Raw genomic sequence first — 144,179 nt, 5'->3', positions numbered from 1 at the left:
AGAAGGTGCCATGTGGTTACAGTCCCTTCCTGGTTTCTAGGAAGCATAGGCTCTGAAAGTCTCTACTTTAACTTTGGTTGACATCAGCTTACAGATCCATGCCAGCTCTTTTGTCATTAGACTCGGTGCATCGGCAACCTGGGAATACAGTCATTTGTTGCTCTGTGACTTTGGTTTCAAAGTTGAACAGGTATGACGAATATGATTCTCCTCTGATCGGATTTCATGGCCACCACAAGTGGCTGCTAAGAGGTTTTGCTTAAACCTGCAGCTGGGGCTAGTTGGGTGCCTGCCAAGAATAGGGCATGATGTATTTGTGTGGTGGATATGGATGTCTGCTTTCATAGGTATAATATTCATATATATTGCTCTGGGGGTTGAGGAAAATGTCTGAAAATTCTGTTCTCCCCACATGATCCTGCAACCTTGTTCTCCTTTCTTGTCTCCTTGACTTCAACATTGTGATGATGACAGGCTCTCAGAAAAGCCCTGTTCTGGGGTTGGAGAGATGCTCAGTGAGGAAAGTACCTGCCCCACAAACATGAAGACCTATGATCTAGCCCTGGCACCTACATAAAACACTGAGCACAGTGGAACATGCATTCCTTGTGGTGGGGAGATGGAGACAGGAGTATCCTTGGGCTCAATGGCCAGCCATTGTGGCCTAATTGGTGAACTGCAGGCCAATGAGAAACCCCGATTTGAGGAGATCGACAGTATTTCTGAGGATGTTACCTGAAGTTATCCTTTGGCCTTGACACACACACACAAGTACCCATGTGTATCTGTATGTGTGTGTACAACATACACAATTTAAAAGGCTGCTGCTTGATGGTCATGCTTTCAGAGAGGAAAAATGCTTTCAATCATCCCATTCATGAAACTGAGGAAGATTGGACATGGATGTATTCAGGTTTGCTGTTACACAGTTAAATCACAACTAACTATGGTTGCTCCTATACAGTCAATGACGGCTCCAGCTTCCACCCCCACCCTTGCCCTCACTGGTGAGGTGGCTTCATACTACAGTCTGAGTGTCTACACCTAGGAAATGGCTCTTGGAAGATTTCCAATAGATATCATTTTTATGTAAGGAAGATTCTATTGAGGAAGACAGAATTTCAAGAAAATGCCTGAATACGGGTTGTTGCTTGAACTTTCCACTCAGCTGTATTGCCCAATTCTTCAACTTTGAACCCACCTCTAAACCTGAGGAAGTACCTAGCCAACCATACATCCAGAGCCCTGGCTAAATATTTTCAAGATTTTGTAACTTTCAGCAATAAAATAAGTCCACATTGATCATAAGTAAGAACTTTATTTAAGATTTATTTATTTATTATGTATACAGAACAGGGCACCAGATCTCATTACAGATGGTTGTGAACCACCATGTGGGTGCTGGGAATTGAACTTGGGGACTCTGGAAGAGCAGTTGGTGCTCTTAACCTCTGAGCCATCTCTCCAGCCCATAAGTAAGAACTTTAATTTTGAAGAAACTAGAAGTAATAAGACACAAGAAATCTGTTCGTGTATGCGAATGCATGTGTATTTATTTGCATGTGCAGATGTGTGTGTATGTATATGTGTGTGCATGTGTGTATGTGTGCACATGCTTGTGCATGTAACTTAGATACTGAGAAAACTCTGTAAAGAAGACAATATTAGTCATAGCACACTGAGCTCTTACTGTGTTTAAGGCACTGTATTGTGCGTGGGTTTTTGCAGCATCATCTAATCTGCTTTTCAAGTACAATAATCACCAGACATGCATGATGTTGACTCCTTTTATAGATGGAAAACTTGATGTTTCAAAAAGAGAAATAATCTGTTCAAGGTCAAAGAACAAGGAACTGGGAAGCCAAGATTCAAACTGAGGTCTTTCTGGCTGTGGAACTTAAGCTTTACTTCACATTGCTCTGTCATGAGCCCCCCCCCCCCCCCCCGCCACCACCATATACATACATATATACAGAATGAGAGAGAAAGAGAGAGAGCAACCCTGAGAATTCAAGAGCATTTTCTATGTTGTAGCCATGTTCAATAGATAAAGTTCATTGCAACAGAAAGTCTACATGTACCCTGGTTGACGACTGGGCTTGGAGGCCCACCTTCATCACTGTATTGTAGCCATACATTCCACAGTAACTGGCCAGTGTTCTTTTAGTCAGTTGGATTTGATTAACAAAGATGCAGGTGAACTCTGGGTCATGTGATCTTCAGGAGCTGCCTTGAACCAAATCTGCAGAGATCAGTCCTGTATGAGATTCCTGGAACTGCACAGTGGGGGCACCGCAATAAGTAGGGACTTCCTGGATTTCTCCTTGTCTGTGAAGATGTTGATTCCTTGTTGACAGAGCTGGCTGTTGATTACAGAGCACCTGTTAGCAGGGTCCTCTTGAGCATTTTGGAAAGAGGCTTCTCACCCGCTGGCTGCCTGGCTGGGTCTATACCCTTTCTGTCTTGTCTCACTCACTTTCCCTCATAAGTCCACAGACCCAGGATCCTATTTCCAAAGATTTGGTCTGAACCCTAGACCAGTTATGCTTCCCACTCTCCTTATAAACCTTATTTGCATAGCAATTCCACCATCTGCAGGGCATCCAGCTAAGGACGTCGACCATGCCTCTGGCTCGAATCATCTTAGGAACGGATCTGTGATTCAGTTCTCATGTTTAGCCTGGGGCAGGAAGCCAGCTCAAAGATCTTCAGAGATGGCCAGTTAAGTGATTAAAGGAAACACTTTGCGAACAGATCAATACCCTAAGCTCAGCTCGCATTGAAAGCTGGACCACCAATATAATCAATTTCAGGAGGCATTATCCTGCTGCATCAAGAGCCCTGTTCTCTTCATGTGGGCTGCATACATGATGTTTAATAGGAATGTGAGTAAGGGCCATCTCAGAGAGAAGAGGAATTCCATGAATAGCTCATCCATCAAAGATGACAAGAAAACGTTGACTAGCTAAATGGACTTGGTCACCTGCTGCTTCCCGGAAGGTGGTTAATTTGATTTGTCAGCTCAAGGCAGACACTAGGGACCCAGGCACATCCCTGGACTCTAAAGGATCTATATTGAATTCTAATGTCTTTAGTTTGCTCACTTCCTTTCAGCTGCATGTACAGGAGAATTCACTGGACACTAGCTAGTATCTCCAGGAGGCTGCTATAAACTGGCAAACAGCAAAGAACTTCTGGGGAAAACAGGGTGATCTATGAGTTGACATGGATGCCTCCTCCAGTCTTGAAGTACCTGGTATTCAGTTATACGGCTTCTGAGATGTCTCTGCAGCATCGAGCCACTGAGGTGTGACACCAGTGTTCATTTTCTTTTATAGAATTAAAGATTCGTTTTTGCCCTAAATTAAAACACTGTCATTTTGTGCATAGCTTAGTTCTTCATGAAACCTCCATTGATCATTGGAGAAAAGGTAGTAAGTTCTTTTCTTTCTCAGAACTTTTTCATCCTCTACAAAAGAAATAACTGCCCCAGTTAGTTATTCATGTGCCTCTGCAGTACACTGGGCTTGTATGGATATTGCTCGGAAACATTGCTAGGAGAAAATGAAGGGAAAAAAGAAAAAGAAAAAGAAAAGAAGTAGCAACAGACACCCAGAACACAACAACATGGTCCAACTTGGCACCAAGACATATGATTGGAGTGTGAGCAGGGCCGCTTTTTAGGGGCAGACACCAGTTTACCTGACATGATCTAGCTTTCTGATGAATAAAGCCAGAGTTCAGGAGAGCAGCATTATTTTTGGGAATGAGTAAACTGTCCAGGAACACGTGTCTCATGAACTATCCCAATGAGACTTCTTGGGGCTGCATAACAATGTTATGAAAAAGTCAGCTTCAAGTCCTTCTAGCAATCAGATTTTATAAGAGCTTTCTCTGGGCCCCGAAATAGCTAGTTCCAGGTTAGAAGAAAGGGCAGTGTACAGTTACAGAAAGAGTGAACGTAGACATTTTTTCATGCCTTGCCTGCAAGCCCAGCAAACCGTTTGAGTAAACACCACCTACATTTTACGGGCTTTGGACATGTGGTACCAAACACATATTGTAGTGCACTTGAATTGACTGGTAGTTTTGAACAAGCGTAATTTCTCATTGCATTCACTGGAATTTCCCTGTCATATGTTTTATATTTTCAAAGCAGTGAACCAGGAGGCCTAGAGCTTCCAGTATTAGGGAACCAAATCTGAACAATGCCAGAAACCAAGATCTTAGAAAATTAAATAATCTGTGTAATGTGGGTAATGCTTATCACTTTAGAAGGCAGACATCTTGCTGTGGGATGCAAGGGTCAAGTTAACCAGATCCAGCTGCTGTCCTCCACCTCCTGCACTTGACCCAACCTTGGTCGTGGTGTCACATCTCACCACCCTGCAGCACAATTATCTTGTTAAAGGAAACCTGCCTTGCTCTTACCGTGTCTCCACTTCCATAATTCCCATTCTCAGTTTAAAGAGGACAATCCCCAGTGCCGTCTAGATTAGCAAGAGGTTTGGCTTTATTTAGAGTTGGCATTTGTCCAACAAGAAGGTAAAATCCACCAGGTCGATGGAAATGTGGAACGTTTAGGATTTTCCCACAGTAAATTAAATAATTAACTGTAACAGCTCCCAAAGGCACCATAGGACAAGCTCCATAGAAATGACTCGCCAAGTCTTTGTACATGAAGCGCATCCTGGCAGAGCTGTTAAGTGTCTTTTCCCTCCTCCCTCTCTCCCCACAACCAGCTGTTCCATCCATTCCTGGTCCCAAGCGCACATCTGCAGTGTACACATCGAGAACCTACACCATCTCTGCCTCACCTACTTTAATACCTTCCTCTCTGTCACAATTATAACCTCTGGGGCTTTTTGGCTAGAGTGAGGAGCGGGGCAGGGCTGGTGGGGGGAGCATCTGACTTTACTAAACTCTATGAAACCCAGCATGATGTGGAACACACAAGGAGCTCGATGCTCCCAGAGCACAGTGGCATGGGCCTGGAACAAAAAGAAGCAGGAGTTCTGGTTCTTCTGCCTCACATTTCTCATCTCTGAGCTAAGGGAGATGGGTTAGATTCATGTCTTAAAGCTTTCATTTCAACAGCGGGATTACTTTTTCAAGTGAAGCCTTATTCTATCTAAATAGACAAGAACTGATGACAAACACCGTTTTACAAGTTTGCACTCATCCTGGTTGCCTACTGGTCAATGGGCATAGGCAATGAGGCTTTCTTTAGAAACTAGCACTTACAGTGGCAGCTGGGGTCTCCTGTGATGCCCTGTTTATCACTAAGCTTTATAGCACAGTTACTTAGTACTGAGAAAACCTGATTCACAGTAGGCTGTTTGACAGTCTAGGAACTGTTTTCTTCGTTGTTGTTTTAGGGAAGTCACCACTTAAACTTATTCAGAAGATTAGAAAAAAGAAGGGGGCATTTCTGATTCACATTGTAATCTTTATTGACTCATCATGTCAGACAGTGTTTATTAACTCATAAAAGTCAGATGAAAAACCATTCACATTTCCTGAAAGCAACACTGTAAGCTGATACATCTCATTGTGTTGTCTCCTTACATCTGGTTACATGGTTGGTAGTCAGTCTGTAGCAAGAGCTGCAGAGAGACACTGGAAACCCATGATATGGCATAGTTAGACTTGAATATATTTTCAATGTAAATTTAAACTAATAAAAGGAACAGTGAACAATTACTGAACCCCAGTTTACAATTTGCATGCTGAATGAAGTATTTAACAATGAAGCATATTGTTTGATGCCTGCGACTTAACTTTGGAATATGTTGGAGAAATGGGCTGATGTATGAGTAAACTTGAGCTGTATAGATCTATGAGAAAACAAACACATGTTACTTGTTGACCACAATTCCACCAATGTTCTATGTTTTTGACAATTTTCATAATACAATGGTAGAGAAAAATGCAAATCAAAATGTAAATCTCTGAAATGGAAGAGTGTATTTCAAACACACACAACCTTACATTGTTCTGATTCTCATCCAATACCCACACTTTACTGATAGAGTGAATTCTTCAAAATCTCAGTGACCTTAAGTGACTGTCAAATGTGACAGGCACACAGTTGGTTTTAGGACAACATTTCAAGATGACTGGTACAGAATCCCCACATGGAAAAGCCACCAGTTATTGTTGTGTGACTTTTTTCTCGAGATGTGTGAGTAAAAACTTGCTTATCCTAGATAGGGCATTGATGACAGCCCAAGGGAACAGTCCCACCCAGGAGCAGGTTCAATTTCTGTTTTTATAATGTTACCTTAATATAAAATACCATGAAAAAAGCAACCTGTAATCCCAAATACATGTCCTAGAAAAAGCAGGCTAGCTCTCTCCAATGGATAGCTCAAATCCTAAAGTAGTTACATTCACATAGGCAGAGTGCTGATGAACTATCCAAACACAGCTGAAGCAGAGCCAACACCACCAGGTTGTCTAGAATTTCCTTCAACATACCTCGAAGGTATTGTGCAGTCCACACAAGAGGATACAGTCTGTATAAACTCTGGAGGCCATGTGTCTAGGTGAGCCAACATTAATTCACAGGTGGCAATGCAGGCTTCTTTCCCCCTCTGCCCCACGGCAAAAGGCGGGTGTGTTCCATCTGTTTATAATGACTATAGTTGCTTTCCAGCAGAACCTTAATCTTATTTTGTAAATCTTATTCCTGATATGCCTCAAACCATCTGCCCATTCTTCCATGCATTACCTTGGGGCTAATTGGCAAATGTCTCTCCTACCCTGTAAGTGGAATATTTTTACTGAATACCTAACCCTTCTAAAGGCATGTTGCCATGACTGGTAGACATTCCATAGTAGACTTTGTTTTCTCTTCTAAACCCAATATGGCTTTAATGATTTTTAACATGTACAAAACTAAGGCCAAGGTTACAGGAGGTGTAGATGAAGTCACTTGGGCTTCATATCTTGGCTGTTTGAGCATGCTGTCAGTCACATACAAAGAACAGGTTGGAATCTTATTAATATGTGTTCAATGTGGGAAGACAGCCCATTTCAGATTCAGGCTTGTGGAGTTTTGGAAAAAAATAGTGATAGGATCTAAGCGATGGAACCTCTTGTGTCTTGTCTTGGTAGAGTAGAGCCAAGTTCTCATGAAGTTGCTGTAATTCACCTTTTCTTTATGACACCTTTGCTGTCTTCCCCTTATTTAAAGCTCTAAGGTCCTCAGAATCCCCAAACTGGATGTAGGATATATGATCAGGCAATTCACAGAACACAGCCACAAATGTACAAATGTGAGGAATGATGTCTTACTTCATTAGTAATAGGACAATACAGAATTAAGTAGCAGTGAGCTCACTTCTGACACAGCAAAGATGAAGAGCAATGTTTAGTGCGGGTGTGGGGAAGTGGGCATTCTTGTGTGTTACTGGAGATGGTGAGGATTAATAGATTCCTCCTAGAGGTGCTTTGGCAGTCTCCAGCAACATTTGTCTCGTCTACATCTTTGGCTTCACTCCAAAAATGTGACTCCAAAAATTCACATAAGCAGTGATTATAAGAACTTTGTCAATGGGGAAGCAATTAAATTCACTATTATTTAATTTGCTGATTGGTGTAATATAGTGCCATTAAAAAAGAATGAGGCAGCTCACCATCCTCTAACACAAAAAGATCACAGAGTCATTGATAATTGAGACCATTTTCAGAACATTAACATGGTTCAGCTTATGGAAATCATATGGTGTTTTGTGGTTTATAACAAGATGGCCCAATAATATTCTTTTTTGGCTTTGTCTGTGGCCCCCAAATAGATAGAATAATGAAACTGACAATAACTAATCTTCCAAAACAATCTAAATTGGACTTGGAACACAGGCATTGACTGCAACTCTCAGCCTTCACCAACTTCAAAAGGACTGAACAAGTATAGTAATGTTAACTTCATCTAAATATGGGCAATTTCAAGGCAATCTCTTGGGATGCTGGAGTTCATACAGGTACATACTCTAATTCAAGTCTGTCTGCTCTCAGGAGGCTCCTCTAAGTCACAGATGGTGGTAGCTCACACGGATGGAACCATCTCATAGTGGCTTCATTTCCTCTAACAGTGACAGCAGCCATGCACCAGCTATCTCCTTGGGTCTCATGAGAGGGAGGCATCCAAGATCTTAAGAGGCCCCACCCGAAGAGATGCTATCAGTAAGCCACTCCTTTATAATCTCTTGCTCATATTCATACACCTGATCTGGGACAAAGTCTTCTCTGTCCTTGCTGGGACCTATTGGAGGATGATCTCAGGTTGCCAGAACCTGCTATATGCTCAGGGAGCTAGAAGGTCTGCAGACTGTGTTTAGGATGTGAGGGAATTGGGAGAGTTAATATATGAGTGGCCAAGGAAGTCAGAATGAATCTGCATAGCATGTTTATAGAGAAAACTAGAGGAAGACATCTTTTCAAGGTCCTCTATGGAGTTCAGTTAGACATCTGTGCCAAAATGTGGAGGTTTATATACAAAACTGTCTGTAGGTTAAGGGATGCATGGAAAGAACTCTCACATTTTATTCAATATACTTCTTTATAGGTTGAATTTTTTTTGAAAGAACGTACTCATCTTTCATTGTAAACAAAAACCTAAAATATACACAAACTTGTATAAAACTCCAGAAAAAGAAAGAAAACAAATAAAGCATGAATATGATTCCACCCCTCCCAGACCTCACTTCTGTTAGTATTTGGGGAATTTCCATTCCCATCGTTTTTTATATAATTTGCCTTGAGTAGGCAGGCTCTCTCTGGGTGCCACTGACCTACTGAAAATAAACAAGGGATCATTCCAAAGAATGTTTATCACCTTCATCTACATGTTCTATGGCTCTTTTGGCTATATGAAAACATGGATATAGATACCCACAAGACTGATTTGTACCAGTCTCCCTTACTTGGCTCAAAAAGCTGTTAAACCAGAGATACAAATGAGCAGTTCTTGGGCTGAGCAGACAACTCAACATCCTTGACATGCAAACATGAAAACCTGAGTTCATTCCCAGCACCCATCCAATTTTTTTTTAAAGCTTGGTGTAGTGGCAGATGTTTTTCATCTTAGGCAGATCTCTGCTTGCTTAGCTAATCAGTGTGCCTCCAGTCCCACAGAGAGACTCTGTCTCAAAAGAACAAGGTAGATGGTTCCTGAGAAATGATGACTTTTTAAAAAAAAAAATCTGGCCTCCATATTTATGTGCACAAATATGCAATTCAACCAGGCACACTCCAGGCATGTGTGTACACTCACACATGCACACATACTCATAAGTAACCCAGCAGTTTGCCATTCACCCATTGCCTTCTGGACAGTAGTAAGGTAGGTAGCTGGAAGATGGGAAGGTCTAATTCCTTCTGTGAAATTGAAGAAAAGACGTGCTCCTTCTTTGCAAATGAGTACTTAATTCAAACCTACCTAAACCTACCAACGTGCCCAGAAAGCACACCTGAACTGCGTATGTTTCCAAGACACATTTGAGTGCAGACTGCCTCCCTCAGATTGACACACAGACCTATGCTGCTGCAGCTCATCTCCCAGTAACACAAATAAATAGGAAACCTTAGTGAATGGAACAGCTGCTCCACATGTGGGAGTGACGTCCTCTTTTGCTTTAAGGGTTTCTTTCCTCCCAGGAACCAGTGAGAAAATTTGATTTCTAAACCTTGTTGCAGCACAGACAATGAGCAATTGTTAACTTCGAAATAGCAGACGAAGCCTATTACTACACAATGGAAAGTAAACTGCATTGTCTTGTGGCGCTGTTTACTTTGGGGGGGGGGTGTTGGTGAGTAAGATGATATATCAGTGAATAAGGCCCCGTCTCCTCAGTAGAAAACTCTGGAAGCCCTCTAAAGAGGAGCATCCTACTCCTTTCTGTTTTCTCTCATGTTGAGTATAGGTTTGGATAATTATATGTCATTTCCCAAGTCTGTCTTTGTGAATGAAACTTCTTAGCAATTTCCACCAAAGTCCTCTACCAAATCAAATGAAGATTGGGTCAACAGAGAGGCATTGCCATGCAAATTTGTAGTAAATGTCTTCGCTTTTCATTCAAGTGGCTAACCAGAATTTTGGTGAGGCGACAATTCCACAACCCAGTGAAACAGCACCAGAGCCTGCAAGCGGTCCCTTGGATTGTAAACGTTCAAGTTTTTTCTTTTCTTTTCTCAAGGTTAAATTAAATTGAGCTGAAATTTTAAAAACAGGACTTGCAAAGTCTATTTTTTTTTTTAACCAATTTCATTGGAAGTTAGTCATGTACTAAGAATAAATCTAAACTCAAACTATTGGTAAAGTTCAGCTTCCTTTCAGCAAATTAAAGAGAAAGAAAGACAAGAAAGAAAAAGCATTCTAGACTTACAAATGGAGCTTTTAAAACAAAGTTCCTTGGGGGGGGGGGTGAGAGGATGCTGGCTGGTACTTATAAATATAACAATGCTAACAAGTTGGGTGTAATTGAATCAAAACCAGACAGATTCCATTTCCCTTTAAGCAGCATATGTGTATATGTGGAGAGTGTTTCCCAAATGTGAATTTTAACAAAGCCATGGTGCCCCTAATAAAAACTGGAGAACTGTCTTCTGAAGCCTCACTGCAGGTGTGTGTGTGTGTGTGTGTGTGTGTGTGTGTGTGTGTGTGTGTGTAGGGGGTGGGGTGGGGTGGGTGGGTGATTTCAGAGGTGGCATGCAAGGGAGTGTCCTCTGTGCCATGCCTTCAGCTTCAGACGCCTCGATTTCTTCATTGTTACCCTGGCCTTCCTGACGCTCACCCTTACTTCACAGATGAGTCGATGAAGTGATGGGTGTTTGAGTCGTCTTGTTCGGCTGAAGGGTCTACTCAGCTTACACAGAACTCATGAGTAGGCAGAGTTCAGCACTTCCTCTTACAGCTCCGAGTGTAGCTCAGCTCCCAGCCTCTAATGATGGCCACTCAGCAGTCAGAGCAAGTAGTTCCCAAATGTCCTCTGGGACTCATCTGGTGGCTAGAGCAGGCCAGTTGTTTGCTGCAGGTCTTTTTGGAGTCCTTTGCTCTCTGTAACAATTTCCCTACTGTAGCTTTTGCTCCTAAGATGCTCTTAGGAGCTTTTTGGAAACTCTAGTTAGCAGCCTCTGATATCATCCGTTCTTGCTACAACTAGCTCAGCCTGCTCTATTGGAGAAAAAGGTATGGATTGCCCAATGAGGCTTTAATGGGGCTTGTGCTGTATCAAACACGGCAGTGCTTGGGAGTGCTGGGCTCAGGGGTAGGTTGGGGCAGGGCAGTGCTTAAAGGCTTACATAGCCACAGAAGGTCAGGTGACACATGCAAAGTGCATTCTGTTTACTAACTGTAAGGCCTCTCTGCTTAGCCACAGAGTTCTTCTGTACCGGTTCACTGAGCCTGCCTGTCTAGGTTGCCGGTCATGAGTACAGGAGACACTTCTCTCTAGACTAGATTGACATCGACAAGGTGGGGGAGACATCTGGAGAGCCTGACATGACAGCTCCAAGAGACACGTGAGCCGTCATGGCTGAAGGAAAGACTCCTGAAGCCATCTTGGTAACATGGTGACCTCCAGGATCAGATGTGGTGGCTTCTGCAGACACCATGGCAGCTACTGTGGTTTCTGTGACTGCAGAGAAGGATTTGTCAGGGCCTGAACTTGAAGAACATCATTTCATTAGCTCCTTGCACAGCAGCTCTCCCCACATATCCCTGAGACATTTAAAACACCTGACACTATCATAGTGATAGCCTCAAAGGTGGCTACTTGATTGACAAATGTGACTGAGTTGTGGCTGTGACTGTTGCTACCTCTGATAGGACTTCAAAAGTGGCTGCAGTGTCTCCTGTAGCTCTGCTGGACTCAGAGCTGATGGAGCAATTTGAGCAGGACTAAGTCCTGCCTTGATCCATGCCCAACTTGGGCCAATCACCAGTTTGCGGTCTGAGACAGTTCTGTTACAGCAACTGCATCTGGGAAGACTTGAAAGCTGTCAAGCAACCAGTTGGATTGAGTATTTTTACCAATCGCAGACGGTTTCAGTCATTGATAGCAGCATCCCATGTATTCAGGCACTCACTCAAAAAGAATTGATTAGGTAAGTATCTATAGCATGCAAGGCTGGAGGGCTACAGAGAGATCAAATATGGGATAAATCCTCTTCACTGTACAACACAGTCTCATGTCTTAGACAGCTTAAATTTACTTTTAGACTTTTCTTGGATCTGCTGTCCATTATCCTTTCAACCCATTCATTGGAGTACTAATCTCTTGCTTCTGGATATATACGGAATGTATGGTTTTGTTTGCCTCTGAGATGAGTGGATTTCATTAAGAGACAAATGAATGGACCAGGTACGTCTTAGCAGTCATTGACTATCAAAACTTGAAGGGATTCTAAGGAAGGATCCTCTATTAGCTTGAGTCATTATAACATGCATCTTCAGAAGTCTGCCTTGTCCTTGAAAAATCCAGTGAGGATATTTCTGTTTGGGGTACTCTCCTTAACTTGATAATGTATTGGGACCCAGTCCAGAGTCTTTCTATACAATGATTCACCATCTCAAAGGAGGATTTCAAGATAACCCCAAGCAGCAGATAGCGGGAAGAGAGAAACACCAGAGAAGGCATGTTCTTTTCAACTGTCCTGGCCCATTCCATCAGGAACTTAGTCACATTAGCCAATGGACCAAAGAATACAGCGCCCTCATCCAGCACCATCTGAATGCAAGGCCTGGGGTGCCTGTGTCAGAAGGTTACCAGAAAAAGCCTAGGCCTGTTTGGGGAGCATGCAGCCAGTATCTAAAGATGACGGCACACCATCTAGCAGGTGTGGAAACTGCTTCAAACAACTGAGTCACCAATGTTCCACAGGAGTGTTCTCCACCTCCCATGGCAATTCTCTCCATCCAAACACTGGTTCTTTCCAAGAAGACATTTTGCTGGCTTTTATTTAATGTTTCATTGGACAGAAAATCCGATAAATACAGAAAATGTTCAAGAATAAAATTACAATGGTTTACATTATTCCACAAATCGTGATTGCTTCAGTTTTCATGCCTGATTGTTGCTTTCAATGTGTATGGTTTTTTTTCTATGTTGTATGACATTAAATATTCCAAAGGCAGAGACAATAGTAAAGGAAACCTTGTGCACATCACTCAGATTGAACAAATGTTAACATTTTCCCTCATTTGCCTCCATTCTCTCTTTATAAACAAAGCAGATCCATCTAAAACCTATTGAGTTCTTTCTCCTCCCTATGAAAAATCAAACGGTATCATTTGAACTGGTACAGTTTCCAAGCACCTTTGTTACTGTTTTTCTCCAGGTAAGTATTACATAAAACAATGTTTATTGCTTCTGGACATTTAAAAGTTGTGCACAAACAATATACATAACTTACAATGATTTCTCAGCTTTGCAATGCTGTAAAAGTGGATTAATTTAACTGGGATTATATATAAAAATTTAAGTTTTTCCCACTAGGCTAGTGATATGTAATATAATTACCATTTATGGTGACATGTAGTGTGATTACCATTTATAGTGCTAGGCAGTGGCAGTGAAGAACAGCTCTCAGCTAGCCAGATGACCATGGAGGCATGCTGACAAGACACTGGTGCACTGTGCTGCTAAGTGGTGATGTTTGGCAGCATGGGTGTGATGCACTTTTGACTTAAAATGTGTTCAATTCAAAATGAGTTAGAAGTGTCAACCTGAATGAAAAAGAATCAGATAGAGATTCTCAAAAGAACACTGACATTTCCTTGGAAATAGCAGAGCATTTGAAGTGGGAATATGTAAACCACAGTGAAATATGGAAATACTATGGGAGGTTGAGGCAAAAAAAAGTTTTTAAGACAAAAATGAGGTTTGTATCAGATATTTTGAAACAGTAATACCTGGTCACAGTGATGAATCGTAAGAGTGATGTTAGTCCAGGGTGGAACTGATATTGCCATGCAGAAACACATGTAGAAATGTCTTTTGAATTCGTAAGACACTCATAGAAATGTCTCTATGCTATCTGACAGTGCTGACAGACCTTTTTGAGGTAGTTACTATCTAACAATCATGTCTAAATATGCCTTCATACCCTTCTACCTGTATTCTCTTTATCCTTCCTTCCTTCCTTCCTTCCTTCCTTCCTTCCTTCCTTCCTTCCTTCCTTCCTTCCTTCCTTCCTCTTTCTTTTGTTCTTTTGCCTTAGAGTTGTCTAAGTGGTTCTATTTTGATTTTGACAGTGTTCATATTTCTTTCATGTTCTCCTCTTTTTGACAAAGGTATTTCTCTAAAAATATTTGTAGTTTATCATCTTCCTGGTCTTTGTTTTCCTTTTAAAGCTGTGTGCCCATTGCCTGCTAAAATGCTGCAGAATTCCTTTAACAAAATAATTTGGCCTGGTGCATTGAGATGATGCTCATTGTTTACAAAAAGATAGCCTTGAACTAAACAACAGAGTTCAGGTAAACATAGCCTGGGAACCACTCCTTCAAAACCTCTTTCCTATTTAAATGTAGCTTAATGTATTTTGACATAGATTCCTAGTTATTAATAACATCTCCATAGACATGAAATCAGACCAGACCAACAACTGGAGCAGGTTCATCCAGGCAAGAGAGACAAGCAAAAACTAACTCCAGGATGGATGACCAAAGATATCTTTAGAGAAGGAGTTTGATTAAATGCCAGTAAGAATGTGAAGGAGTTGAGAACTGTATTTATATCCACATGGACCTTTCTCTTTCTAGTTGGCATTGTCTTCAGAGGTACCCATGCAGCTACGTGGAGACCCTTTTCATTTGGAATTGGTTGTGCTATCCCATTGGATGACTGAGCCAAAATTCCTTTACTCATTCTTCTATACCATAAGAATCAAATTGTCTCCAATAGCCTCATAATAGAGTTGAATAGTCATCACTTGAATGCTTGAGATTTCAGATTTAAAAAAAAAAGTTTAGGGTATTTGCACATTATATAATAAAGTGTCCTGGGACTAGGTCTCAAGTCTAAATAGGAAATTCATTTGCTTCATATGTACCTGATACATATAGCCTGAAGGTGATTTCATATAATGTTTTTGGTGCATGTGTGTTTTGACTATGACCTGTCACATGAGATCAGACACAGAATTTCCACATGTAACTCCTGTTAGTGCTCAGAATATTTCAGACTTTGGAGTATTTTGGATTTCAGGTATTAACCTATAATTCACAAATTGGCATCAAACTGTACATACAAAATTTGTTGTCTGCTCATTCTACTCATTACCTAAAATTAACACAAATTTTTGAAAATATAATTTTCACAGCCATATAGTGTTCTCTCTCATGAATATATCAACATGTATTTAACCAATTCCATCTAGTAGAACATTTAGGTATTTAAAATAATGTACTATATAAATTATATTCTCATGGACATCTTCTTATGTGTGTTTTAAAGTATTAACACACAGAAGAGACAAAGGGGTATCTATGTTAGGGTTTCTATTGCTGTGAAGAGACATTTGACCATGGCAACTCTTAAAATGGAAAACATTAATGGAAGTGGCGGCTTACAGTTTCAGAGGTTTAGTTCATTGTCATCATGGTAGGGAACATGGTGGCATGTAGGCAGACATGTGCTGGTTACATCTTGATCAAAAGAAAACAAGAAATAAACTGAGACTCACAGACTGAAGCTTGAATAGAAGAGATCTCAAAGCCCACCCCCACAGTGACACACTTCCCCCAACAAGGCCACACCTACTTCAACAAGACCACACTTTTTTTGTTTGTTTGTTTGTTTTTCGAGGCAGGGTTTCTCTGTGTAGCTTTGTGCCTGTCCTGGAACTCACTTTGGAGATCAGACTGGCCTCGAACTCACAGAGATCCGCCTGCCTCTACCTCCCGAGTGCTGGGATTAAAGGCGTGTGCCACCACCGCCCGGCAAGACCACACTTTCTAATAGTGTCACTCCCTTTAGGGGCAATTTTCCTTCAAACCACTACAGGGGTGCCTACAGTAAAAGAAAATAAGGTATCAGAAAGCTGTAATTTCATACATCTTGAGTCAAATCTCACCCATTTATTTATGTGACTTGGGGAAAATTCCTTATTGCCTTAGCATTCAGCATTAGGTTAATGTTTATGTAGTTTATTCACACATGTGTGTAAGTACTCACATGTACATGAATCCATAGATAGCTCTGCTATAACCTAGCTGTATGATGTAGTACTGTTACACACAGTCCTTATTAATGAAGTTGTTTACTTATCTCCCTATTAGTTTTGGTCTATTTGGAACATCTTCCTGTAGTTGGTAATTCTTTCATAGCTTCTCCAGCAAGCCCTCACACATGCTAGGTATACATGGAGTTATCAGAGTCAATAAGTGACATCATAAAATTCCTCCAGTGCTCCCTTCCAATTCAGCCAAGTGGTCTATCCCATACTTGTCAAGTACTACTTCTCACAGATTTATCTTCTCTTTGTTTTATGAATGATGCCCCTCTTCTCTACTGACACCGTGAGGCTCAAACCTCAGTGCAGATTACCTTTTCAAGGAAATAGAGAGAAACAAAGCATAGGGGAAAGAAGTCCACTTGATTGTTTTAGCTCTTCCTCACACAATTCAATAAAGGCTTCACTGGCCTCAGGAGATGCCCCTAATTTAATTAATTCAAAGCAAGCATCCTTTCTTCCACTTTGAGGACTATTTCTGGGCAATCTAATAGGCACTAATAATCTCTGTGGGCTCTGGACTAGGAATTGAGACTGACCTGTGAGGCTGCCGGGTTCATTGGCCTCACCTTGGCCATCAGTTCTGCTTCACAGTTTAGGGAGAACCCTAAGTCCACAAGATCTTATCTCCACATGGTTTGGGATACTTTCATCTCCATTGGGCCTATGGAATATTTAAGAGGCCCTCAGTCATTCTGGTTAGAATTGGCTTTTTCAACATTATCAAATATGGTTTAAATTAATCAGCACATATACTTATAGCCTAACCTCTATATGATAGATCTGGTTGAAAGGGATTAAACACCTTTCCCTCTTTTTCAAAGGGGAAAATTAATAACTTTTAATCCATAGGAATGTATTTGTTTTCTTAGTTATAAGTGCTGCTATACTCTTCTAAGTTATCAGTATCAATTCCCTTTCTTACCAAGAAGTGATTCTGTTGAGGACTCTTTATTTTGAAATCTGAAGGGTGTTTTGTTCTTTGTCCAGGGAAAACTGCTATCATTTTTCTGAGACCATGTCTTGATTCAGAGAAGTTAGTGAAGACATTACCCATGATTGTTTGTGGTGGTTTTGAACCTTAGAAATCTACATAATTCTGATGCTCTCTTTTATATTCATGGGCATCTCAGATCTAAGCTTCACTTTTAGGGGAAGTGGGAATAGAGTAGATATAAATTTTGTCTCCTCTCTGTGATTTAAGAACACACTATTTTTTTGTAAGAACGTCTTTCCAAGCTTATGAATAAAGTTGCTTACTCATACTCATTTACTTGTTGTTGTTTACTTATTCAAAGCTGAAAATTTCATTTAATGTACACCAGATTTTAGTTTCATTTCTCATGGCTGAGATAGAGTACACTAACAAAAGAAACTGAAGAGAGAAAGGATTTATTTCACTCACAATTCCATGTCACAGTTCATCACAAGGAAGTTAAGATGGTGAGCATTTGAAGCAGCTGATCACATTACATCCACAGTGAAGAGCAGAGAGCAATGAACTAATGCATACATACATTATGTACGCATTGTCATGCTCAGCTCGTTGTCTCTTCTCATGCACTTCTTAATCTTCTGCTAAGAGAAAGGTCCTGCACACAATTAAGATCATCCCACATCAATGAACACAGTCAGAGCAATCCCCAACAGACATTCTCAGAGGTTGACTTCCATCTAGACACTCCCTCGAAGGTGGGCCTAGAGGCCTGCCTCCTCTGTGACCTGTTGATGCCTAACACTAACCATCGGAACAGCCTACACTGAGCCTATTTTCACAGCTGAACAATTTACTAGACAGTTTCTCAGGGTTCTTTTAATTGAAAAAATTCAGTGTAAACTTGGTAGCTAAATCACTTCGAATACTTATTTTAACAGTAACATTGAAAAGGAACCCATGCTCTAATCACAAGATACATAGGATACCATAGAAAATGAAAGCCACTGCATGATTATTAGAGAATGTTTACTTCCTGCCATTTGGAAACAAACAGTCATGAAGCCTGTGAGTCACTGTCTTTCCAATAGTCTATGGTTTGTGTTTCTAATCTGTGAGACCTTATTTCACATCCAGATGACTGAGTGGAGACTCCAATGAACACTTACTAGGGTTAGACCTATAAGGAACATTCAGGGGAGTAGATTACCCTGTAGATAGTCATAGAGGGATTTTTCTTGCTACCCTATAATCCAGTCCCCATATACCAGGATTTTGAATGGATCAAAAGTCAAAGGTTGGATAAAACAAGAAAAATTAGGCATCTTAGGGCATTTCACTAGTATCATTCCTTGACTTCCAAGATCTACTAATCCACTGATAGTCTATTATTTCGAGACACAAAGAGGATTCCATAATGAAACATTTTCTTATCTAGAAGTGCAGCTTATGGGAATTTGTTATGATACAAATATTTCTTGTGTAATTAAGTGTCCTCAAGTGGCAATGTGAAGTACAGTTCTCAGAAATCACTGTTCAGAACTACAGATGTGAATGACCATCCTGCTCTAAGCATCGAGCTGTGCCTCTTAAGGCTGGTTTCCTCCCTACAAATCAAATAAGGAGGGGGCCGCAGAAATGCTGAGTGCATATAAGGAAGGCAGCCCTCATTCATGGCTTGCTCCAAACTGCAAATGACAAATGCAAGCATAGCATCCACAGTGACAATAGTTAAAGAGCAGACTCAAAGAAACCTGGAGGTTGCTCCTAGCTGAATTGCTCAAGGCAGTGACATTGCATTTTCAATAAACTTTATAGTCAGCCGAGACGTGAACATCTGACCTAGAGACACGTGACACTGTATGAAAGTTCTGTTGATGTAACTTTAAAAAAGACTTTCCAAATTAGCACATTGAGTCTTTTCATCTTGGCTGACAAAGCCAAAAGGCAACAGACAGGTAAAATGAAGATACAACCAGGGAGAAAGTTAAGTTGCTACAAGTAAAAGGTTATTTCCAATTGCTTCCTAGTTAACATCCAGGTTTCTCTACCAAGAATAAAGTTTCAAATGTACAACTGGGCTTCACTTTGCACATCCATAGTCTCTCTCCACAGTTTCTAGCAAACTAACAAAGCCTGAAAAACAAGACAACAAACAAACAAACAAAGTCAGAATGTCAGACCTTATGGTGTGTGGCCTGGGAAACACTTGGCAAATGAAGACGTTTGGGTGAGTCTGTCAGTTTGAGAGCCAGGCTCATGAGCAGTCAACGTTTCCTATTGGCAGTCTCCACCTAGCCACCTGTGCTGGAAACCTTGAGTAGATCTATGATGTCACCCGTTTTCCAGACTCAGAGATGAGACTAAAACTTGAACAAGCCATCTACATGTCACCTGTAAGCACTTGGGAATGCCAGAGCAGGGCTTAGCCTTGCCTTGTTTTTCAGGGCCTTCCTGACCAGCCTACTCCTGTCTAGGCTCCCAGGCAGTCCTTCCATACCTCAGAAAGCTATGGAATGTCATTCTGCCCAAACTTACTTCAAACATTCTCCCAGACCTCCCCACTAGGAGAAAAGAGGCAGGGTTGCAGGGAGGCGCAGTGTTTTCCTCCAAACCCTTAGAAAACAGTCAGGATAGAAAGCCTTCATGCTCCTTCAATATTTCAGGTGCCATTTTAAACTGCTTCTTCTCCTTAGGTATTTGAGGAATTAATCAGCTAGGTAGACAGTGTGGCTATTGGACTGGAGTAAGGAGGAACTTCGCTACCTTCTCTTCTTGTCTCCTGAGACAAGAAGTAAGAGAGTAACTAGTAGACCTGCTTTTCCTTCTGGGCCATCTATCCACCAAGAAGATGTGGCTAAGAACCCCAAAAATTTCAACTCTGGAGTTTGTCCCCTCCCTGAACCCTGAGCAATAGCAGATTTTACAAAGGAAGGGAAAGTGAAGCGTGTTACATTTTTTAAAAAATGTTTGAGGTAAATTCTATATCGTTTTATATTTGGACAGAATTCTTAGGGGAGAAATATTAGTGTCTTTGGGAGCCTGGATGGATGACCGTCAACCCAGCCAATGAGCAGCGCCAAGGTTGGGCTCAGGGACATACACCCTCCACTGCTCTCATCTTCAATGCCTCGAGGTGGCATTTCATGTTTTATGAATAATCTTCATGGGAAAAGGGTAACAACTGGACTTGAGCTTTTTCTATAACTTAATGAAGTTTTGGAAAGGGAATCTGATCTTCACTTCAGCACTTGGATGCTGTCTGTCTATAAACAGTGTGGCAAGGGTCTTTGCAAGATTTATAGGAACCACCAATTGGCAGAGGAAATGTTAGCTTCTTCTTTGGCCTCATAAAGCTACTCTGGCTTTGCACAACTCTCAAAGAAGGTTGTTGGACACACAGGCGAAATCTACACTGCGTGGTTGACTGCCAGCCAGGGGCCTCCAAAGTTTATCAACTGGGATTCTCTTGCCTCTCAGAAGAGTGTTAGTTTATGTGCTGATTTCAACCAGACCACACTATTTCACACTTTCTTCCCAAATCCCTCAAAAGTCAACCCTCAAATTACAGGTTTGCAAAATCTCTCATTTGTGAGGTAGTAAGGAGGCAACGATTTTCAATTCAGAGTAAAAGACAGGAGAGCAATGGTCCTCTGAGGCCTGTCACAGCAGTGGATGTGATTCCATTACTTGCTGGAGCTGAGACGGTCCTTCTAGTGAAGGTATATAAGGTCCTTCAGCAGTAAATGTCTCTGGTTACTAAACAACCAGGTAATTAATAAGGGGTAGCCAGCCTAGTTATGAGTCTGGAAAGAAAAGAAATCAGAAGCAACAGCATTCTGGGAGAATGGAGTTTTGTGTAACAGAATATAATGTCTTTTTCTTACAGGGAAAGGAATGATTGATTAGCAAGTACCATCTCTTCCATCCTGCAGCAAAAAGTTCCAAATGACTTCCTCACCTTGCTCGTAGACCCTCTTTGTTCAGCCCAGTGGGAAACAGCCTACAGGTTATCAGACCACTGAATCCTGCATGGGGCAGTCCCTCTTACCCCCGTCCACATGTCCTGCTGCAGGAGTTATGAATGAGAAGCTGAGCTCTGCACAGGATTTTGCTGAATAAAAGAGTTTGTGCTTCTAAAGTCGTAACCAGTCTTGCCCATGAACTCCTTTAATTTAAAGGGGTGGCTTGTCTCCTCAGCCTGTCTTCTACTACTTCTCTTATAAAGGCAACAGGGAAATGTCAGGTTCACGGCCGGGGGGGTGGGGTGGTAACTTCCTCAATTAAGCATCCCATAAAAGAACCCCAGTGATGACCTACCTGTGTGGGCTTTGAGGGATACACTTTGGCCTTTACTATGCTGAGAACAAAAGCAGGCAGATATAAACTGTTGTTCTGACATGGTCTGGGTCGGGCCATGTGTTTATACCAAGAGTGTGGAATTTCTGTTACATAAAACCGTGGCAAGGTCAAGAAGCATCTTTACTAATGAAGGAGCCAAGGGAGCCCTTGTCTCAATGTCATCTCCTACTTCAAAAGGAGACAAATCCATCCTTCTGGCAGGTCGCAGTGGAATCTATGTCCTGGCAACAGAACTCCACCCAACCAGTGAATCTCCCAGCAGATCAGTGAAACAATTAATAGATAAACCTGTACTGAATACCTACTTTGTTCAAGGTACAGAGATAAGTACTTGTCAGGGATAGAACAGAGTGCTGTTCTTGATGGGGGTGTGAACTTCAGGCACTTGGGATTAGCTATACATACTAGCATCTGGATGGCCCATGCACTTTCTGCCCAGGACTGATGCTTCTTGTCTGTGTAGATAGCTTTAATTTTGTTTAAGTCTAAGAACTGATTTTTCCCAAAGGCTGGGTGGGCATCTTTACAGTTGCAATGAGTGAACTGTGGTTGGTCAAAGTCAATGATTCTAAACAGCCTGTATTTTAGAATATCCCAAGGAACAGTTTCAAACTCCTCATAGCTGGGTCCCATCTCATGCACTCTGAATTGATTGAGTTTGTGTCCCAATGTATGACAGTCTTCAGGGTTCCCTAGGGCTAAGAATCCGAAGCATGATAAAAGTACTTCATTCCCTTCTTAGTGATTGGATTAGGGCTAGTCATGTAATTCAGGTCAGGTCAAGACAAATGAAAGGTATACCTACCTCCTGTTTTCCTTCCAAGCACTGAAAGTTTTCGGAAAGGTGGAGTTTCAATATATAAACATATAAAGGTATAAGCAATTTGTGATGATGAAGGATGAAAAAATTATCAAGGGCAGATACTAGAGGAAGGCAGAAGAGAGAGAAGCATGGTCCACCATGATGTTGTTTAACTGATAGAGTAATTAAGAAAGTGCAGCCTGCTTACTGTTAGACCAATAGTCTAAAACTTGGTTGGATTTGTACTATTCTTGCCTTGGTCTCTTCCCAGAATTGAATTTAAATGTCAAGTTGGAACATGTGATCATTAGGGATTAAAATTGTTTCTATTACACAGACAAGTTTGAAAATCACTATGACCAATTTCTTGAGTGAGGCAATACATTTCCAATGACATAAGCCAGCAATTCTCAAACTGTGACTAGCTACCAACAGCACTGGGGTAAAACTTGTTGGAAACTCAGAGTTTTAGATCCTGTTCCCATGCTACTGATGGAGGTCTTGGGAGCAGCAGTATGGGGTCTAACTGGAGCCCTGAGTGTCTGTGATATTTGCTATAAAATAAAATCACCAATTGAAGATATCCAGCTCCCTGACTGTTATTGCAGCCCAAGACCCTCAACCTGATACAGCAACTTAGAGGAAAAAAAGACTCCTTCAGTTGATGGGATGTAGGTGGATGAGGTGAGACAGAATAGCACGGGATTCCCTTTCATCCAGAATGGCAAACTTAGGAAGTAGAGTGGAAGGGCTCAGAGGCATTCCAATCAAGTGAAGGCTGGAGGGGTTTCTAAAAACAATAAAATCAAATCTGAGAATTCAGGTTACAGGGTTATGTCTCAGGACTAGGGGCAAAAGAGATATTTTATCAGCAGGTAATAGGAAGTCATGGGAGAATTTGAAAAGGAGATAAGTTCCAGGGGAAAAATAAAAGCAAACGGGGCATTTTAAGACAGTGAACAGAGCCTGTGCACTGGGAAACTACAGAGAGAAAGAGAATCCAGCTGCAGAAGACCAGTTCAGAAACCCCCAGGGCTGCACCTAAACTCTAGTTTCCCTCTTTAGCATCCAAAAAAAGTCACTTTGAATTTTGGGAGGAAGGAACATCATCTCCAGCCTCTTGTCCTCATCCTACTTTTGAGTGGGAAAAGTCACATGTTAACCTCCATTTTCCTGAGAATCTTAGGGAAATAGCAGTTGAGTTTCTGTTTCTTCACTTAAGAGTTGGTACCCAGCAATCCACAGCCTCACCTGTCCTTTTATGGTGATGAGGAGGAAGTCAGCCATCACTTTGGGAGTAAAGGCAGGCAGAATCAGGTTCCTGGTGGTGATAGTGGTAGAGGGAGAGAGCTTGTTTGCTGTGAGTATTCTTCCAAATGTGGCTACAGGTAACAGCTGAAGTAAACTTATTTCAGATGTGCTCTAATTTTGCCAAGTCTGTTTGGGGACTGTCCCCATGCAAGGGTGAGTGCAATTTGGCCTGTATAATACATTTCCATTTGCCCTGGAGTTTGACATCTCCCTTCCAATGACAGCATGTTGCAAGACATGTGAGGACTCCCAGTTGGCAAGGCTGTTCCCTGACTAATGGAGAAAATGACCTTACAGAATTCTTACATTATCCTTCATGTGGGAAGTGGAACAAGCCTTCCAGAAGAAGCTGGGGCTAGTTTTAACATGGCCTGCTGGTCACTGAGACAGGAAATATTCACCATGACTCAGATTCCTTTGGCAAATGTTTGACTTGTCTCGAATTTAGGTCCAGGTAATGGTATGAAAAAGCATGACTTCAGCTCTTTTATGTAACACAAAATAAGTGTCTTCTCATCATTCCTGGAGAGATCCAATTGACTCTGTTTGACTCTATCTTACTCTTGATTTTGTACCAGATCTTTCAACTTAGCATTTCTGGAGAAGTGGGGTTTCCTAAATGTTGAACTGAGAATACTAGACCTGAACAAGAGTCCCAAAAGAAGAATGTCACTGTCATGGGCTGAATTGATTCCAGATGGAACTGGATTATGGGGAATGAGTGGTTATATAAAATGACCTGAATATGTGTTACATAGCTCTAACATTCTGCAGGGCAGCGTGACCTACAGCCACACGTTCTCAGAGTTGGAATCAGGGGCCATTTATTTTAGGCTTTGAATGGCATGAAGTGGTTGAAATGATTAAAAAATATTCCATTCAGTGTGCATTGAAAGATGGTGGACCCTCAGAAGAGACACAGGGCAGAAACCAGCAAACCAACTTCCTAAGAAATGATGCTGGGAACGAGAATCCCAGGACCACAGTCCTTTTTATCTCAGCTGTTTGGATGGTATTGAGAAATCCTTTTGGATGTGTGCTGCTGTGTTTTGGGTAATAATAATAGCTGGGCAGGGGAAGATGTGGTCATGGCTTTCTGACCCCTCTCTAACCAGGATGATAAATATAATGACAATGATGAAAACAGTGTCCACTTTATTTATCTCTCCATGGGAAGCTGGAAGATTGACTGGGCTTTTCATTAGTGAATTCTACCAGTGGGAAATGTGCAAACAACAACGGATCCATCTATCTGGGGTTAGGGGCTTTATGTCTAATTCCAGGTATCAGGGTCAGTCTGAGCAGATTGTAAGGGTAAGTGAGGTGACTTTCTTTGCTTGTCTGTGTTTAAGGGTTCCCTGGGCTGTATACTTGGATTTTCTTTTCAGGACACAGGCTACAAAACCTATCAGCCAAGAAATGAGTAGGAACTTGGACGAAACTAGAAGTAAAGTGGGTTCAATGAAAAAACTCTCCTTTCAGCCACTGCCACTGTTAAGATACAAGTAGCCGTTCTGCCGGGTGGTGGTGGCGCATGCCTTTAATCCCAGCACTCAGGAGGCAGAGGCAGGCGGATCTCTGTGAGTTGGAGGCTAGCCTGGTCTCCAAAGCGAGTTCCAGGAAAGGTGCAAAGCTACACAGAGAAACCCTGTCTCGAAAAAACAAACAAACAAAAAAACAAATAAGAAAAACAACAACAAAAATAAATAAAAAATAAAACAACAACAACAACAACAATAAAAAAAAACCCAAGCAGCCATTCTGAACACTTCCCTGGGATACAGGAAGCATGGAGGATTGGAAAAGCACTCACCACCCCCACCACGGCACAGCACGCTACTTTCTCACAAACCTGGCCATTGAGTGAATCGTGATTTCTTGGAGAAAATGTCTCATTTTTTGACCAGTGGTTCATTACGTAAACTAGGCTTTGGTGTGTGTGTGTGTGTGTGTGTGTGTGTGTGTGTGTGTGTGTGTGTAGTAATTTTCCAGACCCCATTTTGCACAAACAGGAATAATCTTGGGGTTGTGGTGACTTTTCTGAAGCTCTGAAGTGATTTAATGTGTGGCTAGGGCTAAGCAAAGCACAGTTTTCTTGGACAGGAACTTGTTGAGTTCCTTAGTGTGACATTCCCCTTTCCCTCTCAGGTTTATTACAACGTTCTGTCAGACTCCAATCTCCGTGAGGGGAGAGGCTGCCTTGTACAGGCCTTGGTTTTTCAAAACATCTGGTTTTCAGTGACTGATGGTTTCATAGAAATTCTTGCCCCATCAAAAGGACCCGAATGCTGCTTGCAGCTTCCTGACCTTTCAGTCAGGATGCGGTATCCTAGTCTTGCTGTTCTTTAATGGACGGGGCATGTGTGGGCGATGAGGGTGAGTCCGAGTGAGGATAAAGTAGGGGATGCCCAGTGAAATCTGAATTCTCTCTCGTCCCTTTTCATCCCCTTTCCCTTTCCCCTGCTTCAACTTGTTGAGTAATGCTTCTTTCTCTGCATTTGGTGGCATTTCTTTCTATTTCAAAGGACTCTGTCTGGTTATTCATTTAGCATCCAAATGGGGCCTTTTTGGTTTTCAGAGAAATGGGGACTATTTTGACTTTGAAAAGCATTTCTCACATTAACTGATGTCATTCCCAGTAACCAAAAGGAGTCACCAATCTGGACATTTAAAATCACCTTATTTTCACAAGCAAATGAAATTCGGTATCCTTCAGGACTGAACCAATTGCCATGAATGTGCCTGCATTTGCATGCATGAAATTGGTCCCAGGTCATCAAATGTCACAATGGGCAGAGTTTGTCACAAAGTACACAGGCTTAGATGAAGGGGATGGTCTTTGTGTCCTGAGCCCATTTCTGCAAATTGCAGAACCATTAAAATTGGAATTTACAAATGAGTTTTTAATGTTTGAAGTTTCACAGAAAAGAATGAGTCAGATATTCAAGGAGGTCATTAGCAACATTGTTTTAAAACAGTCACACAGCGTTTGCAAGGACAAGACATTCCTGGTTAATCAAATAGCGTGTGCGGTCAGAAGAGCCTTCTAGGCTGATGGAGTTGCCTCTTTATGGTCACCAGAGGGAAATTTTAAGTGTTTAAGACCAAAGTGAATTGTGTAACCCAGTTAATATTAAAAAGAGAAACATGAGAATGTAAATGTTAGAAAACCGACTCTGTAAAATTCAGGATGGAGAGATGACTCAGTAAGATTTCTGTCACATACACATGAGACCCTGAGTGCAGATCTCAGCACCCATGTAAAAGCTGGTGATAGCAATGCATGCTTGTAATCCAGTGTTGGGGAGGCAGAGAAGAAGACCCTAGGTCTTGCTAGCCAGCAATCTAGACAAGTTTGTGGGAGACCCTGTCTGAATGAATGAATGAATGAATGAATGAATGGTCACTTCTGGAAATTCTTATGTGGGTCCCACAAGTGTCTCCCCAGATTCTACTCTTGGTTTCTGTACTTCTAGAAAATTCTACTCCACAGCATATTATTATGTAATACTATGTGGTAATCTTCAGGTATAATATTTCATATGCATGATCTCACTTATTTTCAACCAATAGATGAGAGTTCTGAGGCTGGCAGCCATTAAATACCTCCCCAAAGGCCACTTGGGTAGTTAATGGTACCAGTAGAATTTAAACCTAGGACCCTTGAGCTTATTGCTATATTAAGATTGTTAGTATTTTGTTTAAAATGCTAGGACTTGATAAAATACAATGATTAGGTTATGACAAGATCTATTAATCACTTATCACTTGCTGTGCTTGGTGCTATAGTGATATTTTACTTGTTAGAGTTAAGAATGTTTATATCTTTTATGCAGACAATGCTTCAAGTATAATGCTTTCAGTCACACAGCTGAAAAGCAGACTGAGAAACGCCAAGCAAAGGGACTTATCTCAGACCCTTTGGTTTCACTTAGTTGCAAATCTCTTGCTCTTCCCAATTATGGTATAGAGGGGTTTGAAACCAAGGGCTCTTCTTCCTTGTGATGGTTGATCTTCACTGTCAACTTGATTGGGTTTGGAATCACCTATGAGACAGACTTCGGGGTGTGTGTCTTTCCATAGAAGAGAAGGGAGGACCCACTCTGAGAGGCAGTGCCATCCTGTGGGCTGAGGTCCCATGCGGAACCCTAAGGGGAGAGAGAGGAGGAAGCCAGTGAAGCATCCATCTAATTCTGCTTCCCGCTTGTGGACACACTGTGACAAGACGCCTCACCTGCTCTTGCCGTCATGACTTCCCACCATGATGGACTGTATCCCTGTAACCCACAAGCCAAAATAAATCCTCCTTCCTTAATTTGTTTCTGTCCATGTATTTGGTCTCAGCAACAAGAGAAGAGACTAATGTCCTTCCCAGCTAGCCTTTTCTTTGATGTTTCTCCTCTCGCTGGTCCTAGGCTAGAGGGAGGCATGGCAGAGGTATCCACCTGGCCTGTTAAATGTGGCATGGACACTGGCTGTCCTGCAGTAAGATATACCTGAATATTTAAGTGATCATTCACTAGCTGTGAGATGAAGTAGCTTCTTCCAGCTCACTGGGGCCATTGTTATCACTGAAAATACAATTAAGACCGTGCTAAGGAAGAATATTCCATCTTTAACAAAAACCTTACCTATGTTTATACTATGTGTGATATGTGTGTGTCATGTGAATTAATGCAAACACACACATTCCATGATGTATATAGATATGTCTCTCTCTCTATATATATATGAGAACAATTGTGAGTGTCAGTTTTCACCTTTTATGTGCAAACACACACATGCCATGGTATGTATAAATATATGAGGATAACTTTGAGTGTGAATTTTCACTTTTTATGTAATTTGAGTCAGGGTCTCTCTGTTGTTTGCCTCTGCTCACACCAGACAGATAGGCAGGCCCACAAGCTTCCAGGAAGCCTTCTATTTCACCCTTCCATTTTGCTATACAAATATTGGGGTTACAGGTGTGTATTACTGTCTAGCTTTTAAGTAGGTTTGGGGGATTCAAACTCAGGTTCCCAAACTTGCTTGGCAAATGCATAACATAACCTCCAAGCCATCTCCCTACTTTGTCTTCTGGAAGCCTGATGTCACTGGCAGGGCTGAAGCCGTCCTATACAAACATGAAGGAAAATATTTGATCCAGAAGAGGAAGAACCTCACCAAAAATGGTTGTGTGTCCAAAGATACTGTGAATCTTATGAACTTAATTGTAAAAGATGAAAAAAATTAGAAAAGACTATGGATGGTGATCATATGGCATGGCTTATGCATTTTTCATCTTAACATAATTAATAACTGGCATTTCATTCATCCTTAAATGTGTCCTTGTTTGGGCAGTAAGGTCTAAAGTTTTACCTAGAAGTAAAAACTAAATGTTTTAAGGTTTCTTCACCCCTTCACTCAACAAGTGTTTGAGTACCAACCTGCTCTCTGAACAGGAATGAGTAGAAAAGAAAAGGTAATTAGGTGCCTGCCCTCACTGGAGATCAAAATTTAGTAGGAGAGACAGATGAGTAACAAGTAAACAAAGAAGTATAAATATTATGGAAGTTACAATGGAGTGTTGGGAATGGGAAATATTTGAGAGAGGAAAGAATGGCAGAGATAGTGTTTCTGGGAAATCTCAACATGGAGTCCTGGATGAAGAGAATCCAGCCATGGTATGTGTGTGTATGTGTGTGTGTGTGTGTGTGTGTAGAGGGTGGCAGGGGTGGATGAGACTGAAGAGCCTGGATCAGACCTTCTAAGTGAGACAGCACTAAGCATGTTCCCAGAATCACAAAGACCAAGAGCTAGGCTCCAACTGTGGGAACAGAGAAAGGCTCCAGGGAGAAGGAAGTTTATCAACACTCACCCAAAAGAAATCAAGGGATGACGTTCCCCTGGGAAAAGAAAGGAGCAGAGGAACAAGGACCAGGGTGGGTCTGTTAAGCAGCACATATTTCCATTTGCATGAGTCCACACCGTCCTGTGACAAAGCAGAAGAACTTGCTGGAAGTTGGGCCAGGGCAGAACTGGGGAGTTTCAACATGTAGTTTCCAGTCTGGTGTTTCTTAGAAGAGGGACTGCCTGTGCTAATGGAGGTTGCTGTTTGATTTTTTCTATCAGATTTCCATCGAGTTGATTAATAACTGAAATAGCCGATCTTCTGGTTGGATGATGGAAACTCAGAGTTTTCCAGATGGGAGAAATATCCTTTATGTAATTTAGGATTTGAAGTCAGAGCTGGGGGCCCTGGGAGGATTTCTGCCAAAATACAGTCCATTTTAATGATCATCAGTCTAGTTTGAACACACTTCAAGGTATAAAAACATACTACTTTCTCTAGTTTGACCTCCTTAGCCCTCAGCTCTCATCAAGTTACATGAGGATTTTTTAAAGCAATTTTTAAACAATAGGCTGTAACTGGGCTTTAGAGCTGCATTTTAGACATATCACGAGTCTATGTACAACTGGGTTCATGCTCACTTCCTGAATTAAAATACCATATTATTCCAAGGGGTAGGCGGAGAATGGCTTGCTATCCAAAGTGTGGTGGATCTGATGCCCATTATAGTCCCTTTCTCCACATTCATAGGACCTCTTCACAGATCCATACAGTGCCTCTCTCTCCCGAGAGAAGTCATTTTGACCTGAGATGCACAGTTAGAGCAAAGGAGTGAAGCCTGGGATGTGGCCTTACTCATCTTCTTGGCTGGATGCCCTTGTGCAATGAACAGCCTGTACTATAATTCTTCGCAGCCCTAAGAATCTGTTGTTGTGGTTCTAAACATCCGGAAGATCTTAGCTTCTATGACAGGGCAGCAATGGACATGATCTCCCAAGGAAAGCAGAATAGTTCTTGAGACCAACAGAAGCTCTTCTGCTTTTAAAGCTCCAGGTTTTAAGACTTTGGTTTTGGGTTTGGGGATCATAATTTTATTCTTACTGTGTGATCTGTCTTCATTGATGCCTTTGCCCTATGGGAGGACATTCAACTTTTTTTCTTCAAGGTGATATACATGGAACTTTATAACAATCAGGAAGAGTAAGAAATACTTTTCTCTGCTCAGGCTAATTCTATGTAAGCTTATGCAGTGTGTGTTGAGCCTCTGGAAAGAGTACATTACTGGAAACTCTTTGGAAAACTAAGTTTTGTTTTGTTTTGTTTTGTTTTGTTTTGTTTTGTTTTGTTTTTTTATTTCTGTTTGGTGGAGAATTCTTGACCAGTTTTCATTTTGTGTGCAGCACAAGATAAGAGACCTCATCCATAGGTCCACTACTGCTGTACTCCTGACAAAATGTTCAACCTGTCTGGAATTCCATTGGGTTATCTGTGTGACACAAGGTACATTCTCTCCCCACCCCCTGCCCCACATGATGCATAGCACATAGCAGAGGGCTCCAGCAATGTGCAAGCAATGCAGCGCTCCTCTGGTTTCTCCCTAGGCTCTTGAGTGGGTGGCACAGACTGAACTCTAAGCTGTTTAAGCCAGGGCCATGGTGCAGCGTTCTAACTGGCTATTGTACTTGGATATGTAGAGACTTGTAAAACAAAAGTTAGTGTACTTCCCACCTGAGCAGGCTTACACAAAGAGTAGCCTACCACCCCAGGCAGGGGTGTTTCAGAGAAGGATTACTGTGCTTTTTGGAGAGGCTTTCAGCCACTCTAATTTTGGACACACACCTTACAACATACAGGAGGTATGCTGCAATCAGCACTCAGAAATGCCCTGGCTGACATGTCTCATGGCTTAATTATAGCAGAGCACACCAACAGAAGCAGTGTCGTGCATTATTCCCATAGCAATGTCTATGTGTTGGTCCTCCCTGGCAGTCCAGCTCAGAGATGCATATAATAAATTGCAAAGTAGTTACCATTTGGGTCCTATCGTGTGACCAGTAGACTCACTGAAATACCTCAGGTTCTCAGGAAAGTCTTATGCTTTGACTGTAACCATGCTCCTTTTCAACCTACAGATTGAAATCATTAATAGATTATGAAAGCAATTTAAAGGACCATGGCCAGTATTTGGAGAAGAATGAATAGAATAGAATAAATAGAATAGAATAGAATAGAATAGAATAGAATAGAATAGAATAGAATAGAATAGAATAGAATAATAGAATAGAATAGAATAGAATAGAATAGAATAGAATAGAATAGGGTAGGGTAGGGTAGGGTAGGATAGGATAGGGTAGAACAGGATAGTGTAGGATAGGATAGAGTACTAAATACCAAAGTGTATTAATACTAGAGTGGCTTCTTCATAATAAAGCTTGGTATTGCTGTTGAAGATTTTGCTCCAGGGCTAGATATATGAGCTCAGTGGGTAGAGGCACTTGATCCCAAACCTGATGACCTAAATTCAAACAGGGTAGAAAGAAAGAACCAACTCCCATAAGTTGTCCTCTGACCTTATAAGTTGTCTACTTAGGCAACATGGCAAATGTGCACCCACACATATATACACACACACAAAAGTAAATAAACGTAATTGTAAAATTTAAATAAGTAAAAATTGACCTGTATCTTGTCTACTCTAAATAAAAATTTGAGTATGTATAGCACTATGAAATCATAATAGGTCTCACAAATTATAATAGATATGCTCTTTCTTCCTCACTGGCAAAGTAATAGTATGTCTTACAACTGATTATGTCTTAATAAGTTATGTCTGTTCTGCATTTCTGTAACAAAATGCCCAAGTCTGAGAACTTTATGAAGCAAAAAGTGTTTATTTAGTTACAGGTCTGGAGTCTAGCACTTCAGTGACTTCTATTGATGGCCACATGGTATACAGAGATGTCACATGGCAAGAGAAGACAAAAATGATGGGCGAGTGGCAGGCTTTACTCTTTTATAACGACCTGCTCAAGTGAACTAATCTGCTCCTGTGAGGCCCAAACCATTCCATGAGATAAGTATTAATGACTTCATGAGGGTGGTCACATCACAATCAGTGTCTGCCAGGTCTCACCATTGAGAACTAAGTGCCTGTTATTATTGGTGAGAGTGAGTAGCCTTCAAAGTACAGCAGGCGATGACTCTGATTTGGTGCACAAGACATAAATACATGTTTGTGCCTATGGGACTTGGGTAAAAAGTCGGAAGAAGACTGATTTTGTGCAGCCTTCCCATATTTCCCAGCCCCAGCTGGTCTTTCGCTGTCTGTACACTTTGTACACAGTTCCCGGGCCTCTGCTCATTCTATAGGGTGCTTATATCTTTCTCAAGGTCTCTCTTTGGATGCCATTGATCAGCCAAGATGACCACAGTGAGATCCCAGGCAGTGGCCATCCTTGATGTGACCAAATCTAATGTCCATTCCAGTCCTCTTGGGAGAGACCGCTTGTGATAGAGCAGGCTTGGCAGTGACACACACTCACAGAGGCTTCTAGATCTTTCTTTCATGGGCCCTATTCCCTTAGCCTGGCTGTGGTTTCTCCCATTATCCAGGAGAGAGTGATGGGTTTGTAAAGTCCTTGACATTTCTCATGTCGTAGGTGACTTTGGCTTCTTTGGGGAGTTGACCAGCCAGGGAGGATGCCAGTCCCACCTGAAGAAGGCAGAGTCCAAGTTCCCTCTGAATCTTGCTGTTTGGGTACTGTTTTAAGCAACGTGCCTCACAGCAGAGGAATTACTAGGGCAAGTTAGCTCAAAGGCATGAGCCACTTACTAGAAATGCTAGATTCTGTGACAGTTAAAAGGGGAAGGCCCAAGACCTAACTTAAACCCTTCCCTTTTGGTACTCATTAATGTCCCCAACTACAAGCTAGTGTTTACCACCTCCTACATAAAAATCCCTTTAAAATGACCTAACTTATAAGCCACCAGAAGGTCTTTGTTTATTTTATCCTGAAGTCCCATTTTCCTTGATATAGTTTTTTTTTTTTTTTCATTCCCAAGAGTAACCTCTCCTCATTTCACATGATGTAGATCCATTTTGTCTGGTTCTGGACTTTAAATAATGAAAAGTATTTAAGATACATGTATATTTGCATCTTGTATACGTAATTGTATTTAAGAAATTCATCTGTAGTTTTGCATGTTTTTAAGATATTTACTCTCATTGTAACTTGTTGAATTTTTGTGAGTGTACCACAACTTATCTCTAATCTCAATTCCTGAAGGATACTGGGTAGTTTCTAGTATTTGAATGTTCAGACAGTGCCAGTGGGAATATGATCGTTCTGCCATGCTAGGTATAGCATTAGCCAGTGACAGGAAATGTGTGTCCATTAGAAGTCATGTTTATCAATCAGCTTTATCACAGGCGCCTGCATACACAAGATATGTATACATATACTCAGGTGCACATACACATAAAATAATAAATAAATCTTTAAAATCCAGTTCCTTTCTCTGTCTCTTTTTACCTTTTTTTTTTTTCTTTAACATTCTCATTTCCCAGTGACATCCCTTTCCCCTCTTTACCTCGTTCTTTCCTTTCTGGCTCTTTATCCAAACAAGCAGTATACAAAGACCTCCATCAACTTCCCATTCTGAAAATCACCTTACTCCTCTGCTTAAGATTTTCCAGTGGCTTGCCAAAACTTTCAAGATAAAGATAAAAGTTCCTTCCTTTAGAAGCAAATACTGTAATGATCTCCCTGCCCCAGTTATCTCCCCAGCCTTCCTTGTTTATCATCCCAAATGCACTACTTTTAAAATGTTTAACCAAAATTATAATTATCACTATTGCATGTGTGTGTGTGTGTGTGTGTGTGTGTGTGTGTGTGTGTGTGTGTGAAGAACAGCTTTGTGGAATGGTTTGTTTCCTCCCATCTTTTACGTGGGTTCTCAGGATTGAACCTGGATTCATGCTTGCACAGTAAGTACCTTTACATGCTGAGCCATTTTCCAGTGGCAAACGTGCTTTGTATTCCAATAATACAGCAGTATTACAATACTAAGCACATTGCAGCTTGTGTATGCTGCTCTGAGTGGAATATATAAGACACTTCTCCATTTACAATTAAACTAATTCTTACTGATCCCTTAAAATTCAGCTCAGGACTAGGGCTATAGCTCAGTGGTAAAGCACTTGCCTGGTGGGAGTGGGGGGATGGGGTGGGGTGGAGTGGGGTGGTGATGCGGGTAGGCTAAAACAACAAGATATGCAGCTCAACAATATTTTTCTGGGAATCTTTCTGCTCTGTGCATCTAGCTATACTTCCCTGGCTTTTGTGGCATGTTTGGCATACCTGGATTATGGTGCTTCTTACAGTCGCCTGTGACTATACATCTCCCATCTTTCATCTTCTTTACTGGAACTATGAGCTTCCTGAGACTAAAGAGCACCTCCTATTTGGCTGTGTGTGTGTCCTGTACCTACTAGGTAGGTGATGAAAACATCGACTGAGTTCATTTAGGCAATAATGCATCCCGTTTTATTGATGAGGGAAATGGAAACTCTCACATAAAGAGGTAGCATTTGCAGAGGACACCACACATCATTGTTTATGTTACTAGGATTTCCAGACTGAAAGTTCTGTGTGACACTTTCACACTCAAATGTTTTGCTAGTAAATATTTGTCCTTTTTCTTCTTTCTGGAAGTTTGTGATTCCTTTTAAAGTACAACAGGCAAGTGTATAAATGCCCTGGTAAGATCATTTCACTGGTTTTCATTTTGTATGTCACATCTGAAGTCTGCAAGCCATCTATCTCTATAAAGGAAAAACATAGAATAATGTGTTCCCAATTGTTACTTGCATTTTTGTTATGCTTTCATAGAATTTTTTATTTGTTTATGAATAGGACATATTTACATACATAGTCTAGAACCAAAGGGTATAGAGAAGAATATATAGTGAGAAGATTCTTGCTGAGAGTCTTTTTCTAGTGATTCCAAATGCTGATGAAGTTGTTGGACAATGACTGAAATTCTTACATACAGATTCAGGAGTGTACATTGGTACAAACATGTAGGAAAACTGCTTAGGAAAATCACTAATGTTAAATATAGCTTAACCTTGTGATTCGGCAATTCCTTGGCAGTGAACACTTTCAATTTTTCCAATAGACTTATAAAATACTACCAGAACACTTCAGCCAGCTTTTATTTATGATATCCCCAAATTGAAAACAACTTGATGTCCATCAACAGTAGGTAGATACATATACACTGTGACATAGTCACACAATGGGATACTATATAACGTAGTTTTTGTTTTTGTTTTGTTACTTTTGGAGGTTCACCACCCAGCTCCCAGATAAATACATGGAGACTTATTCTTACTATGAATGCCTGGCCTTAGCTTGGCTTGTTTCCAGCCAGCTTTTCTAACTTAAATGAGCCCATTTCCCTTTAACTAAAGTTTGCCCCTGAGCTTTTTACCTTTCTTTATTCTATGTATCTTTATTTCCTTCTCACTCTGTGGGTAGCTGTGTAGCTGGGTGGTTGGCCCCTGGTGTCTTCCTCTCCCTGTAATTTGCTCATTGCCCTTTTATTTCTCTTCCTATTATTCTCTCTGCCTGCCTGCCCCACCTATTTCCCCTCTCCTGCCTACCTATTGGCTGTTCAGCTCTTTATTAGACTAATAAGATGTTTTAGGCAGGCTAGGTAACACAGCTTTACAGTTTTAAACAAATGCAACATAAAAGAATGCAACACATCTTTGCATCATTAAACAAATCTATAGCATACACGAATGTAACACATCTTAAACTAATAGTCTACAACAATATAATATCAAAAAACAGACATGTATAATAACATGAATAACACTAGTAAAAGTACTACACAGAGAAAGAAGCCAGACATGAAAGATTATATACTGTGCTAAAATAGTTTGGAGGTTGGGTATTAACTGAATGAGTGTACAGAGAATCATTTGATTTTGAGAAGGTCCTGGGTTCTGAGAAGATTCTGTATTTTCATTTGGGGTCTAGTTGTGTGGTCAAATGAACATGGAAAATTAGCTAAAAGCTAATTTAAGGTTTGCATACTTTACCACAAAAGTAAATAATATAGAAAAAATTCATAGAGAACATTTTAAAAAGTGCTTTCCCCCTTGTCTCCTCTGTCTCTTAGGTTCTTCTCCCTAAGAAAACCAATATCGTCTTATTCCTTTTGTGAATCATTTCAAGGGTACTTTATGCTCACATGGGTAAATGCAAGTCTGTGTAGACACCTGTAGGCAATTTTGTGTGTATTTCTTTCCATATTTAAAACAGTTTTTCATTGTTGTGACAAAACACCTGAGCAAACAATGCAAGAGAGAAGAGATTTCCTTTGGCTCGTGATGCCAGCGGACACAGTTGATGAACACGTGACTTCGTCCCTTCCGGACCAGTGCTTATGAGGAAGAGCATCATGGTGGGAAGACACAGGGCAGAGGAAAGCTGCTGACTTAAGCATGGCTGGGAAGCAGAGAGAGCAGAAGTGATGGGTATACTGTGTGTGTCTCCTCCAAGAGCATGACGTTAATGGCCTTCTTCTTGAACTGGGTTACACTCCCTACCACCTCTTAATATTTAGAAACTCATCAATGGACTAACCTGCTGAATTAGGTGAGTTCCCAATAACTACTTGCTGGTATCACCAGTTGGGAACCAAACCTTATACTCAGGAGACTTTCATGGGGGATATTCATATCTAGACTATTACAAATGGTAAAACACATTGATTTTTAATCTTTAATTACTCTCTTGCCCAAACCTGGGTCAATGCTGGCACTTCTCAACACATAAATAGTATCTATTATAAAGTAAATAATATCCTGAACTATTCTCTATCTTGACCAAAGGAGGATACAATAAAAATAAATTGAATAGCTATGGGAGTTGTAAACCTTTTTGTTCACTTTTATTTTCAATCTTTTATTTTACAATACAAGCCTAGTGCTAAAGAAGAGATTTACAGTTTATCTTTACTCTACCAAATGACCATTTTCAGAAGCTTGTAATTTTCCAGTGTTTGTTGGAAAGTTTACAGCTTTCATTCTTAAAAGTTGAAACACAGAATGGCAGCTCATTAAGAAATAAAAGGTTAAAGTGACCTCCAAACTTATTAAGCCCAGAGATGGAGAATCACATTCATACTTGAGGTCAAGGGACTATCCCAGAGTCAGCAATTAAACACATTTCATGGCCATGTGCTATGATGGGCACCATCAGTGCAGAGAGCTTACTGCTGGAGTTTGGATGAGGAAGGCGATTCGGCTCTGACTAGTGGTGTCCCGATTTAAAAGAAGCCTGCAAATGTCCAGATCCAGCCTTTAGTGGTCTGAGATAGGAAGCACGCATGAAGGGAAGAATACAGGTTCTCATTAGGGTTCACTTCCATCCATCCCCTAAATGTAGTTCACTGGATTTGCCAGAACCAAATCTCATAGACTGGGTGTCTTAAATGAACCTATCTCCCCGAGCCTGGAGGCTGAAAGTCCAAGACTGAGGGAAGTGTTGGCCAATTTGATTCCTGGTATGGCAACTTGTGGTGCTTTACAGATGGCCACATTGTGTCTTGGGCCCCAGCATGACCTCTGAGCTCAAGCAGAAAGAGTACACCTGTTCATTGTGGACCTCTTATCTCTGTTCTTCTTACAAAGATACCATCCATTCTGTATTAGCACTCTCAAAACCTCATTTAACCTAAACTATCTCTGAAGACCCTGTCTTCAAATCCACTGGGGATTAGGGAGTCGATGTATGTCTTGGGAGGGAGGGGACAACATAATTCAGCTCACGGCAGTTACTAAACCGTGCTAAGATCTTGCTCCTCAGTTTAGTGGGAGAAGAGTCGAATTGTTGGACTGCCATGTCAATGGTCTGTGTTGATGTGTGTTGTTTCCAGGTGTGTTTTGCAAAGAAGATTTTTAAAAAAAAGGGGAGAAATGCTTGACTGCTAGTGTGATGATCTTCCTGATAGAAACCCCAAGGCAGTAGGTCTCCTAGAATTTGAACAACTCTTCCAAGGTCACCTACTACAGGAGTTACATAAACTGGACAGAACCTCTGTCGCAGAACTGCTAGGCTTGTGTTCTGCCCCACAGTCTGACTTACTTTGTTCAGAGTCGACAAGAGTGGGTAGACAACTCAGCAGGCTCAGATTTGTCTTGGGTATTTAGCAGCAATGCTGCCCCAGACACATGCACGTATTATGGGCTGAGTGGAAAGCTCTGAGTCCCGTGTAAAGCTATCCCTTCATTGGATTAGTGGGCAAGGGCGGCCTTTTTTGCTATGCACAAGTCTGACCTTGCAGTATCTAGTTTCAGAAGAACATGACTGGCCACCACACAGGTCAGGGAGAAAAGGTTCTGTGGGGGTCAAGAGTGTCCTTGGGGAGAGGGGATCGTGCTCTTGACTGGGCAGGAGGCTCTTTACCAACTGCATTACAAAGTGCCCTAGCTCAAGTAGCTGAAATAATCCGCCTTCTAAGGGATTTGGGGTTTGGGGAGCAATGACTCTCTCCTACTGACTACCACATGGCTCCAGTTACCAGGATGATCCTCCCAGCTTTTACAAACACTCTCTCTCCAAATACTGGGGGATGGATACATAGCACCAGGTTATCTAGGGGGAGGGTGGGGAACACTGTGTCCCAAGTTAATGATTTATGGTCTTGCGGAGGGGCATTTTCCTCAAAGATTTCTCCAACAGCGTGGTTTTATGGCTGAATTCCGACCCTTAGCACTGAATTCTTCTCTGTGTGGAAGACTTTGGGGACACTATATTCCTTCACTAAGACTTTAGGAATGATACTTCGGAAGAAAGGAAGTCCTTTCTAAGTCTTGATCAACAGGTGTCTGGAAAGAAAGACCAGATTGAGAAATGGCAAACCCTACCAGGGATCCATCCAGCCCCTCAATTCCTAATAAAAGAAATAATAATAATAATAATAATAATAATAATAATAATAATAATAGGGCATATCTGGGGTAGCTCAAGCTCAAGTCAAATGAAGCTAGTTAATCAGACTCTTGGCTTTTATGTCTGTGTATCTATTTAGTGTAAACAATTATGTAAAAGCAATCCAGGGGCTGTGGGAGGGAACAAAAGGGGGGCTAGGAAGAAGGTTCAGTGATGAAGAATGTGTGCTGCTCTTTACAGAGGACTTGCGTTCAGTTTGTCCCCACGTGGGATGCCTCACAACCTTTAGCTCCAGCCCTAGAGGAGCCAGTGATCTCTTCTGACCTCTTTGGGTACCTGTAACACACATGGAACACATACAGACGAGCAGGCACACATGCCATAAAAAATAAACAAATCTTTAAAAATAAAATAAAATAGAAAAGAGCAGCCCCAGAACAGGGAACGGGAGGACAGACGACTCTTACTGTCTCCTGTAGTGGGTAGCCATCCCAGCATTGGCCTGGAAGTTCCAAACCCCACTGAGGCTTCGGTAATGGTCACGCCCACAAGGCGGGGCGGAGGAGGAAGCGGAAGACCAAGGATCGGGAAGAGCTCTCTCTCTTGGTTCCGGGACCCTGGACGCTGGAGGTGGACCGAGCAGAGTTCTCCAGAGAACACCGCCGGACTGCGCTATACCCTTGCCAGACCCTGCAACCTACCCCTTCATTTGTAAGTTACCCCACAAAATAAACCTCCCTTTTAACTACGTGGAGTGGCCTTAATAATTTCACCAATAGTCTCCCAGCTGTGCCCAAAGCCAGCCCTGGTGTCAGCTTTGTCTCACGGGAAATCTTTCATAAACAGAGCCGCATTCCAAAAGTTCATCCGCATGTTTGTTTCTTGAATTGTGGAGTTCTTTTTTTTTTTTTTTTTTTTCTTTTCTTGAAAAGTAATATTCTAAAGGGTGAATTTGGTTCATCCAGATCCACTCACAAAAACCCATGTAACTGACAGAGCCTCAAAGGGCAATGTTCACAGGGATACTCCAGTCAGGCTTACCCATTGCTTATCATGTTGTTATTTCTCTGGCATTATAATGCACGGAGAGTTTTACATCAGGCCGGGAGAAATGTGTCACCTGCCCAGGGAAAGATAATTATGCTTGGAGAGATGTTGGAAGTTGGACAGGGTAGCTACTCAGAGGGTCAGTGGAGAGGAAAGAAAGGTATTCTCTCTAGAGCACAGCTCTGAAGTAAGAACAGTAGGAGTCCTATGGACCCACCTCCTTCATGGGATTAGATGCAAAGGTCTGAACAAAAAGTAAATAAACTATGTATTGACATCATTTAAGCCCTGTGTGGCTCAGTTAGATGTTTTGATGGACAGCTGAGAAGACATTGCGGATGTGGTGACACACTGCTGTGTTCAGGCCTCACTAGTAGTGTGGGTGACACTAGTGATAACAGTGAACTAATCTACAGAGGGCTTTCTGCATGCTGCCCTGGTCCTGGGTGACCTAATGTGTCACAACCACTGGGATACTTCCCTGTGTCTGTCAACTTGGGTCTGCCACAGAATTGACAGTTGGTAATGTAGTAAAACAGACATTATTATAAAGGTATTTTAAAATTTTGGTTAACATTTAAATCAATAAAATTGGAGTAAATGGGTAATAAGGGTGGGCCTCGTCCAATTAGTTAGAAGCCTCCAAAGAAGAAAAACCAAGGTTCCTCCAAGCAAGATGGAATTCTGCCTCCATGCTTAACCTATGCCATCAGCCCTTCCCTGGGCCTCCAGCCTGGTCTGCCCTGCAGATTTCAGACTTTCCAGCCTCAACAATGTGTGAGCCAGCTAAAATAAAGTTCTTCTTAAAATCTCTCCTCTTTCTCTCTCTTTCTCTCTCTCTCTCTCTCTCTCTCTCTCTCTCTCTCTCTCTCTCTCACACACACACACACACACACACACACACACACACGGTCCCCAACTTCCAGGGGACAACATCTTTGACTTTATGGTATTCTGGAATTAGTACACATTAAACAGAAGTCATACTCCAAAATTTGAATTTTTACCTTTTCTTGAGCTAGCAATACAAAGTTCAATCTTCTCTCACATTGTGTTCACTAGTGACTGATTGATACAGTGTTCGGTACCTTTAAGGTCAGTGAGATTCAGCTATGATGTTCAGAGGGTTGTCTGTATTAAATATATTTGTAACTTAAGATAGTTTCAACTTATAACACTGCTAATGGGGAGCAATTTCACTATTAGTCAGCTCAAGGATCATCTGCACACATGCACACACACACACACACACACACACACACACACAGAGACAGAGACAGACAGACAGAGGAGAGACGCAGAGACAGAGAGTCACATAACACACACACACACACACACACACACACACACACACACACACGGTGGGGGGAGGGGAGAATGATAGATTATAGGCTTAAGATTCTGTATTTCTGTAGAAACCCGAATAGCACACTCAATTAATAGTGGAAGAAACTCAAATACCAGGTGAACAACTTTCTCAAGTAAGTAGCCACGGCAGAAGACATAGCTAGTTCTTTGTAAATCCTTTCATTTTTCACACCAATCCCAGCACTCAGGAGGCAGAGCCAGGTGGATCTCTGTGAGTTCAAGGCCAGTCTGATCTACAGAGCAAGATTCAGGGCAGGCACCAAACACAGAGAAAACCTGTCTTGAAAAACAAACAAGACAAAACAACAACAAAAACCAACTTTCCTTTTTCTCTCCGAGAGCACAGCTGGAAGACATTCCCCCATCTCCTTTGCAGACAGGTGAGATGCTAACCAAACACTGACTCCTGAAACAGTGTGTAACAGTGGCACACAAGCACCCAAGACCACTGCCACCACTCCCCAACTCCAAGGCTTTGCATATTTGCAGGGCCACAAGATGGGAGGAGGCAGAGTCCTTGAATGACTGTGTGGAGCCAAGCATCTCAGCTTCAGGTACGGTAGTGAATAACCAAGAAGTGAACCTATGTTGTGTTCAGTCTCTGAGATCTGGGCTCTTGTGCTTTTAATTATAGGGCTTTTCTTGATACACATAATGATGAAGTCAGACTGACATCCGGGCAGGCTGCAGAATCTGAATGCCTCATCTCTCCACTGCTCAAACATCCCCTGACAACTCATTCCTTATTAAGAGCCTGGAATAGGAAATGTGTCCTTCACTTTCCCTGCTATCCTAAAAACCCAGGACTCCTCGATGACCTGGAGCATCAGACCCTGGAGCTCACTGATAAACGCCGTATTGGAGGATGGGATACCCAAAGCCGCCAGGGAGGACTGAGAGCCCTGCACCCTAGGATAGAGGGAGGGGTGTTGGTGAAAGGTTAGGAGAAGAGGAAGATGGGTATGAGTGTCCTCTCAACCATTTCCCTAGACGCTGCCCTTGTCTTCCTCCTGGCTCTTCACATAGTAACAAGTGTGGTCTGTTTATGCTGGAGTAGACTGTGGAAATATGTGGCCCGTGCTGCCCAGGGCCAGCCGTTCTGCACTTGGCACTGCTGTTCCCAGCTAAGTTCAACAAAGGATGGAAGCATTGCCACAAACGCATTTTTCCACATTAAGGTTGCTGTCAGGGCTCAGGCAGAGGAAGCAGCTTTGTTTTTTCTCGGCGGTGCATCTTGGACTGCTTAGCCACTCTGCTCAGTTCAACCCCCCAGTGCAGTCTGGGCAGCTGCGCCCTGGGACTCGTCCAGGGGCAGGAAATTTAGGCTGGAGGCGACCAGACTGAGCCTTGGGACCAAGTCTTTCTAGCCCCAGAGAACAGAGGTCTTCCTGAGAAGAAACTGGGTTAGCAACAGATATGTTGGTACTTGTACACTGCTGCAGAAGCCAACCTGGGAACCTAGTAAAACCGTGTGCAAACTGAGAGACAAAAACCAGTACTTGAGGCAAGTGTCATCTAGATGACATGATGGAAAGGATTTGTTTAGTTTAGGAGAACAAAGTTAAATTCAATATAGCAGCATATAGGATCAGAAGACTTTTTAACTTGATTTTTAAATTTTTAAACATGTTTTTCTTATGGTGCTGGGATTGAATGCAGCAAAGCAAACCCTCTACCACTGAGCTAGCGATACCTCTAATTCAGATTGGCCACCTTTAAACTAGTATCAGTTCAAGTCCAGTGTTAGCAAATCCATTAACTTTAAAAACAGGCCGCAGGTTAGATCAATTAGTTCATGTGTCTTTATAGATAGATCATTGAATGTCTCTGTTTCAATAGAGCAAGGGTTGGTTTTCTGTTGTGTAGAACCTATAATTCTCACATGAGCGTGGAAGAATCTGGGGTGTAGGGTGTAGGAGAACGAAGTTTGCTAAAGTTCCCCAGGTGCCTCCAACTGTCCCTGTGCAGTGATGACATTATTGGAGCCTGGGGATTGCAAGCAACAGAGGTGAGTGCCAGCACATGTCAGCCTCCTAGTAAGAGGCTGTGTGGCCAAGTTGTGTAGGTAAAATCATAAGCTCAGGAAGACAGATGTAGGAAGTACATCGGCCGTGTCTGTTTCTTAGAAGGAGCAGAGTGGCTGGGGTACCATCATCACCACTACCTCTGCACTGTACCTGACCTGAAGGAGCCCCCTGCCTGTGCCAGGCAAAATTCTACAGAGGCCCTAATGTGGGCACTGTAATGAAATAGCCCAACAAAGGCAGCTTAAGGGAGAAATAGATCAAGGGTACAGTCCATTACAGTGGGGAAGTCAAGGCACTGAAACATCTGGTCCCATCGTATGTATGATCAGAAGCAGAGAGAAATGAATGGTGCGGCACAGTTCCCCATTTCCACTTACACAGTCCAGAATCCTCTCCAGGGAATGATGACACCCACAGTGGACGGAGCTTCCTACCTCCATTAACATAATCATGACAATGCTCCATGAGCATGCCCGGAGGCCCATCTCCTAAGTGAGTCTAGATTCCGTCATGTTTGTGAGCAACACTAACCATCACACCCACTATGAGCTAACACATATGTTATCAGAGATGCTAAGTTGCAATTAATGTATGTGTGTGTATACACATATATGTGGCTATTGACCTGAGATACGTATTTATCAAATATGCATTTTTAATTAGTGTATATAATTGGTTTCCTGAGGCTGCCATAGAAAAGAACAACAGAGTTTGTGGTTTACACAACAGGACAAGACCACAGTCTGAGATACAGGAGGTTAGTATGACTATGTCTTCTCTAAGGGACATAATTCAGCTCATAACAAATAAACAAACATTTTAAACTATTATTGAATGTCCATATGATTTCCTCCATTTTACCTGTTGGTCCATACAAGTCCGAACTTTTCAGAAATAGTTTGTCAAACCTGATCTCGACGTGTGGCTCTGAAACTTTAAGGTACATTTGTTACTTAAGGAAACTCACTTTCAGAGTCTCCAGAATGTATGGGTGATGTTGGTACAGTTGATCAAGACAATGGTCCTCGAATTGGGTCTGTAAAGATGTGATGTTCCTTGGACAGCCTGCTGATAATCTGAATCTGAAGGGGTGAGGATGAAGACCATCCTAACACGTGTCCAGGGCTAGGGTCGGCTAGTATCTCTTGATTGTAGTCAGGAAGGCAACTCCCTGGATTATTCCTTGGTGCTTAGCTGGATTGCCTGGGCTTCATCTGCCTTTGGGAGACCCTGGTAAATAGGGAACCTTGTTCCTATCAAGAGTTGTACCAAAGAAACGTATGTTCTGGATTTTTCCAAGGCCAGAAATCTTTGTTTAAGATGTTTCTTAACTATTATTATAATTAAGTGGCTTGTCAGCAGCTCACGGAGAAAAGAAGACATATTGGCTGCAGATTCCCTTGGGTCCAACAACAATTTGAGACATCTGCTGAGAGGCCTCAGGCCTTGCGAGCTGCCTGGAGAGCCCTTTGACCACAGAAGGTAGCAAACGTTCCTTATATGTGGGGCCCCTAGACTGTGATTGCTGGCCAAATAAGAAAACTTTAAGAGGGACGCTGACAAACTGAATACTTTCAGGGGCTGATGAGGGACCTGAAACGATGTCCAAGGAAGAATGTCAAAGGAGGACTTGGAAAACTGTGGCCTCAGACATGTTGGACTGGACGGGCTGTGGTTAAAAGCATTTTGGATTTGAGTGCCTTCAGGCAAAGCCTGCTTCTTTGCAGACTGATGAACTCTTGGCTTCCTGCTACTTTGTACCAGCCCAGGTCACAGAGACATGATATCTGCTTGCTTGCTGGCAGTTTCTGATGTGAAAACTGTGAAGCAACAGAGATAATGAAGGTCACAGAGAGCTAAGGAGAGAATGCTTGCTATTTTTAAACATCTAAATTCGTGCATTCTTACATTAATTGGTTATATTTCGATCACTGGGATGTTTAAATGTGAAAAACAAAACAATGTGTATGTATGTATGTGTGTTTGTATGTATGTGTGTGCGTGCATTTTCATTTATGTATGTAGGTGTATATGAGTCTGTATGGGTGTGTATGTATGTGTACATTTTGTGTGTATGTGTATGTGTGTGTGTGCACGCGTGTGCGCATGTGTACAGCTCTTTTGTCTACTATTTCATCTTTGACTCTCTGGTTCTGACACAGAGCTGCTAGGACCCTGTAACCTTGGAGCAGTAGGATCCCATGATACCAGGGATACTAGGAATTCCTTGCATGATGGGAGCATCTTTTGTTCTAATGAGGCCACCATTCTTTGTGGGCTTCAAGATGGGAACTGGTCACCTGAAACACCAAGTGTGAGTGAAAGCCTTGAGACTTTGGTTCCACTCCCTCTTCCTCTAGCAGGGAAGAGGGGATGGTTTCAGAGCTGATAGTCCATCCTGCTGTGTGATCAAGGGAAGAGTACAGCGGGCTCAGCAGTGCAGGGGGGTCTAAGGTTTCCATGAACCCAGAAGGGCTCCTACTTCTTTTTTCGTGGTACAGAGTTCCGGGGCTTGGGGCCTTTCTGACCTCAGTCTGTCTGTCTCTTGACCTCAATCTGTCTGTCTCTTGACCTGGAAGTTCATTTGCATTCTTTGTTGTTTGCTGGTGAGGGGGAGGGGGGGCATTTGAATTGGGAGTGTAGCTCAGCAGTAGAGTTCTTTTAATTACTATTTTATTTGTTTGAGTGTTTTGCCTGTGTATGTCTGTGCACCATGTACCAGAAGATCCTTGGATTTTCTGCATCTGGTCCCCATGAACTGGGGTAACAGATGATTGTGAATTGTCGTGGTTTGAAATGCCACGTGGGTGCTGGGAATTGAACCCAGGTCCTCTACAAGAGCAACAAGTGCTCTTAACCACTGAGCCATCTCTCCAGCCCCTCAGTTGTGTTCTTCAGCACATCCTTGGCAATAAAGCTGTGGTAAAGAGTAAGCTCTTTTCTGAGTTCTACAAGCAGCTTGGGGAAAATTATAGAACCCGAGAAGGGGTGATGGGCACTTCTGACTTACAGCCGAGTAAATCAGAGAGGTGTGGGTAGTCTGGGTACCTGTAATGTGGCAGACATGTGCCAGGTCCTGAAGGCACAGCTATAAATAATACAGATCAGTGTGTTCACCCTTATTCTCTTGTCAACAAAGATATAGCTAGGAGTGGTGAGGCATGCCTTTCATTCCAACTAGGGAGGCAAAGATAGGTGGAGCTCTGAGTTTTAGGTCAGCCTGGGCTAGATAGTGAAACTCTGGGGGGAAAAAGGCAAATTGTGATTAACTCAACTGAAGAGAACAGACGGCTCTGTTCCAGTTACAGAAGGAAGTGGCAGGCATATTGTGGTTGGAGTGGCTTATCATCCACGGCACAGGAGTCAGAGATTTGTCCCTAACCTGGTGGTGTTGAGAGGTGATGGGGCCTTTGAGAAATGGAGCCTACTGAGAGTACAGCAAGACTGACTTCTACTACCACACTCTGGTTGCAATCTCACTAAAGGCTCCTGCCATTGAGGTACCATTTGCCATTAGGTGATGCAGCCGAGGAGGAAGTCTTCCCTCACACTGGCCATGAATTGTGTGAGCTTTCAGCTCTAGATCTCCAAGCTAAACAAACCTCTTTCCCTGTACATTACCTTGGGTACCTCATTATAGTAATGTAAAGCAGATATGTGAAAAAAGACCTGTTGGATGAGTGGGGAAGCATCCTCATTCTGGCTGTCCTTAGGGAATGGAAGGGAAATCCTGGGGGAATTGTTGAAAGGGAGATTTCAATTCAGCATAAGCAACAAACACACACACCTTCCAATTTGAGTTCTCCAAATTTGCATGCAAGAGGCCTGGCAAAGGTAATAAGGCTCATGACTGCGGAAGAGACAGAGGTAAGCCCAGAAGTCCAGTGGGCAGAGTTGTGCGGATGCTGGCATGAGAGGACTCCCTCATCTCAGGAAATGAAAAACCACTTATAGTTCTGCGTTTCATTGAAGTTGTATGAGTACTACAATGTAAAGCAAAAGAGAATATTCCCATTTGGAGCTCATATTATACATAGTTCCTAACTAGAGTTTCTTTGGATATCACAGACAAGCCAGTCAAACAAAGATATATCCTCCTCTTACACAGGGAAGAAAACATACAAAAGACATCTATAGGACCATAATGTGGAAAAAACATGATTAGAGAAGTGATTTAAAAAATACCATTTCATTGTATGATCTTCTGGCAGAGAAGGATTGGAAATGATCTATCTGTCCACAGTCTTTATCATCCTTAAAAGTGACACGTTGACCTATGTCTAGATTGTGGAAGGTCCAGGTAGGTATTCTGAACTATTTTCAAGTCCGTTGTGTGGCTGTTGGGGTACATCTTAGAATGAGACTTCTATGGCCATCAAAGGAGGGAGGACATGTGGCTATAATAGACAAGTGTCTTCTGAGGAAACAACACCCTTTGCGTTGGTTACACGTCAATGTAACACCTCCAGCCAGATGGTTTTAGTCCCCACCTGCTCTCAACACATCCTTAAGTCATGCCCTCCACTTGAGGAGTAATTACAGCAACTTATCAGGGAGGTTGCCTATGTGGTAGGCACTCAATGTTTCTCCTGTTATCCTCTTTGATGTTTCCTTACAGTCCTTTCTCCAGTTTACTGCCCAGGACATTGAGGCCCAGAGAGTCCAGGATCCAGCTCCATCACCAAGAGACTCAAAGGGTTTGAGTAGAGGTTTGCTCACCTGCATTGCCCAGGGACTCTGACAGATAGCCAGGGTGCCAAGATAACTCACATTGTGTTAAAATTTATTTGTTAAGGATTCCTGTGCATGTCTGCTTTCAAAGTAAAACTTCTCTAGTTCCCTCAATTTTATGTAATTTGTTATCCCTTTGAGGTCATGCTTTTCGAATACATGTAATATTCTGGATTGAGAGTAGAATGTACAACTTAGTGTGTATTTTTCATGGGCTGAAATGTGCTTGTTTACCTGAGGGGATGAACACCACACACATACACACACACACACACACACACACACACACACACACACACTCACACACTTTATTGAGATATTATTTACTAATATAGAAATGTACAGATTTAAATGTTTAGTTTAATGGCTTTGAAAAAAATGTGTGGGTGCTATTGTCTTACCAATACATTTCATGCTTCAAAAGTGCTTGATAGAACATCTAAGCATTTAATGTGTGATACAGGACAATGCTTCATTCAATGTGGTCCAGAGAAGCCAAAAACGTTGGACAGCCCTATTCTCTCCATTCCTTCATTCCTAGAGAGGAAACCTCCCTTTTAATTTCTATCACCTTGTTGTGGTTCTTGCTGAATGGCAATAGTGCATTTTCTTTTCTGGCTGGGCTAGTTAGTCAGTACCCAATCCCATTGTTGAGACTGTTCTTATAGAAGTCAATCTATGAATAGTTCACAACTGACTTATTCTTTTGATGTATAGCTCCCTTTTAAAAGTAGCTTTGGGCTATTTTAAATAAAGCTGCTATGAATATTTATACGCAGGGCCTTTTGTAGCTGAGGCACAGTTCCTAGGAATGAGTTGTCACAAAGTAGAATTCATATACAAACTTGCAAAGGTTTTCCAAAGTGGTGGTATCCTTCTACTTTCTTATTCAATAATATTTGACAGTTCCAGTTGCTCTATCTTCTTGTCATCATTTGGTATGATAAGTTCATAATTTTAACCGGATGGTGTTGTCTCACAATGGTTTTAGTGTACATTCCTCCAATAACCTAAAACATTAATCATCTTTTTGTGTATTTATTGGGAATTCCTAACACTTTTCTTGGGAAATACCTGCTCAAAACATTTCCCCCTTTGTATCTGGGTTAATTTTTTTAATGTATTGATTTTTAGAGCTTTATGTATTCTGGAAATAAATCTCATTTCATGGCTGTATCTCACAAACATTTCCCACAGTCACAGCTTGCCTTTGTTTCACCTTTGTAATTGTATGTTTGACTTACAGAAGCTTTTAATCTTGGCAAAGTTGAGGGTCACTTTTTACTCTTGGTATTTTCTGCATTCTGATGAAAATTCTTCACTATCCCAGTCATGAAAATATTCCCTTTTCCCCCTTGTTAAAGCTTCAGAATTAGATCCATAACCACCCTCAAACAATTTTTGAATGCTGTAGTGCAGGGGATCAACAGTTTTCTTCCCTTCCTATACTGATGTTCATTTCCCTAAAAACATTTGATATCAACATTACTAGTGTTATCAATACATTGATTCCTGTTGAAAATCAATTGTTTATATGTTTACTGATCTTTTATAGACTCTTTTTTATTGATCTATTTGCTTTTCCTCATGGTAACACACTCCTTTAATTCGGCTTTTACAAACCTTAAATTTTCCAAAGAAATGTGCTAGGATTCCGATGAGAATATGTTTAATCTCTATATTAATTTGGGCAAAAAAGACACTTCAACAATAATGACTCCTCCTGTCTTGACACATAACATAACTCTTTGTATATTTTTCCATTTGCTTTAGCATTTTAAATCTTTTCTCTGCATTATTTTTATAGTTACAGAAATAGAGAGTTTGTACATAGATTAAAATTGTACCCTTAGGTTTTTGATACTATTGTAGATGTTATTTAAATTTCTCCTCCTCCTCCTTCTCTCCCTCTCTCTCCCCCCCTTTCTCTGTCTGCCTGTCTCTCTTGTCTGTCTGTCTGCCTGTTGTTGGTATAGAAGATAGAAGCACAAAGTTGATTTTTGTGCATTCCCATTGTGTTTCATGACCTGTTGGTATTTCTGTTCATTGCTTTGGTGTTCACTTTGGATTTGCTGTGCATGCAATTATACTGTTTGCATGCAGCTTTGTTTTGTCTTAATCAGCTTTTATGCTTCTTTTTTCTTGCCTTTTACACCATTCTTATTTTCTGTTATAAAACCATCACTTTGGCTCTAAACATTGGATCAAATACATCCACACGCTTTGATACATTCTGGTTTCATTGCTACTCAGAACAAAATATTTTATTAAGTTTACAATCAACTCTTGCTCTTTTTTGTGGCACCTCCTAGGCAGTTGGCTATGCCAAGATTAAGTTGAACATCTCCTTCTCAGTTACCAGCTGTCAGAAACTCACTGAAATGGATGATAAATGCAAACTTCATGCTTTCCATGAGAGGTACATGACCACAGGAGTAGCTGCTGTCCTGAGTGAAGAGTAGAAGGCTTGTGTGGTCCCAGTCAGTGGTGGAAATGACAAACAAGATTTTCCCATGAAAAGAGTCTTGACTCTTAGCAGAGTTAGCTGTTGAGTAAGGGGCATCTTGTTATAGAACAAGGAGAACTGGAGAAAGTGCAAATCTGTTTATTGGATGCACTGTGTATGCCAATCTGAGTGTTCTCAACTTGGTTATTATTTAAAAAAAAAAAAAAACCTTTTCAATCACTCTAAAGAAAATGATATCCACCAATATGTTGCCAGACAGCCTTAAACAAAACAAAGAAGCCCAGGGTCAAAGCACCCAAGATTCAGTTCATGTGTCCTGCAACACAAAGACAACCCACCCAGAAAAACAAGGATGATGCTACAGAATATGCTAAATTTTTGGTCAAGAGATAAAAGAAGCCAAAGAAAAGCAAAACGAACAGATTGCCAAGAGACTTAGGCTGTCCTCGCTGAGAGCTTCTACTTTTGAGTCCAATCAAAAATAAGTCTTTAAGAGCAACAGATAAATGATCAGACCTTTAAAAAGAGTTTACTGTCCTTTCTTCTTTAACCTAAGGCCTGTTTAGAAGTGTGAGGCTTACTAGCTCAATATCAGATGTTTTTGAGATGATCATTTTATTACTGACTTCTAATAGATTAGATTTTGGAGAAAATACACTGGTAGTTTCAATTACACATATATAATTCCGTATATATGGGAGGGACATCTTTTTCTCTTAACTCTGTCCCTGATGGGATATTTTGCACTTTGAGTCTCCTCCCCTGTCTTTCTTTCTGTACTTCATATTGACTGTTTTGTATCGATCTATCCTTGCATTCTTGGTCTTTCTTTTGTTTTAGTTTACTCTTGGGCTGTTCCATATTTTTCTTGTTTCAGACATCATGTTCTCTGTCCTAGAATCTCTAGGTTTTCTTCAGATCTTTATTTTTTTTCTGATGAAATTCCTCTCAGTTCCTCTTTTCATTGTTATTTCTAAACCTTTAAACATATTTAAAGTGGTTACCTCAGAGATGGCTCTGGTCATTGAGATCTGTCTCTATTGACTGTTTACTTTTTTGATTATTGGTTACATTTTTTTGTGTATCTCATGGTTTTCATTTTCATAATATTTTAGACATTTCTATCAAGTTGCCAGTAGAGGCTACATCAGATTTATTATTATTATATTTGTGTTTTAATTTTACACATCAGCCATGGGTTCCCCTGTCCTCCCCGCTCCTGCCCCTGCCCCCACCTTCCACCCAGCCCCCTCCCCTCCATTCCCATCTCCTCCAGGGCCAAGACTCCCCTGGGGATTCATTTAAACCTGGTGGATTCAGTACAGGCAGGTCCTGTCCCCTCCTTCCAGGCTGAGCAAAGTTTCCCTGTGTAAGCCCAAGGTTCCAAACAGCCAGCAGATTTTTTATAATAAGAGATATAATATACAAATATAATTATTTTTTGTTGTATTTTTCCCAAAAAAGAGTTTTCTGTTTTCCTTGTCCAAAAATTGAGAAGTAGATTTTTGTTGTTGTTTGGTTTGGTTTTTGGCTTTTGAGACAGTGTTTTTCTATGTTGCCCTGGTTATTTTAGAACTAGCTTTGTAGACCAAGCTGGTCTAGAACTCATAGAGATCTGCCTGCCCCTGCTTCTTGAGTGCTGGGATTACCGGTGTGCACCACCACCGCCCATCTGAGAAGCAGATTTTTACTGAGAGCCTGCCTGGACCATCTAGCTGAGCTAGGAACAAGAAGCAACTTTAGTTACTCTCAATTTCCTCCTTGCCATTGGGATGATGGTGACTATCCTTGTCTGAAAGGAGCTTACCCCAAACTTCTTGTTGCAGGTATGGAGCGTTCATCTTTTTGTTCTTTCCAAGTTTTGAACTAGAGAATATTCAGTGGCAGTTTTCTTAGATTTTTCTTCAGATACCACTGCAAAACACTCTGGGACGGTTCATGTGAGGGATGACAAGCAACAGAGAGCTCCTTGCTTTCTAATTCTGCCCCAACTGCTGCTGAGCTGGCAAATTTCCCAGGATGGAGAATTGTTCTGAGAAATTTATTTTTGTGTTTGGGACTCTTCCAGATTCCAATATTTCATGGAGTCCACACTGCTGTGCTATTAGAAGGTCAGCTGATTTTTCTGTATCCCAACAAACTTTTACCCATCTTTATGGGCTGATTGTCTACCTGACATGTGCTAGGCAAGTTGCCACAAGTATGAAAATAGTTGCCATTTTACCCTCTTCCTTGATATATTTATCTCCATGGTTGGTTTATTTAGGTGTGTGTATGTATGTAGTGCTTTTTTTTTTTTTTTTTTTAGCTTCTCTATTACTTTCTCTTGTTATAAGGAAGGTGATCATATTTATGACTATGTCTTAACCAAAAATAGAGTTCTGTAGTTTTCTAGTTTCTGTTTCCAAGAGTTTTGCTATAGATTAATTCTGAAAATCCAGTGTAAGGCCTCTGAACAGCATAAAATATTCAGAATTCTGGATTTGGACTCTGAATACCATTTGCCTGAGTCATGAGCAGTACTTGGCATTTGAAGTGATGTTGTTTTGCCTCTTCCACGCCACAATCCAAACAAGTTACTTGTCATGCATAAGCCTGGTCCACACATCCCTTTCATTCTTTAAATCCAGTTCAATGCCTGCTGGTTTTCCTGTGATCTGTCTCTATTGACAGCATCTTGATCCAAAGTTGCATCTATACCAGAGAAGAACAATAGCTTTCCCCTGATAGTTTGATTTCCCTCTTATCCCTGGGTGGTCCTTCCCATTGAGTCTCCACACTCATACAGGCTGATGGTAATGAAACTGGAATTCTAACCCTGTCATGCTCCTCTTTAAACACTCCTAGTCACTTCCTGTTGTGGAATTTAATTGTCCAGAAGGTGCAGACACGATAAAGCAGGTACACGTTCTTCAGCTCTGTCTTGCACACTTAGCTCCTGCTCTTTCTTCAATGTCCCACTGGTTTTCTTTTATTTCATATCTTTGCTTTTACCATATCACCTTCATGTAGGCCCCTCTCTCTCAGAATCTCGTTCCTTCTCCTTACCTAGTCCCTTTCAAACTGTATCTTAGCAATCACTTCTCAGAGAAGCCTTTCCCAACCTCTCTGGCTGTTTTGCTCCCTCGTTATTTTTTTTCTCTCATTTTTAGACATTTGATTTAGTGATAAAAATTTGTGTTATTTATAATATTATCTACCTGTTGTCAATCTATTTCATTAGAGCAGAAGCTCCAATGAGGGAAGAGAAAAATAAATTTTTTCCTGTTTTCCTGTATCATTTTACCTCCCATGCCTAATCTTTAGATGATCCCTACGTGTATTATATGTCTGTCTGTCTCCATCCATCCATCCATTATAGATCTGTCTGTTTCTAATATGCATGTCCATCTATTTATTTTGTTTCTAAAGCCCTTAAAAGAGGCTTTTGGGCTTCATAGGCTTGTCTTAAATCATCTTGAAAACCTAGGACCATATAGACCAAGCAGGAAATAAACTTATTTGTGAACTCCAAGTTGACCATGGTAATTGTGTCATTTAGGATACCACAGCAGAGAAATATGCTCCACAAAGCAATAAAGGATGTCTCTGATTCTTCCTATGCTGACTGCATTGACATGTTTATTTTTCTTGACCTAGATAACTGAACTGGATGGGGACTGAACATTTGCCAATTAATTAGTGACTTAAATCACTTGTGAAAATGCTTTAAAAATCACTCCAAGGTGACTCCTCAGAGCCATGTAAACATAAATTGTGTTTTCTTTTTCTGCGGTGGTGTCCAAGGAATTGTGGTCAAGACTCAAGATCATTTGAGACCTCCCCTAGAGAGTTCCTCTTCAATGGCTGGGTCTAGTTACCTAAGCTATTCTTAAATTATCTCCAGGTTTCCAATTCCGTTCTTCATCAGTCTTTTGATTCAGTGTGCAATTACTGGTATTGAAAATGGTGGAATTATAAGGGAATCATCTCTCCTTCAAAAGTCAAGAAGATTGAGTTTCACATTCACATGGGAGTAATTTTGATGCTTTGGTTCTTGATAATTCTTTGGCACAACATCTCAAATGCTACTGGCATCCCCAAGATGACTCAGGGTTGAGAGAGTCACGGGTGTCTAAATGACCTAAAATGTAAAAACTCAGGGAAGAGATGATACACAGCCACACTTTTTTACCATTCAAGTTAAATTCTCTGATATCTCATTTTGTAATTTTTACTTTTCTTTTCTTACACTTTATTTATTTACTTATTTTTGCACAAATGATGAGCAATGTTGCTTGAGTCTAAGCAATAAGACATAATCAGACTGTCTGGTGGAGGGAAGAGAGCTCTTCACTGTTCCTTGTCACATCTTTACTTTTAAAAGAATAAGTAACTAAGTTCAAAAAGACCAGATATCTTTAATACTTAAGTTATTAACATTTCAATATGATTAGTTGGGATTGAGCCTATTTAGGATTGTTTAAAATGTCAAGAAGTGCCTGTTTGTGTTTTGAGTGTGTGTATGCATGCTCATATGTGAATTTTGCTACATATGTTATTAAATAACTGTGCTGTGGTAGGATGTATTTCCAAAGAGCATGGATAAACAAAAATTGAATTATTGATTGAATGGACTGCTAATTCCAAGGTATTTCTCCTTTTCCTAACATGTGTGTAAATGCGGGGTTATCACAAGAAAAAGAAATACCAGAAAACTTGAAGGAGAAATTCAAAACCTCTTCATTAACTCAGAGTGAAGCCTTTAGTCCAACATTTGCTTTTAGTGAAATCCCCAATGTTATGCAGACTGAAAAACAATATGGCTTCTTTATCCCTCACCAGTTCAACTTTTTTTTTTTTTTTTGAGAAGCCTGTTAGCCTGGTGTGGTGCACATGCCTTTCATTCCCGTACTTGGGAAGCTGAGGGAAAGACTCTTTGTGAGTTCAAGACCAGCCTGGGCTATAGTGAGACCCTGTCTCCAAAACAAACAAACAAACAAACAAACCTTAAAGCGACATTATATTACATACTATTTACTGTCTACTAACATGGAAACATTTATAACTTTACTAGAAAAGTACCTTTGTCCTCCTTTCCCTAGTTTCCTGAAAACAACTATATATAAACTCACTAGTATGTTCCAGTACTTGGGGCTTTAGCAGTCAGGGTTATTGTAAAACCTACAGCTCTCATCTCAAAGAGGTGAGACAGTTTATTCTGGAGCCAGATATAAATGACCATGAGCTGGCATGGGCTGGTATCACAGGTTCGAGTTACCCCAAATTACATGTTCCAACATGGTAATGGTTTTGTGAAGTTTTCATAAAGGCATACATCAAAAACACTTCTTAAATACAGTCTTGGAAACATAAGGTAGGTTGGTACAGGGTTAATCTCAGTTGTCAAGTTGATTGGATCTGGAGTCAATTGACAAACCATTGGGCATACCTGGTTCCTCACAGTCTGAATTTGTCTGAATCAGGCATTATGCCCCATCTCAGACTTTTCCGTGCATGAGCCAACTAATTCCATTTTACTCTGATTCCCTCCTACCAACCACTGTGCTGGGGAATGAACCCGGGGCCTCCTGAGCACCTGGTAAATGCACTTATCTACATTTCCAACTCCTCTGTACTTTGTTAAAGCCAGCGTGGGTAGAAGTATCTTTCCCATATAGTTGAAAGCACAAATATATATTTATCAGTTTTAAATACAATGAAAACACATCCAGGACTTCATAGAGTTCTGAATAAAATGCAAATGGCTAGGAATTAAAATATATATTCTGCTGAGAAAGAGGCTATAGTAAAATATCATAATCACTGAAAGAACTCCTGGAGCAGAGGATAAGCAGGAAATTTTATGCCAATGTCCAAATTGTTAGAGTTCATTGTGAATATTTTATAGTGAAAATCAGGGCCTGGAAAGATGGTTCAGTGGTTAAGAGCACTGGCTGCTCTTCAAGAGGATCTGGGTTTGATTCCCAGACCTGGCCTTTGTATATACATTGCATGCACATGTTGCACAGACATACATGTAGGCAAACACTCATACACATAAAACAAAATAAATTGAAAAATAATAATAAGGTGAAAATCAAATATCCTCTTCTTGTAGTATAGGAGCAGTTCAATAGTTTCTGTCAACCGATAGACAGTCCTTGTTGAGCCTATTTTGAACATTTTCATAGATAGGGATAGAGTCACTTTCAGGGACATTCACACATCTCTGCAATCGTTTGTCTACAATAGAATACCAAAAGATTCCTAAAAATGTGCTTTCCAATAGAAACTCCAAACTCTACCTTCACAGCCTTAGCAAATTTAAAAATCACTTGTCTTTGACTGGCTGCAATGGAGATAATGAAAATTTCATTTTATTTTTATAAAAAGACTACTTTATTTTGATAAAAAGTTGCTTTTTATCTTAAATGATAGCCTCTGTAATGTCAATGGCTGTTGAGACTTGTCATTGTCAAGAGTGCTCTTGATGTTGGCAACTTTAAAATTAGGGCAGTGCAAAAATATGTATGCATTTTTTGCTAACATGTCCTCTGATTTATATTCTATGTTTCTTATCATTTCTGGCTAAAATATAGTGGCTACTGATGTGATGGTCTATGATTTGGGAACTATTTTTCTCTTTGTAAGATTTTAATGTGGTAGAGTTTGCATAGTAATTTAATTTCACTTTTCAAAAAGGAAAAAAAATTCAAAATTAACTCTTTCTCTAGTAATTCATAGCCAAGTAGAATAAGATAGGTGAATATAAGTCTGCCTTGTTATTTAAATTTTTATAAATACACTTTGGTTTGAAAAGGATATGATCATAAATTATCTAGCTACTTTATTATTTATTAAAATTATCTTAGTAGTTTAATATTGGCAAACTGTTCTTAGTAATTTAATCTTTTGAAAGTTCATAAAAACATTTTAATACATAAAATTAATAATTAAAAAATTCCTAGTTATTATAACATTTTACTCTCACATGTATATACTTACATTATTTATGTGTTAGACTTTTAATATATAAAGAAGTCAAGGTTAATTTTACTCCAAATTCTGCATACAATGCTTATGTATAGTTGTATGCAATTATTCAGACATTTCTGGAGATAAGACTACATCTTGTACATGGTACAGACACTAATGTCAGTTAGATGCAGTGTTCTCTTCTGAAACTCACCCAATTACTAAGCAAATTCATGGTGGCCAGACAGAGATGAAGTTGCCCTTCATGAATTGCTCTTGCCGAGGCCAGTGTCAGAGATGGAACCCAAGAGCAGACTTGGAGCAAACACCCAAGCAGAGGCCAGTGCTGGTCCATCAGGTGCCATCATTCTTAGTAGCTACATTTTATGACTGGAGAAGATTGGGCCACACATACCGGGTCTCCCAGAGATGAATGTCTGAAAGTCCAGCCCCATGAGATAAGCAGTAACTAACTACAGAGGCTACAATTACAAATCATTGCTTTTCTTTGTTGTTTATCATGATTTTCCTTTTTTTTTTGTTTTTTGTTTTTGTTTTGTTTTGTTTGTTTGTTTGTTTGTTTGTTTTTGCTACACATTGTTTGGGTAATAGAGAAAAGATACAGAAGTCTAGAAGTTCTGCAATCTAAGATGAGTAACAGCACAGCAACAAAACCCCAAATTTACAAAAGCAACATCACACTACATGAAGTTTTGAGAGTGGCAAGCTGGGCGATTCCATCTGGCAAAACATTGCTAGGACACTGGTGAGCCAGCAAGCCCCTCCCAGGATGGGCTGGGCTCTCAGTTCTTAGAGCTGTTAGTTAAACCCTTTCATCAAAGGAGGCAGGCACCTGCTAATCCTGTCTTCATCTAGATTGCCGCTTTATTTCCTTCCCTCCGACTCCTTGTTGGAGGTAAACAAGCTTTCCTTGTGTTCACTCACCATGGCCTTATCCGAGCACTTGTGACATCAAACATGGGAGGAAATTCCTCTTTCAAGGTTGAGGTTGCAAGCTCAGACGTCGTTGGCAAAATAGGATTCTATTTTCTTTTCTTTTCTTTCTTTTTTTTTTTTTTTTCAAATGTGTTAGTTGGAGATGTGCCTTGGAACTTCAGTCTATAGAAGAATTCTAGGACCTAGTACATAAACAGAGCCAAGACAATTTGTATTCTCCTATCCCAGTGGATCTTGGAAAGCTCGAAGATAGAAAAACCATTTAAGGGGGAGAGGAGGGATTCTCTCTCTCTCTCTCTCTCTCTCTCTCTCTCTCTCTCTCTCTCTCTCTCTCTAGTGCGCACATACACACACACACACACTCACAATTTCACAATTTCCACATATATCATGTTCCATATCCCCCTCCAAAAATGCATGAAAAGTCGTTGCCAAATCAATTGGGCTGCTCCCCACCACTTTCTCAGGGTGGAGGCAGATAGGCAATGAGGATTTGGGCTCTGGCATATCCTTTGCCATTAAGACAGTTAGTTCCTCTTGGTCTACTTGGAGACAACGTGGGTTCAACTTCTGGCCACGTTTGTATAATTTGAAAAAAAAAAAAAAAAAAAACAATAAGCGAAGTGCAAACAAATCTCCCAAAGAAAAGTGACCAAGTCCTTGGTGTTCTGTGTTGTCCCCATCAGCGTGGAGCTTGGAATCAAGTCTGGAGCTGAACATCAGGGAAGTTCTGCCAATCCCTGCCAGACCACTGCTTGTAGGGAGTGTCTGCCACAACTTCTGAATATACACAGCCTATGAGGACCTTGAATCATAGCCTGTATGTTTACCCCAGTGCTTTCTCTCATCTCCTGGAGACAGAGGACAGTTTGAGAAGGAAGCTGGGGCTGACCAAGGCATGTCAGTACACTCTTAGCCTAACAAGTGGACAAAATAATGTAGTGAGTGCCTATAGGAAAGAGCTAACTCAGTCACGCCACAACTGTGAGAGGGCATTGAATGATGACAGAACATGAGACTCCACTGATGGGGCTTGGGGATGTTTGCAGATTGAAATAAAATTTGAAACTATGTTTGGAACATTAGAAGAAGTGATTCTAATTGGGAGAATCCAAGGCACAAATACAACTAAGAATCCAATGAGTTTGCTTGGCAGATACTGTAGTCTGAGATTCCTACCTTCTCCAAAACTTAGACCCCAAGAACCTTTTGGGACAATTTAATAGAACTAAAAAGCCTCCTTTCCAGTTCTTCAATGCATTGTTGTTTTTCTTAATTGATGGGGCAAATATAAAATGTATTAGTTTAAAGCTGTAATTTCGTAGATCTAAGCCAGCTGTTCCATCATGGAAAAATATCATGTCCCAAGCTTTCTTTCCTTTGGTACAGAAGCATGCGGGGTGGGAAGAAAGACGGTTCATCCAATTCATCAAGACTTGATTATCATTGTGCTCAGAACACCCTAGCTAAACGGCTGCATCAGGTTGTCATCAGCCGATAGGTTTGGTCCCAAGATGGACTGTGCCCATAGATGGAGCTGTGCCATGAAGGGTTCCAGTCCAAGAAAACAGTGGGATTGTGGCCAGGAGCTGAGCTCCTAGTGCCCCTCGAGCTGGCACAGAGACAGTTCTGTGGTGACTATTGCTGTCTAGGACCCTTGGCTTTATTATTACAACAGGGGCAGAGAACAGCAAAGTGTTTGTGTCTGTGCCAAGCTCAAGGCGGGGGGCTGTGGGAGAGGTAGTTTGAGGAGGGCTCCTGGGGCTGGCTTCTGCAGAATCTTGAGGGGAAAGGCTGATTAGAGTTGACATGCCATTGTCTTCTAGAAACCTAATAGAACACACATTTTTTTCCAGTAAGTGAGACAACTGCAAAAATCCATATTTCTCAAATGCTCAAAAAGGGGCTCTCACACACATAGAAGGGTAAGCTCATAACTACATCCCTTTGAGGGGGAAATCCTATTTTCAATTACTATACTCACATGCTCTTTCACTTAATCTTGAACACTGTTGTCGGAACTGGGATGGAAGCCAGTTCTCAAAATAGCCTAAATGGGAAATATTTAAGCAAGCCCTGTGATATACACTAGGTATGTTTGGTTATTGTAACACATTTCCTGTTGGTGCTTTTGAAGGATATGTGATGGATTACGGGGTGGGGGGGTGTTGAGATTATTATAGTAGGTGTCGCTTCCCTTACACGACATCACCAGGCTAGAGGTCACAGGAGTCAGAACTTAATACTAGAAAATCAGGCTAAACCTGCTTTATATGGAAACTGAGCTCAGAAAACAGCTGAACTTTGAAGTGGAGAGGGACAGGGAAAGGTAGTTGCTACATCTGTGACCTGGGGAACTGTGGGGTCTGAAGGCTGTTGGCAGATCTGACATTGCGGGACAAATACCTTTCTAGCTCACTAACTGCAGATTGACTGTGAAATAGGGCAGACAACCATCACTTCCTTGGGCCTCAACCTCAGTTCTGACATGGAGATTAAATGAGTTGATGCATGAAAATCACCTACACGGTGCCTGGCCCATGGGAAGAATTTAAGAGGAGCCAGAGACCACGGCTGCTGTTTTTGGTTCTGCTCTGAGAGTTCTTGAAGCTGTACAGAGCTTCTGCCTTACACTCGAGCCACAGAGCCACACCCTCAACCTCACAGAAGGTCTGTGTTCCCTGCTGTAATGTTGCCCTGGCTCACAAAATCCCTAATTTTTTAAATCTAAAATCAAAGCAGTCACCAATAGAATGAAAATAACTGAGAGGAGTTATGGGAGAGTTCTGTTCTCAGCACCTTTGTTCAGTAGTTGACAACCCAGGGTAATTGTAGCTCCAAGGAATCCAACACCCTCTTCCTCCATGGGCATCTGTACACACACACACACACACACACACACACACTTAAAGATCTTTAAAGCAATCAAGAAAATGTTTATATATAAATGTAAACACGTGTGGGCAGCTCAAATACCCAACATGAAGTTCGGGACTAGCTATTATTAGTGTATATATCCCAACATAGCAATCTCTGCAATATCCATTTGTTTTTATTATTCTGGTATAGCAGGCCCAACAGGCCAAAAGGCAACCGATGTTGATGATTTGTTACAATTCCCGAGAAGTGAGGTTGTACCATTCCACCCAGGGCCACATGAGGAAACATCAGGGTAAGTCTAGTGGCAGAAAGGATAAGGGTAAAGCATCGACATGAGCTTCTGTGGTGCATCTGTCTGTCGTCTGTGTGTCTGAATGTCTTATAATCGCTTGGAAGAAATAGTCAAAGCAGAGTAAGTTAGTCTGGGCTGATTTGGGGTTGGCCATTGGAGATGGTCCCTTGTTGCCTAGTGCCTGACCCTGGTTGGTCAGGGCAATAGGATGGAGCCTTATCCATAAAACCTGTGAAGGAGGCAGTTAGTAGATACAGGCTCTGTATTGTTGCCTACAATGTACTTACAGAGGAGTTACTTGCTGTCTGTGGGAATTGGTTATGGGAGAGGCAGCTTCTCCAGGATCAGGCAGGCCTCAGCTTTGCAGCAGCAGCAGAGACGCAGACAGGAATGAATATCAAAATTTAGGAAATATGAAAAACAAAACTATAAAATATGTAGTCACATTCTTTAGGATTTTTTGGCTGTAGAGGCCCAAAAGAGTTTGCAAGAGGATGGAAATAGACAAGCTTAGCTGGGGGTGAAAAGCGGGTGTCTTTAACAGTCTCCTGGGTCCGTTTTGAGTTCCGTGTGAATCACAGGACTGACTGGAACTCTGATGGAACTTCCCAAGAGGTGTCTCCAGACAGGCCAAATCAGCATAGCCTCATGGAGTGGAGAGGAATACAGCTTCACATCCTCCTGCCTCTCAGGACTTTGTCTTGTCCAGGAGGTGTTCGTGGACAAGAAGCAGCTTGGAGTGCATCTGTGCCACACTGAAGCACTGGTATCCCCAGGATGTGTGAGGATGCAATGGCAGTCATGGGCTTTCTCCCTTGACTTTGCAGGTAGGTGTGAAGAAGTGGGAAGACATACTCATTTGCATCAGGGCAGCATTAATTGGATTCAGTAAAGACTATGGATCACAGAAGAGGATGCAAATTTGGGTGGGAGAGTAGAGGGGTTGGAATGGGGGAGAAAGTAGTAGATATGATCAATATGCACTGGATTCATATGAAAGTCTATAAAGAGGAGGAAGAAAACAGAAACTAGTTGGAGGCATAGAATGAGAACAAAACAAACATCAGACTTTTTTTTTTTTTTTTTCTCTTTCTGGGTTCTTTCCTAAGTCTGTATTAAACAAACTGGCCAGCCTCCTCTTCACCAGACCTAGTGCCGTAATCTGGATCTGATGAGAAGACCACAAGATAGGATGTGATATGCAAGGTGAAGGGGGAAGCAAGGAAGGCAGGTAGTCTTCAGACTGTGTCCCATATCAGCACCAGAGGCAGGATAGAGAAAGGACAGAGACAGCCAAGAAGATTCTCATGCTGCAGCACAGTTCCGGTAATTTCTATTTAGGCCAATAGGGAGCCCTTCAGTTCTATGTTTTCTAAATGGGACCTGCCTTCACATCTCACTGTCCTCAGTCATGGGCTGCAGGGTGGATGGTGGAAGTGTGTGGTAGAAGAATAGCAACAGGAGGGTGATCAGCTACTTCTATTCCTGGACACAGATCTGAGTGGCACATTTTCTCTGCCATCGCGTCTGGGATCAAAATGATTTTAGTTGTTGTGATGGCTATTCTTGGTTGTCAACTTTACTGTATCTGGAATGAACTATAATCCGGAAATAGAGGGCAGATTTGTGATCTGGACCTTGAGGCAAGAAGACAACATGCCTTTATTCCAGATTTTGAGGCTGGATGACACATGCCTTTAATCCAGACCTTGAGACTGGAAGGACAAGGAAAGAAGGAAGGGAATGTGTTCATCCTTTGCCTGCTTGCCCTTGCCTTGTCAGTACAACCATTCCTTTACTGGCATTGGAGCCTACTTCTTGGGGATTCCAGCACATACAGAAGACTGGCTGAGACACACAGCCTCGTGGGACTGAGCAACTCATTCTTGGACTTTCCATTCACAGCTAGCCACTGTTGGACTACAGTCTATAAGAAATCTATCTATCTATCTATCTATCTATCTATCTATCTATCATCTATCTATCTATCTATCTATCTATCTATCTATCTATCTATCAAGATTCATTCCATAAGTTCTGTGACTCTAGAGAACCCTGACTAATACAGCTGTTTCCATAGCAAATTTGGCTTGGGCATTTCCAGATTTGCAGCTATTAGGAAGAGTCCATCGATATGGGATTTGGAGGACAATCCCAGAAGACGCATTAGCACTTAGATGAACTGTCAGTCAGCCTGGATCTAGCGAAGCCACCATGGATGAGAGAACAAACTGTATACTACACTAGGGCACTGGGCATTTGGGGCCCCCAGCCCTCAGCTTACTCACATAGGCTGTGTGTCAGGGAAGGGCTGCCTTTGCTTAGATTGCTTTATCTTATTTGCACAAATATTAGCCCCGCAATCTGGTTTTATGTACTTGTTTAAAGTTTAACATATAAACATAGTGAAAGAGAAGTCAAAGAAACAATACCATCCTCAATAGCCATTAAAATATATGGTGACTTGGAATAAACCTAACCAAGGAAATGTACAATGTACAATGAAAACTTTAAGACACTGAAGAGAGAAACAGAAAGACCCTTGAAGATGGAAAGACATCCCATGTTTATGGACTGGAAGACTTAATCTTGTGAAAATGGTAACCCAACTACAGATTCAATGAGATCCCAATCAAACTTCAAAGGCCATTCTTTACAGATATAGAGAAAACAACCTCAAAACTTATACAGAGGCACACAAGAGCAAGGACAGTCAAAGCAATACTGAGCAAAATGTGCAATGAACACTGGCAAGTGACAATGTACAGACTAAAGGACTGTGCATCTCACTGTGTCACACTACAGCTTCCACGAAGATATTTTTCCACTCTGGGAAGGGACAGGGAGATGAGTGGGATCGAGATGCATGATGTGGAATTCACAATCAATATAAAGTAAAAATTGAAAAAAGAAAATTAGGAACCCAATTAAAAATATGCCATGGAACTAAGCAGGGAACTCTCAAAAGAAGAAATACAAATGGCTAGGAAACACCTAAAAATTGCTCAGCATCCTTAGCCACTGGGGGACTGCAGATTAATAGTTTGCAGTTCTACCTCAGCCCACTCCAAATGACCATCAACAGAAACACAGATGATGACCTGGGTGTGGTAAAAGGAGAACTCTTACACACTGTTGGTGGGAGTGTAAGCTAGCACAGCCACTTTGGAAATCAATATGGGGTTTCTTAGGGAGGAAAAAAGGAAGGAAGGAAGGAAGGAAGGAAGGAAGGAAGGAAGGAAGGAAGGGAGAGAGGGAGGGAGGGAGGGAGGGAGGAAGGAAGGAAGGAAGGAAGGAAGGAAAGAAGGAAGAAAAGAAGGATAACAGAAATAGAACTGCCATATGACCCAGCTATATACCACTCAAAAAATTACACCCGAAGGACTTTATAGCCTACCACAGAGATACTTCCCATCCATGTTCATCGCTGCTTTATTCACAACAACTAGGAAGTGGAATCAACCTAGATGTCCATAAGCAGGTTGATGGCTAAGAAAAATGAGGTACATACGCACAATATATTGTTCAGCTGAAAGAAAAATGAAATCATAAATTAGCAGGCAAATGGATGGAACTGGAAAGAACTCTACAAAGTGAGGTAACTCAGACCCAGGAAGACATATGTCACATGTTCTCTCTCGGATGTGGATCCTAGGGGCAAACCTTAGTTTTCTTTAACTTGGACACAAGTGAAAGGTAGAAATGGGTTGTTGGGGAAGGGCTACAGTCAGGGATGGTGGTGGTGGTGGATTATAGATAAAATAGAAGTAGATTGGTGGAGTACAGAGGTGGAAAGGTTTAAGCTGGAAGAGGTAGACTGTGGGAGAAATGTGGGATAACTATAGAAAGAGTACCTTAAAAGGTCATATGGAAGTCTAATATCTCACAGCCTAATTAAAAATATAGTTGAATGGATAGCAGAATACACATCATATGAAAGAAGAGGGGGCATACTGGAAGTTATAGGACTAAGTGGAGCTGGTAGCTTGGGGTTGGGGGAGAGGAGAGGAGAGGGTATTGGGTGAGCTAACCTAAACTAAGGCATTATGGAAACATCTTATATAATCCTACCTGTTAGTAAGATAAACTTTTAAAAATGTCTTCAAATGCAAGTGCCCTGCATAGTTGGACAATGACACTACTGGAAGATATGAGTTATTAAATAAAAATCATGTGCAAGGCATGGGATACCTCTCTATGAGTTGTTTGATAGGGAGACTCTACAGGCTGTTGTTGCCATTGGTTACCCCTATAATTACAAGGTAGAACCCTATTACTGAAGACACCACACATTTTGGCTGTAGAACACAGAGAAATCAGTCTCAAACCAACTGTTTACTAGCTGTCCTAGGGTGGGAAGACACTATGAAGTTGTCTGGTGGAGAAAAGACATTACCTGTCTTGCCTAGTGCTGGACCTTATACATTGTAATACCAACCTTCCAGGCAAGAAGTGGTGCAACAGTGGATTGGCTATTACGGGGTAACTAAGGGCTCTCTTATTGGATTTGAGGCCTTCTTCACAGGAGGGCATTTCATGCCTGATTTTGTAAATCTGGTTAAAGGAAAGAAAGAAAGGAAGGAAGGAAGGTAGGAAGGAAGGAAGGAAGGAAGGAAGGAAGGAAGGAAGAAAGAAAGGAAGGAAGAAAGAAAGAAAAGAAAGAAACAACATAGGTTCTAGGATTGATCTGCTATTCTTATTTTGTTAAATGGTTTTTTTTTTCAAATTACCTTCTTAATATTTATATTATATATACTCATATATATTACATTATATAACATGTACACACATATTATATATTAGCCATAGACCTGGTGTGTCCTCAAACACAGTGAGAGAAAAGTCTATTTTGTAGTGGGCAGCAGTAAATACACATAACTGATTGAAGGGCTGAGAACAAGAGACTGAGTATTCAGCTCTAAATAAGACATGTTTATCAACCCCTTACTCTCTTCCAAGGCTCAGAGAACATTGTGGACGAGGAGGTGGAAAGAATGTAAGAGTCAGAGAATGAGGAATAGTGCTGGAGATGCTCTTCTCTGAACATGACAGAGCTGTTGTATAAGTTGTGGTTATATGTACAAAACCTACACAAGGTCAAGCCAGCCATGATTGCTGAAGAGACAGTGGAAATGATCTCCAGGTCCCAAGTCTTACTCAGGAGATGCTGGTAGTTGATAGGCTGGGGGAGGAATAATCATTCTTCTTTGAGGATGGGTGTCAAGGGTAGTATTTCTATGTTTCAGTTGATGGTCCATACACATATGGACACAAGGTCCATGTACATACAAATAATGTTAACTGGATTTAGTGATTATTTTAAAAGAAGAGGAAGAGGTTGTAATTGCAGATTAGCTCAGTGAGGAGCATTTGCCTAGCAAGTGCAAGGCCCTGGGTTCAGGGTTCAGTCCTCAGCTCTGAAAATTCAAGAGGAAGACATGAAGTCAGGAAGTCTAGCCATCGCTGTCAGCCTTTTCTGGGGCTGTCTTGACATGCTAACCTTTCCACATTAAGTCTTACATTGCATCTGATCCTAGCTCACCTGTCTGAGAGCTCTTCATCTGACATAAGTTGGCTGGAAGAGCTTCACCAAGAGTGAAGACTGACATCTCACAAGGGCACAGCAAGAGACAATGTCGAGCTTCATTTGTACTAAGTGCTCCAAGTGACTTCCCTTCCATGAACACAGTGGTGATGGACCATCCCTATCTTTTCAGGACAGCAAGACTGTCCACTGCACGAGGGTCACAACGTTCATAAGTGGCCCAGTCCAGTGTGACACTAGGCATTTTCCTACAGACTCCCTCCTGAGCAGTGTACAGGCAGCTTCAGCCACTGAAGTTTCTGATAGTGCCCCTTCAGTAAGTCTGGAAAGAGATGAAGTTTCTGGAAAATAGAACAATGTGCACAAAATTCCTCTGTAGTATTACATAAATCAATTTTTTAAAAAGGGAAAACAACCCTTTCTATCAATCAAATTGATCATCACATCATTTTGGATCATGAAGATTAAGCAGAAGAGAAACAAACCACAAGAAGATATGGCATGTCCAAGGGCATGCACTGTTTTGTGAAACATTTAAGTTTCTCTTCAGGTATCTCCTTGCAAATATCTATGGGCATGCCTTTATATGTGTATGTGAATGCTGAGTTCTGAAACCCTTCCGGGCAGGGCAGTGTCTTCTTAATGGCGGGTCAAGGTCAAATGAATTTGTCTTACACCAACATGGGTGGTCAGTACTCTGGTGCTTCCTTTATGTTGCCCTAGCAGGAGCAGAGAAATAAGATAGTCACACTAACATGAATTCACCCCTCTACTTTGGGCTGCTCCCTTGACTGCTAGGACACAGATAAATACCAAGGAATGTTCTCCTCTTCCTCTCCACTCCCTCAAGCATACCCTGAATGGTCTAAACAAATCATCTGCCCCAAAGAACTCCCCCCCCCCCCCAATTTACTGGGGACAAATAAATATTTCTAGAGTGTTGCAATTAAAATTTTAGCAGAATTCACATGTGAACATCTTTGGGACCCCTTTAGGGGAGAGGGACAACTGAGTAAGCTTCTTGTTAGCAAATAGAATTAGCTAAACAGAGCAGAAGATAATGTCATTGTCTGACCAATCTGTGAGAAGTGTGGTAAGTTAACTTAAAGAAATATGAAGATGAAATTCATACTGGTCCCAGGCATTGAATTTCTTGTTATTTATACTTCTGTGAATAATGTATTTAAGACTTGGTTTGATCATTGACCAACATGAGGACCAACACTGACTATTATAGGGTACATGATGACATTCATAAGTTATTTGACGTGTATCAATATGTATACAATTATGTATACAATTTTGCAGCCTCTAAGATGCATTTTACTATCTCTATTTTTTCATGTGGAGAAATTGAGCCTGAAAGGTTGAGTGACATATCTGTCGCTGGGTATCTAATGACAGGTCTGTGGTTGTATGCCAAATGACAGCAAGTTTCACTGATTGCTCTCCTTCACCTGCATGCATGCTCTTTGTGACATCATCACATCTCCTGTGGGGCAGGATGTCTGTTTCCTTTTCCCCTGGAACCAAGGTTTGCCTTGCCTTCTTCTGAGCTAATAGATAGGGGTGGGGTGATTTTGTGGTACCCAGGCTTCAACAGAATTCCCAAGTTTCTGATTTTCCTTTGAGTGCCTCATGTCTATTGTCAGAACAAGCTTGGACTAGTCTACTAGATGGTGAGAAATGGCATGCCATGCAGTTGGGACCTATCCATATTGGCTAGCCCCCTGCCACCCACCATGAGCTGATTGCAAATGAAAGAGCAAGAGCAAGTGTCAAGGCACACCAACCACAGCAGAACTTCCCAGTCAGTCTAGTTTTTTTGTTTTTTTTTTTTAAGAATGTTTTGGTTAGCCACTGAGTTTGGAAGTGATACATCACTCTATAATAGTCGCCTATCAGAGATTAAGAAATACCCATAGTCAGTTGTCTTTGCTTTGAGGCCAAGTCTATTTCTCCTGACGTAGGTTTAATGTTGTACCTTCTGTTCACAAACTTCCTTGGCAGCTGGATAGACCCAGTTCTCACAGATGAGCTATGGAGTTAGTTTGATAGAGGTAGGTGTAGTGGTAAGGCAGGGTGGTGGTTCTGAAAAACATTTTCTTTCTGAAAAGAAAGATCTAGGAAGTGAGTCACAATACTCTTTCCCTCCATTTCTGCCTTGGATACTGTCATTAAGGGGCGCATGAAAAACAGTATCTGTCTTGTGACTGTGAACAGCAGCATATTAGACATTGCAGTAGGGAAATCTGGAAAGAGCCTGGGTTCCTAACCACATCACTCTGTGGTGGGAACAATTCTACAACACCCTGGTCTTCTAACTTTAGTACTGTTTAAACTAGTGAGTGTCGGTTAATCTTAATGACACAAGGCAGGAGCCAGAGTCCTATCCTGGCCAGTCTAGTTTGTAGTCATTGGGCTGTGTCATGGTGCATGAGTCCTCTTAGGAGAAAGAGAACTTGGATCCAAGGCCCTACTGTGTCAGGCTTAGTAGTGGTGGACACCTGGGTAGAAACCTACAGACAATGTGTGGGCTTATGTGGTCTCTGATATGGATCTTCAGGGTCTTTTTCAGCAGCAGCAGCAGCAGCAGCAGCACTGAGGCCAGACCATGAGCCCTCAAGGGGAGTGGGAAGGTTCACTTTGAAAGAATCAGAAGCATTGGTGTGGAGGGGCAGCCAGAAACCCTGCTTGTCCACCTGCCCTGCCCTGACCCCTGAGCCTGATCTTCCACCATGAGGGACACCTCTCTAAATCTGATTTAAATTCAGCTCAAAATTCCTTCATGTTTTCCAGATTTGTCCAATTACTCTTTCATGAAATTATGAAGAACAGATTTCCCATACACAGACTTGACACTTTGCGACATGGTTACTAATCGCATCCTTTGAAAGTACACAGCGACATTTCTGCCCCTGGTGTTCTGTTTAGCTGTCTTGCTACTCTGGATCTTTACAAGTTGCTGGCTCCTTTGGACCAGGCTTCCTTCTTACTTCCACACATCTAGCTCTTGTGGCTTCCTGAGACCTACCGGGCTCCCAACTTGTCTTGCTACGTACCAGAGGCACAAACTTGATCCCTGCTTACTACCTCAGCCCATACAGACTGCCTAATCTTTACCAGCTTGAGGATTTATTAACAAAATTCAGCACTCAAAACTAACGTGTACTTGTACTTGTATGACTCTCTTTCCTTATTGCACAGCTGGACAAAATCTGGGGTCTCCCATTCATAGTTTTTATCTTAAACAGTCCTTTCATTCTCCTTTGTTCCCATATCTTACCCTGTAACATTCATTAAAAACACTAGCATAAGCACTGAGGAAATAGCTCCGTGGGTAACAGCATTTAATGTATAAGTATGAAAGACCTGTTTAGATTTTCAGCACCATCTTAAAGGGTGGATGTGGTCAGGTGTGTGTACCTGTAATGTCAGTGCTGTGGAAGGACCAGTGAGGCATGCTGGCTGCCGTTCTAGCTCCAGATTCAGAGAGAGCACCTGTCACAAGGGAATAAGGTTCCAAGTGATGGAATGGGATACCTGGGCATCCTCTTCTGGTCTCTGTGTGTGCACTGTATGCATGCACCCACCACCAACACCATCACCACCACCACCTCTAGTGTGAAAGTTAGAGATGGGGGAAATGAGAGGATGGTTAGGTAGACATGGACACTTTGGGAACATACTAAACTCCTTTTTTTTCTTCTAGACAGGCAAAGGACTCAAAGGAGCTTTTGGTCACACAGATAGCTACAAGCCCTTAAGTGTGGTCATATTGTGTTCCCCAATATATTGTACACCCTAATAAACTTCTCTGGGGTCAGAGAACAGAACAGCCACTAGTATAGAGGCCACAAAAAGGTGGCACACACACCTTTAATCCTAGCATTCCAGAGGCAGAGATCCACCTGGATCTCTGTGAGTTCAGAGCTACACTGGAAACAGCCAGGCATGGTGACACATGCCTTTAATTCCAGGAAGTGATGGCAGGAAGCAGAAAGGTATATAACGCATGAGGACCAGGAACTAGAGCCTGGTTAAGCTTTTAGGCTTTTGAGCAGCACAGTTCAGCTGAGACCCATTCAGATGAGGACACAGAGGCTTCCAGTTTGAGGAAATGAGATCAGCTGAGGAATTGGCAAAGTGAGGTTAGCTGTGGCTGGTTCTGTTTCTCTGATCTTCCAGCATTCACCCCAATACCTGGCTCTGGGTTTGTTTTTATTAATAAGACCTTTCAAGATTCATGCTACACTTGTTTAAATGTGAATCCTTCTGCTGGTCTACCCATTTGGCACATTGTACTGTTGCTGCTGCTGTTGTTGTTGTTGTTAGTGGTGGTAGCTGCTAGTTGGTTTGAGTTTTTTGGGGCAGGAAGACCTTCCAGATTTGGGAAAGGTCGTGTTTTGTGATTAGAAGAACTTCAAAGCAGAATTGCAATCCTCATGTTCCTTTAAGAGAATGACTTCCTTCCTGCAAGATGCTAATGGGTTTGTGATGGGTGATGTCTTTCTATACGCTTGTGAATATGTGTTGCTCTGATTGGTTGATAAATAAAGTCATTTGGCCTATGGCAAGGCAGCTTAGAGGCAGGCAGGCAATCCAAACAGAGAGATAGGAAAAAGGTAGGGAGAGATGCTAGCCACCACCAAAGGAAAAGCAACATGCCAACAGACTAGTAAAGCCACGGAACATATGGCAAAACATAGATTAATAGATATAGTTTAAGATATAAGAGGTAGCCAGCAAGAGGCCTGCCATAGACCATATAGTTTGTAAGTAATATAAGCCTCTGTGTGTTTAATTGGGTCTGAGCAGCTGTGGGACTGAGCAGGACACAGGAAAACTTCTAACTATAGGATTGCAGGTGTGAAAAGCTCTCATGTAGTCATCACCCTGAGTTTTCCTGAAAAGGAATCTGATGGGAGTATGTGAGGAAAGAATACAGAATTGTTGGCCCTTCATTTCTCAAAGGCTGTGCAATACAACACTGGTCCAGTTTGGTCTGTGTTAATGTCCTTCCATGCAGGGGATTGCCCTCTGTTAGAGAGTACTCTATTGCCTAAACCACTGTGAAGGCTTGAAAGGGTCATCTGTATGGTTAAGTTAGGCCAGAACTTGAGCCTTCTGACCTGTTGTGTTCTTTTTTGTTTTTTATCTCATAATGGAAACAACTTTGCAGGCATGGCCTGAGACCAGGAGGAGAAGGTCTGCTATGGTCTCCCAAGAAGCCTTGAATGATGGGACTTGGATGTCTTTTGCCCACGTTTTTATCTTCAGCTCCCTGGTCCCAAAAGCTATGATCAGTTCATGATCCTTCTTCCAGAGGTGGATTTGGGTCAGACAAGTTACATGAGTGATGCACAAAGCTGGTCATTGGTAGCACATTTTTGGCAAAAAAAATTGTCACAATGTCACAGTGTCACAGTGGCCAGAGTGCTTATGATCTTTCAGTGTGTATGTCTTAGTCACTATTCTATTGTGGTGAAGAGACATCATGACCCAGACAACTCTTATAAAAGAAAGCATTTAATTGGGGGCTGGCTTACAGTTTCAGACACTTGGTCATCATCATGGTGAGGAGCATGGTGGCACTTAACAGGCATGAGAGATTTACATCCTAATCCACAGGCAGCAAGTAGAGGGAGGGAGGGAGGGAGGGAGAGAGAGAGAGAGAGAGACAGAGAGAGAGAGAGAGAGAGACTGGGCTTGCTATTGGCTTTTGAAACTGCAAAGCCCACCCTCAGTGACACACCTAATCTAACAAGGCCACACTCCCTAAGCCCTACTAACAGTTTATCAACTGGGGACTAATAACAAAATATGTGAAGCTATTGGGGCCATTCTCATTCAAACCATGACTGACTACCAATATGGAAGAAATGCTGAGGGTTTCTCTAGGACATTAAACAGATAAGGTACAATGCCAAGGTCACCTGTTACTCCCCATTACGTTTTCCAAGAGGATCTTGCCAAAGGAACCAGAAAACTTCAAAGACACAGACAGGAAGAACTTTTCCTTGGACAGTTGCTGTGTCTTTTGCATGGCCTTGGGGACTTGGACGGACTGTGGTGGGGGAAAGGAATGAAGCAAAGACAAATACACAGATACATAGAAAAGCTGGGGTCAGACCGACTGGATTCTCTGATGGAGAAACTGTAACACCCCAGATGCTCCACATGTTCATGTTGAAGAGGGAGGTAGAATTATTGCATACAGATAAACAAGGAGACAGAATTTTTGGTACACAACTGGATCAAGCTAATCTCAGTAGCTGACGTTTCTGTAAGGAGAGCCATCTTCAGTCCAGAAAGGGGGCGGGGAAGCCAGAGTGGACATTTTCTGCACATACTGTCAACACCCACACATGAACCAGAGAGGCTTTGCTGCTTCCCTGTGAGCCTCACTCCAGAGTGGGCATGCCTTTCTCCATGGGTCTGAGCCTAGGGTTTCTCTGCATCTCCAGCTCATGTCAACAATATCCATTCACTCCGGACTTCATTCATTGAGGGCTTCCTCTGTCCGCTGCAGGTTTTGCTTTGTTTGTCTCCCTCTGAATCTCAGCCTGATAGACACTTCCCTTAGATATAGAAATGTATTTGGTCAGCTCATACCATCCAGTCCAGGGGCTGGGGAGCAATTCTCACCACCATTGTGATGATGGACACTTCTGTTCTGGTCTAATGTGTATTGATTTCAAAATTCAAAAATCCATCAAGGATACTTTGACTTCCCACATTTTCAAATTATTTGGGATACCTTACAGTACTATTGAATACTTCCAGTGGGTTGTCATCTATCTGGCATTAGAGATATAAGCCTCACTTTCTTCTGATTCTGACATTTTTCTGGGGCATGGGGACAGGGTCTCACTATGTAACTCTGGCTGCCTTAGAACTCACTCTACAGATCAGACTGGCCTTAAATTCACAGAGATCCTCCTGCCTCTGCCTTCCTAGAACTGGGATTCAAGGTGTACACCGCCATTCCTGACACCTGGCTCTATCATTCCAATATTCTATGTGGTTCTCTTTGCTCTTTGGTCATTCTGTGAGTTCTGTAGCCTCATGGAAAGACCAGTGTTCCTAATGTTTAAATGGGTGTTAATGATTTTCTACACTGCCTCCACCCACATGTAGCCAGGAACTGCTTGTTGAATCTATTGGAGTTTTATTTGTATCCTGCTGTGGCTTCATTTATTTTCTTCACTCAACTCTCCATGCATCTGTAGTTCTCTACTTGGAACAATTTCCAAGCATGCCGATTTTCTCACAGCCCCTCAGCCTGACTTCTCTCTCTTCCTGTCTTATTGGAATATTGAGGGGGTTAAGAATGAGCTGTCCTGTTCATACATGTCCATCTGCTCTTCCTCTTTACTTACAAATAAAGAAGTGCCCCTTACCCCTCAAATACTGGCTTTGTGCTTTGTGTCCTCCATCCCATATCTTCTTAGTTTCTCCAAGATTTTGTTTGATGACTTTCTGTCTCTGGACTCTTCCAATATTTCTCAGTGGGTCCCTACGTCTCATCTTCCATACAAATGCATACATTTCCCAATTAAAAGAGTATTTCCCTTTGATTGTTCCTGTCGTTTCATTTATTACCTTTACTCAACTCTCCATGCATCTGTAGAGTTGCTATCTCATCTCTCTGTCCTATCACCCCCATCCCCAGCCTTCAGAAGTGGAGGCTACAAACTGCCTCCTACATCTTTATATATACTCTCTTAGACCAGTGCTGCTGTCCTCAGGCAGAGGAGCATCTTTATTCCACAGTGGGCAAAAGAGACTCATAACTGATCAAAATGCTAAGAATAAGTGGTTGTTGAGTAAATAGGACATCTAGAGCATCTATGTCTGGAGAACTAGTGGACATCATAGAGAAGGGAAGTGGAAAGATTATCAAGGCCAGAGGATGGGGAGGAGTCTCAGAAAATGCTGTCTTCTAGAAATGACCGTCCAAAAAAAAAAAAAAAAAAAAAAGGAAAGCAGGAAGGTCTAGTTGGGAACAAGAAATGGGTCTGTAGGAATGGGAGGAGGATAAAAAGGGACAACAGGATGCATATATTCACAATATATAGATTTATAAAGTTGTCAAAAATTTACTTAAGAAATGCAGTTCTGTTTCCTGTCTGTTTTTTTCTTCCTAGTCCATTTTGGTTGACCTCTCATCCCATTGCTCTTCCAGGCTTGAGCAGAAAGAAAGGAAGAGAGGAAGGAAATAGGCTTCATGGTGTGTTTAGGAAAGACTCCGTGAGAACCACAGATTTCAGTTTATAAACAGATTTGCCTAAGGACAAGGACTAAAAGGTCTGCTGAGTAGGTAGGAGCGAGTGAGCAAGAGAATATGGTTACCAAGTTTACAGACACCCTCAGCACCAAACTGATGTGCACATCGTAGTCTACAAGAGCAGAATCTCCGCTTGCTCTAAGAAACATAGACTGGTGAAAATTACTCTTCTAATAAACATAATGTGGCCAGATACAGTTTTTACAACAGCCACAGAGAGGAAGCCCCACAGTTACCGTGGCTTTGTAGGTAAGGTTTACATTCCAGGGGAGATAACTATAAAACTTACGTGGTTAGAAACAGAAAATCACAGGAGAGCTTCTTGCCTTCTTCAATAAACAATTCAGTTTTATGATGACAAGGCACAGGGTATGTATGGATTTAACTTAAACAGGAACTTTCCGACACCTGCCTAATACTTCTTATTCTTTATGCCTGGTGGTAACTGACATGTAAAAGTCTCCAACTTGACTTCCTTATTTTTACAGCCAAAGATAATTCCGACCCAGAACCTTGAGCTCTTTAAAGCACTTGTATCAACAGCCTGTTTCTGTTCAAATTGCTCCTTCTTTCCTAGTTCCTACTTGTTATCTTACCAACAAGTTCAAGGGGGTCTAACTCTCAAACAGACAAAAACTTATATTAACCCTGCTTCCTCTGGAGTTAGCACCCAGGCCTGCTTCAGGTAACATGAGTGTAGTTCTTACAACATTAATGGTATGACAATAAATATGTTATAATCTGTTTTAAGTCAGTACCTTTGAGAACTTAAGAGTAATGTATAGTTTTCTTGGAAAGATAACTTTCTGAAATCAGTACAAGGAAAAATAGAAAATATTACTATTTTTATGTTTGTTAAAGAAGACAAATCCATAATGAGATACCTTAATGCAAGTTAAAAGTATTTTCAAAAAATTAAAGAAGAAACAATAGAATCTCATCTCTCATAAACATCATTGAAAAACTTCTAAAGAAAGACAATTAAACAATAACACATTAAAAACTATGACCAAGGGGCCCTAGTGCAACTCCAGTACACTACTCAAAAATCCATCAGCATTTTATTATGCTTCAAATTATAGGGGAAAATCCAGAGGTTGTATTAATAGGTGAAGAATAATTATTTGATAAAATGTAATACCTGCCCATGATTTAAACCAAACAAACAAACAAAGAACCAAACAAACAAACAATCAAGCAAACAAAAAAAAAAAAAACCTCCCTGCAAACCAGAGGAGGAAGAAGAGAATTTCTTCATCAACTTGAGTCATTTGGGAAGAAGGAGCCTCAACAGGAGAGATGCCTCCATCCAGATTGTGTGTACAAGTCTGTGGGAGCATTTACTTAATTAATTATTGATGTAGGAGGTCCCAGCCCATTTTGGGTGGTGCCATCCCTGGGCTTGTGGTCCTGAGTTATATAAGAAAACAGGCTAGATGAGTAAGTACCACTCCTCTGTGGCGTTTGCTTCAATCCTTGTCTCCAGGTTTCTGTCTTGAGTTCCTGCCCTGATTTCTCTAGATGACAGACTGTAAGATGTAAGATGGAATCCACCCTTTCCTCCCTAAGCTGCTTTTAATCATGGTGTTTTATCACACCAATAGAACCCTAACTACAATACCTGGCTAACCCCCAGTGCCCTTCCTCACCCTTATAGTCTCTCAGAACCTGGTAGACATTTTACATGACCTATGGCGATACTGTTGCTATTGAGAAAACTGAAGTGAATTTGATATCCTTGCCTTGAGGTGATTGGTTTTCATTCCATCTACATAGCTGAAAATTTATCCTTAAAAATCACCCTCTTAGTTGTATATGTGATCTGGGTTATTGTTTCTTGTACTTTCAGATTTAATCATGGATATACGACAATAATGTTTTCTCCCTCAACTTGTTTGCTTGGCAATAAACTTATTTGTTTCATTTTTATTTAATCATGCTGACAATGGACCAATGGACCATTGTTTCATTGAATTAGTCTTTTTGAATCTCAGAGAACTTGTAAAGAATTTCCTTCTGAATTGCAGTTGTTTTGCATATACATTGGTTTCTTATCTTTTTTATTCTAAACATATTCTATATACTGTGTCTGTTATATGTGTGTTGTGTTGTGGTATCTGGTATTTGGAGTGTATGTGATATGTAGGATATGGGTGGCACAGTATGTGGTATGTCTGGTGTGTGAGGAATGCAGAGTTTTTGTGTATGGAGTACATGTGATATGTGATTGATATATGGTATATGGTGTGGTTTATGTGTGATGGATATGGGATGTGTGCAATGTGTATAAAGTATATATATATATGTGGTATGTGATATGTGTTGAGTATATGGTATATGTGTGCTATGTGTTTGGAATATATGGTTGTGTCTGTGTAGTGTATGTGATGTGTGTGTTGTGCATGATGTTTGTGTGTGTGTGTGTGTGTGTGTGTTGTATGGATGTGTGCATGGTGTGTAATATGTGGTATGTGTGATATACACTATATATATACATATATATACACACATAATATATATGGTATATGTATGTAATGTGGTATTTATAGTGTGCAATGTGTGGTGTGTGGTATACATGGTCTCTGTGTTACGTGGTGTGATAAACATGTGGTGTGTGTGGATGGTTTCCGTGGTGTTAATTTTCACATTGCTCATCCATCCTCTTGGTCCAGATCTATCTAAAAAGTCTTTTGAGGTTGATTCATTGATTTTAGATAGAATTGTCATTTTTGCTATGTTCCAACACTGTTGATGACTTTCCATTTGTACAGTTAGTGTCTCAGGAAACTACACTCTCAATTTGGGATATTTATGTAATATCCCTGGATCTGGCTAGTACATCACATGTGACTTCTGGAAGAGGAGGTAGAGTTAGGAGCTTTTCCACGATGAACTGTGTCATTTATGTGGAATTTTCTTTATCTTCCATCAGCCAATAGTTTTTTGAAGGTTATGGCATAAGGCCTTGTCCTCTACTATAAAAATTGGGAGCATATGTTGTTGTTTGTTTTGGGCTCTTTTTGGGGGGCCTACCACCCAGCTCCCAAATAAATCACACACAGAGGCTTATTAACTATGAATGCCTGGCCTTAGCTTGGCTTGTTTCTAGCCAGCTTTCCTTAAATTATCCTGTCCACCTTTTGCCTCTGGGCTTTTCCCATCCTCTTACTTCTTACTTAAATTTTACTTCTTAAATCTTACCCTTATTCCATGGCTTGCTGTGTAGCTGGGTCCCTGGAGTCCTCCTCCTTCTCTGGCTACTTTTTTTCTTTCTCCCAGATTTCTCCTTCTATATATTCTCTCTTCCTGCTAGCCCTGCCTATTTCTCTGTCCTGCCTCACTATTAGCCATTCAACTCTTTATCAGGTGTTTTACACAGGCACGGTAACACAGCTTCACAGAGTTAAACAAATGCAACATAAACAGAAGTAACACACCTTAAAATAATATTCTACAACAAGCATGCTTTCTTAGTATACTGTTTTGTTGATTTCAAGATGTACTGGGGATGACTTTATTCTACTTGGCAGCCTGGAATCCCTGCCTCTTTTTTTCTCCCTTGGCTTCCTTGAAAGCTGCTTTCCTGGTCCACTGCCCTCGCTCACTGCCCCTCTGACATGCTTCCTTGACCGTACCCCTCTAAATGAAACATTTTCAAAGATCATGTTGAATGCCCCCACTCTCTTTCTCATCCCTTCATTTCCCTCTTCCTCCCATCTACTCTATACAGGTATAACCCTCTATTTCAGTCACATGTCCCATTAGTATTATCTAGACAGGTATTTTCCAAATTTATGCCCTGCCTGTCTTTATGAGCAGGTCTCATTTTCCACTCTCTGCTGTATGTCATCCTATGTAGTAGTATTACTGAAATGTAAGCACCCCAGAGCACACTTGGAGTATTCTCTTCTGGACTGGTAACCCTGCCATCTGTTTCCTCTCACTCTCCCAGGCACGAACGCTCAGAGTCATCCTTGGCATTTTCCTTTCTCAGCCTCTCTCTATTTAATCAGGTAATGAATTCCTTCAAGTGGATTTTGCCTCTCCTCTTTGTCTCCACTGCCGTTGTCCTAGATTGTCTGTCCCTGTAATATACTCATGTCTGGTTCCTTCTCCTATATCCCATTTCTTCATCTAATTTGGTTCCACATGACTCCAATAATGCTTTGCTCTAAAACCCTGTAGGGGGACCTGACACCCTGTACTATATTCAATGAGCCTTATGATTAGAAGTCACTTAATTACGTGATGCTCATTTGCCACTGTCTCTTTACATGCTCTAAATGCCAACAAAGCCTCATTGCAGAGCATGCCCTGTTCTTTCCAATGTTGGAGACTCTTTGTGGAGCTCCTGTCTTCCATTTCTAACTCTCAAATCTTCATTAAGTGTGGATTTCCCTACACATATGTATGTATACTGAAAGATACATAATGAAATAAGTCTTAAGGTTCAATAGTTTCTTCAAATGTCCCGCGGTATCAATACATGCTCCTAACTAGCTAAAGTTTTGCATGCCTACGAAACACTGAGGCAATGCTAATCAGAAAGAGTAAACATGGGAGAAGTTGATGGTTTGTGTGGTTAGGCCAGACATTTGTCAAGTTACAGAACTGTGTAAGTGCCCTGTCTAGGATTTCAAGTGTGGTGAATAGGACCTGCCTAAATGGAAGCAAATGTATTAGATGGTTTGTCCTGGACTCTTTAGGCCCTTGATGTCTAGACTTCCACAGAAGAAAACATAATAGACTTCATATGTAAAATCACTTATTTGTTCAGCAGTAGCTAGACTATATACATGTACATATATATGTTTCACATATGAGTTCATGCTAAATTTACCTCCTCCTTGAATGTTTCCTTACATGGTCTGTGATACCATTCAACCACCACCATTGAGCCTTTCCAATCTCCCAGTTATCCAGTAGGTCTCTGATTAGACTCAGAAGCACCAAGCTTCCACATCAAAGTCTAAGAAAGAGACAAAACCAGTACCAGAGAAAGATCACTCAGCAATTCTCTTAATAGTTGAGATTATCTGGAACAAATCCTGAGTTTATACAGATTTTCTATGCCGGTTTCTTTTCTTCTAGAGCTACATGCTCGACAGCTTTTCAATATTCTAATCTGTAGGTTTTTGATTTTAATGAAAATTGTAGTTTGGATAAAACTGTCCTTTTGACAAGGTCTTCATAAAAAGCCATGTATGCATTTCAAGGCTGCTTTGGGATGTGGCAAGTTTGAGTTTGGGCCTGTAATGTCTTGCTAAATGTTCTCATCTATGATTCACTAGATCAGACATAATGTGTATAGTATTTCTTGTCCCAGGTGGCATGCTTTGAATGGTGCCTCTGATGGCACATTTGCAGGCTCCTGTGTGCATGGGGGCGGGAAATGATTTGGGGAAAGAATTTATTTTAGGGAGAAAAAGAGGGACCACAAATATGCCATTAAGAAACCTGGCCTTTCTAGGGCTAGGGAGATAGTCAATGGAGTGCTTGTGGCAGAAACATGAAGATCCAAGTTTTAGCTCCAGGACTCAAGTAATAGCCAGGCATGATTGGCACACATCTGCAATCCTAACACTGTGGAAAGAAAGACAGAGGATCCCTAAGGCTTGCTGGTCAGACAATGAGGCTGAATCTGAAAGTTTCAGGTTCAGCGAGAGAACCCTGTCTCCAAAATATGCTACAGAGTGACTGAAGAAGCCACACAATGTTGACGTTTACTAGACAGACAGACACACACCACAGAGAAATGGGGGGAGGGAGGGAGGGTTGGGAAGGGAGAGGGAGGGAGGGAGAGAGAGAGATTGAGGGAGGAAGGGAGGGGCAGAGTAGGAGGGAGGGGGAGAGAGAGAGGGAGGAAGGGAGAGAGAGAAAGAGATATGGAGGGAGGGAATGAGAGAGGGAGAGAGAGAGAGAGAGAGAGAGAGAGAGAGAGAGAGAGAGAGAGAGAGAGAGAAGCCTGGTCTTTTGTGGGGTGGCAGCTATCAGGCAAGTCTCTCATGAAACCATACCTCAGTCTGAGCCCAGAGGAGAGTGGGCATCAAAACGCTGGGGACATTGAACAAAGATACTTGCTGGCCAGGGTTATGTTACCCCAGACCTTAGGAGTGGTAGGAACTCCCTCAGTGGGAGCAACTGCTATAGGTGCCTGCCATCTGGATGTGGTGGCTCCCACACGCAGCATACAGCACGTGTTCAATGTCAGGGGTCTGTTATAGGTGCTGGAGGTGGCAGCAGGGTCCATGCTCATAGTTCAGTAGCCTAGGCAGGGATGGTGGTGGTGAAGTCAGAGCAGTGAGAGAGAAACATGTTTTAAAAATATTCATACTTTTGAAGAGTACCCACAATGTGTAACATGTTTATAAATGTTTATTCATGGACAGATGGAGAAAGCCATTACCAATCTTTAAAGAAGTTTATCAAAGGCTTAACAATTTCCATTTTGTGGACTCTTTTCCAAAAAGTACTTTTTTGAAAGTAGTGAGTGTCCAATAAGGCACAGCTCGAATCTTTTTGTTATGGTTACCCAGTACATCACAGTCTGTTGAGTATTTTCAAGGAAAATGTCAAGCCAGGGTGACAAATCAACTTCTTGACTTTCAATCTTACAAGTTAAAAGAAATTTTGTTTACCAAGTTGCCATTAAAGACACCTTCAATGATAATAAGTTATAAAGAAAAACTCCTACTGTTCATACAAATGATCAGATTATATAGCAGAGAGTATCCCACCAGAGGTGAAGAGAGTGGCAGATTATATGAGGAAAACAGAAGGCAAAGTAAAAATGAAGCCAGACAAATATTACCAAGGGGCGGGGGATGATGAAGAGGAGGGTTCCTTCCCAGAGTTCCTCAGTACAGCAATTGGCCAACTGTTTTCTGCCTAAGATACCTTATCTGAGTCACCATGACTAATGACAAGCCCCTGTTCGCAGCTGCCACATTAATCAGCTCTAGGTCATTGAGGACTGGTGGAGATCCTTAATCACCTACATGCTGGTTCATAGCACAGAGGGTGTAGACAGGCTACGTGAGTGAATTGTGCAAGGGGCAGGGTGGACTCAGGACGACACAGAATAAAGGCCCTGTTAGAGCTTCGAGGCTAGCTAGTCTCTGAAGAGAGCCTGAATCCTGCAGAGTAAATGTCATTTGGCTAGGAAAAGAGAGCTGAACTGATTAGACACAGGAAGAGCCCAGAAGTATGGCACCATACATGGGTCAAGAATGTGAAGTGGGGTTGGGGGGGGGGGGAGGGGTGTTGAGAAGGAGGGAGGGATGGTATAGTTGGGCAACCATAATGCTAAGTGGCAAATGATATGAGAATGGATGACAAAAGAGGATGGAACACCAGGGTAATCTCCTGAGGCAGAAAACACGTGAGACTTCACTTTCCAGTTGACCAGGACACATAGCATAAGGCAGGAAGTGGGAACCAGGTTTAACTTTCAAAGCCTGTCCACAGTAGTCTAATAGGCTCCGCCTCCTAAAGTTTCCAGAACCTTCACAAGGAATGCCACCAGCTGGAGACAAGCATCAAGCATTCAACACCTAAGTCTGGGGAAGGCACATTTTGGGTTCAAGCCTTAGCAGCCTGGTTCTCACTGATACTTTATTCTGCTCAGCTGGGCTTGTTCTCTCATTTCTAGAAGGTAGGTTTGGGGATTAATGATCCACATGAACCCTTTAGGGGTTGTATAATGCAATGGCAAGATAATGGGTCTAAGACTCGGGACATGGGCCTGTCAGCTCTGAATCTCCCCAGTGTGCCAAGTGACAAATGGGCTGGGATTCAGTTCTGTTCAACAGGATAATGATATCCAAGTAGGAAAGGGGATGTGGCAATTACATGAAATCATGGCTAGAAACATTTCCTGTTAAAGTATTTTACAAAGTAAGTTAGTGGGGTGGTTCAAAAGAAAATGCCTCCCAAAGGGAGTGGCACTACTAGGAATCATGGCCTTGTTGGTGTGGTCTTGTTGGAGGAAGTGTGTCACTGTGGAGGCAGGCTGTGAGGTCTCATAAATGCTCAAACCACGCCCAGTGTTTCAGACTATTTCCTGTTGCCTTCAAATCAAGTCATAGGACTCTCAGCTACTTCTCCAGCACCACGTCTGCTTGCACACCATCCTGTTGCACCATGATGATGATGGACTAAACCTCAGAATATGGAAACTACCCCAATTAAGTGCACTTCCTTTATAAGAGTTGCAGTAGTCATGGTGTCACTTCACAGCAATAGAAACCCTCACTAAGGCAGTTAGTAATAGGGCTGCCTCATTTTAAATGCTATTACCAGGAGCCATGGGGTTAAGAGACTCTCCCAGTCTTCCTTACATTTCCCGATTTTTTGGTTTGTATTATTTTTTATTTACTTATCCTTTCATTTATATTGAGACAGAGTCTCATGTAGCCCAGGCTGACCTCAAACTCTCCATGTAGCTGAGGATGACCTTGAACTTCTGATCTTCTTACCCCTACCTCCTAAGTACTGAGATTCTAGGCCTTCATCATCACGCTGGATTTTAAGCAGTGCTGGGGATCAAAACCATGCCCTTGTGGGTGTTAGATGAGCACTTCACCAGCCAAGCAACACCTTAGCCTTATTTTGGGCATTCGAAACAGAGCCCTAAGTTAGGCTAACTTGTAACACGCTATGTAGCCCCACCTCACTTCAAACTAGATTTTCCTTTCTTAGCTTCCAGAGTGCTGGGGTTATAGTTATGCACCACAGTGCTCAGTCCTTCCCCCTCTTGTAGATGACTGTTAGCAGGAGAGTATCATGTAATAATAGCATATGATTATATATACATCAATGACTTTTTATATAGCATTACTCTTTCAATGAACTCCTTAGGATATAGTAATGTTTAATATAATTTTCAGGATCTAAAAAATGTCCTTTCCTGTGTCAGCTACGGTGTGGTTTACCAAACGACAAAGCGAAACCCCAGTTACTTTATGTAGCAAAGTGACATGGCTTGAGTATGCTGGTCTTTAAGAGCTACCAAATAAATAAGTTAATAAATAAAGGAAACACCACTTGCGGAATACCTTTGGACCATGTATGTGAGTGGGGAGAGACTGAATCAGGAAATTAAATTAAAAAGTAAATAATAGCCATCCCTGATCCCAACATCATTTCTCACCAGACCCAATATGACTTTGAAAGGAGGACCCTGAGGAATTCATTTCAAGTTTGGGGGAAACAATATGCTATTTAAAAACGTGCACATAAAAATGCTGGGGTTTCGACGGGTGGGTCAGGAGATGTCAGACAACACCAGGGTCATGGCCTCACTTCCAGACCTTTCTGCACTAAATACAATTACATGTGGTCAGTGTGATGGTGATAGAGCTGTGATTGGCTCTTCCTGGAACTACCTTATTTGGGGGAGATTTTTGTCATGGAATGGCAGACCAGGCTTGTCAGTGTTTTTCAAACTTTATTTACCAACCAGAGGAAATCATATAGGGTTTCATTTTGACTATGAGTTTAGAGACCTTCAAGTTAAGAGTTCTCCAGTAAGAGAATCAGCTGTATATGTATTTGTGTGTGTGTGTGTGTGTGTGCATGTGTGTGTGTGTGTGTGTGCATGTACCCCACCGATTATCCCACCAATAAGGAACAGAACAAAAGAAGATGGAAAGGCTGGATCTAACTGGTTCATTTGTTCTCTTTCTCTCTTTTGTCCTTCTTCCTTCCTTCCTTTCTTTCTCTCTTTCGCTGTCTGTCTCTCTTTTTCCTCTTTCTGTCTCTGTCTTTCTGTCTATCTTGGTCCTTTTTTCTCTAGCTCCTGTAAATATTTATTCAGCTTCCTACTATGGAAGGCACTTTACAAGCCCGGTGGGGAAACAGGGCTAAAAATAAGACTCTTCAAGATGCCTCCAATAAAGATAAGGAGAGAAGTAAACCTTCCAAGGCAGAGTGGGATTAGTTCCCTCCCATTGAGCCAAATAACTTACTGTAGAGCCTAACAGAAGGAAAGACAACTGGCCAGTGATGGGAAAAGGCTTTTAGGAGAGCCCAGAAAGAAGTCAGAATTTTAAAAGGTAAATAGAGTGGGGTGAAAGCCGAGCAACAGTGCAGAAATGTGGAAGCTGTGAGTCTTCCCAGGTTGGCCAAGTAATAGCGAGGGATGAGCTTGCTGTGGATGGATTCATGCCAACTAGTGATGTTTGCTTATCAATCAGTAGCTAACGAGAAGCTACTGAAACCTTTGAAATACTTGAATGACTTCAGGATTGGATGGCAAAGAGACAGGTTGAAGTCTACACAGAGACAAGGGAGAAATGAACTGGGCCCTGGCAGTGGGAACTGAACCTGAAAAGAAAAATTATCACAGAAATAAATTAATGAATATGTTAATTAGTTAAGTCAATTAGTAGAGAGAGACAACAGAACACTTCTGAATGTCCTTGGAGATTACTATGATAAGAGAATTCCTGGGCACAAGCGTTTGTATGGATTTGATTTTCTACAGTGAGACTTGATAGTTCTGGGTGAGAGATAGAAAATGGAGAATCTTGGGGAGACCAAAAGTCAGGAATTATAACCAGTGTATGGAAGATTCTAGAGAGCTGGGCAAGATCCTGCAGAAATAAATTAGTTGGGGGTGCACACCTGATCAGGATAGAAAGGAAAATTGAGGAGCTAAAGGGTTAAGAATGGTCGGGTAGGAAAGGGCACAGGTGGGAGAGATTAGACTCAAGACTTTTCTCTCCCCTAGTTGAGGATTGGTCAATTTGAACACAGACAGGATGGCCAATTGGCCCACGGCTGTTGTGTAAGCATGTCCTGACCCTGGCTGGCCATGAACTGTGCTAGTCCAAGGTGAGGTAGGGCTGGGGGTGCCCTAGTGGTAGGAGAAAAGAAGCCCACCAGGCCTTGGTTATAAGCTGCCAGCCTTTTCAGGTCAGGAAAGTGAGAGGAAGCCAGCCATCTTGGAGAAAGGGAAGCCACCTATCTTGGATGTTTGCCATCTTTTTGTTGTTGTTGTTTTTTGAGACAGGGTTTCTCTGTGTGGCTTTGGTGCCTGTCCTGGAACTCACTCTGTAGCCCAGGTTGGCCTCGAACTCACAGAGATCTGCCTGCCTCTGCCTCCCAAGTGCTGGGATTAAAGGTGTATGCCACCACCGCCCAGCATTGTTTGCCATTTTTATTACCCAGTCATAGCTCCTGTCCCTCTTTGTCTTCCTAGATCAGTCTAACTTCTAGTCCCTTGGTTCCTTTTATGGGGAAGATGGTGGGTGTCCTGGGACAAGTCCTGGGAAATGAGAAACCTGGATAGAGCCTCTTCCCTAACACATGGCCCTTTGGGCACACAATCTTGGGTTTTTCTGCTTTGGGGAACTGACCATTTACCTGGTCTCCCACCATGGGTCCAGCTGGGCAAGCACAGCTAACAGAGCAGGTAGATGTGGTCCAGACCAAGAAGGAGAGTACCAGGGACTACTCAGCTGCCACATTCACTATGAAAAGGAAATTAGAATGACCCTTTGATCCTGTTCATTTATTCCAGGTTCTAGTTGCTCCAGAAAGATTAATCTCTCTCTCTCTCTCTCTCTCTCTCTCTCTCTCTCTCTCTCTCTACCTGACACTGAAGGGGTCCACCCCAAGAGGACTGAGGAAACACTGCCCTGCCCAGAGCTGATGGCTGGGGACAGCTGTCATCAAGTGGGCAAGGCACAGGCTGAAAGCAGAAGCAGAATTAATGAGAGAGACGTTTCTAACAGAGATGTTGGCAGGAGGAGAAACTCAAAATCTGACACTTGGCACTTACTCTTTTAAGGCTATGTGCTAGGCTTACAACTCGAAGTCTTCATTTTGAATGCACATACACAGTATCAGCTTTGTTCTTTCTTTGTACCGCTCTGCTGTACTTTTTAGCTGGGGGAGGTGCTCAGAGTTGTCAGCTAGCACATGGCTCCCAAAACATGCTAGAATGCCATGATTTCACATTTCAGCGTTGAAATTCTTGAAGCAGTTTCTCCCCTTGCTGAATCCAGGAGTAGCAGATTTCATTTGTTTTAGAGCTCCATGCTCATGAACTCTTTTTTTGATGCGTCTCTCAACAGCGTTTCCGTCACGTATCAACAGGATTTGCTTGGGTCGGATGAGTTTGTGTAAGTAGCTAACCTTTGAGAGGTAGAGGAAAGGAGACTTTTAAAACAAAGCAGGAAACCTATCCTCACACACGCTGTACTTTTCTTTCACCTGGAGACCACCAAGATCGTGTGGATGGCAAAGGACTTCTCTGGTTTTTGTTTGGATTGGATATTTTTTATATTTAATATTTGTCTTTTGAGTCAGAAGTGGTTATCTCTTAAAAGAAAAATTTGAGGGCTTGAAAGCTGGGTGTTTGTGCTTTCCCCTCCGAAATGTTAACAGTTAAGCAGCCTTCGGTGTGCTTCAAAGTTAGCAACCCCGCAAGATGAATTAGTGACCTGCCCTCGCCCCACCCCCATACGAGCTGTTACCTCCTGGTGGCGGGCTCCAAGCCCCCGTGGGCTGAAACAGGCCGTTCTGGAGGAGCCTTGGTCAAGCTGGGTGGCATGAATGCCTGGCCTGGACAATGGTGGCTTTTCAAGCAGATTCAGTCATCTGAAGAATGCGGCAGCCTGTCCTTGAGAGGAACCTGCTTCTGTTATGGTGTTTGTGTGGTTTCCGCAAGTGCAAGGGGCAGAGGGCCAAGGCCGAGAGTGGGGAGTGTGATATGTGAATTGCCTAGAAATTTACAAGTCAGTTGGAACCTGATTTATTGAAATTTTATGAAAAGTTAAAAAAAAAAGTCACCTATCCAATTTCCTGACACATTAAGTTAAAGATTGATGAGAACGGGCTTTTCCGTTGCAAACACTGACCTGATTAATAAAGACCCTGCTGCTCTTGCAGAGTGTGTTTCCTGGTATTTAAAGCATCTTGCAAAACTCTCCCCGCTTTGTCTTGGTTGACATAGCTTTAGGCACCCTGATGATCAACATCTTGTCTTTTTGATGTCGTCGGCTTGTGCAGTCAATTCTAGCAGCCGTATTGTATGGCCAGGACTTGATGTCTATGAAGCTGCTCTATCCTTCACCGTGGTAGGTATTGCCTTCCTTCCACACCACCTTGCCAGTGTGAGGGGAGAGTGCTGAGGGTGTGTGCACATCTACCCCAGCTGCCTGAGATGACCTTCATATCAGAGGAGTGACCTCTTAAAGGTCACGGCAGTGGTGTCTCTCTACATATGTGACAACCCTTGCCTGCAATTCTGGGACAACTTGTCTGTCCTTTGCTGCAGCTACCAGCAGGTAACTCTTTCTTAGGAAAGTGTTGCAGGTCTTCCCACAGGAGAACTCTGGTGTGTGTGTGTGTGTGTGTGTGTGTGTGTGTGTGTGTGGAGAGAGAGAGAGAGAGAGAGAGAGAGAGAGAGAGAGAGAGAGAGAGAGAGAGCTGTTTCCTGTTTTTGTTTTCTGTTTTTTGTTTTCGCCAGAGCTGAGGACCGAACCCAGGGCTACCACTGAGCTAAATCCCCAACCCCGAGAGAGATCTGTCTTCTTATCCTGGTGTTTATCATATTGACACTTTAGTGTAAACTGAGGCAGGAAATTTTGCTGTCCCACATAAGTACACTGGCCATAATTCACTGCCAAGGAAATGTTAGCCGATGGAGGTGATACAGTAACATGGCATATCAGCAGTGAAGAAAAGCCAGTGTTATTTCTAAATAACATTGTCCAAGCAAAAAACCAAAACCAAACAAACAAATAAACCTCCTTTTGATTACAAGAATAAAGTTTGGGGGGCGGGGCGGGTGTAGAAACCTAACATTCCAGTTGGGTTGGCTCAATCACCTGGCCCAAAACCTACCCTAGGGAGTCAGGCTACCATAAATCATGCTGGAGTTGGGTGGGATATCTAGTCCTTTAATGAGATACTGTGCTTTTTCCTTTCTGCCCCTAGATCCGTAGCTTTCCTGGTCTCAGGGCTGCCATGCATGATGTCGCCACTCACTTTTTTGAATTACAAAATAACAATCATCATCATCATCATCCCAACTTTCCCTTTCTTCTTTCTCTTTTCTAAGCATGCTTTGTTTAACACTTCCAGCTTTTCCTTTCCCAGCATTTTGGGCTTCCTTCCTCTTTCTCTAAAGCATCCCTCCCCACCATGTGATTTTTATCTGCCATGGGTCTGACCTCCACACCAGTTCTCATGGCATGGCTTTCTCTCTTCTTTCCTCTGTTCTCTTCTGGACAGTTGTGAGGTCTAACAGATGGCTTATCCTGGAATCCTGGGAGTTTTCTTCTAAACGCTAGTAAAATTGTTCTTGAGCTATCTGAGTCCACTCTTGAATTGTTTTATTAATGAGACTGAGACCCCGAAGAGGAGGACCTGATTTCCCCTGCAGCAACATCAGATTCACGGTGATGAAAACGAGAACATTGTTGAGTTTCCTTTCATTTATCTGGTTTTACTTTTACACAGAATGTCTGAAATCCTTTTGGGTTCTGAGTGCCTGAGAAAGTTCTATATCTCAGGGACCTGCTTGGGGCATGTTGCCCTCCAACAGGAGCTTGCTGCAGGATGGCCACACCCTCTTCTCTTTGTCAACCTCATGGGAGTCCCCTCCCTTTGTCCTTCAGGCTAGCGCTCAGCCAGCTGGCCACCAACCAGAAGTCTGTAGTGTGGTGAAGAGGGTGCTGCATTCTGATGAGCCACATCATTGCTGGTCCCTGAGATGCCTTAGGTGTGGTCAGCAAGCAAACAGCACTTTCTCCTCTGACTTAGGAAGCACAGCTCAGGCTCAGCAGTGACAAGCCAAGGTGTAGAGGAACAAGTGACTTGGTTCGTGGTCTGGACCCAACAGCATGACTCTGCATGCATGACCTCTGTTTCCTCATCTCTACAATGGAAAGTGTACACGGAGTACCACACAACCGCAGAGAGCGTGTGTGAAGATGCAGCAAGCTGAGGCATATTAAGCAGCTGGCTCAGCGCTTGGCACATAAGGACACATTGAACCATCAGTCATTATTATCCCAGGATGGGCTGAAAGGGTACCTAGCCCTTCCCATAGGACTCTGGGTTCTGGAACCTTTGTTTTAGAACTTTCCCCAGGTGACTCATCTAGTGAAGTTGTTTGAAAGCACTGTATACAATAGTTCCTTTGACTTTCCGAAACTGTCTTCGTCTTCCATAACACACATCTTCTGTAACTTCCTTAGGTAACTGAGGCAGCTGGAGTACAAATGTCTAATGTCAACCCCTGGCACTGTCTGGACTAATAGTGTGTACCTGAAGAGGTTGTTCACATCTCTGTGCATCTGTTGCCTCATTGTAAAGTGGGGATAATGGTGTTGCCTCATAGGATACTGGAAGATCTGATGATTAATATATCCAAGAGTATAAAACAGCTCCCAGCACTTGGTAAGCCTGCAACCAATGCCAGCTACTAGATCTCCTTATTTGAAGGAAGTTTATACCTTGAGGAGATTCTGTAACTGCTAAGAATAATTCAAATTGTTAAGACAATTATCTTTATAGCTAGTTATTTCTTAAGTAGCATTTGGGGTGAGCTGCTTTCCTTGTTGTGGTGACAAATACTTAACAAAAGCCACTTGAGGCAGGAAGGAAAGAAGGAAGGAAGGGAGAGAGGGAGGAAGGAAGGGAGGAAGGAAGGAAAGAAGGAAGGGATGGAGGGAGGAAGAAAGAGAGGAAGGAAGGAAAGAAGGAAGGAAGGAAGGAAGGGAGGAAGGAAGGAAGGGAGGAAGGAAGAGAGGAAGGAAGGAAGGGAGGAAGGAAGAGAGGAAGGAAGGAAGGGAGGGAGGAAGGGAGGAAGGAAGAGAGGAAGGAAAGAAGGAAGGAAGGGAGGGAGGAAGGAAGAGAGGAAGGAAAGAAGGAAGGAAGGGAGGGAGGAAGGAAGGAAGGAAAGGAAGGAGGAAGGGAGAAAGGAAGGAAGGGAGGAAGGAAGGAAGGAAGGGAAGGAGGGAGGGAGAGAGGGAGGGAGGGAGGAAGGGAGGGAGGGAGGGTCTGTTTGGCTCATCATGTCAGAAAATGTGATCCAACGCGGTGAACAAGGCATGATAGTGGGAACAGGAGGCAGCCGTCTACACTGCGTCTGCCATCAGGAAACAGGGAGATGAGGCTGCTGCTCATCGTGCTTCCTCCCCTTTACCTGTCTTTGAGTCCAGGACCCCGTGTCTAGTAGGCAGAAGGCTCGTCCTACCTCAGTCAAGCCTTTCTGGAAACACCCTTTCAGCAATGGTTGGGTCTCCCAGGTGATTCCAAATTGAGTCATGTGGAATTTAGAATTGTAATAATCGAAGATTTTGGGCTGATATCAAGTACAGAAAATTGTAATAGTTAAATTTTGAATAATTAAATGTTAAATAACAATAACTGGAAAGCAGTGTGAAAATCACAGTAAAGGGCTGGAGAGATGGCTTAGTAGTTAAGAGCGCTGGTTACTCTTGAAAACATTCAGGTTTGATTCTCAGAATTCATATTAATGCTCACAACCATCTATCTGTAACTACAGTTCTGGGGCATCTGATGCCCTCTTCTGGTCTCTGGGCATTTGCACACATGTAGTAAGTACACAGACATATATACAGGCACACCCGCACATGTACACATACACATGCACAAATACACACATGCACTCACATGCACATACACAAACACACAAAGACATACACACATGCAAACATATATGCACACATGCATACACATACACATATATGCACACATAAGGCATATATACATACACATGCATATACAAGCACATACATATTCACACATGCACACACATGAACTCACACATACACACATACATGCACACACAGACACAGACATGTACATACATGTACACACACACACACATACACACGAATCACAGTTGAGACAGAAAGCCCTGCTCCTTACAGCTATCTGGTTCTAAGTTTGTTGTTTTCTGGTTGAAAGCCTTCATGCCTGCAATAAAAGTTGTTTATTTCTTCAAATCAGTGGCATCTGAGGCTCTCCCCTAAACTCTTTCAATGTCTCATTTTAAAATCATTAATATTTTAAGTTTGAAGGTGATGGAAAATCTCAACATAATTTGGTTGTACTGTCCTACAAAAGGGTCATAGAGGTCATCAAAGATTTCTACGTTAAAGAAAAACTAAACAGCCTAAAACACAAGTGTTTCCCCTTGTTAGCCTTCTCCTCTGTGTGTCTCCATAGTCCACACAGTCCTAATCAGCCCAGAGCTAAGTCCATTAAATTTGCAGTTAAGTTTGGTGTACGTACTTGTACTCTGCGGCCCGGGTTTACTATGACGTCATAGCTAGCAGTGGTAAGCATGATGGGATGCTTCCCTTATAAACCAGTTCATAATCCCATGAGCAGTACAAAAGGATGTGCGTTCCCTCCGTCCTCACAACAGTCATTAATATGGTCTGGCACCTTAATAAGCTTAAATGTACATTTTTACACATTAAATGTTTTAAATCAAGTCTTTGGCTATGTAGTTTCCCTACCATAGGATTTATGGTTTCATAGTCTTTGATCATTTTAACTTTCAGCTTTTCTTATTGATTTATAAAGCTCTTTGCATATCAAAGAATTAACAATTCTCAAACACATTGGAAATATTATTCCTAGTTTTTTAATCTTTTAATTTTTATTTCTGTTTCTATGCATATGATGGTGTATGTGTATGTCACGTGAGTGCAGAAATCCTCAGAACTCAGAAGAGAGAATCAGATCCCTGGAACTGGAGTTACACATGATCGTGAGCTATCTGAGATAAGAGCTGGGAACTGAACCCAGGTCTTCTGCTAGAGCAGCGAGACTCTTAGCTGCTAAGCCATCTCGCCAGGCCCTTTATCTTTTAAAATACCCCTTATGTATTAAATATCTTCGATGTATTGGGTTTAGTTTTGGAAATCTAAAACTTTAGAATTTTTTTAGCTAACATTTTCCTTTATAGCTTTTCCTTTATTTTAGCATAATCTTAATAATCTTAATTTTTCACAAATATCATTTTAAATTTATACTTTGCTTTTTTCAAGCAGTTGAACATTTATCTTGGGGTCTTGTACAAATCATCCCAAGAAGAGTTCCCAGCAACATAGTAGAAATTTTCAAATAGTGAATAAACACATACTTCATCTGAATTTCTTGTGTGGGAATTATTTTGAGTTGAATTATCATCTCCTTATATTTAGGGAGTGAAGGATATATACTGAAATATTCATGTATAATGCAGAAGACGCAAACTTTGAAGAAACTGGCCTATACAAAGAAGGTACTGTAAGTGGGTACATGGATATCAGAGACTTCTATCTTTATGTGACCAGTTACCTCTGCATCATCACCTTGAACACACGCTTTTACACAGATGGCAGAGTCTGTGGCCTGCCTACACCATGGCTATGTCTCAGTTTTGTCTTAGTAACAGTGACTCTATTTCTACTTAGATGTGCATCAGCAACATGCTCAGGGAGGTGGTCCAGGACAATAGAACATGGGCTTCATTGAACTACACCACTACATAATGCTAAACAACATGTCCCGCCCCCCCCCCATTCACAGTTAGTTTATAAATGGGCATGTGATCAATTATGACCAATGGGAAGAGGATGGCTACTGACAGCATCTCTCTTCTTTTCCTCCCATTCAAACCTTTCCCTTCCTATGGAGCACATCACATTAGGGAGGGAAACTCTGGGCTGTGAGGAGCCACCCTCTCAACATAAAGGAGGACTCTATGTCTTAACAATGTTGACTTTTAAAAATGATCCATATTCTATATGTCTTATTTGAGATGATTAACCTTTATTTTAAAAAGCCATTTTTTTTTTTTTAGTGATTTTCAATTTTTCTTTGTTTTAAAAAGTTATGCTTCTAGCACTGTTTTCCTGGGTGAGTCCCTGAGTCTTGTACATCTTAGGTGTCTATAAAGCAGTGAACTAGATGTTATCGTGCATGGCGCCACCCAGTTTGAAACAATAACTTCAGTTAATGTCCACTTACCTTTTGGGAGGCCTTTTTTTTTTTTTTTTTTGCTTCATTGTGAGAAAAGAAAATCTTAAAGATCCTGAAATTCAGAATGTTCACATCTATAGTACAGATCACAACTATTATCTCATAATTACTTTTAACGACTCTGAGAAGAATGTGTACCCATCTTCCAGATAAGGAAGTCAAGGCTTAAAGGGGCTGGTGATATATTACATTCTTTCTGGTAAGTTGGCTAAGCTAACAGTTTGACTCTACTTGTCCAGCTGTGACTCCATTCCTACCTCCCCTGTGTGTTCCCGCCACCGGCACCATTATCTGTGGTTAGTTTATAGCAGCAGACAGCCCCCAGTATGGTTAACTTCCCCGTTGCTGTCTAAATGACCACTGATCACTCCAAGAACAACTCCAGGAACAGCCAGAATCCAAAAGGAATTTACCACCCACCACTGGATTATTTTTTTTTTAATGAACTTACAGGGTCAGGCTCTGATGTTTATACGGAAAGAGACAAAGAGCACCTGTTCTTCTGGATATATACTTTAAGGGAAGGGGAATATATGACTTATTTTGGATAAGATATTTATAACCTACTAATCTATAAACTAAATGATGAATTACTTGAAGCCAGAGGTCTGGAGGTCCTAGACTGTGCAGTCCTGATACTGAGTGGAAGAGGAGAGGGATGCTTGTGATGAGGCCCGGCTCTGAGTTCATCAGGACCCATTGCTGACAAGTAACTGCTGCAGAGGCTTGAAGACATCATTTATCTGCTGTCCTTAACCCTACGAGGGAGGTTCACGCTCTCTAGGCATCCAGGTCACTTTACTGGCAGAGAACTTACTTACCTTCATGGTTCTCTCCTGAGCATCTTCTTCAGAATCTGCCCTGCAACCTGCATTCACTAAGCATCGGCTGCACCCTGCTGCTGATTAATGGAGTGAACACTGAAGAGGTAAAGGGGCTTACTCGTTCAAAGCAAAATAACCAATAAACGAGAGAGCCCAGACTTCAGGTCTCATTAGTCTCCTCTGACATTTTTAACTCTGGTAAAACTGGAAGTATGGACTTGGTTGGGAGGTCAAAGATGTCATTACACACAGGAACATCACTTTACATTCTACGTCAACATATGCAGGCTCCAACATAAATACAAGATTCATGTATGAAGAGGTTAAATGTGTCTTCCTGGATGAGTAGGGCTAGAGTAACTGGAGCAGCTCCGTGAGGGTTCAGTTTTTAAAATGTGCCTGTCCCTAGAACCCTTTAGGGTGTCCATGCCAGTCTCTGAGAAGACTGTGGCAGCCTTTCTGAGTAACTGGCATGACCTTGGGTAGTTAGAAAGATGCCCTCAGAACATGAGTGTAACTTCTTTACCAGCGTTTTGGTACACACACGTGTGTTGATGGATTAACTGTGATCTGATAAAGCAACCTTAGGGGGAGCGAAGATGTTTTCGGAGAACACACATTCTCAAGAGCTGGGTGGAATGGTAAAGCTGAGTTCAGCCACTTCAATAACGAAAGGCAAGCAGGAAAGAAAAGGGGTTATTGGCTCCTTCTGAGCAGACTAAAGAACGTCCACTGTGATGTAGCAGGCAAATTACCACTACACATTACAGTCTTAAGTGAGTATTCGTATATGAATTTGCATGTGTGCGACATTGTCCATCCACAGAGCAAACACCTCCTCCCAAACACTGAGTAATTCAGGAACTTCCAAACATGAAACCTCACCGATTTGGATCCATTGGCTCTGCTCAGCGGAGGGCGGCTGGCATACGCACATGTAATAAGATTTTTTTTTTTTTTTTGAGGGACAGCTGATGAGCATAGTTCCTATTTCTTCTGCAGACTCCACTCAGGAGAGATTCTGCCTATCTGGTGGAAAGAACCATTTCCATGCCAAAAGTCATGGGCCTCCATCTGAGTTGTGTGTAGCTCAGTTAAGTGAAGCTGTCCTATGGCCACCAGGGAAGTTGACCTTAGGCTTCAACCCAGCATGTGACAGCAGAGGAGTACAGGCTGGAAGTGTACCTTCAGTGACACTGTTGGGCTTGAGGAACAGACGTTGATGGAGGTTTCTCTTGCATTGCCAGATGGTACAGCATTTCCTCCATTGTCCAGATCTGTTGGAAGCAGGTTTTCTATTACTTGTAACCAAAAAGTTCTGAGTGGGTACACACAGCACAGCGGATGTCTTAGATCAACTCCATTAGTTTCTTCAGTGTAGACTCCCAGGTCAGACCACTCGGATCTCAAAGAGTCTGTTTGGTCCCAAGTGTCCAATTTCACACCCTATTTATAGTTCCCAGATAATTATCCAAGTCTGTTTCGGCCTGGGATAGACATGAGGGCATCTATACATGTTCCACAATTCTCTTCAATAAACTGACAAAACTTCATTTCAGGCATTTTGTTAATGGATCAGGGTCGTAAAATATAAACACTATAAAAAGGCTCAATTTTAAAAACATGAGCAAGAGTCTACCCTTTACAAATGTAGAGCTGCTCTAAGAATCTGGGGCTATAAGGGGAACAGAGGAGGCCAGCAATGCTTCTTGGGATATAAGGTCCAATTGTCCAATGTTGAAAGTAAAGGCCAAATAGCTCCCATGGGAAGGAAGAAGTAGTTCCAAGTTGGGACACCCGTGAAAGGGTTAGTAAATTTGCCTTTGAGCTGACCTGGAAGGATTCACAGAATTCCCGTAGCCAGCAAAGGGATAAGAGAAGCCCAGACAACAAAGAGTGAGCAAAGGCCAGGAGACAGGAAGCTCCAGATGAGCAATCCGGAGAGGCCAAAGGTTGGCTGAGTGCTTGGCCCGGAGGACCCTTCGGAAGGAACTGGACTTTTTTAATTATAGAAAGATGTCAATATAAATTATATATATATATATATATATATATATATATGTGTGTGTGTGTGTGTGTGTGTGTGTGTGTGTGTGTGTGTGTGTGTGTGTGTGTGTGTGTGTGTGTGTGTGTGTGTGTATGTGTGTGTGTATGTATATATTTCTTATTTTGTGCCTGGAACTGCTCTAAGAATTTCCTACATATTAACTAGCTCATCTTTACCACGATGTGATAAAGTAAGCACCATAATTGTTCCCGTTTGCAGATGAGGAACATAAGAAGGTGAGGTAGCATGTCTACTATGGTCATGCAACTAGAAAGTAGGGGAGGGTGGGGGTCGAAGCCAGGTCGGTTGGTAACCTGGTCTATGTATACAAAAGTATCAGCATAGCTGTGATGTGGCCAGTGATGGTTCGGCATGAGTGTAAGGAGCAAATGGTGGACAGCCACCCCACAGGTCAGGGGAGAAACAACAAAAGTGCGAAGCCAGCAGCAGCAGAAAGCACAAAGGAGAGAGAGGATGGGGATGAGTCAGATACGAAGGTAGACATCACATACCGGGATGAACTAGAGCCTGGGGGGCGGGGGGTACGCAGTTTGCCCTGTGCTATTTGAAAATCTCAACTTTAGAAAAGATTTTACTACATTTATTTATCTTATTTATTATTATTTATTGTGTGCATCCATGTGTATGCATGTGGACGTGAACTGAAGCCACAGTACATGTTTAGCGGTCAGATGACAGTTTGCAGGAGAAAGGCTTCATTCTTCCGACATGTGGGGGCCGGGGACGAAACTCAGATCAACCGACTTGGCTGCATGTGCCTCTACCCACTGGTCCATCTCACTGAGCCCTGTTCTGAATTCACTATTCTCCAAGGTCAAACCCAGAAACCACTGCATTCCCCTTGCAAGCCTGATTTTGACAGCTTACAAATTTATCACCCCTGATCTAAAGGCTTAGATATGAGGGATAACTAGAATGAGTTATCATTATCAATGTCCAGCTGGGATTTATCATGGACTCAGACTGCTGATATGCAGCAAAGCCTAGGGAAGACCAAGAATAGAGAGGCAGGTTGACTTGGAGATGGCCTTCAGAAATACAACATGGAGCTTGGCATAAACTCTCCAGAAATTATAATTAAGGGGCAGAGTCACACAAGATCTGGGCACCCATGCCTGAAATGGCTAAGCCTCTGTCCCAGATGGTAAGTCATTTTTCATTAGTTTACACATTCTGTCAAAGCCCACCACAGGCCGCAGAATTCCATCATATAGATTTAACTCATGGAAACACTAGACTAGTGGTTGGGACCTGGGCTGTACATTACAATCACCCAGGGATCTTAAAACATGCCCAATCTAGGTTTCCCCGTCCCTGCCCTGGAATTAAATTAGACTCACCTGGGCTTGGCTGTCATTTTAAAGTTCTCAGGAGTCTAACTGGCACTCTGACCTGGCTTGTAAGCTTGCCATAGGTAGAGAGAGTGGAAAGGAAAGAGGAGGCAAGCCAAGCTGCCTCCCGGTACCTTGGTTCCGGCCACTGAGAGTAAGAGGTTTGATGAAGAAGAACAAAGCACATTCCTAGGGCTTCGTGATGGTGATGCTTGAAATGATGGGAGACCGAAGATTATTGCTCAGACTCTAAACTGAATGGAACAGAGTTCAGCCCTTTGCTCCGAAGCCAGGACTAGCCCTGGTCCTAAAGCAGGACTGAGCTTGTGGGCTGCAGACTAAGGCCCGTGTGAGAGGAGCTGGATGAGGCTATCAGGAATCTGCTGGAACTTCAGCAATTTTAAATGAACGTTCGTCAATTTCACTCACCTTTTACTGAAGGAAAGTCAAGTCAGCATCAAAACCAAGCAAATCGGCGCACAGACAAACAGATCTAAGTATTCCAGAGGACCTGAATGAGAAACTGAAAAGGGACTGGGGGTGTACGTGGGCTGGTAGAGTGCTTTCCCTCATGTACAAAGCTCTGGTTTGATTCCCAGCACCAGGATGGCATAAACTGGGTGTTACGGTATGTACCTGGAATCCCAGCACCTGAAAGACAGAGCCAGAAAGATCAGGTTGATGTGAGGTCGTTCTTGGCTACATAGTCGAGTGTGAGGCCAGCTAGGTACATGAGACCCCATCTGAAAACAAAACAACTGAAAAGAAATAGAAAGAAAACAAAAGTGACTCCAAACCTCACCCTATAGACAGTGGTTTTGTTGTTGTTGCTGTTTTTGTTCTATTGTCTTATTTCCTCTGTTTTAAAGTTCTCGCCAGGAATAAAATGTAGTTGCGAACATGACATGCTTATATAATTTTATATGCTTTTACTTCTCATTTGAAATTTTATAGTATAAGTCATCTTTTGTGTCACTAAACTGTGTTTGAAACCTTAACTTTAAATGGCTTCCCAATTTGTATTTGTGTGGGTGAAACATGATTTATTTAACCATTTCCCAACCTTTCAGCACTTAAACTTTTTTTTTCCTCTACTATAAAGGGTGTGGTATGTTTTGTGAGCAAATTTTAGACTAATTCCTGACACTGAATTCCTAAGGTGGAAATATCAGGTCAAAGAATACGAACATTTTAAAGTATTTCACAACGCAGGCTAGGTACGTCAAATGGGGCTTATTGGAAGGAGCTGGGAGCACTCTGGGGAGCACTCTATGGGGGAACACTCTATGAGGAGCACTCTACAAGTAGAGTCTAAGGGACACATGCATGACCCAGGGTCAGTTTTACCTCCCCGTCTTCCACAGCGAAGACAATATGCTTGGCTCAAGTCAGATCTTGGGTCACTCAATACTAGGTTTCACTTACATTGCCTCTGAGGGAGTTATCCTGAGCAAGGACTCCACCCCAGTGTGGTGAGTTCTACAAATGGAATTCTCTGGATACCATGTTAGTTAGGGCTCTCTAGAGGAACAGAGTCAACAAAATGAAAATATGTTAGAAAGGGGTTTATTAGATTGGCTTGTAGGACAGGGTCTCAGGTGGTCAAGCAATGTTTGTCTTCACACTGGAGGGAAAGGAATTCGGAGGCTGTGCAGTCCATAAATGGATACCCCAGCAGTCCCAGCCTGGTGCTGAATGCCAGCAACTGGTCTTCAATCCACTTTGGAAGGCTGGGTTCTGATGTCAGCAAAGAAATGTAGTAGCAACAGCATGTCAGAGGTGGTGCCAGCAACCAGTGGCAAGAGTCATAAAACAAAGCTTTCCTGCAGACAACTTCCTTTGTCTGGGCTGCCTCTGGGCCTTTCATCCACGTGTAGCCTGGGTCTTCCACTTCAAATAACCAGATCCAGCTCAGCGACTTATCTCTTAGTTGATTCTAGAGCCAGTCAAGATGATAAACATCACTGGCAAGGAAGTGTGGTGCATTTTTTTTTAACAGTTCTTAATAGAAATGATCAAATTCCTTGATAAGATATCTCAATTTGGATTCCCATAGGTCTGTTTGTCTGATGTTGGTTATTTTATATTTTTATATGACATATGAAATCCCAGGTGTGGATCTATAAAATTTATATATATATATATATATATATATATACATATATATATATATATATATATATATATATATATATATAAAAATACATATTTTTAACATATACAAAATTAAATATGTATTTTATTTTCTCCAAACTTGATAGATTAAAAAAACCCTATATTTCATGTTGTCATTTTAATTTTCTTTTAAAAGAAAAAAATCACTTAAGGGTATACAAATATAATATGACGAGACACTTGGCTTTGCCCTCTAGGAACTGAGTCTTTGATTCAATCTCACTGAAGTGAAAGGATCGTGGCACATGAACCCTGAAATGCTCCCTTTTTTCTTAGCCACACACACTAACCCCACAGCAGGGTAGGAACTGCCACCTGCTGTGGAAGCATTGAGATACCAAGATGAATAGCGTCTGTCTCTGCACCTCAGCCCCTTTCATGCCAAGGGTTTCAATCTTAAGCTTAGGGAAAAACAACCCTCAGAGCTCTACGTACTTACCCTAACTCTTCCCATTATCAAACATAATTTAAAAGACTGTGATTGGTGAAGTATTAAAAAGTCTCTTTGGCTTGTGTGGGAGTTGAGACACCATCTTTTACTAGCTGCTGGTTGTTTAATATTTGGGAAAGAAAAACATTTCCCTCCCCTAGGCAAAGAAATAAACCTATCACAGAGAGACTCCCTATCAGAATACAGGACCAAGGAGGATATCGACTTTATGGGAGGTTTTAATTATGATTAAGTAACTCTTGATGGGCCAAGGCAGGAGGTCTTCAATTTATGTTTCTGGGGGAAAAAAAAAAAAACTAATTTGAGGCAAAGCAGTTTTTAGATCCTTAAAACTTGAGATGATGACTTTAATTGGGGGAAGATATACAGAGATACAGGCCACGCCATTAATAAGCATTTCTTTGTGGTTGCCAAGTAAAGGAAGGGCGTTAAGAACCTGGAAATGAAAACAGGATCAGGATACCCCTGTTCCACCCTCATCACTATGCTTAGTGTTTTCTGCTTTCATGGCCAGATTCTCCTAATTCCTGGTGCTTATCACAAATGTCTGTCCAGGAACAGGTTTGATAAGTCCAGAAAAGGACTCCAGTTCATTGAGTCTGAGGTCTCGAAACCTTGCCAGAGCTATAACGGTGTTCTTAGAACCATGAGGAACGGAGGAAACGGCCGACCTCAGGGGAGCATCATGGAGACCGACTCTGAAGTCATGTGTGTCTGGTCTCACAGAGTTGGAGCCTCCAGCTTCCCAGGGAGGAGGAGGAGAGGCAGGAGAGACACCCTGGACCCAACTTTCCTTTGATGCCAGACCTGCCTGGGCTGCTCCAGAAGATCTGGTGGGTCCAGGGTGAGGGTAGCAACATGGATATGTACAATTAATTTAAATACATATTTTGTCACATCACAGAAAGATGAAATAGAAAACATAAATAAAAACAAACAAAAAAAATCAAATCCTGGCAAGTTTGAGGACTCCAACAGACAGAGGAAGGGCTGGGCTGTCTCCTGCTGGGGACAACTTGCTGCCAGAAGTCTGACTTCCCTGAAACTCTCCTGTGCAGCACTGTAGTCAGAGCTGTGGAGCAGAGCCCACCCTCCTTGGAGAAAGACCGGTTATTAGAAATTGTCCTCAGTGTCCTGCCCATCTCTCTGCCTTAATCACACCAGCAGTTTTGGAGTGGAATGCATTCCACTCAACACTGTATTGTAAGCACTGTTTTGATTTTTCTCTTGAAGCTAAATATTACTTAGTGGCACCTCACTTTTTGCTTTCCAGACAGAGAGAAGTTGTTTGTTTTCTGAAAACCTGTCATATATATATTTCTAACTTTATTGTGCTATGGTCAGAGAACTTAGTCTAAACAATGTTGATGTCTTAATGTTTTTTTCCTTTAGCAGTCAAGAACGTGTCCAGTTTTTTTTTTTAAAGATCTATTTATTTTACTTTATATGTATGAGTGTTTTGTCTGCATGTGTGTATGTGCACCATATGCATGACTGATGCATTTGGAGGCCAGAAGAAGATATCAGGATCTGCTGGAACTGGAGTTACAGGTGACTGTAGGAGTCCAGATAGGTGCTGGGAACTGAACCCTGGATCCTTGCAACCCTGGTCCTCTGCAACAATGGCAAATGCTTTTAATTACTGATCCCTCCAGCCTCCAGAGGGATATATAAGATGTTGGTGGTTTGAAGTTAGGATGTTTTTAAAATGAGTGTGTGCATGTGAATGTATAGCCAGAAGAGAGCATTGAATCACCTGGAGCTAGAGTTACAGGTGTTTGTAAGTCATCCATTGGGGGAGGGTGGCTGCAATGATTAATTGCTGGGGATGCTGTGAATGTGTTGCTCTGATTGATTGATAAATAAAATGCTGATTGGCCAGTAGCCAGGCAGGAAGTATAATGTAGGCAGGATAAGGAGAGAGGAGAATTCTGGGAGGTGGAAAGCTGAGTCAGGAGATGCTGTCAGCTGCTGCCACCATGAGAAGCAAGATGTAAGGGACCAGTAAACCACAAGCCACATGGCAACTTAAAGATGAATAGAAATAGGTTAATTAAGATATAAGAACTAGATAGCAAGAAGCTTGAGACATTAGGCCAAACAGTTTAAATAATATAAGCGTCTGTGTGTTTATTTGAGTCTGAATGGCTGCAGGTCTGAGCAGGACTGGAGAAAACTCCAACTACAATTCATCCTCATTATCAAGTTGTCAGGATTGAGAATCAGCTAAGAGACACCCTCTAGGTCTATCTGTGAAGGTGAGACTCAAGAGGGGAGAACTGCACTGAAGTGGGTGGTACCCCTCCTGGGTTAGGATGGACAAGAGTGGGGAAGAGCAAAAGCCAGCCCAGGGCTTCCTTCTGGGTCCTCACCAATGTTAAGCTGCCCTGCAGCCGTCCCTTCCACGCTGCGATGGACTGGGTGCCTTCTGAACTGTGAGCCAGAATGGACCTGTCTTCCCGTAGGTTGCTGCCTGCCAGTGGTTTGTCACAGTGACAAGGACGTTAATATAAAATGATAGCACTTCTCATGTTAATACATACTAACACTCATTTATTGTCATCCAGCTCTTCTTTGTGTGTGGTCCTTTGTGATCAAAGAGACCTACTATATTTTCCCTTTACTTCCCCATCTTTCTCTCTAGGGTCTTATTAGAAAGATGCTGGCATTCCTAACTCTATCTTTCATATTCCTTGAATTTTCTACTTTCTCCCCTTCCTCCACTTCTCTGCTTACCTCCTCCTTCCTCTCCCCCTTTCTCTCCCTGTCTCTCTCTCTCAGCTCTCCTCACTACATATCCCAGGCTAGTCTTGAACACGACTGCAACCCACACCGGCCTTGAATTTAAGCTTCGTTCACCTCAGCCTTCTAAATGCTGGGATTATAGGTGTGCACTACCATGGTGATGTGTTTCCTCATTTTTTGATGCTTAGTAGGATAAATTTTCTAACTCAAACATGCAGTTTGAAAACCAAACTTGCGTCCTTTCAGCCCATTTTTATACACAGATACTTGGTTGTTTTGTGGTCCACTGTAGAGATGAGGTGGGAATCAGGCTAAGAGATTGAGCAGGAGAAAATGACAAAAAAAAAAAAAAGTATCAGCTCTTCTCTGGAGGCTGGCTCTAGCTTCAGCTGCACCCTAGGCTCTTTGTCATTGAACTCCCCTTCCCACCCACCCCTCCAGCCAACTGGGTCCCGATCCAGACATCCCTGAAGGTTTCTCACGATGTTTGTGTTACTTGGCGGAACACACTCAGTGCATTAACCTCACCATCTTTCCTATAGCATCCACAGCTTGGACTCCACGTGGGAACCAGCAGTCTATTAACAGTCATTTCACGTCCCTTCTGGCTTATCTGTGGGTCCCAGTTCTCTGTTTTTATAGCCACTGCTTGTCTTAATTTTATTCTTTTCAAAACAACGCAAAAAAAGAAAACACGAAGGAGTTTTATTAGCAACAAATGTGTGTCAATATTAATTTGCCCCATATGTGATCTATAAGCGAGACAAACGCCAGACTATTAAATCCAACTCCAAGGGCAGGAACAGCAGAGAACGAACTAAAATTCTTGGCTAGTAGAATAGCTGCATTTCCCCAGCAGATTTGACCTGCGCAAGTTCAGAGGTCTGGCCTGAAAAAACGTTAACAGAGATTGAGACAAGGATTGGATTTGAGAGGGGGAGTTTCTCAGGGAAAGTCCACCAGGGGGTTCGCAGAGTGGTTTCTCCACAGGGTTTGCCAAATCTAGGAAACAAAGCTGTGGGACACCTACTGAAATTTGAAAAAAATAGTTTCAACTGCCACGACTTTGTAATTTATTTTAAAATATTAAATAGTATTAGTAGTCAATATTAAAAATACACAAATGTGGTGCTGGGAGTATAGATCGCTTGATGGAGGGCTTGCACAAAGTCCCGGGTTCAAGTCCTTTTACCATATAAACTGTGGATGGTGTGTTATACTAATAATCCCAGAAATGCAGAGGTGGAGACAGGAGGATCAGAAGTTGAAGGTTATTTTTGGATACATAGCAAGTTTAAGCCCAGCCTGGGCTACATCATGAGACCCTCTTTGAAAGGAATGTAACAAAATACACTTGGGGAGGCCTGGAAAAATGCCTTCATGACACAGGACCCAAATCATTCAACCTAGGGTGTATAGTGTCTGCACAGACCACCTGGCCGATGCCTGTTTCTGTTGCCTGGCACTGCTAGACTTTCTGGAGGCCAAAGGTGAGAGATGAGAAGTGTGAATCAGGCTCAGGTCCAAATTATCATGTAAGTTCCAAATAGTCTCTCTCTTTTTTTTTCCCCAGGGCTGAGGATCGAATCCTGGGCCTTGCGCTTAGTTAGGTAAGCGCTCTACCACTGAGCTAAATCCCCAACCCCCCAAATAGTCTCTTCTTTGAGGGGAAGATGTGATTGGGCATAGAAAAAACCTAATTTGTGTGTTGATTGGTCTGTGTGTAGGGGTGGGAGTGCACACATGTGTGTATTGGGGATGGGGGCAGTTGATGTAGTCCTGTCCATGAGGAGCGACACCTTTCCTATCCTTGATCTTTAAAAGACCACCCAAGAGCTACTCACATGCCAACGCTGTTAAATGTGAATACTTTGAAACACCATCCTGATCGCGGGCAGATTCCACCAGGCACCAGAGCTATTATCCTTAGAACACTGTAGAGAAACGTACCTATTCCTGTGCCTGCACCCAAGATGTGGGCAGTTTAGTGAGAAGAGCCTGTTGCTTTTTGTTTGTTTGTTTGTTTGTTTGTTCTTTTTTTTTTTTCAAGACAGGGTTTTTCTGTGTAGCTTTGCGCCTTTCCTGGAACTTGCTTTGGAGACCAGACTGGCCTCGAACTCACAGAGATCTGCCTGGCTCTGCCTCCTGAGTGCTGGGATTACAGGTGTGTGCCACCACTGCCCGGCTGAGCCTCTTGCTTGAAGAATGAGGGGTCTCCTTCATGATTCAGTTTCGATACCAAGTGGCCTAAATATGATGCTTGGATGGTCTCTCTGCACTCTGTGCTATTGGGCTAGTAATACTCAATGTGTTGTTGGGAGAGGGTTAATGAAAGAAGATGCATGGCCACACCGGTAGTGCCCACATGGGCAGCGGCATGCCTCCTGGGAGAGATGCTGTTTCCCTCACAACTCCATGACGACCTCTACAGTATTTATGCCAGACACTTGCTTTGTGACAAAGGAGGCCGCAGAAAGAGACAAAATTACAGTTCAAAGTGATCTGCAAAGCCATGTATCAGCTGCCCAGCTCATGTTTATAAAGAATGGCATTTACAGCTGAGCACTTTCCAGGGTAGCATATTTCAATAACACAAAACAAATCATACCCAAATACCAGCGTGCACGCGCGCGTGTGCGCGCGCGCGCGCGCACGCACACACACACACACACACACACACACACACACCCCTTAAAGAAAGTATTTACTATTAGTTTTATGAGAAGTTGACTGAATTGTTAAAAGAATGTTGAAGTGAAAAGCCACTTCTGAAATACTCCCTCATACTTTGGAACATTTCGGCATGTTACTGGAGTATTATTCTTTCCAATTGGGAGGCTCTTGGCCACCCCCACCAGCGTGACTGAATGAGGAAATGTGTTTTGATGAGTAGGAATATCCCTGGTTATGTCCTCTGTGAGCCTCTGAGGAATTAGTACATATGAATATCAAGAGATTCCATTTACCTCTTAGGCCTTCAGACCTGAGCTAAATTACTACCAAGACTTCAGAAATGAAGCACCAATTATTTACAAATCAAATTGTTTCAGAGGCTGGGTTTTAAATCATAGTTGAAAAAAAAAATCAGTTCAACTTTGGCTTTCCTGTTTTTGTTTGTTTTTTTAAGACAGTGCCTCACTGTGTAGTTCAGGCTGGGCTAGAACTGAGAAGTTTCTTATCTCAGCCTCCTAAAGGCTGAAATTCAACTCCATTTTTACAAGTGTTCCAAAGGGAATTGAGGATGTAGCTTGGTTAGTAAAGTGCTTGCCTATCATACAATGGGACCCTGGGTTAGATTACTACTGCTGCAAGGTGGTGCAGGCCTATAATCCTAGCAATCAGAGGTAGACACAAGACAGAAATTCGAGGTCATCCTTAGCTACATATCAGTTTGAGGCCAGCCTGGGCTACATTGGACCCTGTCTTCCCATTCTCTCTTCGAAGTAACAAACAGAGAAGAAAATTAATTTTGTTTTCAGTGACCATAGGGCTGTGGTCAGCCCTAGAGTATGGTGTTTTTGTGAATATATATGGTAAACCTTAAATATATTTCATTCTGTACACACACACACACACACACACACACACACACACATATTATACCTGAAAATATAATAAAAATTGCATGTATGTATTAAATGCATTGAGAATACATAATTGGCTTATATGTTTGAGCATGTGTGTGTGTGTGTGTGTGTGTGTGTGTGTGTGTGTGTGTGTGTTGTAATACAACCCCAAAAGCAGAGGCAATTAAAGAATAGTTGATGACAAAGGAAAATATTAAAATGTTATGTTGAAAAGGTATAAAGCAATAACATAGGATTATTATGTTTTGGGAAATTTGTATGTATATACACACATATAAAACACATGCAGAAAGAAGAATATGTAACAATATGTAACCAGTGGCTACATCTGAGAGGTTGGCTTACTAGTCATTTGAGTTTTTTTAATGATTTTCTATAGTTTTGTATTTCTTCAATAAACGTATTATTTCCATAATCTGAAAGGATCCCATAATAAATGTTATTTTTAAGAGGTGAAATCTAAGCATCCTGATGTTGAGTTGGAAATGTAGCTTACTGACAAAGAGCTTGCCTAGCACATGAGGGTCTCTGGGTTTGATTTTCAGCTCTACAAACTAAACAAATGGATAAAAACAAAAGCCCTGAAGCACAAAGGTTTGATTTCCATGCTCGGGGGAAAAAAGTAAAAATATGTGTACTTGTGATCCCAGGGCTAGGGAGGTAGAGCTGTATAGATCCCTGAGCTCACTGACTAGCCAGCCTGGCCTGCTTGTTGGGCAATCGGTCACTGAGAGAGGGGACAGAGCCTGAAGAGTGACATTCAACGTTGACCTCTGGCCTCCAACACAGACAGCTATTGCTTACCATCGAGATATGACTGCCACTCTTGTACCCTTATGATGATCATGCCATGCTGGCCATTGTGGCCGTCCACAGGCATAAAGCTGGGTAGGATCATTTCATACTCCTCTCCCCTTGGAAGTTTGCACCTTCTGGTATTATGAAGGCTGATGCTCAGTGAGGGGACTTTCAGGTCAGGTCCAGCTCAGATTCACCAAGTCCTGTGTCTGAAATACATGATGTCTTCAGCAATAGGGACTTACCTTCAGTCTCTGGGAGGCAGGCAAGGGCAACAGCAATAGTCTATATTTTATTGGAAGTCTCTTGGATTCTTTTGACCCACAACTCAAAATGGAGTTTCTTTCTTTCTTTTTTTTTTTTTTTAAGATATATTTATTTATTATGTATACAGAAGAGGGCACCAGATCTTGTTACAGATGGTTTTGAGCCACCATGTGGTTGCTGGGAATTGAACTCAGGACCTCTGGAAGAGCAGCTAGTGCTCTTAACCTCTGAGCCATCTCTCCAGGAGTTTCTTATTACTTGGGTTTTGTTAGATAGTCTATGGCTTTTGGAGGAATACAGCCCAAGTGGGATAACTTCATTTCAACTATATATGTATCTATAAATGCATAGATTTATGTGCATTATGTACACTTTTAGGTAAATAAAAATTATACTATTAAATGACTTTCCAGACATTTTTGGGGTTATCTCTCTTTCTCCCATCTCCTCAGTTCCTTACCTTCCTTGGGGCCTGGCCTGATTCTTCTTGATCTTTTTAAATTCTGTCGCAGGAATGTCCTAAGTCATGACACAGTGTCATCCCAGTTCAGCTATTGAAACCTGGTCATTTCACACCTGCGTTAGTGAGTTCTGGGTTCCTCTTCTTCTATTGAGATTGTCAACTACTGATTTTAATTCTGTCAGAACACTTGAAAGGATGTCCTGAACAGACCATAACATAAGGTCTGCAGCTTGGCGGAGGCCCATCTTGTTGTTCTTACTGAAAGGACCAAGCAGATGCCATAACGTGCTTCTCTCAGTCTTCTCTCAGAGATCAGGGTCAATTTCAGTTTCCTGAGATTTGGGCAAGCACTTTCTGGAAGGGCCATGAACAAAAGACATAGTCCTTGCAGTAGCTCCCTTTCTGCAGGTACTGTGACTGTTCAAGGTTCAGCTGGTTGTTTACTGTCTGGGACCCCTCATCAACTTAGAGCTACACATGAGTCAAGGACAGAGCCTGGGTCACTGAGCCAGCCCCTACAGTCAGTGTGTGCTAGGCCAGCCAGCCTCCACGGCAGCTGAAGAATAAAGCCTGGGACTTGTCAAGCCCTGCCCCAAAATGGATAACTGTAACCCCCAACTAACCCTAGCCAAGTAAAAGTTACTAACATCATTGCCACTCACACAAACCAATCCTGAGTCTGTTCCTATGTAGTCTGTAGACCCCAAGTCCCCTTTGCTTTCAAAACCCTGCCCCATTGCTACTCAGGGTCTTTCCTGCTCATCAGACAGACAGAGAGTCCTGAGTTAATAATACAAAGACTCTTTGCTTTTGCACTGGGTTTGGTCTCCTGGTGGTCTTTGGGGGACTCTGGGTACAACACTTACCTGTGCTGGCCAGTGAATTCAGAGCAGGTACTATGTAAAATTGAACATTTCCCTTAAATTAAAGAAAGTTAAAGCTTGGCTTACCTGGTCACTAACTGGGCAAGTGATGGTTTCCTCTTTGCAAAATCACCTCTTAAGTCCCACAGTCCTCCTAAGAATTTTTTTTTCCCCACCACTAATTGATGGAAATACCAAAATGCTAGGAGCTTGGCCTGACAAGACTGATTTTACACCCAGAAGCACTTCAGGTTCCATAGGGGAAACTGACCCCTAGAGGTCACCAGCCCACACAGATAGTTTTGGAGTCTAAACCTTCCCCAGCACAACTGAGGACCAAGCTGTCTTCCTGCCTTTGTCTCTTGTTGAGAAGATCATCTTCCTGCAGGTCTGACTCTGGGTTAGGGAAGCATTGAGTCTGTATGTGGTCTAAGGTTATTAATCGTGTCTGTGTTTGGGTGTGTGTATGTGGGTGCACAGGTGTGTGCATGTGTGTGTGTCTGTCTGTCTGTCCAGTGGAGCTTGTACTGAGAGTTTGAGAGTGTGTGAATCTGCTATACAGTAAGTCCTCCTGCTTTATACTTGTCACTCGAGCAGGGGATTCAGAAGGCAAACAGTAACATAATCCTGTGCTTCTTTTGACCCACAACCCACCTCTCTAAAGCTATCAGAATGCCTTTCCTGCCTTTTACGTGCCCCTTTCAGCTTAAAAAAAAAAAAAAAAAAAAGCTACAGAGAGAATTCCAGGACAACCACGCCTACACAGAGAAACTCTGTCTCACATCAACAACAAAGAAACAAACAAGCGCTGGCTGCCTGTCTGTGTAGAATATACCAGGCCTGGGAAAATTCCAGTCCAGAGCATCTTTCTGTCTTCCTTGCAAGGCTTGTCCTGGTGCATGGTTTGCCAGTTCAGACTGTCTCACACACACACACACACACACACACACACACACACACACACACAACTATGTAGTTTCTTCTCAGACTCTATGGAGGCACACACACACACATACAGACACACACACACACACACACACACACACAGACACACACACACACTATGGAGTTTCTGCTCAGACTCTATGGAGGCACACACTACACACACACACACACACACACACACACACACACACACTATGGAATTTCTGCTCAGACTCTATGGAGGCACACACAAACACACACACACACACACACACACTGCCTCTGCCTCTTGGCTGTCCATTTAGCATCCTACTTCTGCTCCTTGAGGACTTGCCCTTCTGAGTTTCCAGTTTCCCTGTGGGGTTTAACCCAGTTCACCCCATTGGGTCCTCATCCACAGAGCAGTTTTCTGGGACCTCTAAATTCTCTAACACAAGAAAAAGTCACTTTCATGGCTGTTGCTGGCATGGAGGCTACAGGCCTTGAAAAACTGCATCCTTTTGGTAACTGCTGCCCAGCTGCCTTTGACCTACCATCACAGGACTTCCTTGAGTACTTCAGCAGGAGGAGCCATGTAATGTCACCAGAATCCATGGGCAAGAAAGAATACTGTGGAATCACAGTGATAGACCCCAATGGGTATAATTCCCTTCTGTCCACTTCCATTCCTGAAGTCTTCTCCCTACTGGAGAGCCCGACATGGATCTTCACAAGACCCTTGGGTCCATGGGTCCTTGAACTGCAGAGAAGAGACCAAGAGAAAGTAATAGATAGTTGAAACCTAATAATCTAGTATCACAGCACACAAAAATGATTGAGAATATTTTCCTAGCATATTTGGGGTTGTCTGACTGGGGATATATAAAATAGGCACTTTGAAAGCCCCCAAAAAGGGACCATCAAAGAGAAGTATGATTATCTCCAGATCTGAGGGAACTACATGAAGAGCAATTGGTAGAGGTGTGTCATTGTGTTAACATGCCCATGGATCATGTGGACAAGGGCAAGAATTGGCTCAAGAGGTAAAGAAACTGAAACTGTCTTATATCTGATGGGAAAATAAAGGGTTTGGATGTTGTGGAAACAGTTTGATGAGTTCTGGAAATGATAATTAGAGTCGCCATGTAACTCCAAACTGATGGTTCTACTCCTAGCTAGCCATCAAGAAAATGAAAAGAGAGCATTGATAAGGAAATGGGAATATTCTTAGCAGTATTATTCACAACAGTCCCAAAGTAGAAACAACCTAAATGTTCTTTAACCAATGAATGGAGAAAGAAAATGTGGTGTATTTCTACCATGGAACATTATTTGACAATAAAAAGGAATGAAGTATGATACACACTGTGACATGGGTGAGCCTTGAAAACATTGTGCTAATTAAAGAAATCGTCCACAAAAGACCTTATTTATGTTGTCTGATCTCATTGCTATGAAATTTCCAGAGCAGGCAAGTGTATAAAGACAGAAAGGCTAGTGGTTGCTGAGGGCTAGGGTTAGGGTGGGTGGAGGATGGAGATGGAGGGTGATGCCGTGCGGGAAGGGTTTGAGTGTGTGTGTGTGTTTGTGTGTGTGTGTGTGTGTGTGTGTGTGTGTGTGTGTGTGTGTGTGTGTTTTGCTGGTGATTGAACTTAGCCTTGCACATTGCAGGCAAGCATTTCCACCACTGCTCTACATCCTCAGCCCAGTACTGAGTTTCTTCTGGAGGTAATATAAATGATCTGCCATTAGATTGCTGTCCAGATTTCACAACTCTGGACATATCAATAGTATTGAATCATCTATCTTGAATGGACACATCTTGTGATATATAACTAAGGAAGCTATTTTCATTGTCATTAAGACATTAGGAGCCCAGGGATGTGTGCTCCTATGATCCTAGCCCTGAAGAGGCTGAGGCTAAAAGGTCCCAAGTTTGATAATGGTCTGAGCTTCATAGCAAGTTCGAGGCCAGCTTGAGTTAAGTAGTGGGATCCTGTCTCAGAAAACAAAGGACAAAACAAAGAACAACACACTCGGTATAGAAACACAGCTTCACCGTCTTCAGTCTGTGGTTAAAAGGGTCCTTTGGTTTGCCAAGTATGGACCTGAGGCGGGGCTACTTCAGCCTAGCCCTGTGGACTTCAGTCTATGTGTTTCATTTAAAGGTGATTAAGGATTAAGTTCACAGCTGGTCCAGGGGAATAAGTTATCTAGTGACAGGCATCCCTGTCTCTGAGTGCTTGGCCACAACCGCGGTCCAGGCACACGCTTCAGCAGGCAGAGTGTGCATCTCTGGCACAGACAACAAGCCACGATCCAAAGAGGCTCTTTGTGAGAACACATCTCTAGTAAAAGCCTTTCCATTTTGAAAAAAAAAAAAACAAAACTGTCCCAGCTCCACCTGCGGTTGTAACTCTATTTGGGTCCCTTGGCTGGGAAACGGATGGAATTTTTCAACATGACCATTTTACAGCTTGAAAGATAAACTTTTTTTTTCATTCTGTTTCAAATATTCCACTTGTTGCTAAGATTCTGCCAATGGAAGTTGAGTTTCACCTTCAGAATATTTACATTGTCTCCCGAGACTCACTCTGGAGACTGTCACGAACTGAGAAATTGAAGCTCTGATTCTGCAGCTTTGGGCTCCCTTGGCTTTGAAACATCTCAGTTTTGTTCTATGTCGTGATGTTGCCACTGCCTCGTCAGAGAATCTGGAGACATTGCCTGAGCTCTTGGCCTCCGCCTTATCAGTATGCTTTGCCTTCCATTAAGACAATGCCATTAATTAACCTAACCCCATTAATTAAAAAGTGAAATATCAGTGCTGGAAGGGATGTTAGAGAACTCATGAGTCACCAGCTTTTTTTAGTTTTTAGTTCTTAATTTAACTTTTTTTTAAGTGCTGGGGTTTGTGAAGGCCTCGTGTGTTCCAGGCAAGCACTCTACTGTCAAGCTACGCCCTCAGCTTTCTCAATATCTTCATTAATTCAAGAGACCAGGGTGAGTTTCTTTGGAAGGTTGTGACCATATTACAAAGCCAGTTCTTCTAGGCTTCATTTTGCTCATCGTTCAGGTAGGATGGATAATCTTTCCTAACAATCTAATAGTTATTAACAATTTTAATTATAGTATCTCTATTACTGCTTCTCTCTTAGAATTGTTGCCAGGGTAAAGCAAGAGTTTTTCTGTATGTGTTAAAAAGGGAAAAAAATTATAAGAGTTGGATAAATAGCATTTTAATACAAACTCAAAGTCACTGTTCACTGAGAAACTCAGATCTGAAGGAGGGTTGTGTCACTGAAGATGTCATGGAAACACTGTTGAAAACAGGAGAGTGAAGACAGGTTTCTGCATCTGTGAGGGAAGCTCTATGCAATGAACTGTGTTTACACAGATCTTTTTAATGTTCATGAGCTTGGTAATTTTTTGCTGAGATTAGTTTGTAAAAATTGGAGCAATGAAACAAAGGTTTGACATGATTTCCTAAATAGGAAGAAATCCAGGAGTAAAACTGAGTTGTGTTTGCCAGGTTGGTGTTCCTCTGACTCAAGAAAAGGGTCTTAGACAAGGCAAAGAGTTGGCTCCAGAAAACAATACTGGAAAGCTAGATCTAGATGCAGATCACTGGACTGGATATGAGAAGGTGGGGTAATTGGATGGCATGGGCTGTGATTTGAATCTAGAGGATCTTCCTGTGGATGGAATGATGTAGCAGCAAGGACAGATGTGGTGATACTTTATTTGTGCTGAAATGTGGTGATATTTTATTTGCATGTTAATAAATAAAGTTTACCTGGAAATCAGAGGAAATAGCAAGCCATTTTAAGTAAACACAAAAGTCAGGCAGTGGTGGCACATGCCCTTAATCCGATCACTTGGCAGGCAGGGTCTCTGTGTGTTCAAGGCCACACTAGGGAATATAGCCAAGTGTGGTGACACATGCCTTTAATCCCAGTACCAACCATAGAGACCTGGAGGTCTGTACAGACAGACAGTGACAAGGAAGTGAGGTAGCTGGGCTAAGAGCCAATGAGAAGGCAGAAAAGCAAGACAATAAAAACCTGAGTAGACAGGAAGTCGTGGCATTTGGAAGCTACAGAACTGGTGAGGTAAGGTGACTGACTGGTGGCTGTTCCTATTTCCATGATCTCTAAGGCTCTCACTCCTATGTTTGGCTCCGTGTTTTTTATTTAATGAGACTGCTTAGAAATTCAGCTACAGACAGATGGGTAGTCAGGCTGAAGAACTCTCAGGTAAAAAGAGGAGTCAAGTTGACTAAAGAGAAGGCATACCTCATGATGCCACCCTTAAAAAGAGCATGTCAGCTGTTTCCACCTTGTGCTGGGCAATAGCTTCAGTTCTCAGTCCCATATAGGGCTCAGCGTGAATTGCAACTTTGCTTTTAGCTAACAGAGATGAATACTTTTATTTGTTCACTTTTCCCATAAAGCTGAGTGAGATTCAGGACTGGATTGTTGCATGCATGTATGTATATATGCATGCATGCATGCATGCATGCATGCATGGGAGAATGCACATGTGCCTCCATGAACAAGAGTGGAGATCAGAAGATAATTTGGGAAAGTTGGTTCTTTCCTTCCACCATGTAAATTCCAGGGATCGAACTCAAGTTGTTAAGCTTGGCAGCAAGCGCTGTTATCCACTATTTATCCCACCCATAGGCCTGGACTGTTATCTTCTGGTAAAGTTCATGACTGAATATTTTCTGTCCATTTCAAATGAAGAATAAACTTGAAAGCAGCTGCCTAACCCTTGCTCTCCATGTCTGAAGAAGCCCCTCCCCCTACAGTTTATTCTGTAACTCTCTTTCATCCTTCATTGGCAAGGTTGAGTGGACCACTGGTGGAGAAACAAGAAGTCACATGGCCCTGGAGAGATGGGGAAGAGCTGATTTGATAGCTTCATACTTTTGTGTGTGTGTGTGTGTGTGTGTGTGTGTGTGTGTGTCCTTGTGTCACCATGTATATAGAAGCCAGAGAACAATACCAGATAGCTTTTCTCTAGCATCATCTACATTTTTGTTTGTTTGCCTTTGTTTCTGAGACAGGGTCTTGAACTCTTCTGGAATTTGTCCAGTAGACTAGAGAGATGGCTAAAAGGTCCCTGGGATCCACTTATCTCCACCTCCCAAGTACCAGGATTGTGGTGTGGTAAGCAACACCATGCCTGGTTTCTTTTATGTGGGTTCTGGGGATGCAGTTCAGGACCTTGTGCTTGGAAGGCAACCAATGACCTTCCCTGAGCTATCCCCAGTCTCTCTCCTCTAATTCCTTGTGAATTTGTCCAGCTGGACTTCTCACTAGAGATGCACAATGTACTTACACTAGTCTCACCAGGCTTTTATTACATTTATCTTAATAAGCCTTGTGCAAATCCCAGGGACATTCATAGATGAGAAACAGTTTGGCTTGTTCTTTTAGATAAATACCTTCCTTTGCCCCAAAATGTTTTTTTCTTGAATGTTTTGTTTCAGAACGGCTCAAGGTATGACATATATATTCTTCATGGCACTTGTATGCCATTCACATCATGACATACAAATACCAGTCTAGCCAAAGAAGGCATATTTAAATTTCAGCATTGTAGCTGCTCACTAAGTAGTCATTGTATGAATGTTTCTTTAACATGTATTTACTAAGCACAACTCTAGTATTGAAATCAGAAACATACAAAGCCTGCATTTCCTAAATTAATGATTAATGTTCTTGGAAGATTATTGTTCCTTTCATCAAACCATAAATTAAACATTTTTATGGATTTGCTAAACACATGGCCTACATATGCCATGCAGTTATATCTGTATTATTTCCATATAAGAGATTTATTGCCTTATAATAGCAATTAGGAGAGGAAAAATTGGTGTCAGGTCTTTGAAGACATAGTTTATGGAAAGAGCCAGTGGTTGAGTTTCCTACATGTGAAGGTTTTACTGTAGAATGTATTCATCTTTGCTGCTGAGATGATCTGTAGACACGTCCGTGTCAGGCAGAAATTCACTGATTTTTTTAGTCAGACTTGGGATCATACCCTCTTCAGAGTCTGGGGGCAATTTAATGCTCCTTGGAATTTCATGACACATTCTCAGAATTGTCTTGGAATTATCTGTATGCTTTGCTGGGTAGAGCGACCTTGTCTGCCCATGAGGAAGCAGAAGGTTAGTCTTTAACAGGTGGTATGTTAATGAAGAGGCCATGTGAGGTTGACTTACAGGGATAGGCTTCATCAATGGCAAGCAACTATCTAGATTGCTGTAAATAAATCGTGCGATGGACTAAAGCGAGTATGGTGCCTTTGACATAACTGCTATGCACAGCCTTTGGGCTTGGGAACTTGATAAGAGTTAATTTGGCAAGGGATTTTTCCTGAAATAATCAACTACAGCAACCAAATTGGAATCCTAAATTGACAAGAAAATAATCCCTATTCTATATGTAATATAATAACATATATATATATATATAATTTATAAAGATATGTATCATGTATTTTCTAAAGCATAGGTCATTTAATTTTTATTTATTTATTTATCATTTTGTTTTTATATCCCAGTGGGTTTCCCCTTCCTCCTCTCCTCCCAGCCCCACTCCCATCCACTCCTCCTCCATTTCTCTTCAGAAAGGGCAGGCCTCCCATGGTTATCAGCCAGCCATGGTATCAAGTTGCAGTGAGACTAGGCACCTCGTCTTCTATTAAGGCTGGACAAGGCAACCAGGTAAGAGGAAAGGGTCCCAAAAGCAGGCAACAGAGTCAGAGACAACCCCTGCTCCCACTGTTAGGAGTCTCACAAGAAGACCAAGCTACACAACTGTCACATATATGCAGAGGGCCTAGGTCAGTCTCATGGAGGCTCCCTGGTTGTTGGTTCGGTCTCTGTGAGCCTCTGAGAGCCCAGGTTAGTTGATTCTGTGGGTTTTCTTGTGGTGCCCATGACCCCTCTGGCTCCTACGATCCTTCCTTCGCTTCTTCCATGGGTTTCCTTGAGCTCTGTCTCATGTTTGGCTGTGGGTCTCTGCATCTGCTCCCATTAGTTGCTGGATGAAGTCTAGCTGATGATGATTATGCTAGGCGTTAGTCTACGAGTATAGCAGAATATCATCAGGAATCATTCTATTGATTCCTGCCCCCCCCCCCCACACTGGTCCTGTTTGGTTCTATCCCAGGTCTCTGGGCTATCCAGCTTCTGGGTGCTGGCCCTCCAGGCAGTGTCAGGTGTGGGCTTCCTCTCGTATCATTGAGCTCAAGCTGGACCAGTCATTGCTTGGCCACTCCCACAAGTTCTGTGACATCTTCACCCCAGAACATCTTGTAGGCAGGACAGATTGTAGGTTGAAGGTTTGTGGCTAGGTTAGTGACCCAGTCCCTCCACTGGAAGTCTTGCCTGGTTACAGGAGATGGCCAGTTCAGGCTCCATATTCCCTATTGCTAGGAGTCTTAGCTAGGGTCACCCTCATAGATTCTTGGGAGTTTCCATTGCAGGTTCCTAGCTCTTCCCAGAGATGCCCCCTGATTCCAGTTGTCTCTCCCAGTACTCACCCCTCCCTGCCACCTGATCCCTCCTGTTCACTTAATTTGTAATGACAGGAATTATATAAGAAATTATGTGCTTTTTTAAATTAGCAACTTTATTTCTGGCAACAAATCTTTTAAATAAGCAAAATAATACCGGGATAATAAGTCACTTCATGGACACATAGGAATTTCACAGACAAAGACAGCTTATTTTGCTTTTTCTTGAACATGCAAGCCAACTTCCCATCTGCTCCAGCCAATTCCAGCCAATTTTGGCTAAAAGTAACAAATTCTAGTGTCTTACTTGAGTGGTAACTGGTCCAGGACCATGATTTCTCTTAAGACCTATCATAGAAACTTCTGCTTATATTTCAAGGACTTATTGTGTCTATAGGAAATGTTGTCAAGCGTAGTAGATTTTCAACTTGGCACACTGAATTTCCAGGAAGTCTATGTCACCTAAAAGTGAGGACAGTTTTTGATTATTAGTAGTACTTATTAATAGACCCTTACTTATTTTGCACCTTCTGCTCTTTCCAGAGAACCAGGGAATTGTAGATGCTGTGAGGGATTACCTCCCACCCCCAGTCCTCTTTCCAACACACACACACACACACACACACACACACACACACACACACACACACACACACGCTCCAATTGTGATAAACATATTTCCATCAAGCCACCCTATGCACCAGTAGATTCTATGAGGCAAGGATGGAAGTGTAGCTGGACTTGATGAATGCATGCATGGATACATCACAGTGATTGATATTCATTTGTATAATAAACGTTATATAAAACTAGAATGATATATACTCGTTAGGTTAATAATTAGAATGATAACTTTAAAAGAGAATCCTTTTTGGCTAGGAAGGGTCTGCTAGCCTCCAGGTAGTTGAATCTTAGTACCAACAAAGAGCTGCATGGACACTTGCCTCTGATATTCATGCATAATTCATGCACCATGCATAATCTATATTATATCCAGACCTCCTCTCCAGTCAGTGCATTCATGGAGGTCAAACTCCCCCTACTTCCTTAATTATCCCAAGGCCTGGTACCAAATAACCAGAAACCTGAACAGCTCAGAGCCTGAGACCTTAGCCTTCTACTCACTCTTGTTTTCTGCACTATGACCATCTTAGTATCTTCCTATATGGCTTTGCCTGGCCTGTTGTGGCCTTTGGATGTACGACCTTGAGTGTAGTAGCCTTGCTTTCCAAAGCCCCTCCTGAGTCTCAACTGGCATCACACGAAGAACAAGAATCTCTTCTTTGGTCTACTGGTGCTACATTAAACAATTCCCCATTTGGAATCTTCTCCAAGGTGCTCAATGAGCAATAATTTGTGACTGAACTTTACATCCTACAGTTGCAGGTATGAATTACTGTTCAGTATTTTTCAAAGTTCAATTATCTGACCACCTGCATCAAATCACTCAGTGTATTTGATGTTTCATTTTTGTTTTGTTTTGTTTTATTTTCCAGACAGGGTTTCTCTGTGTAGCTTTTGGAGCCTGTCCTGGAACCCACTCTGTAGCCCAGGCTGGCCATGAACTCACAGAGATCCTCCTGCTTCTGCTTCCTGAGTGCTGGGATTAAAGGTGTGCGCCACACCACCCGGCTTTTTAATTTTTATTGTCATCTAGACTAGATGTACCTTCCTCTAGGAGACACACCTCTATAGAAGTCTATGAGATTTAGCCGAGGAAAGAAGAGCCACTCTGAAGGTAGACAGCACCATCTCAATGGCTGAGGTCCCGGACTAAATAAAATGGGGAGGGAGTTGAGAAGTGAGCTGAGCACCACATTCATCACCCTCTTCTTTATACTGTGGGTACGAGGTGAACAGCCACCTCATGCTTCTATGGGAATTTCCCAGGCAATGTTTATTCCTTTTTTTTTTTCTCTCCGCTGTTGTCCTCTTCTATGGATCTGGTTCCCTGACTTGTAAATGACTTTCCTAGCTTCCCCAAAACAATGCTAAACATTCCTACAATTAAGAAAAGTCTGTTTTTGCAAAGGAAGCTGGAGGGGGGATAATACTATGGTAAGGGGTTGTATGGGAGAAAGTACTCCTACCATAGTAGAGCCCTTGGTGCTGGAGTGGAGAGAGTCAGAAGGGTCTGGGCTCAGGAGCCTGAGTTGTCCTTCAGTGAGAAGCTTTGATAGTTGGGTGGGAACCTGCTCTTCCTGATGGTTCCTGAAGGGCCACCTGGATTCCCAGCAGTCCAAGCTGCCCCCAAAAGGGTCTACAGGTACTGCTGCTGTTGGAAGGTCCACACCGATGTTAGGGCTTGTTTCTTTAGAGCTGGAGGGGTTGTGAGTGGTACAAACAGTGGAAGGAGTGAACTGCAACCCTGCCACTTCTTACTGAGATGGAAAACAGCAGAAGAAGACTGTGTAATAGAAATAACATGTGACCCACATCCTTAATTCTTATTTCTCTTGTACCCGTCTTAAGAAAGACACAGGTGTGATTAATTTTTACAACAAGTTTTATTTAACCTCACATAAGCCAAGATATCATCATTTCAACATGTAATGGATATAAAACTATGAAAGAGATACTTTGCAATTTTTTTCTTCCTCTGGTACATCTGCTGTGTGTTTTGTACTGATTGCATGGCCAGGTTCAACCTGGTACCTTCCAAGCATCTGTAGCCACATGGGCGGTGGTTGCTGTACTGATCAGCATTGCCCTGGGAAAGTTTCTTGCTTCCGTTGCTTGCCTTTGCTTTCTGTGACCACTCCACAATCTCGCTCTTCCTCTCTTCTTTCTACTTCCCTTGTTTCTCTGACTCCCTTTCTCTCTTGTTTTCCTTCTTCTCACTAGAAGCAATAATGAAAGATTCAGAAGTAGGAGGCAAAAGGCAGAGTATTGTGGTAGATGGAAAGGGGCCTAAAGACAAATGGCATTCAATTCTTGCCCAAATCAAGTCAAGCTCCGGGAAGAAATAAGAGAAAGTAATAGTGAATTTAGGGGAAAAGCGTGATTTTTATACAGAAAGGAGGCTATTTTATTAATTTCATTCATAATAAGAAAAGGACTCCTATTCCTTCTCTATGATTTAATTACTCTCTGCCCATGTGGGTCAGATTTCCCAACAGTAACCACGTTTCCTTCAGTGGATAAAATCTGCTTAATTGCTCCATCTTCATGAATTACCATCCCAGCTCATGCCGGTGTGTGGGAAGCATTTCTCAGAGACCATGCACCCCTTGGCCTCAGTAAGTCACCAGCACTCATAGGCCTGTGTTTAAAGAAGCTGAATATTCAATTGCTTCTTTCTGACTCCTTCCTCTTTGATGCTTAAGAGCAGCTGGGCAGAATCTGGAGGTCATGTAAGGGAGTGGTTGACTCAGACCCCGAGCTGTGGCTTCTGTGGGACTGGCAGCTCATCTTCCTGGTCTTCCACAAATAGTAGTCCAGGTTGGTTCCAAGCGGCCTTGTGGGTTTTTTCCCCCTAACTTTCTCATTTCCCTCTGGTTCAATCACATTCACTGTGTTATTGCTGGGTTTGGGTTAATGTTGGCCATCTTTCCAGATTATGCCAGCTTGTCTGTCTGAGAGGAATGAGATACAGATAAGTAGAATGTTTGGGTTTTTAAAGTCTTGCTTTGGTGCTCTGTCACTATACTACCTGAAACAGATAATCCATTGGGTTCACATAAGGCAAGTCCAAGTCCACCTTCGGAAATGGAAATCACTTGTTTGGTTGAGTAGTCTGACTGCTCACTCCTGCATTTTGTTATGGCTTTGATTAGTGTGCTTTTTCCTACCATGGACTAGTTCCACATTAAAATACTTCATTCATTAACTTTAGTCTCACTGGCTAAACTAAGCCAAAGCCTTTTGTTGTTTTCTGTCTGGCATACCCACCACCCACTTTATCTGACCTTATAAACATGTTTAAATAGATTTCCCGGATAATGACCATTTCAGCTGGCAACTTCCCGTTTAGATATTACAGAAGGCACAGTGCAAATTAGAGGGCAGAGCAAAAGCACTAAGCATCATGAGACCCCAGATAAATATAGTAGAACTGCTTGCTCCCGTGAGGACAAGGCTGAGTTCTAATCCCAGTTCGCTCACTGACTCAGCGTATGACTCTGGGAAACAGAGGAAAACAATGATTGACTTCATCCCCTGGTGACTCAGGCAATTGATTTTGATAAATGGGGGCCACAGAAGGAGTCTGCTGTCACAGAGACACTTCATTTCCATCCCGGGTGTTTCACTGTTCCGTGGGCTTGTGCTGAGGTCACTTGGAGGAGAACAAAGATGCCCTTTATGTACGGCAGAAGGAAAAAATGGTGCTCACAGGATAACTGGTCTTATCAACAATGAAAAGAATCTAAAGGTTAGCAGATGGCAAACAGAAAGAACTGTCTAACCTGATGTCAAAAGGTAGCCTTTCAAAGATGGCTTTGTTCAGTTCCATCCCATCCTGCTTGAATGTGTTTTATGCTCGGTGATGTCAGCAGTTGTATAGTTTCCCAGGGATGAGGTGTGCAGCAGGAACCCGGGACAGCACTTGGCACATTCCAGTGAGTGCTGAGTGCATGAATGTTGTGGAGCTGGTGGGCACTGTAAATATCTTCTTCACCTTCATTGGCAATGTGATTTGTTTCCTTGATTTCCCAAGTATTAAAACTGTCAGATATTCAAAACTTTTTTTTTTGTTTTCTTCCTTTTTAGAGTAAGGTTTGATTTAGGAAGCAGTTACTCTAGCCTTTTTAGAATTAGCATTTTGCAGGACAGCATGCTGTTATGACATAGAGGAGAGGTAGTTCAGAAAACTTTTCACTAGTCCTTTCTAAATAAGCCGAGTCTATGTCCCCTCCTTTTTCCATGGAAGTATATATCCATGTTAGCTAAGTCTAATATATAAAAAGCACGATGTATAAATCTGTATAACAATTTGCTGTACAAGTAGCCTGATTATCAATTCAAAATTCAGAACACAAACTTGGGTACTACTGGGAAAATGCCATTTGACAATTTGAAAAAAAAGTTAGCAAATTCATGTATTTCTTTCTTAGGGTGAAGAAACAATTTGAAGGACATGAGTCAAGTTGTTGCTATTCAGTTGTTAACAGACCATCACAGTACTATACAGTTTCATGCGCCCCCTTTATTATTTTTTGAGACATGGTCTCATATAGCCATGTAGGACTCCAATTCACTGTATGGTTGACAATGACCTTGCATGTCTGACTGCTTGTCAGTACCTCCTGGATGTGCAGATTACAGGAATGCTCCACCATGCCTGGTAACCATGGTGTTGTACAGTGCTGGAGATCAAAACCAGGGTTTTATGCATGCTAGTCAAGTACTCTACTAACTGAACTATATCATGTACGTATTTTTGCCTCCAATACATTAATGCCCTCATAAAAGTTGGAAGTAGGACAGTGTTGCAATACTCTGAGCAGAGGTGACAGCTTTATAGGTTGGCTGTGTCATCTAAGATCATACAGTTTATAACTGAGCCCAAACTGGCTATCACGAATACTGCATTTAGTACAACACTTTCTCTTGGAAAAAAACAACCAAAAGACAGGCTGGATTCTCAGACTATGGATGGAAAAAAAAAATCTGATGATCATAAGACATTTAGAATAGAGTCTACTTCACTGAAAATCAATATTACCTCCAGAGTTTTCTCCTTGGCTGACTATGATGCTGAGAAAAGGAATCTCTGACCTCTATAACATGAAGGATTCTGCCTCCCCAGATGTCCTGCCCAGGTCCTCACACATAGTCACTCCTTGGTACCTCTTCAGTGAATAAATGGACCATTTTCCATGACATCTCTGTCATTATCTTTCCTCTTATCTGTTAATAATCCTTCCATACACTTTTCTCCCTCTGGGTGAGGCTTAAGCCAAATTTGGGATTGCATGTAGGAAACAACACTAGTGTGAATATCTGTTGATTGAGCATAGTGAGGAAGTACAGGTTTCTTTTGTTTTCTTGGAGTCTAGCTCTTCACAAAGGAAGAAAACAGGTAACAGAACTTACAGTGTTGATGTGACTTTAGAGATCATCTGGTGTAACTCCTTTGGCTGACACACAGAACTGTCATGGCAAGGTAGGGACAGACCTGATATGGAAATTGACATCTCTTGACTTCCTCCAGTATTCTCTCCACCTCTTGCCTGCCTGGTGTACATGTACATATAAATGCACTTTTATGTGCATATATGTCTATGTAATGTATATGGAGTTATATCCATGTCTAAAGTCACATCCATACCTCTGTTCAAATGGCTTGTCATTCTTGTCAAATTTTTGTAATGTCAAGGTCACTTGAAACTCAACAAGAAGGGGTAACATCATTTTCAAATTGTCCCTTATGCATGAAATAATGTTTCTGATTAGATATGATCAATAATTACCATAGGGAGAATACCAAAAATAACTAGGATTATTATGAAGTGGTAGCTGGACATTCAGTTTGACCGCATACCAATAAGAGTTTATAAATGCTCTACAGTGGGTTATAAGACAGTTCACTGAATGCTAGAGAAGGAAGGCTAAAACATTATGAGGCAATATTGCTGCCTTTAGGATCTTGAACTTTAAAAATGAATAGTATGGGATAGAGATGAGTTCCTGTTAGTTGATGAGAATTCAAGCCATGGTGTTGCCAGTATGTGGCATCAAGGAGTTTTCAATCAGAGTGTTTATTGGCTTATATTTAAGGCGTGGATAGAGATTAACATGTCCCGCTGGATTAGATTTCAGGTACACAATACAAGTTGCTCCATGCATAGACTGAGTCTGTGGATTTTCTGTATGATGTTCACAGAACCATAGGCTGAAAGGTTTTGAAGAGGCATTGACAGTCACAGATCATCCTGACGGAACAGTCTCTCTGTCCAGGAGTGTAGCACCCACTGTGTTGCTCAGATCCTTTCTGACCCACATGACCATTTTAGTGTGCCATCCCCTTGCTTTTGTGTGCTCTTGTTTCTAGGATCACTATTGAAAGCCTTTTTGTCTAGAAGCCTGAAGATCAGGTGTGAGGGTTGACTTCTCCCTATGAGACAAGAGAGAGTGAAAGCTTAGACCTACTTATTCAATGACTCATCACAACATTTCTAGAGTTCTACAGGATCAGGCTTAAGGAGCATTTGGGAAACTGACCCCGAGTCTCACTCTCCCTTGTCATTTCCCTTTCTCTACCCATCATATATTTCCCCCTACTCCCTTATGCAACCAATCTTCATTTCATAATCCATATTTGGGGAAACTGTCTCCTAACATAAAACACCACATCCATTTTCTAATTTGAGCTGAAGTCAAATTAAGGAAAGGCAGGAGAGAAAGGTGAGGGCACAACTGGGCCAGAATCCAATCTCTATTTTCCAGTCATCAAAGGTTCCAGTTCACATCTTTTTCCCTGTCCAGTCTCCAAGGTCAAATAGTAGGGGTCTGGAGGTTGTGAGCCATATCAACTCTTCCCCAAATAGAAAATAATAAGTGTCCCAATATAATATGCAATTTGAGACAGTGATGAGCAAAAGCACAATCATAATCACAGCCCTATATCGACGCTCTGTACCCACACATCCTCTTGCTCACCCTGGCGATGTTTACCAGAGGCAGCTGGCCAGAAAGGAAGTCAGCCGTGGGGGCTTCACAGTGCCAGGAGCCAGCCCATCAAGAAGGCATTTGTGACTTTTCAGGGCGTGGGGGTGAAATGGAACAAAAGTAGTGTCTGTCTGCTTGCGTCATGGAAGCAGCATTGGGAGAAATTGCTCCTGACCAACGAATACCAGTTGGTGGAACCCAGATTTTTAAAAGAAGCTAACTGCTGGTCAGATGGATATCTGAGGATGTATCCCATCAGTGGGGCTCTCTCCCTCTGCTTGGCTTTTCCAGGAGTGCTGGTTTGTGATAGGCTGTGCTCATGTGATGATTACTGTACCATGCATCTGCTGACTAACGATGTGCAGACTTTCCAAAGCTCAACTGTTTTATAATGTTCCAGATGAATACCAAGAGCATTTCTGGGAAGAGGGAGTGAACTACTGTGACATATGGACCAAATCTGAAGAGTTGTCTGAGACTGATCAGTTGACTCTGTACCTCATATATACCCTCTAACCCCTTCAGAAGTAAAACTTGATCATTGTCAACACTGTCTAGTTACTTAACTCTGCTAATACTATAAGATGGGTTTATATTTCATGAATTTTGACTTTTTTGAAGAGAAAATGAATCTCAGTTCTCGTGAATGAACAAGGATTGAATGTTTTATACATAAATCACATTGAAAGGAATGTCACCCTAAAATACAGGTCAAATGCATTATTAAAATCAAAGTACACTATGTAGCTCTGCCCTCGTCCACCATGCCAGGTAAAAACATATTAAACAGTTGTTTTGACATGACTTATTCTTAGTGTTCCTCATGGTTCCTTGAGGACAAGTAACTAGGACTCTGCGATTACAGCTGATAGAAGCATCAGTTCATAACTAAATGAAAGAACAAATGCTGTCTCTTCATCACCATACTTAAATACTTAGAACCTGTCTTTCAAACAATGCTCCTTAAAGCATTACTTAAATTGTGAATTTGTTCTATTATACTCCTTTAAAACAAAAATGAAATGCAGTTTATTCACTAACTGTCCATCCATCTGTCCACCTGTCCATGTATCCTACCTACCTGTTAGAAAACTTAAAAGCTTTAACTTAAACAATTTCTTCTAGGAGCATCCAGCACTAGCTGTGGATCATCATGGGGATTTTATATGTACACTAATATGAACAACAAAGAGGAAATATACCAAAATCTTAGTGGTATACTCAGAGACCTTTTCCCTGGTGAATCATGCCTTTCAACAAGACGACTTGGTACAATTAGGTAAGTTTTGGGAAGAAAAGTAACATCTAGGTGCTATGACAAATTTCCATAAATTTGATGACTTAGACTAAACAAATTCATCACCTCCTAGCTCTGCAGGTCAGAAGTCTGAGTCAGGACAAAGGCAGACTATATTTCTTCTAGGGATTCTAATGTAGAATACGCTTCCTTCACTTCTAGGTTCTTAGCATGGCTTATATTTCTGATCTCATTTCCCAATTCAATATTTCAAACCAGGAATGGTCAGCCAAGTTGGTGTCCCATGACATCATCCTAACACTACCCTGTCTTGTCTTCCAAGATGCTATCTTATCTCTGTCTTCCATTCTTTAAAAAAAAAATCATACTGTGTTTGGTAGTGGAGGAAGCCATGAGTAAGTAAAGTCTTGAGTGAGTGTGTACTGTTGACATGGCCATGTCAAGGATCCCAGAGTCTCAGAATCATGGAGAAAATGGCAAAACTTTTTCCCTGAGGGTGAGGCTAAGAAGGAAATGCAAAGCTTCCTTTGGTCCATGTACAGATGTTGATAGTGTGTGCAGAAAATGTCCACCATATTTTTCTTCTTCTAATATTTATGCCTGAAGATGGCTTTGCAACAGAGACTGCTCCTGCTGAGGTTAGCTAAAGCTGCCTTCTTGTTCTGCTGCATATCATAAGCCCTGACTCCTTGTTGATCTAAGGGGTGATGAATTTGTTTAGTTTAAAATAATCAAATTTATGGAAATTTGTTATAGCTTCTGGATTGGTACATTTCTTCCTAAAACTTACCTAATTGTACCAAGCTGTCTTATTGAAAGGAATGATTCACAAAGGAAAAAGCCCATGAACATACCACTTAGACAATAACACTGCCTCCTTGTTGATCTGTCTGTAATAACCCTGCCTCACTGTTCAGTCGCAAACAGTAAGCCCACTGCTCTGTTCAACTCTATATAACAAACACACTGAGCTCCTGGGGTGCTGCAGTTTCTCCAGCAGAGAGCTCAGACCACCCCGTCCCAGCTTTGTCCACATGTCTGTCTTTTCTTCATTCCCTCATCATTTGAATCAGGTCAAAGTCTCTGGAGCCATGCATGGATGTGGCACTTGGGGTCACATTGGAATCATCTAAACAGTCCTGGGCAATGCCCCCATCTCAAGGTCTTTAACTTAATCACACTTATAATTTTCTTCTTGCTGTATTAGACAACACATTCCTGTGTTCTGGGGAATTAGAATATAGACCTTGAAGTGCCCTATTCTGACTGCTACCACAAGGTTCTAAACCATATGTCACTACAATCATACTTTGTGCTTGATTCTAGATCACATAGGTCATCGTCTCATACTTTGCTTTCTCTATGAAGTTTGAGGCTAAAATGTTAGTTTTTTGTCAACAGGAATGCAGAAGATGGAAATGAATTGGAAGATGAAATAAATATGAAAAGTTAGAAAGATGGAATAATGGGAAGAAGAAAAATATGGAATATGGAACTAGACAAACCAGAATACAAACCAGAAAAAGTTGTGTGGACCCAGAATAAATATTTATTACTTACTTAATTTTAAAAACATTTTTCCTGGTATTGGGGTTCAAATCCAGGGCCTTATGGATGCTAAGCTGGTGTATCCCCCATTCATCAAGAAATAAATATTTTTCAAGTATGCTTTATGTTAAGGTTTATGGGCAATAAAACTTGAGGGAAACACGAGGCTTACTAGATTGAAGAAGCTTCTTAGAGGCAAAACACATGTATAGCTGACTGAAACTCACAACTCATCCATCATCTGCCTGGAGAAATGGGGTTTCTCATGCCCCTCAGACAAACTGCTTTACCGATAGTGTAGTCTAGAGCGTGTCTTGGACTTTTTTCTGGGCTTTGTTCACAGTGTGCTCTGAAGCCACAGGCATGCCCCAGAAACAACGAGTAAGCCAGTTTGGTTGGAACCCAGGAAGCATACCTTCCTTAAAACGAGCCTGGTGGGGGCCCACATGTTTGCTGTTATCGGGAACAGCTGGCATAATGATGGTTCACTTAGAAATCTCTTGAGTTGAAGCACTCAGGATCTGTGTCAGTAAAGTATTACTGTGTCATTTCATGGCTACCATGTAACAATATCCAGGTTTTATAAGTGGCCACAAAAGCCAATATTTCATTATATTGGAGGAAAAATTCTGTCACAGGAGGAGGCCTTTGCTGCAAGAGTTGTATCAATGCCAACTCCATGGACACGATACTGTTTGAAGACGCTTCTGCTCCAGCCTATTGACTCTATCTTGGAGAAACATTGCCATCTGCCAGCCTCATTGATTGTATCCTTATTGCCCTTTGATGTAAAAAAAAAAAAAAAGCCAAGTTATTCCAATTTCTTGTCATCAGTCTTCATGCAAGCCCTTTAAGTCTGCCAGTTCGAACAAGATGCATACAAACATCAACCAAAACGAAGCTGGGAGGTTGGTTTAAGATGCAAATAAAGCGGTCCATGGTCAGTAAGACCATGACCAGTGAGTAGGCATGGTTAGGACCCTGCTGACTCTGTGTGCCTGAGCACTTCTTCTCATCTTCCCGGCCACAGTGATTTAAGCCTAGAAAGTTACTGCAAATCTCTTCATTCCAAATGCTAACACACAGCTGTTTGGACTAGTCTTGTTCTTGGTATGAATAAGTGAGCTCCTATCTGACCAAGCACAAACTGTAGACAAAATAAAAATGCAACTACTCCAAGCACTGGAAATGCAGATTCTGGACTGACATTTAGAAGAAGGAAACATGTGGGGTGAGCTCCCTTCCTTGCTGTGCTGAGGGCGAGTTTTGTTCTATCCCACAGAGGGTAGAAAAGGCTCCGAGAGAAAGCCTCGAATGCATTGGTTACAGAGCAGGAGAATTCAGAGGAGCCACAGACATGAGAAAATAAGGAGCTCTTTGAGAGAGCCAGTAATCTCATCTATAAATGCTCCTCAATTCTCTGGCTGACCCCTGAACTATGCATACAAAGCACAAACTCTGAGTGTCCTGTCTAACGTGTGAAGAATGGATCTGAGATGTGAGATGCTCCGCAAGAAACAGAGTTTGCAGTTGGGAGCCAGTGAAAATAGTTGCTGAACTAAACACATTAACAGTTTTGGGATTGTATAATGGGATGGAGAGTGTCCATAGGACTTAACATTGCATTCAATACATATGCCAAATGACTTGGCGTTTAATGAAAGAGGAAAATATGACCTGCTACTAAGAGAAAGGGAGAGTCTGAGCTGGTGGAATTAGCAGACCAAGCTTTAAAGCAGTGACTAGTAATATGTCTAGTGATATAAAGATATTTTAAATTAAAGCAATTGTAAGGCATCCTGGTAGAGAAGCAAAGATCATTACAATTTAAAACCACAGTGTTCCAAATTTAAGAAGAGCACAGACGGGGTGGAATTCAGAATTAAATGCTGATAGCAAAGCAAAACCCAGTAAACCTGAGGGCAGATCCACAGAAATGATACAATCTTCAGAGCAAAAAGAAAAGCTTACAGAAGAAAATGAAAACAGTCAAGAATGTGTTGGGAAGATGTTAAATGGTTAATTGATTTGTAATTAGAGTTTCAGAAATATAGGGAGAGGATAGGTCTGCCAAAAAACGAAACAGAACAAAGCAAAACAAAACAAAACAAAACAAACAAACAAACAAACAAACAAAAACCTGCTTGGGGAAATGATGCTTAAGTGTTCCCTGATTTGTCAAAAGAAAAAAAAGTCTACAATTTAAAGATAAAACAAAAAACAAACAAAACACCCTCACTTAATTCCATATAGAGTAAATCAAAGGAAAACCATGCCAAGATCTACCAAGTTCCGAAAAACTGGAGGTAAGGAGAAAAGATTAACAACAGCCAAAGGAAAATGACACGTTATAAACGGGAGGATAATGTTTCTAATGACATCGGTCATCAATCCTGAAGCCATGGAGACAAGAAGCCAACGACACCATGTCTAGAAAATACTGGGTGCAACGCTGTCAGGTCAGAAATCTTCATTGGATGAACAGAGCCTTTGAGAATGAGGGATGAGCTCAAATCAAGAAGGAAGAAAACTAAGGTAATTTGTCATTAGCCATAAGGTGAACAGAGCAAGTGTGTTGGGAGAAAATGATCTGGGAGATGAATCTGAATGTTCAGGAATGAACGGATAAGACATCAGAAGTGATGCATATCTAGACAAACATTTTTTATTCTAATTTCTGTAAAAGATGTGGCTATCCCAAGCAAAATTTACACTTCAGTTTTGAATTTTGGAGTACATAACATATGTGGCTCAAATAGGCCTGTTGACTATAGAATAAGTGTAGAGTGAGAAAAAACTGACCTAGACAGTTGCAATATATAATATCAGCTCCAAGAACATGGTGAAGTGTTAACAATATGTGTCCTACTCCATAGAACTACCATTTTAATGCTGTTTTGATTCCAAGAGGTGTAGCTAAAAGCCCATAAACACAATGAAATAGAATTCTAGGAAGATACAAAGTATCTAACACAACTCCGGACTCTGTCAAAACTTGGATAGAAAGTTTACTCCAAGGACACAAGAAAGTGAACATATTTTGCACCGGAATGCTACCAGAACTAAATGGTTTCATAGATTTCTAACCAGCCTTTAAGGAAAGAGGTAAGTCCAGTATTATTTCCTTTCTTCCAGAACTCCCGTCCATTGGTCTCCAGGCATGGCCACCCATCTTTCTAGCCAACTTGTGGGCTCAACCTTCTCCTTCCTGCTAGTTTGAGGACCCACACACTCACCTAACCTCTCCCCAGTGATCCTATTGTGACTAGTTTTCTGGAACACAGAAGTCACTACCCTGATTTTTCACTTTTGGAAACTTATTGATCTCCCGAGGAGGGACAGCAGACAGGCAGCAATTGCCTTCTATGTAGTGACAAATTCTCTAACTCTTCTTGGAGAGCGATGCTATTAGGCCCACTTTGCTAGCTATGAAACTGAAGTTCATGGAGGCCTCACATACAATATGGAAAAGGATTCCACTACCTCTGACATCCTACAGCTAATAAACCATGGGGTAGGAGATTTGAAACCACATCTTCAAACAACCTTCAGAGCATACATATGGGGATTGTCAGATACTGCCTGTCAGAAAGATGTTTTAAAAAATATTTAATTGAAACTTCTACCCTTTGCATTGTATTACTTCCAAGGAATTAAAGAAGCACATTTTTTTTTTTTTCAGTCCTGGTCTGGCCTCTGACTATCTTCTAAGAGATCCACCAGTCTTTGCAGAAACATCATGAGTCCCAAGCATTGGAATATTCCAAAGATAACTTGTTAGCACATATTTCCTCCTCTCTGCACCCCTTAGCTTGGAGTCCCTCACCTCACATCACCACTTAGCTGCTGGTACCTCAGCTCACTGTATCTTACCTCACTACTTAGTGGCTGACCTTTCACCTCACCTCAACTCTGGCCCTTCCCCTCATCTCTGGCTCTCACTAAAGCAGAATGTACAACATATTTTCTTTTCAATAACAATAGCAGCAACTATTTTGTAGGTGAATTATTATTGTCCCAAATTCAATGGTAAGCTTGGGACTTCTGGTATTTAACATTTGTAAGATAGACTAGTCTGGGGGTTCCCAGCTGTGGCTACTGTTGAACGACTTAAAAAACTTGTCTTTACTGCCTAGACTCTGCCTCTAGATTCTAAATTGTTGGCTCTGGGGTGAGACGTGAGCAGCAGCATTGTTCCCAGGAACATCACACAGTCCCTGCACCCATGCGATGTGTGTCCTCTTGTGATGGATAATCTTGAACTGATGGGGTTTGAGAATGACCTAGGAGACACAATTCTGGGCTTGTCTGTGAGGCTGTTTAACTGAGGAGGCAAGCCCCTACCCAAATGTGGTCAGCACACTTCCATGGATTGGAATCCTGAAATGAATTAAAAGGGGAAAGCAGTCTAAACACCATCAAGCATCTCTCTGTTTCCTGGCTGTGGATGTAATGGGACCAGTTGCTTCAGGCTCCTGCTGCTACGGCGTCACCATCATCTTGTGCTGTATCCTCCAACTGGGAGCCGAGATAAACCTCTCCTCCTTCAAACTGCCTTTGTCAGGCATTGTCAACAGTGAGAAAAATAACCAATATACCTCTTCAAGGAATTAATAAAGGATGCTTGAGCAGCTAATGCAAGAGTATACTTTGAACACAAAAAAGTGAAATAGTATAGCTATGGAGTGGAGAGAGACATAGGAGTCGAGAGTTCTTTACCCACCCCTCAGTTCATACTGTGGCGCAGTTGAAGGCTCTATTATTGATGGTCGAGAGCCTCCTGATCAAAAGTTTCGTGACAGCAGGCTACATGGTAATTGGGTATCACTTACAGGTGCTAGCTGCACATTGTCCTATGGAATTCCTGCAAGGATTCAGTGAGGCAGGCTTGGGGGTTTCATTTTACAAACCGAGCACCTGAGAAGGTGGAGAGCATGCCGGAAGTGAACACAACTGGCTAGTAGGAAGCCCAGTGATAAAACTCTGCTCTGACCATATGGACCGCTCTGGGGCTCAAGAGTGTCATACCCAACAAATGAATTTAAGGAATTGGTCCCACCTGCTCAGCCCATGGTCTCTGCCTATTCAGGACCAGTATGCAGGCTACCTCAGGTCAGCTGCTCTGATACCCCAAACTGTGCTAGACAAATGAAAAATAACATTCTTTCTGCCCTTTTCAGCCTGCTCTTAGGAGCTTGCAGCATTTCCATTCTTTTCTGTCTTTTCAGAAATCACACACACACACACACACACACACACACACACACACATACACACACACACACCTATACCTTATTTGCTCTAAGGCTGCTCCAAATACTCAGGGGCCTGGATAAAACTGAGGAGTGACTGGCACACGTCTCTGCTGTCACTCTCCTGTCTCTCCTGCACTCTTTCTTCTTGGCAAAATATCGATCTTCAGGCTTCTTAATCAAAAATCTTGGAAAGAGCAGGATAAAGTCGCTCTACTAGAGTGGGAGTGACTGACTGAGTTTCCTGTACCACTTGTCTCAGGGTGGTCACATTCTAACCGGGGACAAGGAGTTCCACTTGGGAGTCCAACCTACATGGACTTGAATCTTAGGCTGCCTACTGCTTATGTAAGGCTTGGCAGGTAACCCAACCAGCCTTAGCTTCAATTTCCTCATCTCTAAAAAGAGAATAATACTTCAGAGGGTTGTGACAAGGATTAAAAGGATGGAGACCGTGTAGCGCACAGCCCTGAGCACATGAAGGTGCCTGTTTAAACGTCATCACTTCCTTCTGTCTTCCATCACTGAATCCATGCATTAGACACCAATGAAACGCCTTTGGGACGCATTATGTTCGAAATCTACCAACACCATGGTTTACACTTTCCTGCATTACACAGGATTATTGAGGAGCACACTAGAAATTTCTTACATGTGTAATGTTAACACACATACACATACACACACACACACACACACACACACACACACACAAGCACACATGCACCTCATTGTTGAAAACAGTTGTTTCATATAGAGATCTCTTAACTGTATCTCTTTCTCTCTCTCTCTCTCTCTCTCTCTCTCTCTCTCTCTCTCTCTCTCTCTCTCGATCTCATATACCCAAGGCTGGTCTAAACCACTACCTACTGGAGGATGACCTCGAACATCTTATTCTCTTGTCTCTACTTCCATAGTGCTACTATTACAGACCTAAGCCATATGCCTGGTTTAGACAGTGCTGGGGATCAAACCCTCATGAATTCTAGACAAGCAGTCTACCAGCTGAGATACATCTTCATCTCTTATAACTGTGTTTTTATACTTAGCCCCCTTGTCTACTTTTCCTTCCACTGCCAAAGCCACCTCTGAAACACAGATGTGAGGGTTAATCTCTCATCTCTGATGCTCCCAACAACAGCTGCCTCTGGGCTTGCTTGGTACTGTCTTGAAATGCTGCTCTCCTGAGTGGAGAACTCCGGGCTGTGTTCACACAAAGCATGGCTGGAATGCAATTATATTTCAGAGTTTGTGCCTTTCTTTGAGTGCATTAAAAAGGTGACTGTTATTAGAGAACAATGCCAAACCATTAATTATGAAGCTTTCAAGGAAGCTTTGTGCACAAGTTTGACTTTCATTATCTGTCTTTGTCGTCCTTGTAAAACATCCCATTAGATTTCCTAGTAAAAGCAGGGAAATGAGGCTGACAATGGAAACCAAGTTGTTTAATTGCTATTACCTTTGAAAGTTTGAAGTGCTTTTTTTTTTTCATAATTGTATAAGAAAAAAAAAAAAAAAAGCCTGGATTTGAGCACTAGGGAGGGTGAACTCAGGATTGAAACAGTCTGTCCCTGAATCAGATATTCTGATACCTCAGCTCCTGCCCAGTGATGGCAACATTTGGACATGACCTTGGCTGGGTCTTTAGGCCCAAGGATAAAGTCACAGGATTCCTATTCAAAGCTCAGCAAGGCCACTTACTAGAGGGCAGTCCTTGAAAATCCTTGTAATCTCTCCGATTCTGAATTGTCCCATCAGCAGAACGGTAGCCGCTCAAAGGATGTCTGAGCAAGCAAACAGTGTAACTCCCAGTCACATTAACCAGAAGAGCACAATTCACAACTTCTCCTGCTCTCCTCTCCACACCAGCAAAGGCAGCTGCTCCAGAGTAGCATCAGTTGATAACACAAGCCTAAGTGGACAACAGGTCAACACTGGAAGGAAAGAGAAGCCATGAGGGAGAATTCCCCACCTCCTCTCTCACTCTGGCTCTCTCTTTCCTCTCTCCTCTGTCTCCTCTCCTCTTCTCTCTCTCTCTCTCTCTCTCTCTCTCTCTCTCTCTCTCTCTCTCTCTCTCTACATATATATATATATGTTTGAAGCTCCAGTCTTTGAAATTCAAGTTTAAAGTATAAAAATTCCATTAAAATTTGGAAATGGCCTTTATGGTAAGTGATACAAATGTGAGCTCAACAGCAGCAGAGAAAATGGTGCCATTTACCTGTTCTGATGATATTGGCTACCATCAAACTCCATGTTCACAGCAGAGGATCTTATGGGTTCATTCAAACTTAGTCAGGCCATTAAATATCTCGTGGAATAAATAACAATGGGTCATGCGTTTCGAGACATGCCCCCACCCTTTTTGAACTAGTCTTTCCTGGCTCCTGAACACAAGCCATCCTCATCTGTTTCCTAAGATAATCCATTATAAATTATGACAGGCTCCCCGGCCTGGCGGGTGGCGCAGCCCGATGACTTGCCCTGTCTCACCTTTCTGTCCTGCTCATCGCTGAGTTCAGTACGTGACCAGTCAGGAGATGGCTAATTCCAGTCCACGCACTTTTCACATGAGATTGATTTTATTTTTAATTTCCCCACAAATGCACGCCAGACGCAGATCTTGTCAGTTACAGACACAGCTCTCATCTGCACTGCCCTTCTGTAGCTCGAACTACCAGATGAAGGAAGGTCCAGTTACACATAAAAGTGATTATCAGCAGCGAGATGTCTGCCTGGTATGTCCTCTCAAAAAAAGGGCAAAGATTTGAGGCTCTGGCATTCCCTTTTGGGCACCTTAGGGTCATTAACTGTATGAAAAAAAGAACCCACAATGACCCATAAGAACTTTCTAGAACCTCTATTGCCTTCAGTATCTCCATAGGTACAGAGTCCCACACCATCACACAGCAGGGAAATAAATGGCTTTCTCAATCTGGGGCAGATGATTTGTTTTCTGTTTCTACTCATCGAGATTTCTTTTTGAGGGACTTGACTTCACCCTTTGAAAATGTCCCATGTCACCTCTACAGTCATCTTGGCTTTCACGTAGAGGCACATGACTTCTAAATCCTGACATCTGAGGGGCAGGACTCCATCTTTGGGAGTCATGTTAGGTTCATCCGGGCATTTCTTAGGACAGCTCAATTCTGCGTGGACTGTTTGCCCCCAAGTTGACAGTGCCCAGAAGTGCATGGAGTAGGTGCTAGAGACTCAGAAAGTTATATCAGGTCAGAAAGCACGTGAATTAAGGGCTGTCTCCTTTGCTGATGAAGGAGTTCACAAATCTAACTAGGGCTGGAAGAAATATGCCCAAGGACACATTTTACTCTAAATTGTCATCTCCATAAAACAACAAGATATGGACAAGATGGAGAGAAGAAGGAATAACAGGGAAGAAATACTGGGGACTAAGAGCCTATGCTTTGCCCTCAAAGACGTGTGATACTCTGTTCCTTAGTGCTTACCTCTAGGTCTAGGTCTTAGATCCCCACTCATCTAAAATCTGGAATATTCTGGACTTTATAACAAATAGCTAGAGAACTATGGGAATCAGGCGAGCAATTCTTTTGCGTTAGGGTTCATAGAACTACACTCACCCTGAGCAGTTTGTCTAGGTAGCCTCTAACCAGGCCTCTTAAGGTGAGTTCTTTCTAATTTCCTGGGCAGATCCTAATCCAGACCAGGAAAATTATGTTCAAACCCCTCCGATACTGTTTTCTTTGGAGAGGACGTTATTTCATACAACCCCAACAAGTTTTCCCAAACTTGGACTCTGAGTAGAGGCCAAGGGGTTGGCAAAGGTGGGGAGATGCTGCCCCCACTGGTGGGAGCCAGCCTGGTGCCTGCTCCTCCACCACCCACCAGGCTGAAGCCCAACTGCCCTCTGGGACAAGCCAACCTTGGTAGTCACCCAACTTGAGAATCTCTTGAGCTCTTCCTGTCGCCATGCCCCACCCCTTCCCATTCCACCCTCTCCTCTTCTTTCTCCTCCCTGGCAGCCTCTCTGTTTTCAGATGTTTACCCAGAAGGGAACAGCCACACAGGAGGCCGGGGGAGGGAAAGTACCCTGAAGGAGACATTCCTCTAGAGCTTTCGAGGGCATGTGGAATGTGTGCCCACCCTTCCCTTGTGTGCACTTACACTATTACATGTGCGTGTGTGTGTGTGTGTGCGTGCATGCGTGCATGCGTGTGGTGTGTGTGTGTGTGTGTGTGTGTGTGTGTGTGTGTGTGTGTGTGTTTGCTGGTTGACTGTGGTCTGTGTCTCGGGATTGCAAAGTCATTAATCCCAGATTAACCCAAGTCCAGTGCCATTTTTGGGAACAGGGGTATCATCTGTGCCCTAAATGCTCCATCTCAGTGGTCTCAATGTGATCAGCACATCCGGATTTTGTAACATCATTTTATAACTGTTCCCCAGACCCCGATTCCATCCTTCAGAGCTCTGAGGACATGTAACTGGAAGCCGCTCCGGTTACCCTCCCCCTCTGCGGTGGACCCATGTCACCTGCCGTCCTGGCATCATCACCCAGGCATGCACTGTCACACTCCCAACCGGAATGTCAGCTTGCTGTTTGAGATTCACACCGACACTTGGTCCCCAGAGGGCTCCTCCGGGAGCCAGGGCGGCCTGTGCTTGGGAGCACATGAAAGCGCAGGCGTCCCTTCGCAACTTGGCAGCACTTCAAGCAGTAGTCCAATGAAGAGATCTTGACAGCATACTTGTAAACTCCACAGGCCCCAAGGGCTCAAACACCACGATATTTATGCTAGCGGGTAGAGAGCCAAAACAGTTGGGTTGTTATGTAGACAGAGGTCAGGACCAGCGCTTCTGACACCTGTTAATTGGCATTTGAAAGAACTGAGCCCAGGAAGGTGGGGGGCTTTGGAGCGGCTGCCAACCTGTACCTGAATGGCAGGGAGTCCAGCATGGTTCTGGCCCTCCCTGTTGGTCAGAGATTTCTCAGGGCGAAGAGTCAAGGGGTCTAAGGGTTGCCGGAAAGGATCCTCAAAGATGGGGGGAGTAGGGCAAGAAGAAAAGTAAGAGATCAGGATGTAAAGTAAAAAATAGAGAGGGGGGGGTATTTTTAGATTTGCTAGCACAGCTATGTGTGTGTGTGGCACCCTGGCCAGTTTCTGCAGGTCCCACATGACTGCTACAGGTTGGAATAGCTGTTCTGTCCACTTCCCTCCTGGGGCTATGAGCCTCACCTATCTTTAAAAGCCAGCTTCAGGACCACCTCCTCCAAAGAGCCTCCACTCTGAATGCCCTAGCCCACTGGGCTGCCCACAACATACTTACCCACAATTTTTAACTTCTTGGGATTCTATTCGAGATGTTTTCTGAGCTAGTAGAACTTGGACTCAAAGTAGGTCCTCAAGTGTCCACAGTGGATGGGTAGGTTTTCTCTCCTCTTCCTGCTCCAGATCTCCCCATCTCAGCTCAGGCTCAGCAAAGCCTCCCATCTGTCCTCACGTAGCCTCAAACAGCCCCAATTAGCTACTAGTGACCTAAGCAGCTATCTCTCTGCATCTGCCTCAAGCTTCGGATCCCTCTCTGTGCAACACACACACACACACACACACACACACACACACACACACACACACACACACGAAAATCTAGGGATAATATATCCTAGTGAGGGAGATAGACAGACAGCTCACAAGTAAGAAGTTGAAATATCTGATGCTCCATGACAAGGAAGGTGTGGAGAATGTCAATGGAGTACTGGAAGGGCTAAGATTTGAAACGGGGTCCTCTGGCCAGACCTCAATTGAAGGAGACTTGAAGGAGTGAAAAAGAATAGAGGAGCAGAGTTTCTCACTCATGTCAGGATGGAACTTGGGATGGTAAAGATGGCAAGAAGGTCACCTGCAGTGTTCTCAATTTCACCATGAAACACCCGGGCTTTTGTTGTTTAAATTCTGTCCTGAACATAATAATTGCTTTCTTTTCAAAATCATGGAGCAGAACCTTCTTCAGTTGTTAAATTTTCCTATTTTGTTGTTGTTGAACTGAGTAGACATTGGATCGGAAGGTGTAGTCAGGAGATTTTCTATATCTTGCAGCTGCTTGGTCCCAAGTAAACATACAGAAGCTTATATTAATTACAAACCATTTGGTATATGACTCAGGCTTATTGCTAGCTAGCTCTTACTCTTAAATTAATCCATTTCTATTAATCTTCATATTTCCAAGTGGCTGTGGCATTACTGGTCTGTTGGCATCTTGCTCCTTGGGCAGCTGGATGTCTGCCCCTGACTCCGCCCTTCTCCCGTCTCTCTCCTTGGATTTCCCACCTGGTTCTTATCCTGCCTTACCATAGGCCAAAGCAGCTTTATTTATTAACCAATGGGAGCAACATATATTCACAGCATACATAAAGACTATCCTATAGCAGAAAGGTTTCAACTTACCTTCCATGTCTCTTCCTTCTGTCTGCCTCTTTCATCAGAACAGGATTCCAACTCACAAATTCTCTCTTTGGCTACAACTGATGTCATCTTTTGTATTGTTTTAGTCCATTCTATTTATATATTATCCTTCTCTGTTACTCCATAGGGCCTAGACTCCACTTTACATCTTCCTGTCCTAATAATCAGCTTCCAGCACAGACTGTTTAACCCTTCTATTACATTTTTATGGTGTGGAAATACCTTTCTCAATTTAGAGTATAACACTTTCTTTTTGTTTTCCTCATATGTTTTAGTTATCATGGTTAATCAGGACTCTAAGTTCCTCCACATGGAAGGCTCACCTCTTGATGGCCATTTCCCTCTGGTTCTTGAATTGATCCCATACACTCTAAGCTTCCTTCTTGGGTTCTACATTCTCATAATTCACTACATGATTCCCAGCAATGAATGTAGTGTTCTGCAGGTCAATCCCAGGGACACAGAACCCTGAACAAATAGAACTTTTTAACAGTATATGGCCTTCAAAAGAAGCATTGACTGAAAATAAACTTGGAAGACACCCCCCCCCCAAAAAAAAGCAACCCATAGGGAGGCTTAACCTGTATAGGGTTTGGGTTGTTAAGCTGTGCCTTGATTCTGGGAACCAAGCCAAATTCCAGCGAGGAGGACAGATCAATGGAGAAAAGATGTCAATAGAGGATAGGCTCAGGGACTTAGTAGACACAGGATGTCACCCATACTTTAGAGTGATTGCATTCAAGATAATCAAATGAGGCCAACTGAAGGGCCACTGCTGGCATCATAAAGATCACCTCTGTAGTGTCTACTGTTACTAAATGTGAGGTCTGGTGAGCAGAAACTAGATAGCAAGTACAGCTTGCCACTCACAGCACAAACATTCCCCCGTTTGCCGCAGGACAGGCTGGAAAGGAGAATGTGGTTCCAGAGCATAGTAATAGTCTTACATTTTATCTCAGCATAGCAAGTGATGCATCTGGTGAAATAGCATCCAAAAAGCCAACATGCTGGGGTTGGGGACTTAGCCCAGTGGTAGAGCTCTTGCCCAGCAAGCACAAGGCCCTGGGTTCGATCCTCAGCTCCAAAAAACAAGCAAACAAACAAACCATACCTTTCATTCCTGGATATAAGTTGTTTCCAGAAACAAACAGACAAACAATAACAACAAACGGAGTTCTTAACTCCACAGGTTTTAATATCAGCTTTGTCAGTTGCTGGCTGTCTTGACCATTCCTACTTGACAGACACTTGTGATAAATGTTGGTTGTGGATGGAATTCTAACTTCCTCCTTTCAGACTTGGTTACTCGGTACTCTGTGACAATGAGACAAGTCTCTGATCCCACTCTACCCATTTTATGCCTTCTGACAGTGGCCAACAGTCTGGCCTTCAAACATCCGCCCAAGTTAGTTCTATAAGCTCAGAATATCTTTATCCCCATCAGTGTAAATGCTCTAACAGTACATTACATGAAAGATTTACCCAGAGCCATATGCATGAGATAGTCTAACAACAGAATCAGTGTTGTGGAATATTCATTTAAGATGTGTTACATTTGTTTATGCTGTGGAATATTGTTTAATATGTAAAGGTATGTTGCATTCTTTTATGATGAGTTAGCTTACCTCTGAAGCTGTGATACTTTGCCTGTCTAAAACACCTGAATGACTAATAGCAAGGCAGGAGAAAGGATAGGCAGGGTTGGCAGGCAAAGAGAATAAATAGGAGGAGAAATCTGAGAGAAGAGGATAAAGGAGTGGGAAAAGGAGGAGAGGGCCTCCCTAGGAGCCAGCCATCCAGCTACACAGTAAGCCACAGAGTAAGAAGTAAAGGTATATAGACTAGAGAAAGATAAAAGCCTAGAAGCAAAAGATTGACAGGATAATTTAAGCTAATAAAAGCTTGCTAAAGCTGGGCATGTATAAGAAAGAATAAGCCTCCATGTATTTATTTGGGAGCTGGGTGGTTGGGCCCCCAAAGAGCCAAAAGAGGTTGTTTTTTTTTTTTTTAAAGTCAACTACAAATCAGTACCCACATCCTTCACCAAGACCGGAATGCAGGCTGTCTTAGTTAGGTTTCTATTGCTGAGACAAGACACCATGACCATGGCAACTTTTATAAAGGGAAAACATTTAATTGGGGTGGCTTACATTTTCAGAGGTTTAACCCATTATCATCATGGTACAAGATGGTGGCATGCAGGCAGACATGGTGCTAGAGAAGTAGCTGAGTATCTTGACTGAGAAGCTTCAAGCCTGCATGGGAATCCCTCATATCAGAAAGGTCTTCTTGAAACTAAGCAGAATGATGGGAGAATGAGCAAATTCAATAGGGAGCTTAATCATTGTCTGACCCAACTTATGATTATGACAATCATCACAAACAAATTGGGGAAAGGGAGCAGGACCCACATGTACAGGCTGAGTGTGGTGGTATTGTGTTCCCCAAAATATTGTGCACCCTAATAAATTTATCTGGGGTCAGAGAACAGATAGCCACTAGATACAGAACCAAAAATGGTGGCTAGAAAATGGGTCAGAACAAGCTATAGCAGAAGCTAGGTGGTGGTGGTACATGCCTTTAATCCCAGCACTTGGGAGGCAGAGCCAGGCGGATCTCTGAGTGTTCAAGGATACAGCCAGCATGGTGACACATGCCTTTAATCCCAGAAATCGAGCCTTTAATCCCAGGGAGTGGGGGCAGAAAGAGAAAGATTATATAAGGTGTGGAGACCAGAAACTAGAAGCATTTAGCTAAGCATTTGGCTGGTTAAACATTTAGGCTTTGGAACATCACAGTTCAGCTGAGAGCCATTGGGATGAGGACACAGAAGCTTGCAGTCTGACAAAAGAAAACCAGCTGAGGAACTGGTAAGGTGAGGGAACTGTGGCCTGTTCTGCTTCCCTGATCTTCTACCATTCACCCCAATAACTGGCCTCAGATTTGATTTTATTAACAAAAACTTTTAAGATTCATACTACAGCTGAGTGTGCCTTGGTTTCTTTCCTGATGCTGTCACAAAATATTCTGGCAAAAACAAC

The sequence above is a fragment of the Onychomys torridus genome, chromosome 15, assembly GCF_903995425.1.
Source record: "Onychomys torridus chromosome 15, mOncTor1.1, whole genome shotgun sequence".
NCBI classification, from domain to species: domain Eukaryota; kingdom Metazoa; phylum Chordata; class Mammalia; order Rodentia; family Cricetidae; genus Onychomys; species Onychomys torridus.
Note: the sequence above shows the minus strand (reverse complement) of the source record.